The sequence below is a fragment of the Ipomoea nil genome, unplaced genomic scaffold, assembly GCF_001879475.1.
Source record: "Ipomoea nil cultivar Tokyo-kokei standard unplaced genomic scaffold, Asagao_1.1 scaffold2926, whole genome shotgun sequence".
In the NCBI taxonomy this organism is placed as follows: domain Eukaryota; kingdom Viridiplantae; phylum Streptophyta; class Magnoliopsida; order Solanales; family Convolvulaceae; genus Ipomoea; species Ipomoea nil.
The window spans coordinates 3,390,043-3,532,025 of record NW_017619354.1 but is presented as its reverse complement, the minus strand read 5'-3'; the positions used below and the strand labels follow the sequence as shown (position 1 = coordinate 3,532,025).

The following is a 141,983-nucleotide window of genomic DNA, read 5'->3' as shown; positions in this document are numbered from 1 at the left end:
TCATACTCATATAATTATATATTTCATATATTATTGCACATAATACAATTAAAAATAATTATCAATAATAATCGACAAAATCTATATAATGATATTATATGGTTGGTACTAGTGTCGACTGATATGATAAAATCTCTCTATAACTTCGGCCTCCCAACTCGAACTCTCTGGCCGCCCCTATGTATGTATGTATGCATGCATGCACACTATATTTTAGGTATTTTTATCATTTAAATAATTATTTATATTATATTGTTTAAAGCAACTACATATTAATTAGAATAAGATTCATTTTGTAGCTTGTACCAGCAGCTCAATTGCTTCCTGGATGATAGGTTGTGCTTAAGAACAAAAGATTGAATCTTAAAAATGCTAAATCACCGTGATTTATCCATTCACTATGAACAATGAAATTTCACATTTTGTGACAATGATTCATTTTTTTTATTATTAAATTTATGTCCAATCTCTATTTTTAAACCAAACAATACTCTATTTCAATAATGAAATAATAATATTTTTATTCCTTAAATATTTATTTTATGAATCAAAATGGTAATGTTTACAAGTGTGTTGTGTGTATCATCAAATAGATAGACATGACAGAAGCTTTATTAGTACTTTACGGTAATGATTAATTAAAAATTAATGAATGAAAACGAAGCATGCATGAACCAATGTGATAACGTTGGAATTTGCTAATCACTCTTAGTTATAATATAACTCCATTGATGAAGACAAGCTTAATTGACTGCCATCGAAGACCATTCCAACAAGTGCCATTCCGTCGTCAAACAAACCACTCTGCCACTCTATATTTTTCTTCTCCCAAACTCTATATTTTTCTAGTGATATAATTGATTGATATATATGTTGTGAAATATTATAGTGCATGACAGGGATTTCTATTTCTAATTATATAAAGAATAAAAAGTTAATTAAGGTTGTTAATCCTTCATTATCTGAGGTATTTCTATTCTAATTATATAAAGAATAAAATGTTAAATTGTGTATTTTTGGACCCGGATCCATCTTGAGTCTACAGAATAATTTGCCGTATTATCAGGGGTGGATTGAGAGGCAAATAAGGCAATGGTGCACTTGCCCCCTAACCCGCCCCAATTCAACCTCATTATATATAAGTAGTGTTTCAAAATAAATTCGTAGCTATGAACTTTTTAACATTCAGTTTTAAATTAATTTATAAGTTATGTAGGGCAAACAAAGCCTACATGTATGTGTATATGTATGTGTGTTTTACTAAAAGTAAATGATATATTATTATACATAAAAGTTATTTTAAGTCAAGATAGCTTGGTTGGTAGTTAGTATGTATATTATTTTATAAAAAGTCTAGGATCAAACATTGCTAACTACATAGTTTGCTGCAACCCCTAACACACCTTAAACATATTTTAATTTCATCTTTAATTTCTATAACACATTTTGAATATATAATTATATTCCAATTTTATCTTCTCATTAGAATTAAAATTGTGATTTGTGAATTTTGTTTTTCATAATTCTAATTGTATATAAATTGTGAAATTTATAATGTGTTACTATACGTGTGATAAAAAGTATTTTAAATGATTAATTAATTGATACGAAATATGTTTTGTAATTCAATTATGAAAAAATATTTTTAAAGAAAATTTATTTTTTATGAATTATATAGTCAATGTAATTTAAAAGTATTAAATATGCATTTTCGTATTTAAATTTTTCTAGAAATACTTAGAGTTGATCTAATTAAAATAAAAAGTATTTATGAATATCATATTAATATAGATGATATTTCAAAAATTTCATATTTTATCATAAATATTTTATTTTTCAACTCCAGTAAATTAAACAAAATTTCTAGCTCCGACCTTTTTTTGAAGGTCAACCAATACGGTTGTATTTATAGATAAACTGAAATAGAGTATGGCGGTACGTCGTCCCAATACATAGCCGTAGTAAAACCAAAACTGTAGTAGCTAAAGTGTGCGCTAGTAAATTCTGTAATCTAGGAATAAAAACGATTGAGCAGGAAGTAAAAACAGACATGTAAACTCTGCAACTATCAATAGCATAACCAATGTATGATCGAAACGGGGTGTCTGGTGCGGATAGATAACACTATAACGTCTGACAATCCATGTGAATCTGTATAGCATGTTCACCATGCGCCCTTAGCCATGATAAGGCCTCTCTGTATGCAAACGCCTCAGCCATGAGTGGGGAGAAACAATTCAGGAGGGGGGGCGCTGAAGGACGAAATATATCGATGGTCGGCATCGAGAAGGACTGCTCCGACTGTGGTCGAATTCGTCCCATGATGGTATCCGGCATCCGTGTAACACCTTCTCGGTCTTGCCGCTGCGACGTGAGATTGACCAGGCTGTAATGGCGGTGGAGGGGGTGGCTGTTCGGCAATGTGAGTTGTATCAGCGTGGGCAATGTGTTCGGCCGGCAGTGGCTATTCGGCAGCAATGGCGGCCGTATGGGCAGTTTGTTCGGCCGTTGTATGGGCTGCTGATCAGTGGTGGATAGTCCGCCATGCATGCATGGTAGCAGTAGCAAACGCAAGTACTTTCTTCGGCCTTGGTAGACAGGCATCCCAAACAGCTTCGTTTCGCGCTCTCCAGATATGATATAAAATTGCAGCTGCGTAAATAATTCCATCTTGCTTACTGCGCACAAGGAGATAGCCACCCTCACTTTTAGAGGTTGCTCCAACACTTCGCGCTCTCCAGATATGATATAAAATTGCAGTTGCGTAAATAATTCCATCTTGCTTACTGCGCACAAGGAGATAGCCACCCTCACTTTTAGAGGTTAGAGGTTGCTCCAACACTGCCACTGGTGAGATTCGATCCCTGGTCATTCTTCTAAACTTTCACCTCTATGACCAGTTGAGCTGCCCTTGCGGGCATAGTATCCTCATTCATTCTTCCACACATGGCACACATCGGGTTAACATCCACCCTCTTTATAAACAAATTGTTGATAGTGAGAAGGATATCACTAATAGCTCTCCATAGAAAAGTTTTCCATTTGAATGGAATTTTAGTAATTTCTAGCTCCGACCCTAAGTATTATATTATTATGCTTAACTTGATCTAGTGATATAATTGATTGGATGGATATTTTTGAAGATATTGTAATTGCAATAACAAGTAAATAATATATTAACCGTTTTTTTGATAAAAAAAAAAAGGATGAGTGTGTCAAATTTTTATTTATTTATTTATTTATAAATATGTAAGTTGATTAATACTAAATTAATATAGTAGTACTTATCTCTTATGATGTACGAATATTCTCAAAGAGTTAATGTTTATATGAAACTCGAAAACATTTCCTTCTACAAATTTAGTGAAACTTAATAAAATATTTCATGGTTATTTCTCTAAATTTAAAATTTCAAAAATGCATTTTATAAAAATAAACGAGTAAACAATTAATATTTATGTATATTTAAAGAAAAAATATTTGCAAATACACATTTATATTTTTTCATATATTTGTACATTTCTCTTGCATTTTGTATCCTACATTTAAGGTTATCAAAATCCTTAAACCAGACTCATATAAGTCAGCTCGTCACTAGCCAACAAAAATGGCCAACCCTTTTATATACGAGTCACACTATTATAAAACCATCTTGCATAAGGACATGTAAGTAGATAAGACAACTTGCCGTCAACTCACTTTTCAAATTTGAAATTTAAATTTATACATTTAAAAACTATTAAAATAATATTATATACTTTAATTTTTTTTTATTAGTTTGCTATCTTAAAAGTCATTCATCATGTTTTTTAAAAACAACACAAAAAGCTCCATAAACCCACCCATCACATGCACACAAACATTGAAATACACAATTAATAACAATTCCACTCAGGACTCCGGTGGACTTGGTGTAAGGGTGTCCGTGATGTTATGGTGCAATATGATGCTCGGGAGGTTCTCCAATGGATTGAGGGACCTCTCGAGGCCAAAGGGCCTATGCATGAAATTATTGAGGACATCAGAGTTTGGCAAGGCAAGTTCTCGAGAGTCGTTTTCAGGGGTATTTGGCAAGAACAAAATTATATGGTTTGCCAGTATTGGTGCCCGTCAATCTAAAGCCTGGAAGGAACACAATTTCCCCCCTCCGGGCTTGATGGATATTCTTGAGGATGACATGTTGGGTATCCCTGAGATCCGTCATGCGGTACCCGCTTTGTAGGTGGTTTTAGGCCTTGGTTCTCCCTCCTTTGTAATAAAAAAATAAAAAACAATTCACTCAAATTCAAACTCAATAATAGAGTTTAAATTCCTCATTATCAATCGAAATGGTTTTAAAATTGATGGCGACATGGGATGTGGGAGCCGGGAGGATTCATTTTATGGAAAAATTTTAGTTCAAATGGGGTGTCCATTTTTATTAATGAAGTGTTGGTTCTACCAATATAACAAAGTTATGGGAAAGTTAACCTATTTCACTCGTTGGAAGTTTCTAACTTTTTAAACTTCACCTTTTTTTTTTTTTTTTTTTTTTTTTTTTTTTTTTGTGCATGGGTTTGTAGAAAAGTACGTACTTAAATAGTACGAGTTAAACAGTACGAGAATAGGGAGGAGGTACTAGGTAGCTAGCAAACAAATTAAAAGAGAATAAAGTGGGAGTGAAGCATCTAATTCAATATGTTTAAGCATAAATATATATTAGCCATTACTTTCGGGAAGATGAGTCACCGCTTGCGAATTCAGCACCATCGCATATTCCGGCACACATTATTCTGTGCGGATAATTGAAATCTCTTCTAAATTTCCTTTCCCATAAGGATAAAGTGTGAAATTGGTCCTCTAATTACCTGAATTTTTTTGTAATAAAGTATTTTAAATTGATAAAATAGTGTAATTAAGTCTATTATTACGTATTCAACACGTTACTGCTAATTTGGCATTAACTAGGCTAACCTGTGACGTCCTATGCTTTTGTGGATCTTAATAGTTGGATTGCACATTAATGACTATATGCCGTGGACTGTAGTCGTGGCGCTGAGATTCGAACCCATGACCTTTGGTCTGGCTCTGATATCAAATTGAAGCATGTGCTCCATCTCAACTAAAAGTCTTGATAGTTGGATTGCACATTAATGGCTATATGCTCAACAATGCTTACAATTATTTTATTTCTTATTATTTTTTTTTTAAAAAAAACTTATTTTAGTTTGAAATTTAGTATTTAAAAAACTGTTAATTTCTTTTATTTTAAAATTTTATTATTTTTAAAAAATTACCATCGTCCGTCGACTTGAGGGTTGGTGGTTGTTTCGGATATGTTGAAGGTGTGGCCATTGGCAACCTTTTGTCGCTCTGAGGGAGAAGGCATCTCATTGCCTTCGTTCCTTTGAGACAACTAACAACGACATCCGCCTTCATTAGATCTGGACCTCGTTGCAAGGTCCAAATATGGGCAATCATATATACTTCAACATAAATAGCCACCCGCTATTGAGTTGACAATTAGTGGTTGTTTTTTTAAAAATAAGTTTTGAAAAATTATAACATAAATAAAAATAATTGTGCATGCACATATAGAATCTGCAAAAGCATATGATGTTATGTATTAGCTTAGTTAGTTAGTGCCATATTAGTTGTAATTGTCTCCTCCACTACACCAAAAAAAAAAAAAAAAAAAATCAGTAATAACTTGCTAAATATGTAATATTAGGACCTAATATTAGAACACAAACAAGTGCAGATCGGCGTTGAATCTTTAATAGATAATTTCTCTCCCTGGTATCTAGGGTTTTTCCTCTCTCTCCCTGGTATCTAGGGTTTTTTGCTTTTTCGGCTTGATCATCGCTCTCGTTGCTCGTCCGATCACGCTTGTGCTTTTACGACTGCCGAAGACGTCCAGGGCGAGGCTTCCGGTCGCTGAATCATGGATGTCCGCGACATAGTCCAAAGTTGTGCGGAGATAACTCTCGAAGAAGAAGAGACGGGGGTTCGGTTCGAAGAAGACCCAGGCTCGGCCGTGGCAGTTGATGTTGTGCGGCAATATTGGCAGTTAGTTGGTCGGTTCCTAACCGATCGTAATATCAAGTTTGATGTGATGAGACAAGTAATGGCTTCTGTTTGGAGGCCGTTAATGGGGATACAGGTTACAGAGGTACAACCCAATCTTTAATTGTTTACGTTCTATCATGACACGGACAGGGCTTATGTGCTGGAGAATGGTCCTTGGGCGTTTGAGAACGCTACCTTAGTTTGTCAACCTTTGCGGCCTGGAGAGCATCCTACGCAGGTTACGTTGAATACGATTGATTATTGGATACAGGTTCATGACCTCCCGGTCGGCTACCGAACGGATAAAGTCTTGGAGAAAGTGGGGGATTATTTAGGGCTGTTTGTTCGGCTAGATGAACGGAATTTTACGAGGCCTTGGACCAAATTTTATAGAGTGCAGGTTACGGTTGAGGTAACGGCACCTCTGAAAAGGCGCATGAAGATGATTTTGCGAGATAATTCATGGACTTGGGTGAATTTTCGATATGAACGCTTGCATATGTTTTGTTACTTTTGTGGAAAATTGGGGCACACGGATAAGTTTTGTCTTGATGCTCGTGTGTCTCGCCTGAAACCTGAGCAATATCCTTTTAGTGCGAGTTTGAAGGCTGGGGGCAATTTACCGGTGAAGGCGGTGGGGGAGAGTTGGTTGCAAAAAGGGGAACGGAGACACCGAGAGTTGGGTCTCGGCAGTGGGGAGGGGGGCGCTGTCCTCGGTTCACGAATGACAGCTGACTGCCCGGGTGGTGTCTCGGCCTTACTGGCGGAGGGGCGTCGGGACTTACCGAACGCGGGAATTGGCTCGGCCAGTGTGTCTAGGCCGGGTGCAGCAGTGTTTAGGGATGGGTTTCGGGATGAGGGGGAGGAGGAAGGGGTGCGGGTTGATCCGAAGCGGAGACGGGGTGTGGAGAGGGAGGTGGCGGGGAGAGTGGAGGCGGAGGAGGGAGTGATGTTGGTGGATTCTGATTCTTCTACTATGGCGGGACCTGTTGATCAGGCCCGCCCTTCCCAATGAGTATTCTAAGTTGGAACTGTCGTGGCTTGGGCAATCCACGGACAGTTCGTGAAATTGTGGACCTAGTGTCCAAAAAGAAGCCGGATTTTGTGTACTTGATGGAAACGATGGTGGATAGGAGTCATGTGGAGAGGCTCCGTGTGAAGATTGGGTTTGAGGGAGGTTTTGGGGTGGATAGTGTGAGGCAGAAGGGTGGCATGGGTTTTCTATAGGCAATGAATAATAGTGCTCGGTTAATCAAGTACTCTAATAACCACATCGATCTGGTGGTGACATTACCAAATCGTCACCATTGAAGACTCACTTGCTATTATGGTTTTGCCCAGAGTACGAGGAGAAGGGAGTCGTGGGATTTTCTACGATCGCTCAAGGATGCATCTGATCTTCCTTGGGTGGTAATAGGGGACTTCAACGATCTTCTTTATCAGTCTGAGAAGAGGGGTAGACGGCTGCATCCAACTGGTTTGTTAGAAGGATTTGGGGATGCTCTCACTGATTGCGGTTTGACGACTATTCCCATGATTGGGTATCCTTACACCTGGGAACGGAGTAAGGGGACTCCGAATTGGGTAGAGGAGAGGCTGGATAGGGAAGTGGGGGATGCAGCTTGGTTGGAGATGCATAATAGAGCCAGGCTGTATAATATTCAGACATTAATGTCGGATCACACGACCATTTTTCTGGATATTAATGGCTCAGCTACAGTACGGAGGCCACGTGGTTTTCGCTTTGAGAATGCGTGGTTGGAGGATGAGGGTTGTAGGGGGGTGATGGAGAATCAATGGTTGAGTACGCAGGGTATGGGGTTGCAGGAGAGGTTGTGGATGTGTGGCCAGGGTCTGAAGAAGTGCGGAGGAGACCACTTTCAAAAATTTGGGTCCAGGATTGACACTATAAGGCGGGATATGAATGCTTTGAGAGGCCGTATGGACTCGATTTCTTTGGGGCAGTTTAGAAAGTTGGATGGGCAGTTGTGTTCTATCCTGTCGCAGGAGGAGACTTTCTGGAAACAAAGGGCCAAACAGCACTGGCTGCAGGGTGCGGATAGAAATACAAAGTTTTTCCATCAGTACGCCACGTACCGGAAAAGGAAGAACTTTGTTATGAAGCTTAAAGATGAGAATGGGGCTTGGAAGGAGGGGGATGGCCTAACTTCGCTGGTCACGAGTTATTATGAGCAGATATTCCAGTCCAGCGGCGGGTCCGGGGCGTTTCACGTGGATACCCTCACACCACGTGTCACGCGTGAGCAAAACGATGATCTTCTTCGTCCGTTTGAGCCTGAGGAGGTGAAGCGCGCCTTGTTTTCCATGGGGAAAGATAAGTCACCAGGGCCGGATGGCATGAATCCGGGCTTCTACCAGGCATTCTGGGATCTCATTGGTAAGGATGTTACTGATTTTGTACTTAATTGTTTATCTCAATCATCCTTTCCCCTAGAGCTGAATGATGCGAATATTGTTTTAATACCTAAAAAGGCGGCCCCTGAGTTTGTTGCGGATCTCAGGCCGATTGCTTTGTGTAATGTGGTTTATAAACTAATGGCCAAGATGATTGCTAATCGTATGAAACCGCTGCTTGATAATATTATTTCGGAGTCGCAGAGTGCCTTTCTGCCAGGTAGGCTCATCTCGGACAATATCCTTATTGCGTCTGAGGTTGGTAACTACTTACGAAGGAAACAACTAGGGCGTGTAGGTTGGGCGGCCCTCAAATTGGATATGGCTAAGGCCTATGATCGAATGGAGTGGTCATTTGTGGAACGCATGTTATTGGGACTGGGTTTTGATGGAAAATGGGTCAGTCTAATCATGCTCTGTGTACGGACAGTCAGGTACAAGGTGCTGGTGAATGGGAAGCCGAGTAAGGAAATAATCCCATCTAGGGGTTTAAGGCAGGGGGACCCATTATCTCCGTATCTTTTTATTATATGTGCAGAAGGCTTGTCCCTTTTGTTGCAGGATGCCCAGACTAAAGGACGAATACATGGTTGCAGGGTAGCTCGTGGGGCTCCACCTATCTCGCATCTTTTCTTTGGGATGATAGTCTGCTCTTCTTTAAAGCAAATATGCAGGAAACTTTGGAGGTGAAACGTTGCTTAGCGGTTTATAAGGAATTTTCAGGGCAATCTGTTAATTTTCATAAATCCAATATCTCTTTTAGCCGGAATACTGTTCTGGGGGAGAGGAATGATATTGCTAATGGATTAGGAGTTGAGCAAGCTGAGGATTTTGGGAAGTATCTGGGTCTCCCCTCTGTTATTGGGAGAAACAGGAAAGTGGTTTTCTCTTATGTTGAGCAAAAATTGTGGCAGAGGTTTGGCTCCTGGAATAAGAGACTGTTATCTATGGCAGGTAAAGAGGTGTTACTGAAAAGTGTTGCACAGGCAATGCCAACCTACACTATGAGTATCTACCTGTTGCCTATGACTCTATGTGTATCTCTGGAAAGACTGATGAATAGATACTGGTGGGGCAAAAGTAATGTGGTAGACGGTATTCACTGGATGGCCTGGGACAAGATGTGTATGTGTACCCAAGAAGCATAGAGGTATGGGTTTTAAATGGCTGCATGAGTTTAATTTGGCTCTCCTAGGAAAGCAAGGGTGGAGAATGTTGACCTGCCCGGACTCTTTAGTGGCCAGGATCTTTAAAGCAAGGTATTTTCCTAACACTACTTTTTATGAGGCCACGCTTGGTGGTAACCCAAGTTATGTGTGGAGAAGCATTATGGCCCGCCAGGACCTTGTTCGAAGTGGTTGCAGGCTTAGAATTGGCAACGGAAGAATGACTAGAGTCTGGGACCACCCCTGGTTGCCTGATTCCCATGACCCTTTCGTTCACTCAGATCAGCCCGCGCAACATCCTGATTTGATGGTGGCAGATTTGATAAATTATGACCAGGGGATTTGGAATCAGGAATTAATATCGCAAATCTTTATTCCCAGGGATGCTGGCTTAATTTTACAAACCCCGGTGTGTGTCGATTTTAAAGATGATTGGTACTGGACGGGTGATATTAGGGGAATGTATACGGTCAAGAACGGTTACAGGCGGCTTGGGGAGATTAATGCCCCATGTGATGCAATATGGAATAACATTTGGAAATTACAGGTTCCCCCCAAATGGAGAATTTTTCTTTGGAGAGCTATCACAAATATTTTGCCAACAATTACTAACCTGGTTAGAAGAAGAGTGGAGATCCCGAATGTGTGCCCTGCTTGTGGGGTGCTTGAAGAGGATGTTATGCACATTTTATGCAATTGTGTTTATGCTAGACGTGTGGAATATTTCACAACTCCAAATCCCTAACTTTGGTGATCATGATTTTGTGCAGTGGGTGGAGCTTTGGCTTGGGAACTCAGCAATATCTGCTGGTTTTCTAAAAGATCAAATATGTGGAATACTCTACGAAATATGGAGGGCCCGGAACATGGCGGTTTGGGATCTCGCGTTGCCTTCCCCAATACATCTTTGCGTCTCATTTCACCGCACCTGGTACGCCTGGACCAAGTCTACTGCCCACGGCAGTGTTGCGCCCTTGCCGAGCCATATTACTGCTCTGCCGTCACCAGCATCCGAGGTGCTGCCTGCCATGCAACATGAAGATGCCGCGTCACTCCCCCATGATGCCGTACTATGCTCTACGGACGCCGGGTTCTATGGATCCCAACACGCCCCAACGTTCGGCTTCTATGTGCGTAGCCCGGAAGGTGTTTTTATTGCAGCGGTAAATGGCCCACTCTCTTGCCCATATGATCCTCTTTTAGCCGAAGCTATGGCAATACGTGAGGCTCTCTCATGGCTACAGGACCACAATTATCACAATATTGTTATTTTGACAGACTACGCAGTTCTCGTGGATAGCTTTCGGGACGTCAGTTCTTTTCGTTCGTATCTTGGCATTATTTTAGATTCCTGTTCACGTTTACTTAATTCTTTCTCTGCTCATTCCATTAAGTTTGTACGCAGAGGCACCAACTTGGTTGCTCATGCCTTAGCTAAACATGTAGGAGCGGTTCATGCCCGCTCAGTCTGGAGGGAGTCCCTTCCATCTTTCATTCCTTCTGAGTTAAGTTAATGCAATATATGAAGTTTTTGGTTTTCAAAAAAAAAATGTAATATTAGGACCTAATTGCACTATTTTGCTAGTTAGGAGACTTCATTGAATTTTGTTTCCTCAAAATAAATAAGGGCTCAATTACACTAGTTGTCAGATTTATGGGCTAATTTGACACTTTTTTCTAAATTAAAAAAGGAATGTAATTAAAAAAAATGTAATGTGTAGCTTTTGACTTCAATTTTTTCTGTGTCGGTGGTCATGATGATATTATCCTTTTTTCACTTGCATATAGTTAATGGCAATCGTGATTCATGCTATTATTATTTTAATGCTATAATTGATGGAGAATATTGCAATAATAATATTGTAGACAAATTCATATACCGTATTTTCCTTATAATAGTTTTTTTAAAATAAATTGTACTCCGTATTAATTATGAAATCAAATGTTCAATGGGGCCTCATAATCCCCACATAATAATCATTCAAGACTGAGAATTAGATGTTCTAACTAAGAAATGGGCATTCTAATTCGTTGAATGACTAAAAAATTTAACCACAACACCTTGTTACTGAGAAAGTAAAGCTATGCATCAATTCTTGTACGTATTAGTTCTTTAGTTTTGTATCAGACACAGTTTTTATTGTTTATCTTAGAGCCTATTTAAAAAAAGTTCAACTGATTGCTGATTAAAGAAAAATTATTAGAATGATACTCCTTATAATTCAATAAAATATTTCTATATGAAGTGAAACAAAGAAGTAATTGATCATTAATTTGTACTTGCCTGTCATGTAAATTAAATTAAGATTGCTACAACTTTTCGGTAAGGTAATTAAGATTCAATTATTATATTTTATGTACTTGTAAAGTCTTAAAACCCTAGCAGGCCTGTCCACACACACACACTCGAAGATGGAAATGATGATAAATTTTGAACTTTAGAGGATTGAATTATATTTTGAACTTCGTGTGTGTGTATATATATATATATGTGTGTGTGTGTGTGTATCTTTATGTATAAGTTCGAGATGAAAGGGTTTAAAATACAGAAGACATTTGAGGAGACAATTGCATCAATATTGTTGAACCTTAACCAGTTAACCAACCCCACTCTCACGCTTGCGCAACCTTCCAGGAGAAGTAAAAAAAAAAAAAAAAAAAAAAAAAAAAAAAAAAAGATTCTTCCTTTTAATATAGTACACGTTTCAAACAATTCTGTGATTCCATTATTCAAACGGTATCCAATGCTGCTGTAACAGTAAGTACGAAAAAGACTTTGCATGAATAATGAACCTAAAACTGTTAAATTTAAATAAATAAAAAATTGAACGTAGAAAAAATGTAAACTCTATAAGACTATAACGGCCCAACCCAGCCTTGTCTGCAATTTATATTGTGGACCAGTGTCCACATAGCATTGTGGACCCTGCATCAAAACGATATCGTTTTGATATTTAAGCTTTAACCGTTTCTGTAGTTTCCCGTTTATTATGTTTTAACATAAATTTTAATTTATTTTAAGTACAGGATTTCATAACACGAAACACAAAAACTCACAACAGAAGGCACATACACATGTTACATATTCAATTATTCTCAAATATAATTTATGTAGATAATATATGTTCTATAGGCACATGATTTCATAATATAATAATACATAAATTTGTAAAATAAGACACACAATATGTTGTATGTTACACAAATACTAATATATTTCAGGTACAGAATCCATACGTTTAAGTTACAAAATTGCATATATAACATGAGACACAGAAACGCATAACACAAGTTAAGATACATACACATGTTTTATATTTATTTTACTGTAGTTCAGGTACAGAATCAATATTCTTAAGGTAGGTACAGAACTGCATAACATAAGATACAAAAAAGCATAATACAAGACACAAAAACGCATAGCACAAGACACAAAAGCGCATGGTATATTTATTTTATTTCAGGTACAGAATCCATACGCGCTTAAGGTACATAATTGCATAACATGAGACACCGAAACATATAACATAAGACACATACACATGCTTTACAAAAAAAAAAAAAAAAAAAAAAACCTAGTAAATTAAACAACAAACAATCACCGTCAAAATTAAAATTCAAAATTACATCGTTGAGACTAAAGTACACAGTATAAGGATATGATTGAGCCTTGTGAATCAGAGATCATTATGGGGCATTGGGGCCTGAATGTTTTTTAGCAAACACAGAAATGGGAAAATCATGATTGCACATCAGATGAAGAAGACTTCCAAAGGGCGGCCTAAAATATATACTTTCCGTAAACTAATAATTTTGCCAACTCATAATTGCCCCATTTATGAAGTTTGTCATCCAACTTTTCCATGAATGGAGACTGGAGAGAGGTTGTACAACCTTAATTGACCGTGTCATGTGCCATTTGCCAATGACCTAATTAACGCTATCCATGCTGAGATTGACGACGAAGAATTGAAGGGGCCCATCTCACACTATGGAACTACATATGTAAGCATCAATAAGTGCCACGCTTCTGACCACTCATGTATTTTATTCCGGCCTCTTCTTAAATAAAGCTTTACGTTATGTAGCTTTCTGGTTTCCAAGATAGAAAATCGTATAAACAAATTTTTTTTTTCTATATATTCTCTATTAAAAAAAAATAAAAATCTTCAGTTAATTAGGCCATAAGCTAATAAGCTTCAAGATCCATAACTTTGTGCATAGAGTTAACTTGAATACTTGATATAAAATTAAAAGATGTATTTTATTAAAATTAAAAGTCTAACTTGATAGTTGGGTTTCATATTTATATATTATATGTGGGGAGTGCGTGCATGTGTAGTGTGATCTGGTGATATTATGAATGGGAATGAAAACAGCAAAAGTTTGATATGTAAGATAGATTCAGATGTTGCAAGAACATTATATTACTCAAACAGCGAAAGTGTTTGGAAACTTTTAGTGAAAATAATATTTTAAGTGACTATTTGGGATACAAATATACGTGAGGTTCACTTCTGATTTGGATTGTGTCAAAGTAGATTTAAGTTTTTTGAAGTGAGACGAAAAAATTTATAAATTGTACATTTCTATACTTAAAACGGATAGCGAGTGAATGAGAAATTGATTATCAAAGTAGACTCATTTGAATTGAAAAATGAGGATGAAAGTAATTTTTTTCTCACATTAAAATGGGAAGTGGGTTAGCACTAGTACAATCCTTTTTAGAAAGAGATTGAATTATGATAAGTTTATGATGAATTAATTCTTAGCTTATTAATTCCAATTTATTTTCACATGTTAATGTTATTTTTTTGAAACCGATGTTAATGTCATTTTTTTTGAAACCGATGTTAATGTCATTATTTATTATATTATTGTAATTTATTTTATTTTTAGAGATTGACTCTATAACACTCCTAGCACCTGACGCTACAACGCTCATATTTCTCTTGAGAGGTAGCGAAGCAGTTTTAAGTAAAATATGTGTGTATTATACATGACTTGAATTTTCCTTGCATTAGTTCTTTATGAGTTGATATTATTTTTCATTTTTTCTAAAATTTAAATCTCATATTTTTATATATAAATTTGTTTTATCAACTTATTTATCCCAACCGAAAGAGGGTAGCATTGGACAAATGCACATGTTTTGAGTTTTGGTTTCATTATGGTTGTCTCAACCTCTTGGCTATGTACCATTTCTGTTTTCATGATATCGGTTGCATGGAGTTGAGATTCAAATAATATATACGTTTCGTTTTATGTGATCAATTTCGCTTTTTATTATTTAATTAATTTAATATTATCAATTAAGTCTATATGTATTCTTTCGTCTTCCAATCAAATGAATTTTTTTTTTTTTTTTGGTCTATAGGCAGTTCACAAATTAATGTACCTCATAGTTCAGAGCAAATAAGATCTTTTTAAAAAATTGTAAATATTTGGCTCTGTTTGGCATGCGCGTTAGTTAAAAGCTAAAAGTTAATAAGTTAACTAATTGAAATTGAATGGGGTGTTTGGCATATTGTTGTTGTTAGCTGATTGTAGAAAGATGTTTGGTAAATTAGTTGATAGCTTATAGCTGATTACATTATAGTATTATACGGTAATTTATTTTCTAAAAAAAATGATCGAAAAAGTTATTTTGAGCAGCTTTTTGAATTTTAGCGTTTTGAAGTAATAAGCGGTTACAAAAAGCTGATTAACCTAACACTTATATTGGTTGTTTAAACAGCTAATAGTGGTCAAGCAAGCCAAAATTGGCTGATAAGCTATGTTACCAAACAAAATCAAAGTGTTTGGTAAAATTAATTGTTGAATTAGCTGATAAGTGTTAAAAAAATATAAAAGGATAAACTAAGATATTAGAATTTTGATTAATGAATGATAGATAGTGTCATTTTTATAAATTAACAAAGATTAAAAAAAAAAAAAAAAGGAAAAAAAGTTAAAAGCCAAGCAGCTTATTTTGAAAGGTTGCTTGGGAGCTATAACTTAAAATAAGTTATAAGTTCTAGAATAAGGTCCACCAAATAGAGTCATAAACTACAAATTTTTACAAATTATACTATGAACTATGATCCACTTGCAACGTAAAACACTAAAGTGAACTACAATATAATACACTAAAAGTTTTTTTTTTTTTTTTTTTAAAGCACACTAAAAGCTTATTTTTAATGTATTATAGATTTATTTTTAGTTAATACACTAAAGTGAACCTACAATACACTAAAAATGAACCTTCAAACAATAAACTTGTAATACACTAAAATGAATTCAATATATTAAAAATGAACATGTATGTGGATCCACTTTACAATATGCACCATGGTTCATGGTATAAGTGTATAACAATTGGAGCGTTATGCCCTGGACCCGTGTCCACCATGTGCATGGTGGACACGCTGTACATTCATAATTTGATTAATTTCTATATTGTAGATTCATAGTTTATATACTGTAGATTTATAATTTTTATACTGTAGATTCATAAAGTTTATAATGTGGATTCATAATTTCTATACTGCACATTCATAATTTCTGTACTGTAGATTTATAATTTCTATACTGTAGATTGATAATTTTTATACTGTAGATTCATAAAATTTATAATGTAGATTCATAATTTCTATACTGCACATTCATAATTTCTGTACTGTAGATTCATAATTTGATAATTATGTGTTCATAATTTGATAACTATACAGTTTAGAAATTATAAACCTACATTTCAGAAATTATGAATCTACAGTACAGAAATTATGAATGTGCAATATAGAAATTATGAATCTACATTATAAATTTTATGAATCTACAATTTAAAAATTATGAATCTACAGTATAAAATTATGAATGTACAGCGTGTCCACCATGCACATGGTGGAAACGGGTCCATAGCATAATTTGCCATAATAATTGCAGTTTTTGGCAAATTATACCATGGGCCGGTCCACATGACTACGGCTCTGTTTGGCAAACCTAGCTGAAAAGCTATAAGTTAAGAGATGAAAGCTGAAAAGGAGCTTAAAGCTGAAAAGCTATAAGCTCGGAGCTAAAAACTGAAGAGTTGTTAAGCTAGCTGTTATGCTTGAAAGTGTTTGGTAAAATTAGCTTTTTGATAAGCTGATAAATGTAAAAAAAACTAAAATGGATATCTTCATAAAATTTAAATTAGTTTGTTTACATATTAAAATTTAACATTTTGTCTTTAAAAAAATTAACATTTTGAAATAAAACTATTAGCATAATCATGATCTAGCATCTCATAATGAAGTATTAATATTGTTGCAAATCTAATAATAATAATAATAATAATAATAATAATAATAATAATAATAATAATAATAATAATAATAATAATTGCGGTGAAAGTTGCGGATAAAGGAGAAGAGAAAATGGTTTTAATTGGGAAGGGTAAATTATGTCATTCTTTAAAATAATAAGTATAAAGATGGAAAAAAAGTTAGGAAGCCGTGAGCTTATTTTGAAACGCTACCTGAGATAGCGTTCCAAAATAAGCTCTTATTTTAAGCTAGGGGCTAATTTTGGGAACATCACCAAACAGAGCTTATAGCTTATTAGTAGCTTAAAATAAGCTATAAGCTTCTAAATAAACTCTGCTAAACAGAGTCTACACTTATATTGTAAGGTGGACCGCTAATAAATGTCAATTTTTAGTATACTTAAAAGTTAATTTTTAGCGTATTATAAATTCACTTTTAGGCAATACACTACAAGTAGATTTACAATACATAATAAATAAACATTTAAAAATAAAGTCATAATACACTAAAAATAAAGTTTTAATATATTTAAAATGATGAGTATGCATGTATGTCAATAATTTACATTACTATATATACAATAGTTCATGGTATAAAAATTGGCAATGTTCCATGGGGCAATGAAAGTAACTGAAAAAGGGCTTAGCTTCACAGTTATATATATGAATGTGATGTCATCCAAATATACAAGTTGATCACCTAATCTTGTTAATTAAAAAGAAAAAAAAAAAAAAAAAAAAAAAAAAAAAAAGGAATCAAATTCCTCCACTTTATATGCCCATCTAAACGAGTTATTAAAAAGATTACTACTTTTGTATAAAAAAGTTCAAACAAGGAAGGCACCTTCAATAATGGTACATAAACCATTAGCGATAAATAGTGTTTAGGGTATAATTTGACAATAAAGTATACTAATAATGAGTTTTAATACACGTCATTCTCTTTTATAAGGTGTTTAGGAAAATACAAAATTATTGACAATTAACATGATGTAAAATTTTGAATTGATTACCAAAGACCCGATACCTTTATAAGGAACATTAAATCCCCCATAAATTAATTGAGAAAAAAGTATCAAGCAATTCAAACAAGAAATTAAGATGAGTGTTCTTAAGGATTTTTTAAAAAAAAAAAATATGCCAAAATTGCAAAAGCTGATATATAAAAGTACAGGGTATTTATAGGCATACCCGCATGCATGCCTTTAATCCAACCTTGATTAGGAATACTTAATTTTAGCTTAAGGAATTAAAAAATAAAAAATAAAAAAATTATAAGAACACACAAGAGAGACTCACTATGCACGAATATAGCTTGATAGTTGTGTTTAGTAATTAATTTGTTGTTTATTTTCGCGAATTACCGATAAAATGACATATAGCAATCTCTTTAACTTTAAACAAAAGTGCAATTAACTTCCCGAACTTCTAAAAAGTTCAATTAAACACTCCAACAATATAAATTAGATCAAATACAAGGGTTGCCGGTATAAACATATTGTTGGAGGAAAATAACGACCAGCAACCGAGGCGGTCGCCCTTTCCGGCGAGAGGGCGACCAGTGGTCACCTTCCCCAGGCGGAGGGAACCCCTGGGTCGCCTCCTTCTCCGCTGAATAAGGTGTGGTCGCCTTCCCCATGCGAAGGCGACCACTTGGTCACCTTCTCCGCCTGACATCATCTGTGTATGAAGTTATGCTAGAACCAGTGCTACGCTATGCTACGCATCATCATCTCCAAAGTGGTCACCTTTTGCTCGGATGATGCCGACGGTAGTTAACAGTTGCCGGAGATTTAAGAAGGTGAATAACCTGCAAGTGACATGTTATTGCAGGTCATTATTTAATTTTAAGGATTCAATGCATTAAAATAGCTAGTTGGAATATTTAATTGCACTTTTGTATAAAATTGGAGGGCTTATTTGACAATTTTTCCATAATAATAATACAAGTGAGATGTTTTACTTCGATCTTGTGAATAATGTTGATAATTATGTACTTGGGTGGAACTCATCTTCCTAAAAAAATAACTTAACCCATATTGGAATATCTTAATTACTCCTTGTGACAAGAACCAAATTCAAATTCTTGTGAATAATTTTTATCAACGCAATTTAACTCCCGATGATAAATAACTCATTTCAATTTTCATTGATTAATTAGTAGTTGCTGATGAATGCATTATTGCAGTACATTTTTTTTTAAAAAAAAAAATATTAATTTGATTATATTCTAAGACATTTTCCACGATTCCAGTTGACAGAATTGAAGTTATGCTGTACTGTTCATTAGAAGCACAATTACACAAGAAGTTATGGTGTTCATTAGAAAGCACAAAAATAAAAGTGGGAGAAGTTTGTCGGCCAAAGTATTTAAGAACCCACTAATGTAATATACGTGTAAATTATTTCATCTTTTGAAAACAAAAGGCATCAAAAACAATGCTTTATATACGTGTAAATAACATATTTAATCGTCAACTAAACTCAAAGTTTTTGATTGCACTGGCCAGCTCGATCAACAAGAATGGATGCTTTAATTTAACTTTGCTGTCTTTCTGAAAAGATTGTGTGGCTAATTTAATTCCAGTGTATGTGCTTCTTTGGAAGTGATATGATACGATAAGATGCTCGATTAAATTAAGTTTGAAAATTTACAATGCTTGTTTTAGTGACCAAAAAACTCGCAACCATTATGAAGTAATATACTAGGTAAATTTAATTGTCTTGTGACTCTAACCAGCAAATGATCATAAGGAGGTAAAATAATTTAAATGATCATAAGGAGGTAAAATAATTTAAATTTTCTATAATTGATCGGCTCAAATAAAAAATGTTAATAGATCGCTCTTGTTGGGAGTCAAACTTGTAACATTATGATTAGTTTTACAATTCTTTGACGAGTGTATTATGTGCTTTATATATTTCATAGTTGTAGAATTTATATTAATTACTCCGTATATTAAAATTGTATTGGATAATTTGAATAATAATATAATTATGGTATGATTAATATTATTAAAGAATTTTAGATATGATAAATTATTAAATATAATTATGGTAACATTTAGTTAAAATTTAAATGAAATCAAACATATTTCTTATATTACTTCAATATAGTAAAACACATTGTGCTCATGGCATGTAGTGACTCCCTCATATAGGAGGTCATGAGATCAAATTTAAGTGAATGTGGTGTTGACTCAAATATGTTTGAATACATGCATACAATAACCATAATTTATAATGATAGAGATATTTTTGTCGAAAAAATTAGGTGTATAGTACACCTAACTATCTTATAGCATGATGTGTTTAAAAAAAAAAAAAAAAACATAAATTATGAATATAACATGGATTGAGATTTATTATATTTTTATATATTTTCTTTTTATGTATCTCTAATAAAGTATAAAGTACCAAATATACAATATTATAATTTATGACATTGTAAAATTTGTAAGGGTGAATATTAGTTATGAGTTTCAAAGGTCTCAAATTTGATTTTTTTTTTAATTTTTTTTTTTTTTGGCAACAGTTCTTGTCCCCTCATATAGACATATAGTTTTTAAGATTTTTTAATTTTTTTTTATTTTATGTTTTAGATATATTGTATTATTGTATGAGTACTTATTTACTTTATTCTTTATTTATTTAATGACTTTTAAAATTAAGAAATGTGATATTTTATACTGAAACCGACTAATTTATGGTATATGATACTTAATCTTAAAATAGAGATTAGGAAATAATATTCTTTTAGTCCGTTAATTATGATGGTGGTGTGAATTTAATTGCTTAATTATTTACCATGTCAATTTAGACTTTAAATTCTTTTCCCAAAAGATTAAATCCCAACTTCGGGGCTTTCGGGCCACCATACCCTGCCTGACAGAACATTTGGAGGGTGTAAATTACAGTGACTCAATGACTCAATCAAGACAGGGTCAAATGCCGGTGCACACAAAAAAATCTATCCATTTTAGGCATAATTCTACATTGTGGCCGTCGAAATTCGAACATTGAACCATTAAACTAAAATGTGTGGACAATTTAGACTTTAAATTCTTCCAAAATGGAGTCGCCGTCGCCTTGGGTAACTTTAACAAAAAGAGAAGAGTACAAGGCATGCATGTCATCGCAGCGCCATCCACTGGCGTGGTCCGTGCATGGACCACCGCTTTTAAGTTTAAACAAAATGTTTGGTCTGATCACATAAGATTTTTGTAGTGTGAGTTATGAATTATTATACATGAACAAAATTATTTAGTGAACACTTTTAATAGTGACTACATGTTTTTCTCGTTAAAATAAATAAATAAACAATAAGGTGCTTCTTTTATTGTTTGTGTACATAAAGGGCTCCTCATTTCTTTTGCTTCGTACATAATTACAACATACCCGTTAATATTAATAGCAATTACCGTGTATGGATTCTTAGGGAGTTAGGGGATATTTGATTTGATGAAAAAGTTTTTTCATGGTAAATATTTTTTTTAAAGCGGAGAAAAATGTTGTTTTGGTTCATGGAAATCTTTTTCCAATGGAAAATGAATTTTTCAAATTTGAGAAAAACAAAATTCTTGATAGGACATGTGATTTTATTTTTTATGGGAGTTGGGAAGAAAAATTTTGGTGGCTTGACAATTTTACCCTTGTTCTTTATTTCTTTTTTTTTTTTTTAACAAAAGGAAGGGTATTGTTACTATAAAGAGGGTAAAAACGGTAAGATACAATCGAGAGGGACCTGGTCCCAAGAGCTTGTGCCAGCTTGAGAGCCAACCACCCTAACTAAGGTGTGGGCGATCTAATTCGCCGACATGCTAATATGAGTACATGTTACAGAGTCAAAACTCTTCATAAAGTTGGTACAAAATTGGATAACAAAGCCCAAATAATTTCTGTTTGCAGTGGTACTTTGCAGCTCGTAAACCGTATTCTGAGAGTCCGTCTCTAGCCTTAGTATTCTAATATTCCGACCTTTAAGCCAGGAGAGGGCTTCCTTACACCCTGCTGCTTCAACCAAAGCCGGAGATTGAGGGCAGTTGATATCATCGTTTATGGCCACAACAAAGACACCATCATGAGATAGTAAGACTGGTCCGAAGATGACTTTGTTCTTATGGGAAAGAGGGCAACATCCCCTTGTTGTTCTTTCTTTAATTGTTATTACTTTTATTATTTGGAATAAGGTTCAAATTGGCCACTAAACGTAACATAAAAATGCAATTAGGCCACAGAACGAAAAAAAATAGTGCAATTAGGCCACTGAACACTCCAAATGTATGCAATTTCACCTGAGAGCCGGTTACCATCAATTTTAGCAGGTTACCTGCTTATGTGGCAGCTGAATTGACATTTTTAATAATGTTTAATAAATTTTAATAATAAATTTTTTTAAATTTCTTTTTTTAAATTGTAGTAAATTTTAATATTTTTTTTTAGTAAATTTTTAATTTTTTTTTTTAAATTTTTAGTAAATTTTTTAAATTTTTTAAAAAATTATTAAAAATTCCAACTCAGCAGTCACGTAAGCAGGTAACCTGATAAAATTGATGGTAACCTGCTATCCGGTGAAATTGCATACATTTAGAGTGTTCTGTGGGCTAATTGCACTTTTTTGAGTGTTCAGTGGCCTAATTGTACCTCAGTGGCCTAATTGCATTTTCAGGTTACGTTCAGTAGTCAATTTGTACCTTATTCCTTATTATTTTGTAGGGCATATAGGTATTTATACTCATTATTCTTTACAATTTCAAATCCAACTAAATAATATAATTAATATTTTTAGTAAAAAATTTTTCACCAACCGAGCAATGAAATTCATCTTCCTAATAATTACTTTTTTATAGAATTTCAATATCTTTTTTCTTAAAATATTTTTCGCGAACCAAAGTGCCCTTAATGTTACTTTCGAATGCAATCCTTACTTAGCTGTTAAGTTACAGTCGATATCTTTTGTAAATTTTCATAGATACTTGTTAATAAGAGATGCATCGTTAATGGAATATTTAGCTGGTGCGTATTTATAACAAGTAGAATAAGATAATTCTTCCAAAAGGAACCCCCTCACTTTGTGAGGCTACTCCCACACTGTGGCTGGTGAGACTCGATCCCTAATCATTTTTTCAAAGTTTCAATTCTATAACCAGTTGAGCTACCCATGCGAGCAAGAATAAGATAATTGATTGTCTTACTGACATGTTACTTCAGCATTAAAAAAAATTTTTAAAAAAAATTCCTTCTGTTCATAATAAAATATGGAGTAAATACCCAAAATGGTCCCTCGACTATAGCTAAATTCAAAAATTGGTCCTTGACTTTCAATTTCAACCAATTAAGTCCTTAACTTTGTAATTTTGACACGATTTGGTCCTCCATCTATTTGACCGTTTGTTGACTGTGATCGACGATCTCCAGAAGAACCTTCAGCTCTCGTCGGAACACGTGGAGGCCTCCAGGATGACGTTGCACTGGTTCGAAAACACATCGTCTTCTTCGCTCTGGTACGAACTCAACTACATTGAATCTGAAGGGAGGATGAAGAAAGGCGACCGGATTTGGTAGATTGCTTTCGACAGCAGATTCAAATGTAACCGTGCGGTCTGGAAATGCAACCAGAATCTTAAAAAATCGACGATGGACCGTGAAATTACATATATATCCTCAAAAATCACAGTCAACAAACGGTCAAATAAACAGAAGATCAAATTGTGTTAAAATTACAAAGTTAAGGACTTAATTTGTTGAAATTGAAAGTCGATGACCAATTTATAAATTTAGCTATAGTCGAGGGACCATTTTGAGTATTTACTCTCAAATATGATACTGCATTAATATATAGAAGGTGTAAACTTAGGAGAAAGCTTCATCGTTTTGTTTTTTCCCCTTAAAAATATGAACCAGGTTAAATTAAAGGATATGCCAATTTTGTCTCTCAATTATTTATGAAGTGGTTTTATTTTTTCAACTCAATTCTGATAAAATTCAAGGACAAAAAAGTCACTATATTAACAATTGATGGACAACAAAGTAACGAATGTATAATTGTGAAATTTAAAGTGATATTTTGTAATAATTCATTAATTCATTAATGAAAATTTTGATTCTCCTTTGACGTAATCTCAAGTCTCAACTTTTCTCAACTTTTTTTTTAAGAGTATGGTATCCACTCAGTAAATTATATCATGGACTATGGTTCACCATGCATGTTACGAATCCTAGTCCAAATTACATCGTATATTTATGTAGTTGACTTATTATGTACCATCCGTTAACCGATTATGCATTTTCTGAATGTACATATATAATATGTAAACTGTGAGTACATAAATTAAAAGTACATAATATATTAACTACATATACTTAATTTGGATCGTGATCCACAATGCAAAACAGGACATCCACAATAGGTAGGGTTTTCTTGATTTTTGCAGGTTTTTTGGCAACATGAAAGATAAAGAGAGGGAGTGAGTTCTCTCTGCAAAGATCAAGGTTTTTTTCAGAATTATAAGTCTTAAAAGAGGGAGAAAGAGACAACCTCTTTCTCGTGGGAGGCGCACAAAAGGAGCCCATCCGAGCGTGTCACGCGCCAAGCTGAGCGCGTAAATATAATTATTTTATTTTATTTTTGTTTCAGGCATTTTTTTTTTCTTTTCATTTTTTCTCACATTCTTCTTTATCCTCCTTCATATTTAGCACCTCAAAAATCAATTCTAAAAACCTTACTATTGAAGATGCCCTTTAGAATTTGGTTCATGATACCATAGGTGTCTAGTACAACAGTACAATCTATAACCCAATAAATAGTAAAATAATCTAACCATGGTCCACCTTACAACAAAAGGTATACTTTTATGTAAGGTACACTTTTTTTTTTATATTAAATGTATATTTTTAATACAATAAAAAGTTATTTTTTGAATGTATATTATTTTAATATTGAATATACATTTTTTTTTGTATATTATAAAATAATAAATATTTAGCACATAAATAATGTACCTTCAATATATTATTAATATATTTTTATTCATGATCTACAATATAATTTGCCATAATGAAATGAAAAAATTTGATAACAAATATGAGTGTCCCCACCCAGTTTAGAGAAAGCCTAGAAACCGCATAACCAAACAGAGCCCAACACCAAAGGTAGAAAAACTGAATGCCAGGCCTGAGACCTCTCAAGTAAACCGACACAAATGCTATCATAACTGTAGAGGCCCACAACTATTAAATACGGCAAATTATTGTGTGGAACATGGTCCACACAATGTTATGTGAACCATAATATAAAGTACATTTTTAATATATTAAATGTAAATTATTTTTGTACTAAATGTACATTATATAATATAATGTACACTCAGTACAAAAATAATATACATCCCTTAATTACAATGTACATTATTTTTGTGCTGAATGTACATTATTTTTATACTGAATGTACATTATTTTATAGTATAAAAAATATGATCCACACAACTTGTATGGACCATGGTCCACACAATAATGATTGTATTAATACCATTCGTTATATGGTCCAGTGGTCCACGATATAGTTTATGTATTTATAAAATCTTGCCTCAACAATCTTTGAACTGCTACCATTAATCAACAAAGGTTGTGTTTGATAAAATAGTTGTTAGCTGATAGTTATTAGCTGTTAGTTATTAGCTGTTAGCTGATTGTGTTAATTAAATGGTATAAATAATTGATAATATTAGCTGATTGTAGAAAGATGTTTGGTAAATTAACTGTTAGCTGATAGCTATTTGGTATAATTTCTTTTCTCAAAAAGCTAATTGAAAAAATTGTTTGAAGTAGCTTTTTGAATTTTAGCATTTTGAATTTTAGCATTTTGAAGTTGCAAAAAACTAATTAACTAAATATTTATATTGATATTTTAACTAAATCAAACAATTAATAGTGATCAAATAAGCCAAAATTAACCTATATATTAATTTTTTACCAAACAGGGCCAAAATCTTTATTAAAAAAAATTAATTGGTGAAAATACTCAAATCTTTATGCATTGCATGTGGCAATTGTAAATGAATATTTGAATTTTGGTGAACAAATTTAAACTTTTGTGTTTTGTGGTAATTATATAATAGTGAGTCTTCATTTAATTTTTTAAGTGGATTATAGCCTTTTTTTTAATTACATTTATAATTTTTTACAAGGTAGTATTTTTTTCATTTTTGAGTATTACTGTCTACATAAGTACAAAGAGTCAATACCGCCCCTGAGGCTTGAACCCACCACCTCCCATATTGGAGAGAAACTTATAGTGTCATTAGATCACAAGGTCATTGGCATTTACAAGGTAGTATATGTTATACTTTATCTAATTTTTTCAGCTCAAAGAACCATCTGAATTCGATCATGTGATCATCCATTTGAAATATTAACAGATGTGTCATCAGTCATCACACTACATAAATAATAATAATAATAATTATTATTATTATTATTATAATAATTAAAGCATGTGCTACATCTCAACTAAAAGCCTAAGCTAATAGTTAGATTACACATTAATGGTTATATGCTCAACAATTATTATGACTAGCGGGTATAAACAAGCAGGTCATTTGTCCTATGAGTATGATTTTGTTACTATTTTTTCTCTATATTAGCTTAATAAATCTATAATTGTTTAGCTTTAAAAAAAATATTATTAATTTATATTACATTTTTATTAGTGTAATTCGGTGAAAAAAGAATATTGTGAATATAAAATAGAAATTCAAATTACATTGAGTGGTTGGAATGAATTGAAGAATTGAGAATGTGAAGAGAATAAGTGATATAAAAATTAAAATATTATTTTTAAGTAATAATTAACAAAAACAATAATAATACGGATAATAATAATAATAACTAAGAGCAACGAGATCATTTTCATATGTTTTTTCTTACCATACTATTGTAATTCATAGGGAGAGACATGAATTTCAATTCAAAAAATTGAGAAAATTGCAATATATTTCCTCAAACTGAACATTGTAATTTGAAACTCAAAAGAATTGTCCAAACACCCAGTCAGCTGTCAAATCGCGGGAGATCCTCTAGGGGCCCCACCCACAACCTTCGCAGTTCGCACACACAGTTTTCGTCTCCCATCCTGCCTGCAACTTAACTCATTTACATTGGCAGTTACAATTACAAACTAGTCCCCGACTCCCGGTATATATATATTTACAATTTACAATTACAGTATTTGTGTACTTTTAATGAAATTACAATTACTGATCCACTTCGAATTAGAATTCCTCTCTGCTCTCACTCCTCCCTGTGTATTAAAAAACAAAAAGCAAAAAATCGAAGTAATCCTCTCCTCCTCAATTCATATCCCCCGCAACCATGAGAAATAGGGCGGCCACCGGCCTTGACACCGCGGTTGTCGATGTCTGGAAACGAGAGATCGGTCAACTCTCCACTAGAAAGTTCTCTCTCCGCCTCGCCGCTCCCGAGGTTTTCCATTTACTTTTTTTTCAGTTTCACATTCATGCTTCGTATCTAATCTTTGATTCATGAGCACTCATTACTCTTAATTTCTTATGTCATAGCACTCTAATTCTTACTTTTCAGCACCGTGTGTTTTAAAAATCTTCCTCGGAACATTGCCTTTTCGATGATTTAGTGTGTGATTTCTGTCTGTGTGTTTAAGTAGGGGAAGAGAAATAGTAATGAAGCCTGGTTGTGCACTTGAATTGGTGTGTGTACATAAATATTAATTAGTGAATGATGAGGTAAATTAATGTAGCAATCACAAAAACATGAGTGACAGCAGGACTGATTGAGTTTGTCAGAGGCTCAGAGTTTGGTGGTGTTTCCCCTTTAGCAAGTTATGGAACATGAACTTGGACCCTAGAGAAGGCTTGTAATTGGATTGGAATTGTTTAGGTTTTAACTGTGAGCAACCTTTTGCATTAGGCCAACCATTTGGTTGCTTGGATTTCGTAAATTTGAGAATGCCACATTGTTCTGCTCTTGTTTTTGTCTGTGTGCAGGACCTTGTGCAGCGTCTTGAGATATTTCGGAAGCTTGAAAAACATGGAGGTTGTGTCAATACAGTCAGCTTCAATGCTGATGGAGACATTCTTGTATCAGGTTCTGATGACAGGAAGGTTGTACTTTGGGACTGGCAAACTGGGAAAATTAGACTCTCATTCCATTCAGGGCATCATAATAATGTCTTTCAAGCCAAGTTCATGCCATACACTGAGGATCGAAGTATTGTTACCTGTGCTGCTGATGGACAGGTATCTGAGGATTGATGTATCACTTGGTTGGTGTTTTCCCCTTTTTTTTAACATGTTACTTAACCTTAATTGCTGGCAATGTTTCATGTTGGTGGCTATGCTATATGCAAATATGCAATTACTGTTGTCACATTTTATATTTCTTAGAGGTGTCTAGTAAATTAGGAAACTTGAACCCCCTTGTAAGATCTGTAAGTCTACATGGGCTCATGAGGACTTTGATGGATGGTATAAGAATGCATGCTTGTTTAAATTAGCCGAGGTTACTTACATTACACCCACACCCTCTTGTAGCACATATCTTTGCACAATTTTATGTATGATTTAGAATGTGTGGTTATTCTTATTGGTTGAGAGAGAAAGGACGTTCCCTTCTTAGTTATGATACTCCTTTCAGATAAGACACGCTCAGATTTTAGCACATGGGAAAGTGGAGACAAAAATGCTGGCAAGACACCTAGGACGGGCTCACAAATTAGCAATTGAACCAGGAAGCCCTTACATTTTGTACAGTTGTGGTGAAGATGGACTTGTTCAACGTGTAAGCTGCAACTTCTTTCTTCTTTCACTCGCCCTTGTTTCTCATTTTGCCATTTTGTTGTTTGATTCTGTTCAAATTAGTCCTGAGTAGAAATTAATCTTGAACATTTTTATGATGGAATTTGTTTTTGCAATCCTCATATTTCACACTTCCCTTGTGACTCATCCAGGATGCCTTTTCCATCCCTAGTCTACATTTCTATATATCTATTTTTTGTTTTGTTTTTGTTTTTTTTGTTCTTGATTTGTGGTTTCTAGTGTCTAATCCCTCCGTATATACTCACAGATTGATCTGAGAACAGAATCAGCCACTGAACGTTTTACTTGCCAACCTCTTCCCCCCAGGAAGAATTATATGTCTTTTATTCATCTAAATGCAATTGCAATGGATCCAAGAAACTCGAATTTCTTTGCTGTTGCTGGATCAGATGAATATGCTAGGCTGTTTGATATTCGCAAGTGTAAATGGGACAATTCGTCAGATTTTGGTCAACCTGTTGACTTCTTCTGTCCCTCGCATTTAGTTGGTGATGAGAGTGTGGGAATTACTGGCTTGGCATTCTCAGATCAAAGTGAACTTCTTGTTTCATATAATGATGAATTGATCTATATGTTCTCGAAAAATATGGGTCTTGGACCGGATCCATCTCCAAGTTCTCCCCTGTCTAACCAAAGTGATAATGGTGAAATGGGGCCTCATCTCCAATCAGGTATATCTTCATTAGATACCTGTGCTGGTACAAAAGATGATCCCCAAGCCTACAAAGGACACCAAAACTCTGAGACTGTGAAGGGTGTTAATTTCTTTGGCCCTAAATGTGAATATGTTGTGAGTGGGTCAGACTGTGGTCGAATTTTCATATGGAACAAAAAGGGTGGGAAGCTTGTCAATGTTATGGAAGCAGATAAACATGTTGTAAATTGCATCGAATCTCATCCTCACACCACAGTTCTTGCCAGCAGTGGTATTGAGAGTGACATCAAAATATGGACCCCAAAAGCAACTGAGAAGGCTGTCTTGCCTGTAAATATCCAGAAGGTATGATCTAAACTGTATATTTTTTGAACGAAAGCAGTAAATTGTGTTTCGTACTTTTCATCCATGTTAATAATGATTACTTAATTTTGGCCTTTTGTGTAGTTTATTAAATAGGATCTGTATCCTTGGCATTCCAAAAGCTTAACAGGAAACATGTTTTTGCTTTGTACACTTGAGAATAGTAATAGGCTATATATGTGATGATTTGAGTAGTTAACTCATTTTAGATGAATATCCAACTCCTCACTTTCATCTAAATGCAATTGCAATGGATCCAATATGTGATGATCTGTATCCTTGGCATTCCAAGTGAGGAGTTGGATATTCATCTAAAATGAGTTAATTCCAATTTTGGCCCCTCTATTGTTGGGTATTTCCTTCCTCAAGTTCAAATCAACTAGATTTGGACCCCAACTTTTAAAAGAGTGGCACTATTTAGTTGTCACAAAGGATTAAAAGTAGCACATATTCCATAGTTAAGAGAAGAGACCACATTTGATCAACTTTGAATTCGATGACCAGAAGTGGAAAAACACAATAGTTGGGGGACCAAAACTGGAGTTACCCCATCTAAAACCTACTATAACTCCAGAGAATTCTTTGTTTTAAACCTTAGTAAACATCAGTTGTGTACTTAGTAGTTTGTTGGTTATATCATGTGTACTTCACAACCATCTCTTTTTGTCTGATTTCAGTTGCTGTAGATTTAAACCTTACACCATATTAAATTGGATGCCATTTCCTTTCCCAAGACCATTCATGTCTTGCATTTTGCAATGATGATAGTTGATTACTAAATAATACTTAGATTTGCTGTAAATCTTACATCAGTTGAGTAAACTCTAATTTTATTTTTCTTTGTATAAGGTTTCCATGCCTCGCCGAGTACATTTCTTTGGCATTAGAAGTCTTATTAATGACGATGATGACGATGATGATGGTGGTGACGGTGAATACTTCTTATATGATGGGAGTGATGGAGATGATGATAACATTACTGATGAAGAGGTTGACGAAGAGGAGAATGATGATGATGATGATAACATAACTGATGAAGAAGAAGAAGATGATGATGATGATGATAACATTACTGATGAAGAGGATGATGTTGATGATAACATTACTGATGAAGAGGTAGAGGAGGCTGGTGAAGATAACATTATTAATGAAGAGGTCGGTGATGATAACATTACTAATGAAGATGTAGAGGAAGATGAAGATGATTTCTTCAGTGATACTGATGATTATTCCAACAACGATGACACTACATGTGATGAGGTCTTGGATGATGCTGAGGAAGAGAATGGTAGTGAAGAGGAGTTTTATGATGGTATCGATGATTGCGACGTTGATGATATTACTGATGAAGACCTTGATGCTTTTAGTAACATAGAATATGATGAAGAGCATGATGGGTGACTGTCGATTGTTGAAAGTCAGAAAAGAAACAATGATGGTGTTTCCGGTAAGTGTTGATAATGGTGATGTTCTGCTACTAAACTGATGATTTGGAGTTTTTATTGTTTCTGGCAGAGACCCATGGCAAAGGGTGCTGAAACTACTATATGGATCCTGATCCTCCACCAAACCTGATGTTCAAAATGTTTACTATCCTGCAAAGGCAGGACCATGCTGGTTGGGAGTGCAATAATGAGAAAGTAAGCATTGTGCTAGACTCCTAGAGCTGCTACAACCTTATTTTGACTTTATTTTAAAGCCCATATTTCATACACACATAAATGGGCACCCAATCTGACAAACATACAGTTTGGTCTTTGTGAATATGCAAGTAACAGAAATTGGCCCAAATTCCTCAGTTGGCTGTGTCTATACAAGTATATAACCAACAAATCATAAAACACAAAGCAGACAGGGAGGAAATTGATGCCTCCAACTCATCTCACACTTTCATAGTTGGCATTATTCTTTTTAATTCAATTATTTAGTCTCACAAGTGAGAAAGGGTTAAAAATACACCAGTTTTTTCAATTCTTGTCTGCCGTAAGACCGTACAATATTAGGAAGATTCCTGGTTGCCTATCGAATCACGTTGCGCATCATCATTTTCCAAATAACAGCTATCAAAATAGTGACAATTTAATGATATTATACGTTACCGTATTTAATAATAATATTATAATATCCAATCAAATAATATTTTGTTACACTTATATAAAAATATAAAAATTATATTATGATATTTTTTTTTTTAATCTGTTAACAACGATGAGGATTGAAGTCTAATTAGATTATGCAAATAAACCACCAAAAAAAAAAAAAAAATCATGAGTGGAAATTCAAAGAAGATTTTATTGTCTTGAGCGAATTTATGAACAGAAAGCAACGAAGTAGACAACCTAGGAACACAGAATATCAGACAACTTAAAAACCGACCCAAAGTGTGTTTGACCTTGCATAATCCGAAGCAGAAGTCAGCGATAAAGAACAATAGTAATTTTGACTATAGTAGTTTTTTTTTTTTTTCCTGATTTAGTCCTTGATTCTAATCGTTAAAGAACAATTAAATAAAGCCATCAAAATCGATGATGCAATTAAGCACAAAAAAAAATGTTTAGAACTAAATCGAAAAAAATTACTATAATCAGTGACTAAATTATGTATTAACTCTTTTGTTTACTCAAGTATTTGTGTTATGGTGAAACATAACACATCCTTCAATTATTAAAATATTATTTGTCTTAGACTATGTTTGGCAAATCTAACTGAAAAGTAGTTGAACGCTGAAAAGCTATCAGCTATAACTCCTATAAGCTGAAAAATGAAGAGCTGAGCTTTTTGATAAGCTGATAAATATAAAAAGACTAAAAAAATACCGTCTTTAAATAAAATTATTTACATATTAAAATTTAACATTGTAAAGTGTAAAGATTTATAGAATCTTATAAAATATTATAGAACTCATATGATTATATAAAATTTTATGATAAGATTTTAAAAATACAATCATAATTATACGATCAAGTATATCTCCACCGTCCATTGAGAATATGAAATAAGTATAAATAACTTAGAGCATCCACATCAGTGGATATTATGGAGTTATTGTCAGATGAATTATCTTGGGTGGGGATAATAACAAATGTGGGGTAGGGTTATTTGTGAAAATATTTGTTCTGCAAATTCAAGGATAATGTCAGAAAAAAAAAAGGAAAAAGTAAAATAAAAAACAACACTGGTTGTGCATAGCCAATGTCTACATGGGCGCGTGCATGTAGCGCGTCAGGAGCGCGTCAAGTTTTTATTATTATTTTTTTCAATTTTTGTTTTGTTATTTTTTTTTTTTCTCTCCCCTCCCACATTAACTCAACGGGTAGCAAGTGGCAAATGAGCTAAACATTAAGCTACTAACTTATCGTATTTATAATATATCTAATCAAATAATATTACAGATTGTTGTTACACTTATATAAAAATATAAAAATTATATTATGATGCCAATTATAAAAGTATATAATATAAAAATTATATTATGATGCCAACTATAAAAGTATATAAGAGCATCCACATTAGTTCCAAAGAACGTGGGGATAATGTAAGAGTGATTGGGAAAGAGAATGGGGGAAGGGAGAGAAAAAAAAAGAAAAAGAAATTAGTTGGAAAGAATGTGGGGATAATGTAAGAGTGATTGGGAAAGAGAATGGGGAAGGGGAGAGAAAAAAAAAAAGAGAAAATTGATTTTAAAAAAAAAATTAATACTGTCAGGTGCGCCCACTGGGCGCGTGCCCCCCTCACTTTGAGACATGCCGGTGAGACTCGATCTCTGGTCATTATTCCAAAATTTCACCTCTATGATCACTTGAGCTACCATGCGGGCGCTCCGTAATTCTTATGCTTTAATAAAACGGTGATATTCAATAATTATTTATTATGGAAAATATCTTTTGAATATAAATAAAAATGATTAGATTGGTATTGGAGAAGATGAGGATTGCGGAAAAATTGGGCAAAGCAGGTATGCAACGACGTACGTAACATTGTATTCCACACGTTAAATTCAAATATCTCCCAAAATAAATTAATTTATAAATTTAATCCAAAAAAATTGAAAGCATCCCGTTAACACTGATGTTGACGTGTCGTGATATGGTTGTCACGACTCGCCACTATGAATCACCGTTTTGTGTTTGCGGTTGTTGTAATAGTGTGTACTATATACACTTATTATACACTCACCCTAATCTCTCCCACTCTCTCACTCTCTCTCCCTCTCTCTCTCTCTGCTTTCTGCTATGGACGCTCTCACTCTTTTCTGCACTGTCTCCGTCCTCGCCGGCGGTCTCTACTGGTTTGTTTGCGTGCTCGGCTCCGCTGAGGTGAAGGGGAAGCGTGCCGTCGATCTGTCCGGCGGCTCCATCGCCAAGGAGAAGGTGGAGGACACGTATAAGCAGTACTGGTCATTCTTCCGCCGCCCCAGCGAGATCGAGACTGCTGATAATGTCCCGGCGTTCGTCGACACCTTTTACAATCTTGTAACCGATATTTATGAGTGGGGGTGGGGCCAATCGTTCCACTTTTCTCCTTCCATTCCGGGGAAATCCCACCGCGATGCGACTAGAATCCACGAGGAGATGGCGGTGGATCTACTGGGTGTGAAGCCCGGAGCCCGTATTCTGGACGCGGGGTGTGGCGTGGGCGGCCCGATGCGCGCAATTGCTGCCCACTCCGGCGCAAACGTCGTCGGCATCACCATCAACGAGTACCAGGTGAATCGGGCGAGACTGCACAACAAGAAAGCCGGGCTGGATTCGCTGTGCGAGGTGGTGTGCGGTAATTTCCTCCAAATGCCCTTCCCTGACAACAGCTTTGACGGGGCGTACTCGATTGAAGCCACCTGCCATGCCCCCCAGTTGGAAGACGTGTACAGAGAGATCTACAGAGTGTTGAAGCCCGGATCTATGTACGTCTCTTATGAATGGGTCACCACCGAGTTGTACCGCCCGGAGAACCCGGAACACGTGGATATTATCCACGGGATTGAGCGGGGCGACGCCCTCCCCGGACTGCGGAACTACAAGGACATCCCCGAGATCGCCAGGAAAGTGGGTTTCGAGATCGTCAAGGAAAAGGATTTAGCTAAGCCGCCGGCCAAACCGTGGTGGACAAGACTCAAGATGGGAAGAATCGCTTACTGGCGCAACCATATCTTGGTCACCATTCTCGCCTGGCTTGGGATTGCCCCCAAGGGCACAGTTGATGTCCATGAAATGCTGTTCGTGACTGCCGATTATTTGACGAAAGGTGGAGACTCTGGGATTTTCAGTCCGATGCATATGATTCTCTGCAGAAAGCCCGAGCATTAGCAACCCCACCCACCTGCAATGTAATACGTAGAGATTGACCATGGAGGTTAATTTCGCCTTGTTGTCCCTACCCCCACCCACCCACCCTTTGTTTTTTTTGGTTATCTATCTGTTCTCTTATTTCAGCTTATTGGATTTAATTTCATGTTGCTTTGCTTTTCTCTAGTTTGAATCTCTAGCTTTGATAGTTACACTTCTTAATTATCTCTTAGTTTTTGGAAGCCTGAAGTCCAAAGATCCTATCTTTAATTATTGTAAGAGGGAAATCAATTCAGAACTTGACAAATTCCTCCTTGAACTTGTTTAATTTAGGCTATTGAGTTGGGTTTTCTTTCTTTCTATTCGCTACAAATAATGACTATCCTGAATTCTTTTCATCTGCTATAAGCCTACATTGAAGGTTAGTTGCAGTGAATTCTTTTCCATCTTTCTGTTTTACTTTGTTAGTATATATTCATTTCAAACTTGCACCGGACCACCAATCTGGTGAACACTGATGCATAACTGTAGTTTATGGACAGGGCACTGCTCGCCTGACTTAGCTGTGTAAGAATCCCTCTATATTCATGCCTCGATCAAGGCCTGCTTGTGAACTATGGAATCTGATTTCTAGTACATGTGTTCCTGTATGTATTACTTCATAATTGATAAGATCAAGTTTTAGGCAAAACATATATACATTGATCTACTGGTAGATAGATGGTATTGGTGATCAAGTCACACTACACTTGTTGACCTGGCTCTGAATAGTAAGTTTTCCCGCTTACTATCCTTGTTGGTGATTGCAATGACAGTAGGAAAGCAACTCCTTTGTGGTGGCTGGCTTTAAAAGGCTTTCACGTTGCAATGGCAGCAGTGTAAAGCAATCCCATCTTTAGAAAGTAGAGTTGTAAAGCAATCCCATTGTGCTTTAGTAGAAAGTAGAGTTTGTAAAAATTTGGCAGCAGCAGTGTAAAGCAATCCCATCTTTAGAAAGTAGAGTTGTAAAGCAATCCCATTCTGCTTTAGTAGAAAGTAGAGTTTGTAAAAATTTCACGGGGATTGTTTGACATGTGCTGTGCTTTCAGGTTTGGGAATAGTTTATTGTTTGCAGATCTCAATGTAGGTGTTGGTGTTGATGGATGAGATGAGATCCAGCCAGCCGTTTTGGGGGTGTATAATAACAATCAAGCTGCTGTCTTTTGACTAGGCAGACAGGTGCGTCTTTTCTTTTCTATTCTTTCTTTCTGGTATCCTGCACATGTTTTTGTCACATAATAATGTTATTAGAATATTAGCCTCCAGGGATTGCTCATTGCTTGTAATATACTATATATGTATGCAGGGTTTTTGTTGACAGCCAGTGATTCACTGCGTACCCCGTATAACTATGATGTGTGTGGGGAGCATTCTACAACGAGTAATGCTACACGTACTTTCATTTTTTACTCCCTATCTATCTGGCGTGTTTTGATTCATCGAAAAAAAAAGAAAGAGTGGCTCACAGTTTTTATTACTCTCTTTCTCTTTTGTTAATAAAATTATGACACGTGGCGAGAGTTTTACTTCCTAGGAGACTATATATCATTTTCCTTCTAGAAATGCTGCAGCTCTGCCTATCAAAGAACCCTCATTTTCCTTCTTACACAAGGGCGATTGGTTGGAATGAGGGAATTAGGGGAAGGAATTGTAATTTTGTGGGTTGGAATGAGGGAATTAGGGAGAAGAAATTGTAATTTTGTGGGAAAATAATAATAAAAAGGAAGAAGGAACAAGAGCAAATTTGTTCACACAATGCTTTTTTCCTTCCCATCTTCCAATGAATTTCAATTCCTAGGGGAGGCTTGGTTAGGAATTTCAATTCTATGGTTGGAGAGAATTGTAATTCTCTTTAACCGAATAATGGAATTTTAGTTGCTAGAAAATAAGGTGAGAAAAGAAAATAATATGCATTGGGTAATAGTGAAAATATGATACCCGATAATGTATATATTTAGGTTGTGTTTGGTTCATGAGTTTTAGCTATCAGGAATGGGAATCAAAATCAAAGTCATTGTTATTGTTTGGTTTGGTTGATAGGTTTCTAGAACACTATTATGGGATTTGATTACCCGCTTAATTATAAAACTCATCCCTAATAAAATAAGGGTTTCATCCCTTTATTTCCCCTCTTAATTGGTAATTTGATTTTTAAGTTTGGATTAGTGCTTTTAGATTTTTGTTTTTATTTATTTTTGTTCATATTTGTGCTTTAGATGTCTTTATATTAGAATAAATTGTCTTGATTTGTTGTTCTTGTATTTTTAAAACTTTTAGTCTCATTATTATAGGATTATATATAACCAAATAACAATATTGGTAATCATTCCAATTTCACCCTACTATCAAACATGCAAAATATTTTTACTAAAACTCATTAACATTACTAAGTATTTAATTTTCATTCCAATTCCGATTCTCACGAGCGACCAAAGACACCCTTAGTTTTGTATGTATTTGGGAGTTGAGGTTTAGCAATGATGAAATGAACAAATGCCTTACCGGTTTGGCTGCCATTCTTGAGTTCTTTGGCAAAACTATATCGTGGACTGGGTTCCATGTTATATCATGGACATAGTTATTATTATTATATAGAAATAACATTATACATGCATTAACCAAATTTTGGTACATAAAATATCACTAAATAGATCAATTATTATTTAAATATATTATTCTCTATTTTTTATATAAATAAAAAGGATACATAAAAATATATTATTAAAAATTTCTAATTAAGATATTTTAAATGAAATATAGTAATGTAACAACATGCACCTGGTTGATGTTTTAACTATTGGTTGAGGAACTACGATTGTTATCTTGTTTGTTTGTGGCCTTGTGGGGCATCATGTTTCTATCACTATTCTTGGCCCATGAATACTTTTGTCTGGTAGGAGCCCAACACACACACACACACATATATATATATATATATATATATATAGAGAGAGAGAGAGAGAGAGAGAGGGGCAGAGCCAGGATTGCATAGTGCGGGGGGCCAACTATGCACATTAAGTACAAATCTCAGGCACATTAAGCACAACACTCACGCAAATTGAGTACAAATTTCACGCACATCCGCACGAAACCTTTCACTATATATATATATATATATATATATATATATATATATATCGTGGACCAAAGTCCACATAGCATTGTAGATCCTGTATCGAAACAATGTCATTTTAACTTTTAATATACAATCCTCAATTGGGAGTCGAACATGTTTCATCACCTTTCTTGGTAACTTGTTTGTTCTATAGTAGTCAATAGGGGTGAGCATCGGTCGGTTATGTTTAATAACCAATCGATAACCGAATAACTAATTGCATTTTTTAAATTTCCATAACCGACCGAAATCGATTATGTCGGTTTCGGTCGGTTATTCAGTTAACCGAATAACAGAACATTCACAAGCAATATTATATATATATATATATATATATATATATATATATATATATATATATATATATATATATATATATATATATATATATATATATATATGGAAGGGTTCATGTGCGGTTGGACGCACCTTAATCATTAACATGGTGCATCTTAAATACACAAATCACCACGCACCTTAAGTCCACAAACAAAGCACCTTAAGAACACAAATCACTCACCTTAAGTACAAAACACAAGCACATTAAGCACAGAACAAAGTACTTTGAGCACAAAACTCACACACTTAAGATTTTAAAATGTCTCACATTAAGTTGAAAACTCACGTACATTAAGCACAAACCTCACGCACTTTAAGTATTAACTCACAGACCTTAAGTTTCAACAACTACTGACATTAATCACTAACCTCACACACATTAAGCACAAACCCTACACACATTAAACACAAACTCCATTCACATTAAGAACAAATCTCACGCACCTTAAGCACAAAAGCCCACACTTTAAGTTTACATAACTACTCACATTAAGCACAACCCCACGCACATTAAGCACAAAACTCACGCACCTTACGCATAAGACACACATCTTATATACAAAATTCACGCACATTAATCACAGAATTGCTCACCTTAATATTGACCTAGATGCAAAAATTACAAAATTGTCATCGCGTTTTTCTTTTCTTTTTTTTTTTTTAAAAAAAATTTTGGTAATCGTGAACGTCGATTTAAGCGAGATGAATGGCCCAGATTAAACCGCACAACCGCACCTAGGCACCCTAACCGCACCACAACCTATATATATATATATATATATATATATATATATATATATATAATAGTGTCGGTTATTCAGTGACCGCCGTTATTACACTTTCATAACCGATAAATAACCGAATAACCAAATTTTTTTTAAGGCTTATAACCGATAACCGAAATTATCGGTCGGTTCGGTTATCGGTTATCGATTTTGTCGATTTTTTGATAATTATGCTCACCCCTACTAGTCAAGTGTTTCATACATTTATTTATTTATTTATATAAATATACTATCTAACAGCAAGTGATGATAAGTATATACTTTAATATCTCCCATATATTTATATAGTTCAAAAGCTCTATAATGCATATATAATAAGCCAATGTACTAGAAGGCAGTAGCTCATATGCAAATGATAGTTAATTTAGTTAACCAAATAACCAATCGAATTAACCAAAAAAAACTAATTCGGTTAAAATCAAATGCATAAACTTCAATTTGATTAATTTGAGCAATTAATAATTCAATTGGTTTAATTTATTTTAATAATAAATTATTTTCCTAAAATAATTTATTGAAAAAAAAAGAGAGTAATGTAAAGATGGAATGTGCCAATTATATCTAAAATTTTAAATTTTAAATTTTGGCACATGAAACAAAGTTTTTATGGTTAAATTATTATTATTATAATTATAAAATGTAGATATCACAAATTCACAATGCACCAAAGTAGTAATGTCAATGTGGTGGGCTAGCCCCTACCCAAAAAAAATGTAGTGGGCTAGCCCCTATCAAAAAAAAAATGTGGTGGGCTAGCTAGTACAACCCATGTGCTATAACATGAATTCAAACTCTTTGTCTGTAAGGGAAAATTTCAATTTTGGTCTACTGATTATTAGAGTTGTGTTAATTGTAATATTTGACTTTAAAAATGTTAATTTAGTACATTGACTATGTAATTTCTATCAATTTTGGTCACGCTAGTTAAATTATCTGTCAAATCTCATCGAAAAATTTCAATAGGTCAAATAATTAGGGTATTTTAGTCATTTTACTCATCTTTTCTTTCATCTCCGATGAACTTCTCTCCGTTTCCGGCGACTTTTTCTTCTTCGATGAGCTTTTTTTTCCACTTCTTCTGCTTTCTTGTAATAGTTGTTTCACAGGTTGTCCATCTCTTCCGGCCATCACTCTTACCACATCTCTTTAGCCTCTACAAGAATTGGAGTAGACATGGCAATTCATGTTAAATGGCATATAATAATCTATTCAAATTTAAGATCGGAATTTACAAAAATCATTATATATATATTTAGCGAATGTTGCATACTCAGATGCTAATTTCTCCATAGAAGCTGCATATAAGCATACACCTTCAAAACATTGTAAGAGAGACAGAGAGTGTGTGTGAGAGACTCACTGTAAGAGCAGTTAGAGAAATTGGCTTCGAGGAGAGAAGCGAGAGACGGGGAGACACGAGAATGGAGAAATGAGAATAGAGAGTCTGAGAGTGAAAACTGAGAACTAGGGTTTTGATTTACCACTTACCAGTACTGTTTGTTGTCAAACCAAATAGTGGCTTTGCTGTCAAGCTCATCGGAGAAGGGGTCGCCGAAACGGGAGGGAAGCTCACCGAAGAAGAAAGAAAAGATGAGTAAAATGATTAAAATACCTTCATTATTTCACCTATTAAATTTTTTTGGTGAGATTTCGCCGGCAATTTGGTCGGCGTGACCAAAATTAATAGAAATTGCATAGTTAAGGTGTTAAATTAACATTTTTAAAAGTCAAATGTTACAATTAACACAACTCCAATAATCAGTGGGCCAAATTTGAAATTTTCTCTTTTATATAATTTACATTTATTTTTTAATGTAAAAATAAGATTTGCATAAAAATATATCATTAAAAATTTAATTGATATTTTTAAATGGCATTTATATTGATATTTTTTTAAATTTTAAATGAGTCTATATGTTTTTTTTTTTTTTTTTTTTTTTGGTAAGGAATCTATATGTTTATAAAGTTAATATTATAGGTTCATAAAGATTCTTTTTGAGTACTCATAAAGATATTATTGAATTATTATAAAATCATTAATGGAAATTTATAAAATTACTACTGTAAATTTATTAAGTTATTATTATAGATTCATAAAGTACTATTTATATGTTCATTAAATTACTACTACAAATTCATAAAATTAATATTACATGTTTATAAAGTCATTACTATAGGTCCATAAAATCATCATTTTATATTTATCAAGTAGTATCTATATGTTCATTAAGTTATTATTATAAGTTTATAAAGTCACTATTGCGTATCATTAAGTATCTACTGCAGGAGTATAGGATAATAAAGTCAATATTGTAGGTTCATAAAATTACTACTGCAAATTCATGATCATTATTGTACGTTCAACATACAATTATGAAAATGATATATTAAAAAAAATCAATATGAATGTTATTTAAAGGATTTGAACGAGATATTTTTAATAATATATTTGTACACATTAAATTTGTTCATCCAGAAGAGAGGATACCCTAGGGGTGGGCAATTCGGCTCGGCTTATCCGAACCGAATTAGTAATAGAAATTCGAACGGTTTGGGATTCTTGTAAATCGAACAATTTGGTACAAAACTGAACGATTTGGCAAAAATCAAACCGAATCGAATATCATATGATTTTTAATAATAATAATAATAATAATAATAATAATAATAATAATAATAATAATAATAAAGTAAATCCAAGTCCATTGATGCCTGCTCCGCTGTTCAGTTCTTATTTTCATTGGTATCTCCCTTAAATTTTTTATTTGATTTCTTTATAGCTTGTTCTTTACTTTGCACTTTTGTTATTTGTCGCAATTGTTCTTTACCTCACAATTATATATAACTTGAGTTATATTTAGAATATTTAGTATTTTCCTTTAGTTTCATGTTTCTATAAATTTAATCTGCTTTATAGTCATTCTAATTTTGATTTCCAATGCACTGGAATTATTTTCTAATACTGGAATATGTTTCGAGTGCACTGGAAAATAATATTTCAGTGCACTAGCCATGACAAATTGTGTCTAAAAATTAACTGTATAGTACTTGACACTTATTTTTCTAATATCAACTATACAGATAGATGATTATTCATCTTGTGATTCTTGTCAATAAAAATATTTTAAGTGAACCAACTGAAGAGTCGGTTGTGCAAAAAAAATTAACCGATGCTTGGTAATTAGTACGTAGTATTGTGTTTGAACTTTGAATTGCTATTTTGTTATATAATGTTTAGAGTTTGGATCAATTTGGATTATGTAATTATGTGAATATGTATTGTTTGGTAGTATGTTCGAGAAATTAGAAAATGTTGAAATTTGGAGATCTTAAACGAACCGAATTAAATCAGAAACGAAACCAAATCGAACTCTAATGTTAAACCGAATTATTAATTTTATTTAAAAAAAAAAAAAAAAAAACTGAACCAAAACTCGAAACACCCACCCCTAAAATACCTCGAGTAATGTTCTCTTTTATCGATACTCCTCGGCATCCCTCCTGTGGGGTATGCCATTAAAATTTGTACAGATCAATTTTAAGTCTGCCCAAAAGGAAAATAGAAAAAAAAATCATTTAACGATAATCGATAAATTTGGTGTCATTTATATTAACCTGTGATATTATCTGTATGAAGGGTTCTACATTTCTATTATATGTACTCTCAAATCTTACTTTCTCAAATTTACTTTTTGATATGACTAGTTCTGATAGGTTATTATTTTTATGTGGGGTCCTATAGAAGTATCTATATTAATATTTTAAGTGTAGGAGTAAAAGTTGGGATTGAAATGAAATTACATGTAAATTTTCCTTGTATGAATCAAACAGACAGACACTGATTTACGATATAATTTGACATGATATAGTAGTTGGGCTGGCACGGAATGACATGACTTGTAGGGCCGCCCTAATATGAGTTGGGTGGCCAACCTAGTCCCAATGTCCCATATTATTTTTATTTTCTTTTGTTTTTTTTAATGCAATTTAATAATGCACTAGTTTACATATATATATATATTTTTTTTTATATACAAGAGAATTTTGGTAAAAAAAAAATTCTTATAGAGAGTCTCATCCTTATATTAATGAATTATAATAATCTTTTATATAATAGTTTAAATTTATTCATTATAATTTGTAATCTACATTAATTTTAATTTTAATTTTAATTTTAATTTTAAAATTTATAAATTTAGATTTATTTTATTAATATTGAAAGTCCATTAATAAACAACTAAATTCAAAATATATTAATATAAGTATCATTCAAAAGATTTCAATGAGATATTTATAAGGAATAAAGGTCAAATAGACCACTGAACTGCACACCAAGTTGCAATTAGGCCATCAAACTTAAAAAATTGTAATTAGATCCTGAACTACACAAATTCATACAAGCATCTCTAAAATGATCTGTTTACCTGATACTTTGCTGACGTGGAGGTTGCGAATTTTAAAAATAATTTTTAACAAAAAAATTAATTAAAAATTTCTAATTAAAAAAAAAAAAAAACAGAACAGCCGGAGACGATTTCGTCTCTGGCCGTCCTTCGTCTCCATGGCAAGAGACGAAGACCTTCGTCTCCATCTCCAAGGAGACGAAGGTCTCATCGTCTCTCCACGAAGATCGTCTCCATGGCTGGAGACGAAGGACGGCCGGAGACGATCGTTCTGTTTTTTTAAAAAAAATTAATTTTTTAAATTAATTTTTTGTTTTAAATTATTTTAAAAATTATTTTTAAAATCTGCAATCTACATGGTAGGTAAATAGGTCATTTTAGACCTAATTGCATAAATTTGTATAGTTCAAAAATCTAATTACATTTTTTTTAATTTAATGGCCTAATTATTATTTAATGTGCACTTCAGTAGCCTATTTGACCATTATTCCTTGTAATAATTAATGTCACCACATAAAAAGTTTGAGAGTTAATTCTAGCAATGGTCCTCTGACTATAGTGATTTTCCAAAATTAGTCCCCGACTTTTAATTTGGACACTTTAGGTCCCTTGACTTTCAATTTCTTTCCAATTGAGGTCCTTTCGTTAGAATACGGTTCATTAGACTTTAAATGAAGGGGTAAACTCGTCCTTTCACCTGCCTATGTATTATTCTTCGTATTTCGCTGTTATACCTTGTAAACATCTCAATAATAGAGGAACGCACACACGAGTAGTCAGCAAATGGGGAACGACGATGAACATTTTAGGGTTTCGACTAAGATTATCTTCATATATATCGCGTATACAATGGAGAAATACTAAGAATAATACATAGGCAGGTGAAATGATGAGTTTACCCCTTCATTTAAAATTCAATTAACCGTATTTTGACGAAAGGACCTCAATTGGAAAGAAATTGAAAGTCAAGGGACCTAAAGTGTCCAAATTAAAAGTCAAGGACTAATTTTGGAAAATCAATATAGTCGGAGGACCATTGCTGGAATTAACTCAAAAGTTTGAGCTTATTATTTTTAGAACGAGTTAATACCCAAAATCGTCCTCGACTATAGTGGTTTTTCTCAATTTCGTCCTAAACGACTTTGGTGACCTAATATCGTCCCAGACTTTTGTGTTTCGCTCAATTTAGTCCTCCATTTGTTATTCCGTCAAATTGGTGTTAAATAAATGGACAATTCAGTAATGTCAATATTGATCTCTCTTTACTTTCAACTTGTGAAGTGCGAAATTCATCTTTCTTGTACGAATTACACCCAGAATTACTCCCGGACCTACAAATCAAATTTTATATTTGCAGTTTTAGGAGTAATTCTGAGAGTAATTCGTAAAAAAAAAAAAAAAGATTTCGCAGTTCACATGTCTATGAGTAAAGAGATGCCAATATTAAAATTACGAAATTGTCTATTTATTTAACACCAAATAGACAAAATAACAAATGTAGGACTAAATTGAGCAAAAACACAAAAGTCTGGGACTAAATTGAGCAAAACACAAAAATCTGGGACGATATTAGGTCACCAAAGTCGTTTAGGACGAAATTGAGAAAAACCACTATAGTCGAGGATGATTTTGGATATTAACTCTTTTTAGAACTTTTCCCTATCAACTACTTCCCACGTGTTATTAAAACCAAACTAAAGGGGGGTCCCACTCGACGCTCAGTGCTCAGCACGAATGACTCGTGGCTTTGTACGCTGATGACTCGTACTCGCACTCATACTCACTCACTCCCTTCCGATCCTATGTTTACACTTTCTCCATTTCATCCTTCTGCTTTGGTGTAATACACTCACTTTCATCTTTTAGCTCAATTAATAATAATAATAATAATCCCGTTCGATCTTGAGGTAATTTTTTGGACCCCAATTTCATGCATTCTTTCTATTTCGTTTTATTTTCTGATTTTTATTCCAAAGATTAGACCGACCTTTATATATGATGCATTCAATCTCTTTCAATTCATGTGCCAAAACAAACCTTAATCAGTAGAGATGTGTCTGTTTAGGTGTTTACGATGATGTTTGCAGGAAGCAGTAATTAATGCACTTGTGTTGCGTAGATCAGACCTCTTTTTGTCTTTGGCTTAATTGCATCGTCATTTCTTTATGTCAACAAACTTCCATTGATTTTTAGTTTTCTGTTGTTAAACTTTCATCCAACTTTGTGTTTATAGCTTTGGTGCAAGTAGAAAGTCATGAAAATTTAGAGAAATTCCTGCTTTGAATTGGTGAAATGATTAGTCCACTTCACTGCATTTATATATTAGTGCCATTATGAAATAATTGATTGAAGAAGGGAAAAAAGTGTGATGGTTATCACCAAATTACATTTGCAGAGGTAAATTCAATTCTAGTGAGTTTTTGCAGAATGGGAGGAGAAGACACATCTGTATATTTGAGTTTGAACGAAGAAGGAAATTCTCCAAGGCTTGAGAATTTCAGGAAGGTTTCGATTGTTCCCCTTGTTTTCCTCATTTTCTATGAGGTTTCTGGTGGTCCTTTTGGTGTTGAAGATAGTGTTCAGGCAGCTGGTCCACTTTTAGCACTTGTTGGGTTTTTGATCTTCCCACTTATATGGAGCATTCCAGAAGCCTTGATAACTGCTGAGATGGGCACCATGTTCCCCGAGAATGGAGGATATGTTGTCTGGGTAACGTCGGCTTTGGGCCCCTATTGGGGCTTTCAGCAAGGATGGATGAAGTGGCTAAGTGGTGTTATTGATAATGCACTCTACCCTGTGCTGTTTTTGGACTATCTGAAATCGGGTATCCCAGCATTAGCTGATGGTTTGCCTAGGATAATTGCGGTCTTGGCTTTGACGATAGCACTCACTTACTTGAATTTTAGGGGCTTAACTGTGGTAGGATGGGTGGCGATACTGTTAGGAGTGTTCTCGCTCCTTCCGTTCTTGGTTATGGGACTTGTGGCAATTCCTCAACTGGAGCCCTCTAGATGGCTTGCAGTGGACATGAACAATGTGGATTGGAGTCTTTATTTGAATACCCTCTTCTGGAATTTGAATTACTGGGATTCCATCAGTACGCTTGCAGGGGAGGTTGAGAATCCTGATAGAACACTTCCAAAGGCTCTCTTTTACGCTCTAATCTTGGTTGTGTCAGGCTACTTCTTTCCCCTTCTCATTGGCACCGGAGCTGTACCAGTGGACCGGGATCTTTGGAGCGATGGGTATTTCTCGGATATAGCCAAGATAGTTGGAGGAGTTTGGTTGAGATCATGGATTCAAGGGGCTTCTGCTGTGTCAAACATGGGAATGTTCTTGGCAGAGATGAGCAGCGACTCGTTCCAGCTTCTTGGCATGGCAGAGCGGGGGATGCTACCTGAATTTTTCGCCAAGAGGTCTCACCACGGGACTCCTCTTATTGGCATTTTGTTCTCCGCCATGGGCGTGGTTTTGCTGTCATGGCTAAGTTTCCAGGAAATTGTGGCTGCCGAGAACTTCTTATACTGTTTTGGGATGATCATGGAGTTCATAGCATTTGTGAAGTTAAGGATGAAATACCCTGCAGCATCTAGGCCATACAAGATACCATTGGGCACAGGAGGGTCGATCTTGATGTGTATACCTCCAACGTTGTTGATTCTTGTGGTGTTGGCCCTGGCTTCCGTTAAAGTCATGGTTATAAGCCTCATGGCTGTGCTCATTGGAATGGTTTTGCAGCCTTGTCTAGTGTATATTGAGAAGAAAAGATGGCTAAGGTTTTCCATTAGTTGTGAGCTTCCAGATTTGCACCATAATTGACAGCATATATCACTCCTATTTTCCCCAATGTTGCTGTCATTGTTTTTGTAGTTGCGCAGCCTCTATTCGAACTCCTTGTATATCATGCCAATGACTTCTTTTTTTCCGAGTTAATACCCAATTTAGTTCTTAACTATATTTGTTTTTTCAATTTAAGTCATCAATTTCAACTATAAAGAACAATAGTAATTTTGACTATAGTAGTTTTTTTTTCCGATTTAGTCCTTGATTCTAATTGTTAAAGAACAATTAAATAAAATTATCAAAATCGATGATGCAATTAAGCACCCAAAAAAAAATGTTTATAACTAAATCGAAAAAAAAAATACTATAATCAATGACTAAATTATGTATTAATTCTTTTGTTTACTCAAGTATTTGTGTTATGGTGAAGCATAACACATCCTTCAATTATTAAAATATTATTTGTCTTAGGCTATATTTGACAAATCTAGCTGAAAAGTAGTTGAAAGTACTCTCTATAAGCTGAAAAATGAAGAGTTGTACGTACTTTTTGATGAGCTGATAAATATAAAAAGACTAAAAAAATACCTTCTTTAAATAAGATTATTTACATATTAAAATTTAGTGTAAAGATTTATAGAATCTTATAAAACATTATAGAGCTCATATGATTATATAAAATTTTATGATAGATTTTAAAAATACAATCATAGTTATACGATCAAGTATATCTCCACCATCCATTGAGAATATAAAATAAGTATAAATAACTTATTGACTCATTAACTCAACAGGTAACAAGTGGCAAATGAGCTAAACGTTAAGCTACTAATTTAATTTGTGCTTATAATTTATTATTAGCTTAAAATAAGCAAGCTTCTAAACAAATTTGGCCAAAAAAAAACCTTAATATAGATCTCTATGCTATTAAATTGAAAAAATATTACAAATTATAAACTATACTTGAAGCATAACATTAACGAGCCCGCCACTTATTATTTAGATGCTAATTAAAAAATTATATTATTTTATTCAAATTTATTACATAAAAAATCAAACATTATAAATAATTTAAAATCTACTAATATATATAGGGGTTGTCACAATCAAACCAAATAAAAATAAGAAATTAATTACATAATTTAATTGGGTCTCAAAAAATATAAATGTGCGTCTTAATGCCGTAAATTGCATAGAATCTCAACCTCATACCACAGTTCTTTGCAGCAGCAGTGCTATCAAGAATGACATCAAAATATGGACCCCTATCCCCAAGTAATGATCTAAACTGTATTTCTTTGAACAAAACATAATGATTACTTAATTTTGGCCTTTTGTGTAATTATTATTTTATCCTTGGCATTCCAAAAGCTTAACGAAAACATGTTTTTGCTATGTACACTTTTGAGAATAGTAATAGGCTATATGCATGCTAATTTGAGTACTTTGACATGATCTAAGACTTTATGCCAAAATTAGTTCTTATCCTTTGGAATTTAATTGGCGGAAAGTGAGGAGTTCGATATTCATATAAAATGAGTTAATTTTAATTTTAGTCCCTCTATTGTTGTGTATTTCCTTCTTCAAGTTTAAATCAATCATATTTGGACCCCAACTTTTAAAATAATAGCACTATTTAGTTGTCACAAACTCAAAGGATTAAAAGTAGCACATATTCAAAACATTATAGAACTCATATGATTATATAAAATTTTATGATAGATTTTAAAGATACAATCATAGTTAAATAAGTATAAATAACTTACTCATTAACTCAACGGGTAACAAGTGACAAATGTTAAGCTACTAACTTAATTTGCGCTTATAATTTATTATTAGCTTAAAATAAGCAATTCCTAAACAAACTCAGCCAAAAAAAGAGCCTTAATACAAATCTCTATGCTATGAAATTGAAAAATGCTACAACTCCATAAACTACACTTTTGGAGCATAACATTAACGAGCCTGCCACTTATTTATTATTTAGATACTACTTAAAAAACTATATTATTTATTCAAATTTATTACATAAAAACTCAACCATTATACATAACTTAAAATCTACTAATATATATGAACTGTCACAATCAAACCAAATAAAAATAAGAAACGGATTACAAACTACACTTTTGGAGCATAACATTAACGGCCCGCCACTTATTATTTAGATGCTACTTAAAAAACTATATTATTTATTCAAATTTATTACATAAAAACTCAAAACATTATACATAACTTAAAATCTACTAATATATATGAACTGTCACAATCAAACCAAATAAAAATAAGAAACGGATTACAAACTACACTTTTGGAGCATAACATTAACGGCCCGCCACTTATTATTTAGATGCTACTTAAAAAACTATATTATTTATTCAAATTTATTACATAAAAACTCAAAACATTATACATAACTTAAAATCTACTAATATATATGAACTGTCACAATCAAACCAAATAAAAATAAGAAACGGATTACAAACTACACTTTTGGAGCATAATATTAACGAGCCCGCCACTTATTATTTAGATGCTACTTAAAAAACTATATTATTTATTCAAATTTATTACATAAAAACTCAAAACATTATACATAACTTAAAATCTACTAATACATATGGACTGTCACAATCAAACCAAATAAAAATAAGAAACGGATTACATAATTTAACTGGGTCTCAAAGAATATGAATGTGTGTCTTAACGCCGTAGAAGAGCTCGTACACTCATTTTATAAGAAAGCTTTTATTATTGAACGAGAAAGAGATCGACAAGCTAAGAAAGCACCATAAAGTAACGCTCAAGCAAGGCAGGCAATCACACAGCAGATAATCTAGAGTACAAAGCTCTCTAACCCTTAACTAGCTGTGTCTCTGCTGTAGAATAGATCCAGGGTCTTTGCTGGGATACGATGAAGAAGCTCACGGGGGAAAATTCGAAGTAGTGTCCATGCTAAATCAAGTGATTGGAAGATGTTGCGTGTATCATATGCTCCTTGAGTAACAAACTTCCTCTCGAATTTGTCAAGAAACTCGAGATACAACTGTTATGTTCAACAACAGCTCTCTGTTAAGATCTCTACCTTCAAGTTTATCATTATTAAGTACACAAATAATTTATTTTTTTTCAGAACACATACCAGGTCCTCAGAAGAAAGGGCTTCTTCTCCAACCACAGCTTTCATTGCCTGGACATCCTTCCCAATGGCATAATTTGCATACAGCTAAAAGTCAAGAAACGCAAAACATTTCAAAATTACTAGAAAATAAGATGGCATGAATGAATAACAAACTTAACTGGCTTCAGTAGATAAGAAACAGCAAAACATATTTTACTAATAAGTAATAATTAATATTTACCTGGTTTGATACATCAGAATGATCCCTCCTAGTCATACCTTCACCAATAGCACTCTGAAGAAGAAGAAGAAAAAAAAAAAAAAAAAAAGAGCTTGTTTCTATCTCGTCTGGTAATACATAATAAAGTAGAGCACAGTAACCAAAGATATGAAATTACCTTCATCAAACGAGACAAAGATGGAAGCACATTGATTGGTGGATATATCTGTTACATTTGGGAAAACAAACACTGTTTGAGATTCACTAGCACAATATCCATTTAGAACATGTATATTTTCAACGCTACTAATGGCAAAGCCAACTCCAAGGCTAATATGATGAAAGTTACAAGGCAATTAAGTATGCCACATGACAATAGCTACATTTTAGGCATTATAACTTGACCTAATTCAGCCACCACGTGTCCAAAAGAAATGATTAGTAATTTTAATGATTATTTATTATGGTCATGAACGCAAACAATAAAGCAACAAAACAACAAGAGCCACACTTCCTGGAAAAGACCTTAACACATGTGGCACAGGTATTTATTAGCATTCAGTCTGTTCTTTCTCAGTATGTAAGTACTTAGGTACTTAGCTGATACCTGAAGTGTATAATTAACTGAATAGAAGGCACTAAACCATTATGAAATTCTAATTTTTGCCACTATGGTACAAGGGCGTTACAGCCTTACCTGCCGGTTATGAAGCTGTCTGTCAATATATATTTGCCCTTCAGTGATATAACCAGTCAGATCAGGAGTGGGATGTGTAATGTCTGTTCAAATATCAGAAAAATGTTAATTGAAAAACTCAAAAAGAAAAAAAAAGGAAATAACAATTACTGAAATATTACCATCATTAGGCATGGTTAGAATTGGAATTTGTGTAATGGAGCCCTTTCGTCCTTCAATACGCCCAGCCCGCTCATAGATTGTAGCAAGATCAGTATACATATAACCAGGATATCCACGCCTTCCAGGCACTTCTTCTCGGGCAGCAGATACCTGCATTACCAATTAATAATTAACCCCTTACATTGTACCAGCAATGAAGGAAAGGTAATCGGAAAACTTGGCCAGGGCATAGTAACGCATTCAGGTCCTTGAAAATGAATTAAACATAGCAGATTCATAATGCACTTAATATGAAATACCTCACGAAGAGCATCAGCATATGAACTCATATCAGTCAATATGACAAGAACATGCTTCCCACATTCATATGCTAAATATTCTGCAGTTGTCAGAGCAATCCTGGGAGTAATAATGCGTTCTATTGTAGGATCATTCGCCTGCATGGTGAAAGCATAAAGCAGAGATAAATTGCCACCATCTTAAGCTACAAGCTGAAGATTCCAAGAGTACAAACTAATTACACATGCCGATGGTAAATTTCAAAAAATTACCAAGTTTAGGAAAAGGGTCACTCTCTCCATGGATCCATTTTCCTCAAAATCACGTTTGAAAAATTGTGCTGTCTCCATGTTCACCCCCATAGCAGCAAAGACAATGGCAAAATTATCCTCTTCAGCATCCTGTTACATCAAGCAGAAAATTAAGTGTGACATTACTATGAAATGTCACCAAGCAAGAGTATGAGCACCCATCCACCAAGAAACTGGTGCAATGAATTGCTGCACAACACCCATCTCAAAACTGCACAGTAAATTATTCGCACACGACTACTTACACCAAGAAGATTATCAGTCTTCTCCAAACGCTTCACCAAACCAGCCTGACGACATATCTGTGCAGCAATTTCATTATGAGGAAGTCCAGCAGCAGAAAATAGAGGAATTTTCTGTCCTCTGGCTATTGAATTCATGACATCAATTGTTGAAATTCCTGTTTGTATCATTTCTTCTGGATAGGTTCTCTCACTAGGATTGATAGAACTCCCTGAAGTTGTTAGTCTAGTTAGTCACATCCAAGTACAAAAAGAAATAATAACTAAATCCATATGACAGAACCATAATTACTGACCAGAAATATCCAAGTAGGCCTCAGGTAGAATAGGAGGACCATTGTCAATGGGTTTCCCGGAACCATTAAAAATGCGGCCAAGCATATCCAGCGACACAGGAGTTTTTAAAACCTGTAGTATAGGCACAGAGCTTCTCAGAACAACAAAACAAAATGTTTGGCTAAAGAAGAACAAAGAAGATAAGGGAAACAACAAGAAAATTTTCAAAATTTCAAGCATGACTTATTTAAAGGATAGTGAATGTAATAACTTATAGCAAGTTTCAATAATAATCTTTAATTTGAACTTCTATAGAAAAGGTTGAACTCAATGCTCATGGCCTCTGCATCATACGAATTTGATACACACCCAAGGGAATGGGTGGTTTACTCACGCAAAAAAAAAAAAAAAAAAAAAAAGGAATCAACACAAGAAGGGAAATCAGGAAATCTGGACAGCAAATCGGGCAAATCAAACAATCAGCACACAGATCAGGGGAGAAGCTTAAATCATGGAACCTGGCAGAAATAAATCAGCTTCTCAATTCTCTCCTTTTTACTATATTTATTTTCTGCTTTGCAGTATAAATTGTAACCTCCTCAAGAGAGGAGGGCATCCAATAATCTATTGTAAGTTCTAGCATAGCTGTAGCAGCCGGACAAGAGCCTAAAACTCTTGTTGGAGGGTGTGTTAGTAACAACCCTATATCCCTTGGGTGTGTATCAGAATTCCAGGAAGAGAAGTATGTTCAACAAGCAATCTTCCTTTGTTTTTGGGTTCTATTGTAGCAAAACAAACAGATAACATATGAAAGGAGAAATAGTATACCTCCCCTGTAAACTGAACAGTTGTATATTTGTTGTCAATTCCAGAAGTTCCTTCAAAGACCTGGTTAAACAAAAAGGAGAACATAATCAATTAAGAGGATTGAATTTTAAGTACAAAATACAAATCAAAGAACAAACAAAGGGCAGCCTAGAAAGTGTTAGTTACACATGGCTAAAGATAAGTAACCTGAACAACAGCTTTCTCCCCGTCAACTTCCAGAACTTGTCCACGTCGGGTTGTTCCATCTCCTAAACGGATGTTAACAATCTCCTGGTACTTGGGTCCCTGTGACATCATACAATTGTGTTCAAAGTCCAGTACATAATAAACACATAGAAGTATCAAGGAAGCTCATAAAAACAAAAAGATCAGAATGTACGAAAGAACAAAATGATGACCTTCACTTTGTCCAGGATAACCAACGGCCCAGCAACACCAGAGACAGTCCTATATTCTGCAAAGATATATCAATACAAAATTCATCTCAATGCTTCTAATTGAATTTGAAGAATAATCTTCGAAGATATTATACATAATTGATTAAAAAGTCAAACCCCCCAAACTGAGTTTGTTAGTCACAATGAATATAATTCCATCATTGATTATATACTGGATTAAGTTTCTGGTTTCCAAGTATCAGAACTGGCACTTATATCTCATATCTACGCAGAATTGAGAACTCACCCATGCCAATCTCCAGAGTTCCCTCCTCCATGCCAATACTGTTATCCGCCACACCCATATTATGAAACTGAAAAGCCAACAAAACTGCAAATAGTCAATCATACAAAATTATACGGTAAGAAACACTTGATTCGGTCATCTAAACATTTCACATTTCTCCGTCATATCACACCGATCAACCTAGCTCAGTTCAAACACACGATTACACTTCGCATATATGCAGAGAGTGAAATCACAGAGACGATTTACTCAACATGGAAGCGACTAATAAAAAGTAAGAAAAATAGATATCAAATCATACAGACTCTGTATCAGCAGTGATAGGCGCAATCAGTGAGAAAACAAGTTAGAAGCAGTTATTGACGAATAAGGAGATACGCAGGAGCCCAATCATGTGATCCAGAATTGCGTTTCAATGAACCAAATGATTGAAAATCGAAGGTTTGAAAAAGGATCTGGAGATGGAAAGAAATCACAGTACCTTTTCGTTTGTTCTTCTCTAATGCCAGATCGAGAGCGAGACACGAAAATGAGATCCAATGGACAAGGAGATAACGAATTGGTGAATTACCAGTGTATAATAATAAATAATAAATTCTACAAAAATATGACTAGCTAGAAATAGACAGATATTCTTAACAATCTATACTTATTAATAAAAAATAAAATTCTCCATTTTAACTTCCCATCCCAAACACTCTTATACTATTAATTAATGTTTATATAATATTACAATTCCTATTCGTATTACAGTTGTACATGGTAATATAATTCCTAATACAATATATTATTTCCTATTTTCCTATTCGTAATACAATTCTAAATTAAAATTACTAATCCTAATAATGCAATACATATATTTTCCTGCAAAGTAATCTATCTATACTATCTATATCTATACTATTAATAAAAACAAAATCTTAAGATTGGGGTTCAACCTTTGGAAGAATAAAAACAAAATCTTACTTTTGCAACTTCCAGTCCAAACACTTACAATAATAATAATAATAATAATAATAATAATAATAATAATGGAAAAGAATCATTAAAAAAAATGCTCTCCTACTCGTAATACAATTCTACTTATTATTTTACAAAATTTACAAATAATAATGTTGATTAAAATTACACTATAAATACTTTTCTAACGGTAATACAAATGTATATGAAACATGCATCCGTATTTCTTCAAATTATAATATTGAAATTGCAATAATTTTTTTTTTAAAAAAAAAACAATAGTATAAATACTTTTCTAGTAATGCAATTTTACTTATTATTTTACAGAATCTCCAAATAATAATATTGATTGAAATTTCACTATAAATAATTTCCTAACCTTAATACAATTGTACATGAAACATACATCATTATCTATGCAAATAATAACATTTAAGTTGCAATAATTTAGATTAAAATTACAGAATAAATACTTTCTTATCCGTAATACAATTCTAGCTAGTTATTATTTTACATAATTTCTAAATAATAATATTGATCGAAATTACACTATAAATATTTTTTAATGAGTTAATTCCACTAGAGGTCCTTTGTCTTTAGTGGCAATTTTAAATTTAGTCTCAAATTATCGTTTTCGCCATTTTACATCCCAGACTATCGTTTTTTGGACCCTTTTAGTCTTTCTTATGACTTTTTTTATTTTTAGTAAGAACATTTTTGTCTCTTCATATTTTTTTTTGTTATTTTTTTGATTTCAATCGATTTAATTGGTTTAGTATTTTACTAAAAATCGGTTGAAAAATATGGTTACTAAAAATCAGAAGTTACCTAAAGTACTAAACCAATTAAATCGGTTGGAAATCGCAAAAATAACAAAAAAAATATGAAAAGACAAAAATTCCCTTACTAAAAATAGACAAAGTCATAAGAATGACTAAAAATGTCCAAAAAACGATAGTCTGGGATGTAAAATGGCAAAAACGATAATTAGGGGCTAAATTTAAAATTGTCACTAAAGACAATGGACTTCTAGTGGAATTAACTCTTTTTTAATCTTAATAGAATTGTACATGAAACATGCATCCTTATATTCTACAAATAATAATATTAAAATTGCACTATAAATATTCTCTTAATCGTGAACAATTTCTCTCGATTATTTGGAGTGGGAAACTAGCTCGCAATGTCTTTCTCGTGATTTTTTCTATTTTAGTAAGTGCATTTGTGTCCTTTCATATTTTTCTTTTGTTATTTTTTTTTCCGGTTTCAACAGATTTAATTGATTTAGAACTTTACTAAAAATCGGTTGAAAATTATGGTTATTAAAAATAAGAGGTTACATAGAAAAATAACAAAAAAAAAAGACAAAAATACCCTTACTGAAAATAAGAAAAGTCATGAGAATAACTAAAAGTATTCAAAAATAATTATTTTTGGGATGTTAAATGACAAAAATAATAACATGAGAATAAATTTAGAACTGTCACAAAAGATAAAGAACTTCTAGTAAAATTAACTCTTTATAATGTGTTATCTTTGGATTTGATTTAATGAATTTTTTTTCTTAAAAAAAAAAAAAAAAAAAAAAAACCGATTTTTCAGGGTGCTGGAGTACTTACGCATTAATTTATCTTTCACGAGATTCACGATTGGGAGGCCTGGCAAAAGATACCGTCGTATATTTCCTTCAGGCACAAGCACAGCACAGCCGCACAGATATACGATATTAATTTCATTGGTTGGATTGGGCCATATGAAAAAGAATTAAGAAGAAATTAAATTTACATTTTATAGAAAAAAAAAACTATTTAAAATATTTTTTAATATTTAGGTAATCATAATTTTGTCGGACTAATCTTAATTTCACATGACTTCATCCGAACAAATTGCGGGTCGCATAATCGGATCAGTCAAACCTTGACCAATTCACATTCCACACCTTTCATAATTTTGGGCTTCCCTATGCTAAGCCCCGGGGCATAATTATTTAAAATATTGATTCTATTATTTTTAGTAGGTGAAAATTAAATTGTTGAAAATCATTACTCCATAATATAAAAGTTCAAATGTCCCTACATAAAAGTTCATGTGCCCTTATGACAAAATTCACCCTGCGAACAGTTGAGCTTGCATTTTTCCTAATAAAACTACTTGCATAAAAAGAATTTGAAATAAAAGGTGTATATATTAACATGATATCATTTTATTAATTCATAATATTATTATTATATTTCAAAAAAAAATCATAATGGCCATGTTTGGTAAATGGTTGTTAGTTGTTAGTTAATTGGGTTAATTAGAGGGTATAACTAATTGATAACATTAGTTGATTGTAGAAAAGTATTTGGTAAATTAGCAGTTAGTTGATAGCTGTTTGATATAATTTATTTTTTAGAAAAATTAACTAAAAAAGTTGCTTTGAACAACTTTTTGAATGTTAGCATTTTGGAGTTACAAAAAGCTAATTAACCAAACAATTAATAGTGGTCAAATAAATCAAAATTGACTGATAGACTAACTATTTATCAAACATGGCCAATATTATTAGTAAATTTATAAATGATCAATAATTATAAAAGGTCAAAGACCTTGTGCTCAGATGACACATTTGTAGCACCCCTTGACTCGCCTTGAGGAAAAGTCACATGATCGAACCCCGGTAGTGGGGTATTGACTCTTTAAACTGCACTAGTTAGAAAAAGTATAGAACAGATACTACCTTATAATTGAGTCAATAGTACCAAAAAAAATTATAAAAGAAAATTATTATATCTACCAGACATGGTACAACAACGTTAAAAAATGTGAGTTTTGGTACAAATGGTAGTTTCCAATAGAAAACAAATACAGCACTAGTGTCATAATTCAAAACCAAAAGCATTTCATTTCTTGTTTTCTTCCCACTATTTTGTGTGGAAGCCATAAATAAGTCTAAATTTATATAATTGATTCACTTAAATCAAAATTAAATTTAAAATTTTGTGATTATCCAACAAATTGCATGACCAAGTGACCAACTCAACTGGTTCATGGAAGCTATTAGCACAACTAAGTAACTTGGGTGTTTTTTTTTTTTTTTTTTTTTTTTTTTTTTTTTTTTTTTTAAATTATGATAAAGTGTTGTAAGATTCGGTAAAGATACCATGAAATTACTTGTATTTGCACACATTCCAGACAATATGCCTTACACAAATAATTTCTTTTTAAAAAAACAAAAACATATGCCTACAAGTGATTATCATTAGGTTATGTTATCATTTCCATTACTTTTTACAATAGGAGAACAGCAAGGATGGGTACATCATACATGCAACAGTTATCTCAATAAAAGAAGAAAATATTTTTCTATGGTAGATGAAACATTGTGCCTATGAATTCAATAATACAGTCAATACTATCATGTGAGGTTTTGATGGGCAGCTAAATATATCCCCACTGCAAATATCAAAGCAAAAGGAAGAAGTGTCACTGGAGAAAAAATGTAGACCATGGAAACTGGCCTCTTATCTCGCTGATGTTCCTGTTAAGACTGCGTAGAGCTTCAACGTGAGGCTCATCTTCCTCGAGAGGAATTATTTTTGCGAAACTTCCTTCTTCCAGGCAGTCGATCACCCTGTTGGCTGCTTCAAGTCCCGTGACATACGATTTCTCCTTTAGTTCACGGATGGAGGAGATAGTTAGTGACAATATGAATATATGATGGAACTTAAGTGATGGGTAAGAGAAAATGTACTAGTTCAAGAATTACAACCTGTGACCATGAACCATGACGGTTTATGATCCAGTCTCCAGCCATGAATAAGTTTGGAAAAGATGTCGAACCACGCATCATGTACTTGTATGAGCCTATTCAATATTTCAAAAAAGTCTCAGTTTATTTCCTTATACTGCCACATTTTCGAGAGACAGGGTACTGGACTTGGCCCGTCAGACCTCCGCCCAACAATCCTTCTAGCTACCTTGGTGTTGACTTGGCCCTTCACCAGTCTCCGCCCAACAAGACCGCACTTCAAGTAATCATCTAACTATACGGGAGACAAATAGAGAGTTACCAGGAAAGAAATGAGTCAACGATTTTGGAAGTCTCTCAACTTCTCTGTCAATCACTGTTGCATTTTCGAAGTCCTTAATGCAGTTTGATAGGCAAGACATTACTTTGCCGACTATTCTTTCATCCTTTAGGGGCAACAGATCGGTGGCATGATACTGCACTAATTATAAATTATGGTATACAGAAATCAGAAATAATTAAGATGCAAAAAGTAGCCAGCAGAATAAAATGCAAAAGAGGAATAGGGTTCTCACAAAATCGGCTTGAATCATCGTGGATGGATTATCTTTACAGTCATCATAGATGGCGTTCAAGTCAAAAAAAGCACATGCGCTTGAATTGTCAAATCCAGAAGAGACATTGCTTGCATACGGTATATTCACCTGGTCGAACATAAAGACAGTAAATATGAACTCCATTTCAGTTTTTGCAGAAACTGGTTAACTGTTATATAAAAATTTTAGGGTGCACCTTCTTATCGAGCTGCAGTTTAACAGTAAGTAGATCAATACTGCCCAAGTTCAAAACCTTGAGAAACTCTTCTCTTGTACATAAAGTTGCACTGTAAACAAAAAACCTCGGTGAAACTTACAGTCAAAACCTACTTCTCCATTTAACCTTTTCACAAATTTGAATGCCTAGAATTCTTAGTTATTCTCTTTTTAAATTTTTTTTCTTAATTGAATAAATAATCGGAAAGTAAAACAACGCAAGTTTTAAAGGCAGTTGTTTTAGATGAAAAATACCTGTTCTGGATAATTTCCTGCAGAGTGGAGACTCCAACAGCTAGTATTATAGCATCAGCCTTGAAGCTCTCTTTTTCACAAACTACTTCTGAAACACGACCTGATTTCTCATCTAACAATACATCGGTGACTTTTTTACCCTTTAGGAACTTACAACCTTGGGACTTTAGGGATTCCATCCAGGGCTCAAATATTTTTTCTCTAACTCCCCCACGACAACATACAAAGTCAAAATGTTTCTGCAAAAATCCCCCAAAAAAGAAAAAAGTTATAACGCATAAAAAGGAAAAGTATTCGAAATTGCAATGTTTTGACATCTTTGTAGTGCAACTTTTCCAGGCACAATTTGTCCGGAACCAAACGAACCTGGTGAGCAAGAACATAATAGTATAGCATTCCAAGAGTTGCAGCAGCGCTACATTGCTCAGCTGAAGCATATAAACCCACTTGAAGCAATGGACCAACCACATTCCGGAAGAGTCTTTCGGAGCAACCAAATTGTTTCAAAAGTTCCCTTGCAGTAACTAAACGTGGTACTCTATGTAAGGAACTTAACAATAATGACTAAATGTGTTTATTGCTTGCGAATGCAATAACTCCATGAAGGAAATCAGAGATATCACAAAGTCCACTTACTCGAATCATATTTGTTCCATGCAGCATCAGTGTTGTCAAAGTCTACTACTGCAAACAGAACAAGAATATTTATACATGATCGAGAAAAGTTACAGTCGCTCTACAAGTATCTCCTGCATATTCAGATGAATCTTTTAATCAAACATACTTGCAGCCATCAGAGGAAGCAAAGTCAACCGATCAATCAATGGAAGCCGATCAAACTACATAAATAAGATAAGAATCCATAAGAAAGTGTCTAGTTTTTCGGGTCGAACAATAAGGAAATTAACTTTTCATTGAGCTTTGGCGAAACATATATAATATACCTGACTGTAAAGTAATGTTCCAAATGGAGTGGGCATCTGACGCTCGTTTAGAAAAATTGGAAATTTAACCTGAAAGATACATCTTATGGTTAAAACATTCAAATGCATTTAAAGGTTTCACCATATGAGCCATTACACTAAAGATTTGATTACTAATGCTTCATATAGAAGAAATTTAGACAAACATTTATTGATAAATTTATTAGCTCCAAACTCTTTAGATAGTAAGAACAAACCCAACAGTGAAAAAATAATAATAAAGCAGAAGAATGACAAACAACTATAGAAAAAGGAAGGAATTGAAAGGTTCACAAGCCCACAATTAATAACTCTCAGATTTTGGTGCATAGCCATAGCATCAAACTATCGAGAGAATAGTAGTAAAAATTTACCTCCAATCCCTCTTGTGAATATTGTGCAGATTTGATCCAGTTTGTGAAGGGTGTGATACCAATCTCATCAACAACATTAAATACATTCCTATAAGGATACCAGAAACCTGAAAACAATACAGACATGCTACTAAGATCCAATGAGACATCATAGTAATCTAACACTATTTTGAATGCTATTCAGAGCTCTATCAATTGACCCATAAACACATTTTCCAAATTAGTTTTACCCACTTTTATCCAAACTTCAAAATCTTCCTTTTTTTGTCCAAGCCAAACCTATTCTTCCCATTTTAGTCAATTTTCCTATCCATGAAAGCAGAAAAATGGGGCAATACCAACCAAGTTGGTCGGGCTAATGATTTAGTAACCATTAGGTTACAAATTCGACTCTGACCTATTAGCCTTCTTGCTTTGAACGGGTGTTTAAATAAATAAATAAATAATCTCTAGAGCTTCCAAACCTGCTGGAATTCCTCAACATGGAAGTAATTAAATTCAAGAAAATGATACTAACCTTGAATACCAATATCGTCTGGACTAAGAGACTTGTTCTTGGGTCCAAATTCATATCCGCCTTCGATCACCATCACGTCAAAGCACTGAAATCCCAACCAAATATCATTCACTACACATGAAATTTAGCATAAAGGTTCTTGCTTTCTTGATAACTGTACTGTACTTCATTAAGGATATAATAACACATATATACGGGGCATGATATATAGCGTACCTCTTGTTTACAGAGGTGATGAGCAGCTCCAAGACCTGCCCAGCCCGACCCAACGACGACAACTTTCTTCTTGTTTGGGCGTTGGTTGGATTGAGCTGCAGGTTGATCCTCCACTGCCCGGCAATAAAATCCATTTCTCAGTTTACGCGGGTGGCAAGCCAAAACCGTCCGCAAAGCATACATTTCTTTTTCTTTTCGTTTTCTGTATCTGCTGCACTGGTTAACACAAGACTCAAGACCGAGATCAATCTTCGGTTTCTGGTGCAGGTATCACTGCACATAATAATCAATGTTTAGTTGAATTCTGGCCTGTCCTTTTATTTTATTTTCCCCTCATTTTTTTTCATAATAATAAGGAAAATGATATTTTTTTTTCTACAAACTCGTGAATTGAGTGACCTCACCATTAATTAAAAAGAAAATTGATTGCCCAATTAAAATATGCCGTGTAAGGAGAGAAAAATTGGAGAGGAAAAAATTGGAGGGATGAATAGCATTCTCTAATAATAATTACTAAAGTAGTACTGTACTACTCACTTACTATTTCATTTTATACTTTCAACTGAGGAGCATTTAGTTTGAGTATCAAAATTAAATTTAGAATTAAAGACTGAATACAATTAGGTATTGAACTAAAAAAGAAATACAATTGGGCCAAATGATACAATTGAACCACCAAAAGTGACATATTTAGCTGTTAGTTTGCTGACGTGAAGGTTATCATATTTAAAAAAAAAAAAAAAAAGATTTCAGCTTCGTCTCCAGTAATGATTGCAATGGGTGGACGTGGATATGCTGAAGCAAATGTGTTAAGGTATACAAATCCAATTCAATGAGCTTCAATCTTCCACTGGCCTGCCCAGAATCATATTCTATTTGCTTTTCTGTTCTGGAGCCAAGCCAATGAGAAATTTTGCATTTGAATACAAATTTGTGTGTGAGAGCCAAGAAAACTGCAAAACTCTAACACTACTTATCATTGATCTTGGACTGATTACCCATTTTGTTGTTCTTCAATCAATTCTGGAATCCAACTATTGTGTCAATGTTTGAGTCTTCGAATACAAAATATAGAACATGAACGATTAGTTGGTGTCAAAGGTTACAGTGTACATTAAACAATTGTTGGCCTGATCATATACGTTTAAAAAGGATACCTGGTATTCATGAGAGAAAAAATAGTACAACAAACATTACAGGACGGACTTTGGCCAAGCTTTAAATTAAGCCGGAGTGGCGCAAGGAGCAAGACTGTTTGGAGGCAGGCTCACGCCGCCCCCCTTCACAGACAGGTTAGAACTCTTGATTGAGCTACACTTGCTCACGAGGTTTGAGTCAAGGAAAACAACAATCACGGTGGTGTCATCGTGGAAATGGCGACGCACTCCTCGCTCTATTTTCTTCAAGTCCGAGTACCTCATTTCCCTTTTCTTTGCTGCTTCTTGCAATGCAGCTTTCACTAACCTCCTAGCTATCCCCTGAAAATAGATAAGTTGAATTGTAAGTAAGTTTAGTGTATACAGTAATACACCAATCAACCATAACCATGCATGCCCAGAAGCATTACTTGTTTTTATCATAAATGTGAAAATTAACTTCTTCCCAGAGATGAAAATAGAATGTCTTACATTGCGTGGGTTGTTTTGGACAATATTGACGGCTTCTTGATTACTAAGGTGCTCCCAAAGACCATCTGATGCAAATATGATGAATTGATCGTCAGGTTCCAATTGCCGTACAGAAATTGATGGATCTGCGCTCAGTATGGGCTTTTTAAAAGGTTCACGGAGGCGAAACTTGGTATATAGAGGTTCCTTGTTGTATTCCGCTTTCTTCAAGTACACATCACCAATTGATCTTGAGATCTGCATCACGGATTCTGTTTTGTTAGTGATCAGAGTCCTATAGAATCAAATTTCAATTCAGTTCACGGATACAATGATCCGAACCAGAACATAGTCAGTATCACCCTTCACAGTAAGGGTGAAAAATCATACAGAGCATACAATTGCATTTTCCCATCAGAAATTCCTATATTCCCAGAAAGGAAGCTCATTCTGTTGGGAAGACTTACTTAGAGAGTGGGGATACACTATGAGTTGAATATAAGTATATAACAGTACGAATCAAAAGGCACTGAGATATTTTCCATAAAAGGAATTAGGCAACAGAACCATGTGTTGTTTACCAAAAAGCTTTGAAGTATAATGGAAATGGCTTGATCAAATTGAATATTTCACAAAACCAATCTTATAGATTCTTTGGACACATTTAAGTATCACCATAAGCATCTTCTGAGGATATTACTTTTGGCCAAGTTCAAATGTGCTACTTTTGAAGTTAGAGGGTGAGTCCCAGAAGATCCAAAGGTAGAGGAACCTTTAAAAAATTGGATTCCACCAATTCATTCTGTTACAAAGAAAAGTCCTGTGACTTGTAACAAGCCTGGCAGATAGAAATTTTAAACAAAAAGGGGGAAGTCGTGATTGCAAAGACATTAAAATATTGCAGTAGCCTCCCTGGCAGCAAAATCAATGACAGTAGTAGAAAGATACTTAAAACTGGACAGATGCACAATATAAACTACCAAGACTGAACGAAATTCACCTGTATCAAGCCCTTGACACGCCAGACGTTGTGCTTTAAAACTACTATTTGTGAGTCCTCTGGGTGCAAAGATTGCAGCTCTTGTCTTACAGATGGAACGCTTGCATTGTGTTCTTCTGAAAGTTGAACAGCAAGTACCTCTCCGGTTGCCTTGACAATTCTCCCCAAAACAGCTCGGGAGTCCCCGAGGTTGGCAGTGTATAAAGTTCCACCGCAGATTACTCCAACAAGGCAGCACGATCCCACAGCAGCAATCTGTGGTTTCATGGGCCATTGGTTGGAGACTACAGAGGTAAAGCCCTCTTCTGTTGCTTGAAATGCCTTTCGGATCACCTCCACTGACATAGATTGCTGCTCGGAAGTGAACCCTGCATAATCAGAAGAAGCAATCGCGTCAAGACCTAAAAACCAAACAATCATGAGAAAGTGCCCAAACAAGAAACTTAAATCTTTTAACCAGTCATATTGGTAAGGAGCACTACATAATAAGCAGAATATTCGATTTGAAATACAATCATCTTCATAAGCTTTTCAATCTGGGATTACATTTCAATTACTTAATGTAATAGTGAACAAAATAAGAAAGAAATTTAATTCATTCTAACCTGCAAAACGACATTAACACTTATGAGGGCAGTTCAATTCAACAGAACAAAATCCAGATTTCATTTCAGGAAACTTACTCTTGAGGTGTTGAAAAAGATGCTGGTTGATGAACCTAGAAGTCTCAGGACCTCCGTGCCCATCGTAGATTCCAACAAAGGTACCATATGGTCCACAATCTTGAGTACTCAAACAGCCGGATTCAAGCTGGCTCTGATCTTCAAGCAGATTATTTGCTTGAACTACAGCCATTGAAAACTCTCCATTGAAATGTTGGCCTGTATCCTTATACCACAAGAGCCCGTCTTGACGACCAGCAGCATCAGAACTGGAGCGGACGTATAGATCTGCCTTTGGCCCGAAGCAGGCCCTCAAGAAGTTCATCAACCCAGATAACATCCCTCATCTCACCCAAACCACCCTCCAAAATCGTCTCATCTAATAGGACGCGGCTTAATAGTGGACAGATAAGCTTTCAACTGTGCAGTGCAGATGTTCCTCCACCCAAAATTCAAATACTGTGCACTACTACAAACCAATCACAATATCGACAACAGGGGAAAGCGAAAGAAATGGAAAACCTTGAGCTCAACTCCAATGAAGCGATCCTGCAAATGATAAACAAATACAGCTGAGGAAATCAACTTTACATTTCTTCCAACTGGGACGGTGTAAAGATGCAAAACTCATTTCTGGTTCTTCTTCTTAAATATAAAAATCATGACTAAGACAGCCGCAAAAAACATCGCAAAAAATTCAACGGCCACACAAAAGGTGGGGTGGGGTGGGGACTTCTAACCAGTTAAAAACTAAAATTAAGATTAAAAGAGGGTCCAAAATTCACTTTTTTCAACATCACAACTGTTCGGTCAGACAGTTCAAATCCAGAAGTTCCGACTTTTACAACGAAAACCCTGAAATCAAATGCGTGGTAAATTAAATTTAAAAAAAAATAAAAAATAAATCACCTCTGGAATTGATAGAGAAGATCCGAATGCGGAAGATTTTAGATCTGTTGATTCATCCAATCAAATCAAGAATCGCCGGCAGTGCAGTTGATGGAAACGTTTTCCTCTTTCACTTTAAGCGTGAAGACGATGGCGGAGTGATGGAAGATAATTCAGAGAGGATAGTGGAAAAAAAAGGAGTTATGAATTGAGAGAGAGAGAAAGAGAGAGAGAGCGCGATTGGGTGGTTATGTAATTTGGTTGGATTGGGCCAACTGAAACTCCGGTCTCTCTCAGCAGACAAACCCCATTAAAAACCAACCATGGAGAGCTTGAAGCCAGCAAAGATGAGGACCAGTATGGGCTCCACCACCCCCGCCCCCACTCTCCACCCCCCACCCCCAAATCCTTCAACGCAGCTAGAGAAAGTCGCACTAAAGAAAGAAAGAAACATTAACACAATAGAAAACAGAATGAAAATTTGAGGATTACTATAGGCGTGGCAAATTGTCAATCTTACATGGAATACCGCATTGCCATCGTCAAATGCCACGTTGGATCCATATTACAAAATCATTTTTTCATAATTAAATACGGAGTAATTTAAGATATAGACTTCGTCTCTTCATTTTATTTGTGGATAACAATCACTTACAAAACTTGGACCCAAGACTAAATTCTGAGCTTGGCACCTCGAAAGTCCCAAGCCAAATGCACCTCAGAGGTCCCATGCGCGAGCTCCTCGGCACCGTCCAAGGCGAAACTTTAAGTTCGGTGCCTTGAGGAGATCCAAGGCTGAGCTCGACGCCTTGAGGAAGTCCAAGACCGAGCTCTTCAAACTACTCGCCTTTTTTTTTCTTGCGGGAGCGATTGGAGCGCGGTTTAGTATAAAAACACTCATATTTGTCTCATTAAGACATCATCATTCACTCTTTTGTAATAGTATTACATAGTCTTAATATAACTTTATCTCTATGACCAATATCCTTATTTTTACATTCATTCTCCTCATCTCTATTTCTTACTATTTTATTAATTGTTGGGTTATTTGAGACTATCCGAATTAATATAATATACATCATAATTCATATGTGATAAATCAATTATTTCATAATAATAATTAATAACATACATTAAAGAAATGGTTGGTCAGAGTTAATCAACTAAAAGTAGGGGATTTTAAGAGTAATCATGAGAGTTGAAGAAGTTGTATATTGCTAAGATGTTCGTGCGTATAAAACAAGTCTCTTTGGGTCTGTTTACTCCATGAAATTGTTTTATGTTTTATGTTTTTTTTTAATGTTTTCATTTCCTATTTTTTATTCTTTGTTTTTGTTTTTGTTTTTTTTAGAAAAAAATGTTTATTAACACTCAATTTTTAAAATTTACTTTTATAGACTAACGTTATAAAAGTAACACAAGTTTAATTTTAAGTGATTTTTATACCTTATATTTAAAATATTTTTAGATATGTTTGGTTTAAATGGAATAAATATATTTTTTATTTTTAAATCTAATATATGTAAAAAAAATCATTTGATATCTGAACCAAATTTATATTCGAATATAACATAACTAAAAATATATTCAAACCAATAACCTAATAAATAAGTTCACCTAAAATTTTGTTTAAATAATATTAATAATTGTTTAGCTAATATTTAAAATATTGTTCGATATGTTCATTTGAATTACTTTAATATATTTACATTTTACTTTGAAGTTTAATATATGTGAAATTTCAATATTTGATATTCGGACTAATTTTGTATTACGATATAACATTATTTAAAATATTCGAAACAATAATCTATTGAGTTTAATCAAAATCTAAAACTAAGTGTAGAGTCCAAGTTTTAATTTTGATAATGTGAATAAGTCTAACTTTAAGCGTAAGAAAATAAGTTGTGTTTATATAAGTAAATGTGGGTATAAAAGATGGAAGATGGTAATAAGTAAAATGATATGATAATGAATGTAATCATAATAATTAATAAATATGTAAGTACATAATGGTGAGATCTGTTCAAATATACTTTCTTAACCTATTGAAACACAAATAGTCAATACCGCCTCTAGTAAAGTTTGAACATATGACCTTCCATTTGGCAGAGTCACTTCATGTCACTTGATCACAAGGTCATTGACATGCCATTATTATTTTTAGTACATACTTAAAAAAAAAAAAAAAAAAACTTCAATTCAACTTGTCAAATTATGCATGGGGTCATACAACTTTAGTTTATATACCATAATAAGATTTTTAATTTCTTATAAATTGCAATTGCACATCATTAATAACTTATAATCAATGGGCTAGTGGGTGTGTGCCTTGATCCCCTCAACATTTCTCGACACTATGTGAATGTGTACATAGTTATTATATGTATAAATAAATAAATATGTGTAAATATATAGCTTAGGCCCTCTCAAGTTGTTGACAAAAGTAAATTATTAATAATTAATAATATAATCTAATAATAATAGACTAGAAGTCTATAAGAAAATTATAATCAATTGGTCAGATTCAAAATAGTTAAAATTTATTTAACATATTCAAAGTCAAATAAGAAATAGCCTAATATATGCATAAATATTATTGTAACTATAGGTGTATATTTATAATTATATATTTTTTAAATGATAATTACAGATTCAATTAAAACATGTATTTGGCCTCGTATTGTAAAAAATTATGTAAGTTATGTCCTTGCCTATAACCTAGTTAGTTTAAAGAGAAATAAGGTAATATCTTTGTGTGCATTCAAAAAAAAAAAAAAAAAGGTAATATGTTTGTGTGTATATATAGGGAGATTCAAATGTGAATATGGTTCTTTTGTAAAAAATGATGATTGATCTCAATTACCAATAATGTTTAGCGGTTCATTAATGGTTAAGTATTTTATTAAAATAAAAATATGAAGTCAATTTACAATTTTGTACATTAATTGAAAGCTTAGCTTGTCTCCCCCCCCCCCACCCCCACCCCCACCCCCACCCCATATATATATATATATATATATATATATATATATATATATATATATATATATATCCAAATTGGATCGATAAGTTACACTTATTATTGTTTTGTTTGACAAATCATGAATTCGTAAGATGAAAATAAGGTAAAACTTACAAATTGTTAACTTCTTATACCATCTTAAATTAAGAATACATTTAAAATATGATATTGATAAATTGTAAATGAAGCTAACCGCAAGCTGGCATGAGTATAATATATAGATTAGAGTGATGGCGGAGGGTTCTTGGACCATTTTCTGGTCCCATTGTGCACTTTAGATGGCAAAAAGTTCCAAATTGTAAATCTACAGGCTACAGCTCCGCACGATATGAGTGTCTCCATCGTATGCATCGATCATTAGCCACTGATTATGGGTGCAATCATCGTAGCATACTATGATGTATTGCTGTATTATGTATAGTATTTGTTCCTCCCAAATGCTCTGTCGGGCCGGGGGCCCTTAGGGTTGGGGTTCAGCCTTTTGGAAGAATGTATAGTATTTGTTAAATTATTATTTTTCATTAATTATAATTCTTAATAAACTAGTAATTTTTTTTTTGGGTGTAACTCATGGTTTTCACCGTCGATACAGTGACTAATTCTCTCGCTGAATTGTAAAACATCTCTCATGTAAAATAGTTGGTTTATAAATTTAAAACTGATTCATTATCAAAGTGAAGTAGTGAACCTTTCAACCATTAATTCATTGTTTTTCCTTAATCTCATATCTTTCCCCTTTTATCCCCACGGATAAGACCGATATCCAAATGGGAACAGTCCAAAATGACAACTCATTACTTCTTCTTTTTCTTTTTCCAAAATTTCCGTCCTTATATTTAGTATTTTAATAAATACCGTTAATATTTAAATTGTATAATGAAAAGTCTTATCTATTAATCTAGGTAAGATTGTGACAATGCAGTCCAAAAATAAAAACAATCAAGACACTATCATCCTATGACATTATAATCTAGATGTAGTGTGATGACTTACTAAAAAATAAATCAATTAAAAAAAAAAAGGAAAAAAGAACACAGCTGTGGCCTGTGAGACGATGAAGAGTTGATTATTAATGTAGACAAGAGCCATCAAGACAAGTAGGTAGGGCTTTGCTTTCCAGAATTCTGACGAGTATGAATCGAAGCATCGTTTTCGCTCAGAATTCGATCTGATAATTGCAAGCTAGTTGTGATATGATGGCATGGCTTTACCTAATATGCATCCGTGCGCGCGCCTTAGCTTGCTACTGCTCCGATATGATCCGCACACTCACACTCATACGTCCATTTCAATTCACCCCGCGATTTCGACTATTAAATTAAGCTAATAATTTTTATAAAGGATCTGTCACTTTGGGCGTAATCTCCATATATATTATCGTTGTTGAGGTATGAACATTAATCTCTTCTCTCAAATACTATTTACTGAACCAGTGAATTAAGCCCGTGCGAACAATTTACTTGCTACTAGTCTACTACTGTTGGTATACACTTGCAAGTTGCAAGTTGCAATTTGCAGCAGATCATCCTGGTGGTGCACTTGTACTATATTTAGTGAAATCATTGCACTACTGTATAATTGCAAAAGAGTACTCATAGGTCGGTCCAAACACACACACACATCATAGGGCAAACGTTAAGTCAAAAATCAAATAATTAGAATAATAAGCACTGACTTAACACGTTTTAATTCCAATTTTAATTATATATACCCAGTATATTTATAAATAAATCAGTAATCAAATAAATAAAACTAGTGATTTCAAAAAAAAAAAAAAACTTCCATAATAAAACTATTAGAGCATCCACAATGGTTGAGTTTTTTTTGCGATTATTTGATGAGTTTTTGTAGGTGTGATTAGAAAAAAGGAGATGAGAGAGAGGAGAGAAAAAAGAAAAAGAAAAAACAACAACAAAACTTATTTTTAAAAAAAATAAAAATTATTAAATGTAACTGTTAGGCGCGCCTGAGTTGCTGTGCGCGAAACATGTACAATAGTACCTTTTTTCTCTGATCTGATGATTACTGTTCCAATAACCCTTCTCACCATATGAATCTCAACCCTCTCTTCCTTACCTTTTCTCTCCATTTCTCTTTTCAATTTGTCAGATTTACTGTACAAATAATCCCAAAATAATCACTGATATAGATGCTCTTATGTTACTATGGACAAAGCTGCGAATTTACGTACGTACCACAATAGCAGAACAAGGACATAGGTAGTGAGGTAGCTAAACAGTTACCTAGTAAGATAAAACCGAATCCTCGATGGCGGTGAAAGAGAGTGAATCTGTCCAGGGAAGATGAATGTAACAATGATTGTCCAAACCAGTCCCACGTATTTAGTAGGCATACGGTAATTATTTGTTGAAAATATTAACCGGCCAATTTACTTATCAATTGTTTAAAACACTGATTTGTAACTATAACAAACGCACCTATTCTTTTAGATCATGGTATCTGAATGTGGACTGCAAATGTAATTTCAATTTCATGTCATTACCTCAATGTGTTGCCACGTTTTAATTGCTTTTTTGTGTTCCTATGTACAAAAATTTGTATACGTACATTGTTCCAGTGTTCATTAATTTAATTTTCGACATAAATGTTTGGAACATCTCAAGTACGGAATGCATACACTCGGATCAGTTACGTTGTATATATATAGATTAGAGTAGTATAATAACTAGCCCCGTCGACCCAAACGGAACATAATACGTACAGCTTCAATATGCTTGTAAGTATATATATTATATTCTTTTGGCCAGATAATAAGTATATATACATACTGTTGCATGTTTTGTACACTGCTTCTTAATTAACTGTTAATTTAGCGATTTCTAATTGCCATTTATATGACATATACTTTGATTGATTCAATCATCAGAAGAAAGAAAGAATAAAAAGTTGGTCACTGTCACACTTCTTATTTCATTTTTAAAAAATTATAATAAAATTATGATACGTGACAAGAGTTTTACTCTATGAGAGTATATACACTTATCATTTTCAATTGTTAAAGTATAAAATATGTATGTATTATATTGTTGGTACCATGTAAGTATGATATATTGATACAGTGGACTTTAGCTAAATATATGAATGATGATAAAATTAAATAGGGTATAGTTAGTAATGAAAAGGGCCTTATTATCGATGAGCATTGACTTAGCATGGCCCCAAGGCAGCTTTGTACGTTTTTGTTGCAATTAAATTGACAGGCGATAAAAGGGCATTTACTTACAAAATTGATAGGGTCCATGGGGACAATGCATATATGGATGAAAATGGATAAAAACCCTTTGAGATGTGTCCCCTTACCAAACCTCCATAATACTGTCGTCTTGAGTTTTCATAACTTAGTCGCAAGACGACAGCCCCATGCTTCTTCTCACTCCATCGTATTCTCATTTTGTTCATTTTTCATTCTTTTTCTTTAATTTTCTCTCTCTCCTCTTTTTTTTCCCCTTAATTTTTGTATATATATATATATATATATATATATATATATATATATATATATATATACAAAAATTAAGGAAAAAAAAAAAGAGGTTGTATTTTGAGCGGTTCAGATCAAGTTTAAGCAATTACATTAAAATATGTGTTGTATTTTAATATCTATAAAATATTTAAATTATTAACGGATATAGGGGTGTTTGGTACACTGTAATTACAATTCTTTTACAATACAATATTTTGACTTGATAAATTACATTGTTTGGTTTGAGGGTTGAATTGGCCAATTCAATGAAGCATGGAAAGGAAAAAGATAAAGAAACTACTGTTTTACCCTTAGTAGTTACCGAGTATTATTTTTATTATTTCATATGTAACATTTTTAGTTTGTATATTACTTTTAATTTTCTCTTCTCATTTTCATTCTCAATAATTTTATTCTTCCATACCAAATAATGTAATTTGAATTCATACTTTATTCTCTTTCCACCAAATTACACTTTCTTTTTTATTTAATTTTTTCTTCACAACCAAACGCAATGTAAATATCGAGAGTTAGGAGGGCAAATCGTGAAAGTGATAGAGGAGAAAATTAGAGGATAATGGGGCCTGGGCACACCGGCAGGTTGCATTGGAAATGATTAAACGAAAAACAAAATCTCATATATATATGAGTACGCAACTAGGCAACTACTAGGTAGCTATAGGTCATGCATGCATGCATGCAACATATATATTAGTATTAATATTAATATTAATATTATATAGTTTAGTGTAATTAATATAAAATAAATATAGATTGATATATGGTGAAGATTTGATGATCCTTATCTGCAAGCCAACCACCGGTACCGGTGGCGAGGATCATATAAATCGGGGGAGTGATAATGTTCTTCTACCTGAATCTAGCCCATCACAAGTCTTGTCTCTTCAATGAAAGCTACCCCTTCCGTCTAGGTTATCACTGCATTTATTTCTTTGGCCCCTCTCCTTATTTCATTAATATTATTGCAAGCAATCATACACTATTATATTATATATATGTATATATATATATCTATCATACATACACACACACATATATGTTGGTCTGTAAGAATATTTTTAATAAATTCAGTCACTACGGTATATATATGTAATAAAATTAAAGAAAAATAAATATTAACTTATCAGAATTAATTAACTTAAATTTGTGCAATTTACAACCCTTCTACGTGCGAAAGAGAGAGGTTTTATGTTCACAACTTAAAAAAAAAAAAAAATTGTATTTATAATAATGGAAACTCACATTCGGTCTCTTTCCAGGACAAAATACTACTATACTTTTCTCAATTCAATAAGTACACTTTAAGAGTTAATTTATCATGTGTCTATTATCCTTTGAGGTAATTAAGCTCGTGTGCGGATTCAGAAAATTATGTAAGTGGGAGCATACTTAAAATGATTTTAGAATTGTCAATGACAAAATATCAAACACTTATAATATGATTCTAATACATTATAAATTATAATATAATATATACAATGTTTACAATGACATATGACAGGATAGTTTGGGGCAGAGCCAAAACTATACTTAGTAGGGTGAAATTGACAAAATATAAAACATAATCAATTACATTAAAATAGTTTGAATAGAAAAGTAAAAATTATGTAATAGAGTCAGTAGCATTCAAAAAGAAAAGGAAAGTAGACATTTTATATATATATACCAGGACTATGTGGTCTAATGGTACCCGGGTTGGACTTCCATTTGGAAGATTATGAGTTCGAGCCTTAGTGGAGGCGTTATTGGTTCTTTGTGTTTCAGTAGGTTGAGAAAGTATATGAACAGATACTACAATGTAATAGAGCCAGTAACTTTCAAAAAAAAAAATATATATATATATATACACACACACACTTTAATTTTATATTTTTTTAATTAGTTCAACTTTTAAATTTTTCTAAACTAATTTGAATACAATGAAGTATAATATAAACTTGTGGACTACATTAACTAAATGATTCACACACAAAAAAAAAATAATAATAATAATAAAAACATACCCTTAGAAAAATATGTAATTTATTGAAGGGTGAGAATAGGTAAAATAAAGAAAAGAAGCTAAAATATACACACATAAATAGAATTAAAAAATAAATAAAAGAAGCCTAAAATATAAAGAAGTGCTGAAGGTGAAATTCAAAATATTTCATGTTACTATCCAAGCTTCAACCAGGTAAGCTAGTGCATTCTTTAATAAGTATTACTACATATACATATATATTAAAGGACTACCGAGGGATGAAGGGGGCAGCTGCCCCCATGGTAGATCCGTCACTGGTAAACTAATTCAACTTAGGTTGCATATAACTGATGATCGGTTCAAATTAAGAAGACCAGACCAATAGACTGCTCTCGTTGGGAGCCAAACCCAAATTTGCTAAGTCAATAATATGATCAACTTGGATGGAATTTTTCTGTATAATATATTCCAACTAGAAGAATCCGAATTCACTTGACCTAACTCAAATCAAAAGTGAACCTCACCCAAACTATACCTCAAAATAATAATTTAAAATGTCAATTTAAGATATCAACCCCAACTAATAAATTGATTTGAATATATGTTGACTTAGAGGAACCTCAATAGTGGTAGATTTTTGTGCGGTTTTTTGCATGTCATGTAGAACAGAGAGAAGCAAGTGAGAAAATTAAAAAAAAAAAAATGGGGAGAGGAGGGGGGACAATAAATTCTGACAAGAAAAATAAAAAAAAATTAATCCAACGTGCATCAATTTGCACAAGTTTTCCCCTTTCTCTTCAAAAGTGAACTTCACCCACAAATCATGTTTACATGAAAAAAATCTAGCCCTCCCAAATGCTCGGTCGGGTCGGGATGTGGGGGGCCCTTAGGGTTGGGGTTCAACCTTTGGAAAAATGAAAAAAATCTAGCCAAAAATCTCAAATTTTGATTAGATAAAAACCAAATTCTAATTTTTTCTTCTTAAAATACTTAACAAAAACTACTATTGTGATTGCTCTAATGTTCTTAGTAACTACGATTATAAATTTGACACCCATTAAAAAACACATGTAAACACATACTAGCCCACGAGGTACACACTACTACATCTGACCTCCACTATTCATGTACAAATTACTCAGATTTAATAAATGAATAAACAAGAAAGAATGAGTACACTGATTAAATTAAATATGTATTTATTTTATTTAATGAAGAAAATAGTGGTGTGAAGTGTGAATTTTTTTTTTCTTCTTCAATATAATATATTCCATGAGGATGGATAAGACTGACAACCAACTTGTGTACTGGTGAATCTTTTCTGGTCAGTGGTATACGAGTCCAAAACTCGTAGGTTCATTGCAGATAAAAACACTTTGGTTTTGTTGCCCACTTTCACATCAGGCTCGTCCTTGTAATTAATTGCTGGAATATAATATGCATTATTATTCAGTACTGTATTATTCTTAATGCATGAGATGAGATATATTAGTCAATCTTAATGGGTCCAAATCCATATGTAATAACAACTACTACTTCTACATCACTCATCAAATCATATATATATATATATATATATATATATATATATATATATATATATATATATATATATATACTACACAAAAATTCCACCATACACCGCATACTTACTATTTATATAAATAGAAATAAGAAGTGATATTTTTGTTTTTGAGTGGCGAAAAAAACACGTAGTCACTATTTGATGGTGTAAATTAGGTAAATTTAAAAAATCAGTTTGATTAATGTGTGTGTCCGTGCACTCTCATCCCTTAAGAGAGGTCGGACGTTCGAACCCCTTCTCGATGGAAAAAATCAATCTGGCCTGGTCATCTCTTTGCCTCTTAATTGGGACGGACTGATGCAAATGCTGATTAATCTGAATATGATACGGGTTCAAAGGTGCCTCCTACAGTTATGGTCTTCTCAAGACACCTTATGGTCCGATCCAAAAAAAAAAAAAAAAAAAACTAAAAAAAAACTAGGTAAACCTCAAAAAACCAAGATTATGTGGTCTAATGGTATCAGGGTTGGACTTCTATTTAGAAGGTTGTGAGTTCAAGTCTCAGTGGAGGTGTTATTGGCTCTTTGTGTTTTGCATCAAAAAAAAAAAAAGGTAAACCTCAAAAAATGTTTTTTTTTTTTTTTTAATGAATATGGTATAAAAAGGTCTGAGTTGAGTGAGTTCTATATGGTATGTTAAAATATAAGAATAAAGGATTGAACTAATGATAATATGGTGCAATATTGTAGTTATAAAAAAAAAAGATTTTTTTTTTTTTAAATGTGTATATATAAGAATCAGAATCCTGCCTATGTTTAGTACAGTGGTCAAGAGAAGGTGATTTGTGTCCTCATAATGAAAAGCAAATCGAAAATGATTGGGATTTATTATAGGTTTGATTATATTAATCATTGAATTTGGTTTGGCCTACCAAGTACCAAATAATTTTCAACTTTGGAAAATATTGCAGTTGTGTCTCCGCTCTTGAATGATACAGATTAGTTTGCTATTCTAAATTGCTGTTTGATAAAACTTATTTTGAAATTTACAATTTATTCTAAATTATAAATAAATTATCAGTTCTTTTTTATCCATACATGAATGGGAATTTAAAATTATATATATATATATATATATATATATATATATATATATATATATAAACGGTCTGATAATTATAAATTTTAATAGGATTTGAATATAATATGAAATATATTCTAGAAGTTGGCATTAGTGACTTCTCCTAGGTGCTCAGATGACATTAGTGACTTCTCCTATGTGGGAGGTCATGAGATTGAGCCTCAACAGAGATGTTGTTAGCTCTTTTCATTATACATAAACACACATGCAGAGACGTTGGCTCTGTGTGCTTCATTAGGTTGAGAAAGTATGTTTAAATAGATAATACAATATAATAGATTGGAAAATATTTTGCATTCACATACAATCTCAAGCATGAATATAAGCAGCACACTTAGTCATAGATCTCAATAGGTATACATAAATACTTCTAGATATAAACCACATATTATCTACTATGCACTTCACACAATCATGCTGAAAGATAAAGAAAAAATATATAGTTATACTCTTACTCTTTATTTAAAAAGTAATCCTTTTTTTGTGGAGGATCTCTATTGAGTCACTTGACTCGTTTTTTCTCTTTCTTCATTTATGAATTATTGGGGGAGGTAGGGATTTCACGAATCATACTTTTTTTGTGGAGGATCTCTATTGAGTCACTTGACTCGCTTTCTCTTCTTTCTTTCTTCATTTCTGAACTATTGGGGGAGGTAGGAACTTCACGAATCGTGAATGGACCTATCCGGGCTCGGCAATCTAGCCGGCATAATACTCATCTCGCCCACAAAATCGGTACACGTGGTTCTTATATCTCGGTGGAATCAGGTATCGTATTTTCACTGTGCACACCCCCTAACCGGGATTCCAAGCCCAGCGGGTAGTATCCAACCTAGTAACTCGGAAATATCGACCAAGTTACTTCTAAAATAACTGTCGGTCCTCTATAACACAGTACAGGTTACACCAACTTCACCTAGCTATTTGTTTCTTTTCCTTCATCGTTGCATTGTCAAGGGCTTATGTGGTTTTTGGTTGTCTTTCAAATTGTTGTCAAAAACATTATTCAGGGGAACTTGAACTGGATGCAATCTAGAGAGACCTATTTGAAGTCTCCTGTTTGGCGTGGACGCGAAAATGACATTCGTCCTTTTGGGAACTCAAAAGCATCTGACTCTGCTAATCTTGACAGTGTAGCAGAAGTACAACCCCTATTATCTCAACTTTGAGCATTTATTTGCTTGTTGCTGGAAATTTTCACATTGTTGTATAGAATGCTGATTAAAAGGGGAACATGATAAAAATCATATATGAATCTTCTTACCATGCTGACCTGCTCATTCCTGCATCGTTAATTGTATAAGCGTACTTAGTGAAAAAAATATAATGCTACTGTTTTTGCTTAGCTAATACTTAACTGGTTGGGATGTTGGGTTTGGTATTAATTATCTTCTTATCATCTCATGAACTTGTTTCTGCTTCCCATTTTGACTTGTAAATATTAGCTATCACCCTGACAATTACTTGCAATTTCTTAGCCTTCTCTTTGTTGCAGTGATGGAAAAACAGTCGGAGCTTGTCTTGATCTTAATTATTTGTAACTGTTTTCTTAATCTTTGTCAAATCCATGTAGCCAGATTTTTAGTGAATTTTTTGTTTTTAGCCAAAGATGTATTTCATGACCTGTATTCTGGTGAGAATATAGGGTGTGTTTGGTTGGTGGGTTTTGCCCATAGGAATGGATATGAAAGTGATTGTTATTGTTTGGTTGATAGGTTTTTAGACCCCATGAATTGAAAAATCCATACCCAAATAAAATAAAAGTTTCCTTCCCTTATTCATTCTCAAGCACTACTATTAGTAACCATTCCCATTCCACCATACTACCAAACATGTTAAATACTTTCACCAAAACCCATTACCATTACCAATTATTTGATACCCATTCCGATTCCGATTCCTACGTGCGAACCAAACACACCCATACTGATCCTAAAATCTCTGTAATTGACTAGTCGTGTTGTGGTGGGCAACTATATGGAGGAATTTAAATAATAATAATAATAATAAATATCCCTATCACTCTTCAGTTTTGATTGGCTAAAGTTTCTCTACTGCATGAATTTAAAGATTTGAAGCTCCTATGTGTATTCCTATCTGTTGCTTTGGTACCTTGCATGTATGATTGAGGCAGGCAATTAGTTATTTTCACTTTCTGAAAGTGTTCTTTTAAGCCTTTTACCTTTTATACCTTGATAACTTGTTCTTTCATGACACTTTTTGAGTTTCTGATTCAAACAGGTTTTTGAAAACACAGAGGTCAAAAAGCGAGTTGCTTTATCAAATCCTTATGGAAAGTGGGTCAAGGAAAATTTACGAGCTTTGAAGCCAGCGAACTTCCTTTCAACTATGGTGTTATGGAAACTGAAACAATTTTGAGACGCCAGCAGTAAAAATCTTCATCCTATCTCATCCTTGAAATCTCAAATTGGATTATCATGATTTTCTAAACATTAACATTGGCTTAATTAACAATTGAGAACTGGAAGAGTTTCTTGCATAGTTGCATGTCATTCACAATCGTGTGTACAATATTTATAGTTATGAGTATACAATAATTTTTAGTTATGCTAGGCTACAACCATAACTGAATGATATACATGAAGTACTAATCTAGATAAACTAGAAGTCCCGTGACTTCCCAATATGCTATCCAGCTAATTCAGTTTCGTAGATTGATGTTCAACTTTTATTTAAGGGAAAATGACACTTTTTACTCCTGAGTTATATACTTATAGAACTTTTTCCCCCTTAATTATTTAGGTAAGCACATTAGCTCCCTCAATTATTATAAAAGTGGTGTTTTTTCCCCCTAATATATTAAATTGACATTTATACCCTTAAAGTAAACATTTTATTTATTTTACTACTCAAACAAATTATTGCGTATACATAGGGATGACCACGGTTCGGTTTGAATTGAACCGGATACTAAAGCAATCGAATTAATAGTTTACGGTTATAATTCAGATCTAGAACCCAATATTTAAATGTCAATTTATTAAAATTATGTATCAAAAAAATTGAATCTTGAACCGTGAACCGGCGGTTCCGGATCTGATTCGCGATTTTGAACTGTCTTTATTATAAAATTTTATTTTTTTATTTTAAAACAGTCTAAATTCAACAATAAATGTATTTTATTTTTTCAGTTCGGAACATGAACCGTCCATTCCGGTTCACGATTTTAATAAACTCTAAATATCAAATTTCGATTCTAAATTGTAATTGGAATATTTCGGTTTGGTTGCTATAGTGTTTGTTTAGTTTGAACCAAATTATGATCATAATTTGTTGGAGAAAATAATAAATTAAATATTTAGTTTAAGGGTAAATATGTCCATTTAACATTTCAGGGGGAAAAACAGCCACTTCAATAATTTAGAGGGAAAAAATGCTATAGGTATATAACTCAGGGGGAAAAAGTGCCATTTTCCCTTTATTTAATTTTCAAAATACAGTAGCCCTTGTGAAAAATAACTTTCTTCAGGGCTTTGATATGTGACTCCTGGTAAAAATTTCTGCAGAAAGCAAAGTGGAGCATTTTAAGTAATTGCAAGAAAAGATGATAGACCGTTGAGATGTGAAAAAGTAAATGTATTCTAAAAATTAGTAGAAGACAGATGTAGAGACACGTGGAGAGGCCTTTTTTTTTTTTTTTTTTTGCAAACTAGAGATGGAATTTTTAGGCGTTCTATCCATTATATACCGTTTTCTCTCAAATTTATTATTGATCCAAACGACGCCGTTTTCTCTAGGGTTCCGTAGGGCTTGGGCTTCGTTCTCTCTTCTCTCTCTAGGCTCGGGCTCCGTCCTCTCCTCTCTGGTCATGGAAGATGTAATCGGAGATCAAGGAGTGATTAGCGGTGAAGATGTAATCGGAGATCAAGGAGTGATTGGCGGTGAAGATGTAATCGGAGATCAAGGAGTGATTGGTATTGGCCGTGTCGAAGATCAAGGAGGTATTGGCCGTGTCGAAAATCAAGGAGGGATTGACGGTCAAGATTTAATCGAATTGCAACGTATAAATCTGCAAGATGCGATAACATCTGAGGTTAATGAGATTTCACGACTTGAATGCGATTTGATGGAAGCTTACCAATATTTAGAAGTCCGACGAGTTGCTCTTACCAATTTCAATTTGGCAGAGCAACGGATGAATGAGGCAAATATGGTCCTTCTTAAAGCATTGGAGGGTGCTCCTGAGCAGTTACCACCTAATGAAGCAATAATATCGTCTAGTAGTGGGTCTTCTAGCACGGATAGTAATGCCTCCCCAGTTTGTATTCAATCAAGTGAATCCCTATCTATTATTGAATCATCAAATGCTGCTGGTATTGTTATTGAATCAACTGTTGATAATAATGAGTAAATCACCCTTTGAAATTTTGAAATTATTACTGGTGCTCTAAGTGGCGTAGTTGGGCGTGTGGCTAAAAGAAGAGGTGGTGCTCTAAGTGGCGTAGTTGGGCGTGTTGCTAAAAGAAGAGGTGAATCGTTTGATAAGAGTAATCAGATAGCCCCTTCAGCTTGTCTCCAGGTTGGGCGTGTGGACTGAGCAAGCGGGCTTAAGCTTGGACGCCACCAATACCCATAACCGGGTGAACCCAAAGTGGACCGAACAGGCTCTGATACCATGTTATAATTTAAGATTGGGCCATGGTCACTCAACTGGGCTATAATGCACATGGGCCAAACCACACTAAAAGATTGAATCCAACAAATTAGCTAGTCTAACCCATGGCTTTATAAACCCATATGTTCTCTCTTATTTGATAGATGTGGGACTCTTAACACTCCCCCTCAAGTGGACAACCGGGCCATTTTGAATCTAACCGGTTGACCACTTGAAATTGGACCAGACCCTCCCCCTTAAACGAAAGCTCTGGACGCCACCAAAGTGGACCGAACAAGCGGGCTTAAGCTTGGACGCCACCAATACCCATAACCGGGTGAACCCAAAGTGGACCGAACAGGCTCTGATACCATGTTATAATTTAAGATTGGTCCATGGTCACTCAACTAGGCTATAATGCACATGGGCCAAACCACACTAAAAGATTGAATCCAACCAATTAGCTAGTCTAACCCCATGGCCTTATAAACCCATATGTTCTCTCTTATTTTATAGATGTGAGGCTCTTAACACTCCCCCTCAAGTGGATAACCGGGCCATTTTGAATTTAACCGGTTGACCACTTGAAATTGGACCAGACCCTCCCTTGAAACGAAAGCTCTGGACGCCACCAAAGTGGACCGAACAGGCTCTGATACCATGTTATAAGACCTTATAAACCCATATGTTCTCTCTTATTTTATAGATGTGGGACTCTTAACACTCCCTCAAGTGGAATCTAACCGCTCCCCCTGAAACGAAAGCTCTGGACGCCACCAATACCCATAATCGGGTGAACCCGAAGTGGACCGAACAAGCTCTGATACCATGTTATAATTTAAGATTGGGCCATGGTCACTCAACTGGGCTATAATGCACATGGGCCAAACCACACTAAAAGATTGAATCTAACCAATTAGCTAATCTAACCCATGGCTTTATAAACCCATATGTTCTCTCTTATTTTATAGATGTGGGGCTCTTAACACAGTGTTTATACTAGATGTCTAAGCCGGAGGTTTTCAAGAGCACGACTCAAGACATGTATGGTATATTTGGTGAAGTCAAGTTGGGTTTGAACTCAAAGCCTGAGTTAGAGGAGGTAGATGAAAGTGGTATAGACCCGGAGGAAATTCATGAGGTGGATGAAAGTGGTATAGACCCCAAGGAAATTCAGGCGCTTATGACCGAAGCTGACCTTTCAAGGGCAGATGCGGTCGATGTTCTCAAGGGCTCGCTCAAGTTAAAAAAATCCCAGTAAGTAACCCTGTTGCTCTCTCTCCGCTGAGTGCACCTTGTAGTACACTATGAGTGCATCTTATAACTCTGCATTTTGAATGTTGGTTGTTGAGTGCATCTTATAACTCTGTATTTTGAATGCTAGCTGGCTGGTGCACACTATAAATTTGCCATCATTGTTTGAGTATTGGGCTTAGATTTCTTAGCATTTCTTCTTCATTACTCTCTTCTCTGAGTAGTTATGTTGTGCATCCGTATGCACCATGCATGGTGCATACGGATGCAAAAACGACGTCATTTTATTAAAAACGCGCGTCTCCCCTTTAAAAAAAAAATTCAGGTTCGATTCCCAGCAACAACATTATGTTGTTCATTCATTATGGAATTTTAGTTCATAGATTATGGAATTAGGGGGTGTTTGGTTGGATGGAAAATATTTTTCATGGAAAATGTTTTCCTAAAAGTGAAAGAAAATGATGTTTTATGTTGTTTGGTTGGTTGGAAAACATTTTCCATTGGAAAAAGTTTTCCTTGAGAGTGAGGAAAACAAATTCCTAGCTCATCCTAGGTATTTTGTTTTCCATGAAAAACTAATATGACAATTTTACCATCACCTTCTTTATTAATTACTCTTATTATTATTATTATTAAATTATTATTATTATATTATTATTGTTGTGTAGGGTTATATTTGTCATTATACACATTATTCCTTACCATTCCAAACTCAACCAAACAATGGAATTCATATTCCCAGTAATTTCTTTTTCCACCAACCAAACAATGTAATCTATTTTCTTGGAATTTATTTTCCATGGAATTTCAATTCCATTTCCTTTCAAATATTTTCCAGCGAACCAAACGAGTTGTTATAGTTCATCGATTCTGGAATTGTAGTTCATCGATTCTAAAATTTTAGTTCATAGATTCTGGAATTTTAGTTCATTCATTCTAGAATTTTTAGTTCATAGATTAGATTCTGGAATTTTAATTCATAAATTCTGGAATTATAATTCATCGATTCTGGAATTTTAGTTATATGTTGTTGCTGGGGAACATGAATTTTTTTTTTAAGGGGAGACGCGTGTTTTTGCATCCGTATGCACCATGCATGGTGCATACGGATGCACAGCATAATTTGCCCTCTTCTCTTGCTTCTTCATGGGTACTTAACAACTAAACAACATAAAGAGTGATTTTCAAAGTGTGTTTCAAATTCATATATGATTTGAGTATAATAGCTTTTAATTTGTGTTTATATTTTTTAAAATGGATATATATACTCTTGCAATGCTATTTATATATATATATATATATATATATATATATATATATATATGGATTAATATTAATTAATTATTAGTTCTCTAATTTCCTAACCCTTTTTATTAGATAACATTATTAATTAAATTGACAAATGATGATAATTATTAGATTAAATAATATCTAAAAACTAATAGTATATAATCAAATAGATTAACATTTAACTATTATCACCATTATTCACCATTATATAATTAAAATTGTGATAATTATTAGATTATATTAATTTATTATATATGAAATTGAAGCTGTAGTGTATTGTAATAACTATCCACGTACAAACGTGTTAATGGAAACCAGTCTATGCTATCGTTTATAAAGATGCTTTACTAATAGAATTTCTAATCCTGCAAACTGCATTGCCTTAAACACTTAAATCGTGCTAATCAGAATGGGATAGCACAGATGCATGATATGAGTGCCTAGGACTTCAAATCGTACTTCTATCATTTGTGAGCTTCATCTTAAGGTTGAAGGAACACAAACGCCTTTTCAGTTGTAATTTTAGATAAATTAAAGGCATTATAGCTACCAACTACCAGCATTGATGAGCAAGTGAGATATCAGGTTGAAACATTCTTCTGTCTTCCTAATCAGCACATTAGTTGGTGGTATATATTGGCATTTTAACAACTCTTAATTGCAACAAAAAGAATGATTACCATCATTGCCAATAGGAAATCGCATACTCCTAGACTGCTCAATACAGAAAAACTTACCATGGGATCACTTCCGCAAGAATCGCTGGTATAAACTGATCCACTCTCATATATAATTTAAAACCATTAACCACCTCAAATGCAACACTATCTGGTCTAATGACCCCAACTGCATATTTTAGTTCATCTTCGGCACCCTGCAAGATATTACCACAGCAAATAGAATATAAACCAATGGGACAAAAGATGTACCAACTAACTAATAAATAAATAAGTAAAACAAAAACAAATAGAAGATGATACACTGCATAAGAACAGTTGGCACTTGCCAACTTTATGGCCTAAGTTTCTTGATAAAGATTTATGAAAGTATATATACAACGGAAAATGGTGCATAAACAACATTTTCCACTATGGGATTAGGCACCATGGTCTCTATTACTTGCAGAAAAGCATCAGAAAGAAGTGAATAAAACGTGAGTTCTAAAACAGAATATTAGCATAAGATAAATGAAATGATAGGATAAGAGCGGAATAGAGGAGAAAGTGTGCATGACTCAGTAACAATCATAAAATAATAATAATAATAATAATAACAACAACAACAACAACAACAACAATAATAATAATAATAATAATGTTAAATTAGTAACAAATACGGAGTAGTACAATTGGAGATGCATAATGCACAACATCCATCATTTCATAACATTAAAAGGCCTATTTGTAATATCATTCAAATGTACAATTGCATAAAGCACATTCTAAGATTGATGCAAATATATAGAAAGTCAACTTTATCTCATTCACCTTTATAATATAGATAGAGATACATACATTTCAAGAGATTGTAAGATGGAATATACCTGAAAAATGTTGACTCTGCCTCAGTAGCAACAGCCTTAGCTAAGTAGGACTTCCCTGTTCCACGAGGACTATATAAAAGAAAAGCTCTCCACGGGCGCCTCTTGCCTATAAAGAACAAAAGGTTCTCATATTGTAACTGATATAAACTAACACTGGCCCTACCTCCCCGGCCCCACGCCGGAAAACCCCCGAATACAAAAACACAATAAAATCAAAGAAAAAACAAACAAAAAAATGAAATCAGAATACCTTGACGACAACCAGAAGCATTCTTCTTTTGATGCTTTGATCGCCTAACGGAAGAGCCAGCCATGGAGACTATCACGATGCTACAGGCATAGCGTGGCACCGGAAAAACCAACGAGCTCGACAGGAACGACTGGCAAGAACTGAGCGGATAGCTATGGTGAGAGTGTCGTATGTTGAAAAGGATTTCGAGAATCAAACCCGTTGCACCTTCCGATAAAAAACCCGAAATTAAATTTGTAACGTAATAAAGAATATGGCAAATGACTCCAACACCCCTGCCTATTTACAACTCAGCGCACACAGTTAAAAAATCCAAACAAATCGGCACGTTAAAATTTCAAAATAAACGATCAGATCTAATCACACGATCTCACCTAATTAAGGTGGTCTTTAGATCATATATATATATATATATATATATATATATATATATATATATATATATATATTATTGAGGACATTATTGTAAATTGATCCATATAACCTAAAATATAACCATGGACTAAACAAGGTAATATTATATTACACCATCCAAATCAAACACACAAGGTAATCTTACATTCCCAAAATCTCACATTACCTTCAAGGAGGTAATCCTATTACCTAGGGTAATCCAAGATTCTGTGAACCAAACGCTCCCTTACAGGGCGTTTGGTTTAAGGGAATTTAAATTCCCTTCCCACCTAATTCCAAAGGCCACAAAATTCTCTTGTTTGGTTGAAAGGAATTGTAATTCCCCCATTTTCATGGAATTAAAATCTCATGTCCCCCTAAGATTTTAATTCTTGGATTTTAGGAAGAAAAAAAAAACAGTGATGAGTCAAAATTATCCCTCCCTTTTTAAACCTAAAATCAATGTCTCACAACAACAAATGGACATTTTGGACTTTATACTACTTATTCCCTTTCAATTCCCATGTATACCAAACATTGGAATTGAAATTCCAGTAATTCTATTCCTGTAAACCAAACACTAGAATTTAAATTTTCACTTTATTCCCAGTAATTTATCTCCCATGGAATTGCAATTCCTTTCCCACGTAATTCCCCATCTCCAACCAAACGCCCTGTTAATGTATAATAGCTTGTACACCACATATGAGAAGTAAACCACACTATAATGACTAGCATAAGGCTTGGGTGGTACATATGGCACCTCTTCCTCAAAATCTTCATTTTGCATAGGTTTGGTGTTTTCAAAGCTTTCATCAATAGTCTTACCATCATTAATGATTTCTATGGACTTTGCTTCTTCTGGCTGATTTGGTAACTTACCTGGCACATGCCCTTGAAAAACTTTAGCGATTTGCCCTACTCGTACTTCTAACTTTCTTATGGAAGCCTCATTTCTTGCAAGTGATCCTTCATTTCGTTAGAACCATTGTTCATTTGCTTCTTGTTGCATCTTGAATCGTTGATCATTTGCTTCTTGCTGTCTAGTGCAAGCCTATATAAAATCATTCAAGGAATCCTCCAAAGAAGGATGACTTGACTAAAAATCATTTTGATTATTACCCTAAGAAAAATTAGAGTGATATGATATTCCAAACTTGGATTATAAGAATTATAAAACGAGTCATTCACAGGCCTCTAATTAAAAACATTTATTGAATTAACATGTCCAAAATCATTATTATTTCTCTTATTTACAAAAGGATTATTTTGGATTGAACTTTAAAAAAAGCACACCTTTTTCACTTGTTTGGTTAATTCTATTATTTGAAAAGTCAAATCGGTATTGAAATTAACCTCATATATTGCAGTAAAATTAACGTTTTCAAATGTTTGTTTACTGACAAATTGAATGATTAACCATGTTAATTTTGAATTAATTAAGCAGTTTGAAAGCGAAAAAAAAAAGAGAATCTTTTTGGTCCGAAACCGCGAAGAAGTGTTGGAATCAAAGGATGGAAGGAATCATTTGAATAGGTAAGGTTTACTCAAATTAAACTTAATTATTGCAAGAGTTCAACTTATCAACGTAGTACATTTGAATAATTTGAAATATTTTCCAGAAGTCATTTTCCTATTTTCCAAACGGATATTTAGTTAAAGATTTTTTTTTTTTTTGAAAATCGACCCTTAGTAAAAGGTATGTGTGCTAGAATATTATGAAAATAAATTCGATAAACAAGCATGAAAAAATGAAAAATTCAATTTATCAACGTAGAGTCGTGTGACACTCACACTTTTTTAAAAATCTTATTTATTATATCCCAAGATGGTAGGAGCAATGTATCCTAGGTTTCTAAGGTAAAATGAACATTGGCTTAAAGTTTGAGTACTCAAACAAATAAGTCTGGCGGACAAGAACATTGGTAGAGCACAAAATTTTTGGAAAAGAGTAGAGAACATAGGTTAGTTGTTGTTCAGTGTAAAATTCCCTGCTCAATCAAGATATATATAGGAAATGATGGTTAAATAACATTTAACATGACATTAACACTAATTTGAAAATCACTATCTACCCTTTATAACAAACAATTTAATTAATTCTACAAATTAAAATTGAAATGAATTCCTTAGAATCATAATTAAAGCTTTTCAGAATGGTACATCCAAAAAGTATGCCTATAAGGTTACTCCAATAAATGAAATCAAAGTAAAATGACTTTTGAGCAACACAAACAACTTCTCGATCATACGGTTTTTAACATTCATGTACACATATTGCCGGTGCACATGACTCAAGTCCTTTATACTCGTTTTGGAATCTGATTTGCATCTCCCTAGGCGCGAGAGAGACTATCTATGTTTCACAATTCAAACTCCAGGAGATTTGTATATACTAATGCAAACCCACGCCCATTCTAACGTGGGACAAAAGTTTCTTCAAAGCCTTTTCACTTTTGATTTTCAACTCAAATAGGTTTACTTCAATAATCAATTTTTCAAATTATAGTTGTTGGATGAACTCTGGATAGTCGCTTATGATTGTGGCGATGATTTCTTCGATCAAAAAAGGATCAAACTTGAGCCTCTTCTGAACCGCCATACTGACAAGCGGCTTTATCAATGCCAAGGCATCTTCTGGAGAATGGTTTGTACTTGTGTTGAGAAATCTTACAATCATGTTTGTCACTACATCCGCCATTGTTGAATGTAGGATATGAAGAAATCCTAGGTTGAGAGAATTTTGAAATGTTTCAGGAGAGAGAGTATTTTGACAGAGCCACAGAAATCGAATTGTGGGCAATGTACCTGGGACTCAAATGGGCGTGGGAACAAGGGAAGAAGAATATCGTCGTCTTAAGTGACTCCATGCAAGTCGTCATTTGGCTTACTGAATGCACGGAGCCGTTGGGTAACTGTAAAATTCTCGTCGAATGAATCAAACAGTGATTGAGAAGGGACTGAATGATCACGATTCAACATGTACCACACGAGAGAAACAAAGTAGTTGATTGGCTTGCCAAGGAAGCACCGAGACACTACATCGAATGGATTGAGTATTAGTGTCAGTCAATATTGGCAAAGAGTATCCATTTTCTTGGCTAGCAGGGTTCCCCCAATCCCCCACCCCCACAAAAAAAAAACATTTTAATATATTAAAAATACATTATTTATATACTGAATTTACATTATATAAAATAATATACTTTTACTACTTAAACTATATATATATTTTAAATATAATTTACATTTTTAATATACTAAAAGTATATTATTTGTGTAATGAATATATATTATTTGATAGTATGATTAATGGTCCATACAAATACACAATAATGAGTATGGTTAGGGCCTTCCTCAAAACAACTGGACTATCGGAGGCCCAATGCTAGCACAAGTCAGAATATTCGCATTTTTACACCGCTCAAGGCTGAAGCGGCTAACAACCCAAGAGAAACCGATACAGGTCCACACTCCCGAGACTGAACCTTCTCTCGTATGGATTCTGCTCGAATCAAAATTATCATTTAAAACCCTCCTTCCGTCTGCCTGATCAAACTTGTGCATTTCAGTAATCTGTAAGTATTACTATATTCATCGCCATAGCTACATCTATGAGCTTTTTGTATGCTTTGTTTTTTTTCATTTTGTTTTTCAGCAGGATCGTGTTACACATTATTGCTTTACTTCTTTCGACGTATGGTTTTAGGCTTGGAATTATGAATTTATTGCGCTATACTAACATTCGAGTTTGAGGAGTGCTGTTTTGGATGCAAATGTGCAATGGCATACATTCAAATGATTGTGATAATGTTTGAATATTTTATGATGCATAGACAATTGGTGAATGTGTTTACGTTGACGACTCAGTGGTTAATCGGATGAAATAAGTTAAAGCTCTTCCTGCCAGAGTTTCACTAGGCATGGGACCTGAATATCTGATAGTGCAGCACGGGAATAAACTAAAAAAAATGTTTACTGCAAACTCTGACCCCTTTTCTATTGCTTTGTAGTGTTTAAATAACAAAATACCATCCCAACTAGGCTAGGATGAATTTGCTAAAATTTGAATGTTAGTAATACAGCTAAAAGCTAGCTCAGATACTGTAAGACACTAAACTAAAGTAAATAGTACTTTAGCAACTCTGTAACTATCAATATTAGCTATGCATGCCTTTTCCTGAGGTAGCCTGCACCAATTGTGCCCATCATGCTTATGATAAGTTTTCTGCATTGCTGGAAGAAATTTTGATTTTAAAATTTGTTAGATGCATATTTTGGCTAAATATAATACTCTGTCTGTTATTTATTTATTTATTTGAAGGTTGTTTCTATGGATTTTGATGAGTATGAATATCTGGAGAGAACAGTGGAAGATCCTGAATCTCAAAATTTGAAAGGGATAGAACAGGGAGGTGAAGACAATATTGAATCAAAAGAGACAGATGGTAAAAAGGTTTCACAGCACAAACTTTATGACAGTGACGATGAATTGGAATATCGATCTAAACATTCAAGGTCAGTGGATGTGTCTCGTGATCATAACAAGAAGAGGCGCTCAGCTCAATATTCATCTTCAACAGAAAATATTGATAAGAATAGGCACAGAAGTAACAGAGAACATGGGGACAGGGAGGGTGATAGAAAGGATAGAGATAGAAGAGCACGTGAACGTGTGCATGGAAGAGAGAAAAAGGGGGAAAGGGAACGAGAGAATTTGAATCGGAGCAGAACCTACTCAGAAAGACACAGGGACAGACGTGGCAGGGCAAGAAGTCCCGATAGGGAGATGAGTAAGGATAGGGAGTATAAAGAAAAGAATACAGGAAGTGAATTAAGAGAAAGAGATCGACAGGGAAGGTGAGGCTCATACTTCTTTTATAAGTTTTTACTTTTGTATGTGAATCATTGAAGTATAATTCACATGACTAGGAAATGGATGACAGGTTTCGTTTTTCCTTTATTAAATTTACATCTATTTCTTGCATTTTTTATTTTATGTTTCTGTACCACGTCATTGAACTCTATAGAAAACAGTATCAACTAGAGTTTTTTAATCTAGAGACTGCAGTTTAGTATTGGAAAACCTCTTTAATTGTGCCTACTATGAGTACTTTTACTAGTCTAAGCTGTTTCATTTAATTATTAGGTATAGTTAAATGAGTACATTAACTACTTCCTTGTGTTGATGCAACATGTAAGTAGGTACTCTTAGATGGGGCAAAGCTTGTTGTTAACTCAGTGCTTGAAGTTCGATATAATTGTTCAGTATTTGGTCCCTCACTTTCCATTTCTCTCTAATTGCAGTTTTCTCAGGTTGGTTCTTGTTGTTTTGAAAGGCATGCTTCTTGTTTGGCTAGGTTAATATATTGCTCCCCTAAATTTTACTTTCTAAAGTTTCCTGCAGGACTGTGTTATGGTTTTGTTCGTGGACATGTTGAAGAAATTATAGCTGCATTTTGAGCCTTTTTAAATCTTATTGGTTTTTTAAATGATTTGGCAAGTCAGTATTATGTACTTTTAGGATGTAGTGTTTTCCTTCAATAATGCTTGCTTCCTGATATAAAGGCTTTTGATATCTTTCAATTAAACTTAACAATTGTGGTACTAATTACCAAGTTACATTTTTGAGAATTTCATTCTTCCTTTTTCACAGGAGATATAGGGAGAAAAAGGAAGAAGTGTCTGAACTAGAGGTTGATCCTGAACGAGATCAACGAACAGTTTTTGCATATCAGGTGGGGCAACTAGATAACTAGTTACTTACTTTATATTATATCCCAGCTTTTCATTCGCCAGAAGCTCACTGTCTATATATGTTTTGAAATGCTAAAATTCTGACAGCTCCATTTGAAGGCAGATGAAAAAGATGTCTATGATTTTTTCTGTAAAGCTGGAAAGGTACTTATTACTTATTAGCACTCTTATGGTCTCTAGGGAGGAAACCTAAAACCTCTCTCCCATGAAAGGCTTATCATATGGATATGTAAATTGAGTTGCAAAAGCAAACATTATAATAAAAACATGAAAAAAATTGCTGATGTTTTTCTTCTAAAAATAATACCGTGTTAATGTGTATATATATGGCTTGGCTCCCCTGAAAAGTGTGGACAATTGCTAGCCATTGATCTTGTAGATCTAACGATTGGAAATTAAAGAAAAATAAGGAAAAAAGAAAAAGAAAAAATGGTGGGTCAATTTCATAAAGATTATAAACTTTCAAAGTTTCAAATATTTATGAAATTGATCCCACCCTTTTTCCCCCTTATTTTTTAGCCATTGATCATCCTAGATAGATGGCTTTAGATTAGTCCACATTTTTCACGGAAAGTATTGTTCTCATTTGATCTTGATTATATATATATATATATATATATATATATATATATATATATATATATATATATATATATATATATATATATATATATATATATATATATATATATATATATATATATATATATAGGGGCGCGTTCAGGTGAGAACAGGTGCCCAAGAGAGGAATAAGAACCAATCACAACTGTCCATCTGTCCAGATCTAACGGATCAGATGTAATTTTAAAAAAAAATGAGGTGACATTTTTGTAAATAACTCGAATTTTGGTGCAAGTAACATGTGTTAAAGTGCAAGTGTGCAAGTAAAATCACTTAAAAAGTGCAACCATTTTCACTTAATAGTGCAAGTAATTTACCTTTTCACATTGGTGCACCTAATGATAACATTATGTGCACTTAATATTGTTGCTTTTCACTTAATAGTGCAAGTAATTTACCTTTTCACATTGGTGCACCTAATGATAACATTATGTGCACATAATATTGTTGCTCGGTGTATGTTATATTGCTGCACTTGTAATACATTTTACTTGCACTTAGGTGCACTCTATGAAACTGTTACTTGCACTTTTAACACAATTTTCTTGCACTTCAAAATTCAAATTATTTACAAAAATGCCACCGCGTTTAAAAAAAAGTGTTTTTTGATCTGTTAGATCTGAATAGATGGACATCTGTCATGGGTTCTCATTCCTCTCCTGGGCATGTGGTTCTATATATATATATATATATATATATAATCATCTTCCTTGGTACATTAATGTCAGCTTCTATCTCTGAAAATTCATTTTTGCATATTACTTTTTTGAGTTAATACCAGCTGGGGCTCTCTGAATATAGTGGCTTCACCACCTTTAATCCTAAACTTTCAAGTTAACCACCCAAGGTCCTTCAACTTTCAAATTTAACCACCTATGCCCCTTCCGTTAGTTTAAGGGCAAAGTTAGGATCAATGGTAGTTAAAAATTTGAAAGTTGGGTAAGGATCATGGGTGGTTAAATTTGAAAGTTGAAGGACCACGAGTAGTTAAATTGAAAGTTTAGGACTAAACATGGCGATGCCACTATACTAAGAGAGGACCACAGCTGGTATTAACTCTTACTTTTTTACTCTTCTCTAACATTAAGGTGCCTTCTTCTATTACAATTCAGGTTAGGGATGTACGTCTAATAATGGACCGCATCACTGGGCGCTCCAAGGGTGTTGGGTGAATATTATCAATTTAACACTATCTAATGTAGATGTATTTAATTAAATAATTACATTCAGATCGGTTAAGACTATATTACTGATTTTTGAAGTAAAACACTGGTAAAATGATCTAGCTGAAGCAGAGTCAGAACTAAAATAAACAATTGCACATGATTAGTTGGTGTAAAAAGTATACTATTTAGCCTTTTGCCTATGGTTTTAGTTGTATTTTAACTTCCATACTAATGGGATGTTAGAGAACTGTGAGTGAGCATCCAAGTTACTAATTGTTTTTGTGTAAAAGATGCTGGTTTACAACATTATACTGCTTAAGTAGCTAGTTGGAGTAATGCATTATTTAAAAATTGTAGTGGAACCAATATATATATATATATATATATATATATATATATTATGCCAACCTTTTCCTTATGAACAAGTATGAGACAATTGTTTAAATGGGAAAAAAAAAGTGTGTGTGTATATATATATATGTATATATATATATATACACACACACACACTTTTTTTTTCCCATTTAAACAATTGTCTCATACTTGTTCATAAGGAAAAGGTTGGCATAAATGGCTCTCTTCTTTAGAAGAATCACTATGTACTTTATCTCAAGTTTATTAGCTTTATTAGGTGGATTTTCCAATCTACTATTAGCTAATTGTATGTTGATGATTGAAGGTTCATGCATATGCATAGTTGCATAAAACTTTATTAACTCATGTAGTACTGAAATTTAAAGTTGATAGTAATCTTTATTTGCAGTTACATTGAATTTTATGATGTCATGTCAGTCCCCATGGCAATAGCACTGTCTGGGCAGCCACTTCTTGGGCTACCAGTGATGGTTAAACCATCAGAAGCTGAGAAGAACCTTGTTCAGTCCAGTGCATCCACAACTACAGGGGAAGGTGCAGCGGGTGCTAGAAAACTATATGTTGGCAATCTGCATTTCAGTCTGAAGGAGGACCAGCTTCATCAGGTAGATATTTGCATTCATCGACATACAACACCACATGAATTGCATGCAGTAACCAGTTCTTGCTGTTCTGGACAAGTCTTTTAAACTTGCACTTAGCTTGTACAGTTGTACATGAGGACTGGTGAGTGTTCAATCCTCTGTGTGTCATGAAGCCCGTTAAATTTAACGGCTATCATACCCATGATGATGAAGGCTATGGCTGTGTCTTTACTATAAAGTAGCTTGGTTGGAAAGAGGGATGACATGACCAATCAACTTGGGCATCACTAAGCAATCTATACCTTTGCGTAGCCAATTTCAATCTCTGTAGTTCATTCTTATAATGAAACCATCCTCCTCAATTAGGTTTTCTCCTTTATTCACAGGGTTTCTGATGTAAAATCGTTGCACCATTTACTTTTTGTTCCCAGTTTGCCATTGCTTTCTCTACCAATACTTAATTAGTTGGTCTGGGTTTCCATATACTGGATACCTAGGTGCCAACAGGGATAAGTGTGTGCTGGCATACTTAAGGAGTAAAAGTCAAACCAGAGAAGATGAGCTTTTTGTTGAGAAAAATGAAACATCATTCATTTCTGTAAAATGGAATAATCTGATTATGTACATTCCTTGCAACATTATTGTTTACTCAAGTAGTCAGAAGAACTAGTTCTTTTCTTTAACAAGTAACTTCCACTGCTTACTGATGAAGACTGCTTTTATTTTATTTAGGTGTTTGAGCCTTTTGGTGATATTGAACTAGTGCATATGCCTATTGACTCTGTGACTGGACTTTGCAAAGGTTTTGGTTTTGTTCAAGTGAGTATGTTTTCTCTTAATATGAGAGGGTCTCTCAGGGAAATTGGTACAGTCAACTCACAACTGAAAGTTGACACTTTTTTGGTTACCTTGCAGTTTGCCCGCCTAGAAGATGCTAGAGCTGCAACAAGTTTAGATGGAAAACTGGAAATTGCAGGTCAAGTAATTAAGGTATCTTTACTGTTATTAATATTATTTTTTAATAAACTTGTTTAAAAATATTTTTATTTGGTAAATTTGTTGAACACGTATTGTGTGTTGAATCTCATCCCTTGTTCAAGTACTTGGCTAAATAGTGGAACAAAAGGTATGCAGGAATCTTGTTCAGGCTTCATTAGTAACCAAATTTCTCCCAGGATATCAAATATGCTAAGAGAGAGAGATACATATAGAGAGAACGGGATAGTGGGAATGTGTGTGCTAGTTGGTTCTACTCTGGTAATTGAATGGTTGCCATGAATCTAACAATATGTCCTTTTCAAATGGCTCTCTAACTAATAAGTTGTCTTACTCCGTGTATGTTATCTGTTACTTATTTGTATACATTGATGCAAGTTTTTGTAATCTTTTCTATCTTTTTAAATGAAGGTCTCAGCTGTTACAGATCAAACTGGAATGGCAGATGTTGGTTCAAATGCTGGTGATTTGGATGGTGATGAAGCTGGTGGCTTGGTTAGTATCTTGCCCCTTTTTCCTATGTACATTAGGATACATTGTACTGTTTCAGCAGCATGTCTGGTAATAAAGACCCTAACTAGATGACCAATTTATTTTAAACAATCTGGGTCCATTTCATTTCAGGAAGAGGGGAGAAAAAGAAGTGTTGTCCTTATTTGAACCCTTTTTTTTTTTGGTATTTGATTTCAATTAATTAATCATTTCTACTTTTCCTATTTTACTTAAATGCTGATGCCATTCCTGAATGATTTTAGTCTTTGGACGCACACTCTCGAGTACTTCTCATGAGGAAACTAGATCACACTGGTACCACAATGAGGTTTGATACTCTTAGTATCTATTTCTGGCCCACATCTAGGTTTTAATCCTTTAATCTTACATACTTCTTCATTACTAATATTTGACAGCATCAGTGGTGTGGTTGATCTTCTTAATGGATCTGATCCTCCACCAAGTGCATCAAATCTTGGTCTCTTTCCTGCAGGTTCTCTCCTTATCCCTCCTCTTGCACAGGCTCCTATTTCTGCAGTTGCAGAGTTGCCTAGTTCAGTTGCCTCCATTCCTGCGGTTACTCTCTCTATGATCATTGGTGTTCCCAGTGAATGTTTATTGCTTAAGAATATGTTTGATCCAAAGCTGGAGGTTGGTATTGGAAATTTTGGTTAAATAAGTTGTCCTATTTCAGCACCAGAGCCCCTATTAATGAATTTCATTGCAGAGAGAACCAAACTTTGATCTGGATATTAAAGAAGATGTTGAAGATGAATGTTTGAAGTTTGGTACATTAAAGCATATCTATGTGGACAAGTAAGTTCCTGTACCATTAAGATAGACTTCTTATACCCTTAGCTCCTTTTTGAGATGGTAAGTATTGAGTTGTTTTGCTGATCACTCAGCTAACATCATTTTCTGATCAGGAATAGTTCTGGCTTTGTGTACTTGCGGTTTGAAAATACTCAAGCAGCTATGAATGCTCAACGTGCACTCCATGGGAGGTGGTTTGCTGGGAAAATGATTACTGCAACATATATGGTGAGATGATTGTTTCTCTGCTGCATGAGTGTTTATTGAGGACCATGTTAGGTGGTGAAACAAATAAGCACACAAATCCATTTCTCGTTTATACAGGATCTCCAGAGTTATGAAGCTAAGTTTCCTGAGAGCAGATAAAGGTTGAAGATGCAAATCCTACTAATATTGCTGATTGCTTCACTGATAGAAACATCAAGTTATTTAGTTATGCCCGTTACCACTTATGTTGTGCTCGGATAACAAATGAAATCTGTCTTTTGATGATACAACGCTAAATAAACTTCAGAAACATTAAATGGTTGCTAGCAATTCTTATGTAGTTGCTATCGTTGTTTGTTATTGTGGGCTACATGTGCTGGAGCATGGTAAAATGGCTCATTTGGCAACAGTGGTCAGTTTGTATAGCTTTATTGCTTCTTGTTGCTGAAATGAACAGGTTAACAATGTTATAATGTAAAGACTATTATTTTTATTTGTCACTTCGTGTTAGATTGCCCTTATGGGTGTCCATATACTACATGTTTATATCTACATAATAATTATCTAAATAAAATAATTACTTAAAATGTGATTAATTATTACGGAGCAAATTTGGAGGGATGAAAGGTTTAAAGAATCGAAAAAATTATAAAGAAAATTTTCTAATAATTCATAAAGTTTTGTATGTGCGATTGTCTCTATTTTCCTTAAAGATGTTAAAGAAATAAATTAGTACTGTATAAAACTAGATAAATTAGTACTGTATAAAACTTCTCTACTTTCCCTAAGATGTTAAAGATACGGATTATAAATTTGTCACGATTTTCAAAATTGTGTATATTCACTAATTTAATCCTAGATATTTTATTTGAATTTATGAATTAAATTTCAAATATTGAATTGAATTATTAAATTTACAATTTTTTTGAAGGGAAAACAATTAAATATTATTATTAATATACATGCTCAATACAAAAGGAATAGAAGATAATTAACTAGCCGGACCCGTTTGAAAACGAGCACAAATCCTGCATAAAGAGTAGTCCTGCAAGGTGTCACTAATCAAATTGCATACGATTTGGCAATTCAAAAATATTGAAATCTTCAATAAACTCCTTTCCTTAGACCAAAAGAGAGAGCCTCTTTAACCGCAAGCACCTCCGTCAAATGGGGGTCATCCATACATCGCAAAGGACCATTTTTTGCCGCACAAACTCTCCATACCCATCGTGTTCAAATTAAATTGTAAATTGAGAAATTACAAATTAGTTACTATATTGGATCAGCAATAATTATTATTAATTATGACAATAATAATTATTGTGAACCTAGCTGATTGATACGAGATGAGAATTGAATGTATTGTATTGAATACCATTGATTGAATTGCAAAGTTACAGAATACATGAATATATACAATTAAGAATAGAGACTAAGATATAATTGAAATGCAAAGTTACAGAATAATGAATATATACAACGAAAGAATATCAAGAAGACTAAGATCACTGTTGCAAAAAGCGCGCCTAGGCGCCTAGCGATTTTTTTAACATTGACTAGGATAGAGTCCGACCCAAAAAAAAAAAAAAAAAAAAAAAAAAAAGAAAATAGAAGAAAAGGCTGTAAGAAAAACAGAAAAGAGAAGGGACTTGTCTAATGACTAAAAAGCCCTGCATCATCGTTCAAGTTGTTCTCTGGTTTTAACATTAACTCCACAAAAACATTTGGTATAGTTCTAGGGTTTCATATTTCTCAGCATTACCGAATCTCAGGATTTTCCTTGAAGTTACATCCCGATCGAATAGCTGCTTTGTTTTTCTCTTACGATAATTGAGGTAATATCTTTGATTATGAATCAAATACTTTGCCCTAGTTTATTTTTCGTTTTTGATGCTTCAATGGGCTGACTGTTGATTTCTCCGATTTTGCTGAAGACGATGACTCAAGACGTGGAAATGAAAGAGCAACAACCAGCTCTTTCCAATTCTGTCTCCTCAACTGGTCCCTCAGTTTTTCAGCGTAAGTTCATCTCCACGAATCTAGTTGGGCTATGCTTTCGTTAGACCAAAATGACTGTTTTTTTTAGTTTTAATTGAATGTAATTGTGTGGAATTTTGGGGCCTTTAGATTTGAAGGACATTGCTTCACTTATTGAGACCGGAGCATATGCTCGTGAGGTTAGGAGGATTGCCAGAGCTGTGAGATTGACTATGGCGTTGAGGAAGAAGCTTAAGGCTTCTACCCTAACTGCTTTTCTGAATTTTATCCTTTCACCTGGATCGGAGGTGCATTCACGCTTATCTTCCTATCTGCCCAAGGTAAACTGGTTCAACTACTTTGGAGTGGGAATATTTGAATATCATAGTAGGCATTACTGCTTTAATTTCCCTGTTTCTATATGAAGAATTAAGAAAAAGCACGGAATTGGTGGAGTATGCAGGACTACTACCAGTTTTAATGAACTTGGAGAATATGAGTTCTACTACATAGACTCCCAAATCATACTCCCTAAATTTTACTCCTGATAGGCTACTTTTTTAATGTGGGTCCCAATACACCGTGTCTACATCAAAATTTTGTATGTGGGAGTAAAAGTTGGGAGTAGAAAATAGGAGTACATATAGTATTTTCCGGAGAATATATAGACTAAAAGGACATACATTGTGAGAGAGTTAAATATATTCTTTGTGCTTGACTTAGCATGTAGTCCTTACTTATTGAACATGTGAATAAAATTTACTTTTGTTGTCAGTACTTAATTGTATTGTTTGGCATTTTGTTCTAATGTAAGTTATTTTCGAAACAGTTTTACTTTTTCACAAGTTCCTAATATTGTCTCTAGGGGGATGAGCATGATATGGAAGTTGATACTGCAACTTCAGCAACTCAAGCCCCTGTAAAACACTCTGTGCCAGAACTTGAGATTTATTGCTACTTGCTTGTTCTTATATTTCTTATTGATCAGAAGAGGTACAGTGAGGTAAGATAGACTCACAGACACATGATTTCCTATCATGCATTGTGTTCAAAGAATATATTTTCCTCTAAACTCTAAGTATGTTTTCTTTATCTTCAGGCTAAGGCTTGTTCTTCAGCAAGTATTGTTCGTCTGAAAACCTTGAACAGGAGGACCGTTGATATTCTAGCTTCTAGGCTCTACTACTACTACTCTTTGAGCTATGAACTTACTGGTGATCTTGCTGAGATTAGAGGGCAAGTTCCATTTCTTTTTGCAGTACAAATTACTTCTAGATGAGTGCTGTAATAAAAAACCTTCTACCCCCTAAAGTAGAAAAAAATCCAGCATACTATAGTTCTGGATACCATTTGGCTAAGCCTGCATCTTAAATGTTATGTATTTTTTGGCAATTCTATTACCTCATTTATATTCTTCATTTTCAACAGTGATCTCCTTGCTTTGCACCGCATTGCAACACTGCGCCATGATGAGCTGGGCCAGGTTTGTGGCATATGGTTTTGAACTTTATGTTTTCATGTTAATATAACATTTTTTTTCTTGCGTGCCTGATTTTATGATTATCTTCAGGAAACAATTCTTAATCTGTTACTGAGGAATTACCTTCACTACAATCTGTACGACCAAGCTGAGAAATTGAGGTCAAAAGCACCCCGATTTGAAGCTCATTCAAATCAGCAGGCAACTCTCTACATAATTCTCTGTGTGCATATTTGTTTGTTTGTTTCTCTCTCTCTCTTTTTTTTTTAAGCTGATCTTTTTATTTGATACAACTTAGGGTGTGTTTGGTTCATGGGTTTAGCTTCAAGGAATGGGATTCAAAGTGATTGTTATTGTTTGGTTGATAGGTTTCCAGAACACTACTATGGGATTTGATTACCCCCTTAATTAGAAAACCCATTCCCTAATAAAATAAGGGTTTCATTCCATTATTCCCCCTCCTAATTGGTAATTTGATTTTTAAGTTTGGATTAGTGCTTTTAGATTTTTATTTTTTTATTTTGGTTCATATTGGTGCTTTGGATGTCTTTATATTAAGAATAAATTGTCTTGATTTTTTGTTCTTGTATTTTTAAAACCTTTATTCCCATTATAGGATCATACATAACCAAACAATAATATTGGTAATCATTCCAATTCCACCCTACTATCAAACATGCAAAATACTTTCACCAAAACCCATTACCATTACCAAGTATTTGATTCCCATTCTAATTCCGATTCCCATGTGCGAACCAAACACACCCTTAATATACTATGTTTGTAGATAGAAAACTGAGATGATTTACATAGAAACTGCTTTCGATATCTTTGTACTTTTATATAATTTTTAAGTAAAACATTGGGTTCTCTTTTATACATCTTTTACATGTCAAGAGTTTTCAGTTACCTTTTTAATATATTCACAGTTTAAAGTGGCATTTCTATTGCATATTTGCATTGGACTCACATTTTTAACACCATTTTTTGTCTTTATTTCTGCAAACTGCCTGTCCTCACATTTGCTCCTCTCGATTCCCATGTTGTTCTCTTTGTTTTCCAGTTTTGTCGATACCTCTTCTATCTTGGAAAGATCAGGACTATTCAGTTGGAATACACTGATGCTAAGGAGTCTCTCCTTCAAGCAGCTCGGAAAGCTCCCTCTGCAGCTCTTGGTTTCCGAGTTCAATGCAACAAGTGGGCTGTTATTGTCCGCTTATTGCTTGGAGAGATCCCTGAGAGAACTGTTTTTATGCAGAAAGGAATGGAGAAAGCATTAAGGCCATACTTTGAGTTAACTAATGTAAGTATGAGATATGTTTGTCTTAAACTATGTAAAACAATCTCACTGGTAATTTTCTTCAACTTCTTTCTGTGGTTCAAGGTTGTAAATGAAGTCTCTCTTTAACACTTGCAATTACATCTCAACTATTTAATGTTCACCACTAGGCCATGAGTTGAAACTTTTGAAACCAACATTTAGGTTGCCTCCACTTCCATACTTTGCATACGGCTAGTGTTGAGCATTAGTTCCATACTTTTATTAGTTGTGTAACATTTTGAAAAAATGGTCTCTCTTTTGCGATTTTATACTCATTGTCTAACAATGTGGACAATTCTGGTTACTAAACCCTGCATACCAGAAGAACCCTCCATTTCTTGTTGGGAGTTTATACAAATTGCACATAAACATAGTTTTAGAGATGCATCAACTGATTAATAATGTGTGTTTCTTCAGGCTGTTCGTATAGGAGATTTAGAATTATTCAGGCAAGTAGCTGAGAAGTTCTCAAGCACTTTCAGCAAGGACCGGACTAATAACTTGATTGTAAGGCTCCGACACAATGTCATCAGGACTGGGCTACGTAATATCAGTATTGCATACTCTCGAATCTCGTTGGCTGATGTTGCAAAGAAGTTGAGGCTGGATTCTGCGAACCCTATAGCTGATGCTGAAAGTATAGTGTCTAAAGCAATTCGAGATGGGGCTATTGATGCCACATTGGATCGCACTAATGGATGCATGGTATCCAAGGAGACTGGAGACATTTATTCCACCAATGAGCCTCAGATTGCTTTCAACTCAAGAATTGCCTTCTGTCTTAACATGCATAATGAGGCAGTGCGTGCCCTTCGATTCCCACCTAATTCCCACAAGGAGAAGGAAAGCGCTGAGAAGAGGAGAGAGAGGCAGCAACAAGAACAAGAACTCGCCAAGCACATAGCTGAAGAGGATGATGATGACTTCTAAAGAATTGCTTATCAGCTGCAGCTTCTAAGTGCACCTGCAAGATGCCTGGTTTTCATTATTGCATCATATCATCAGACTAAGAAGGATGTTCTTATTTTTGTGTATTAAACTGTACTCATCTGACTAAGACGGATGTTCTTTGACTTCCTTTTACTTCCCTTTAACTTCACTGCAGAATCATACTTGTGCTATTGATTTGGAATTTAAACATCATCTCAACTCTTAAACCAAACCCCATATTCCCACAAAGGCAAAATTTTTGAAACAAAATTGCTGGCTCAGTACTGCTATGTTGTTAACTGAATGATTTGTTACATTTTACCAACACGGCAGGTTAGGGATAAAAATGTTGTTTTAGTATTAGCTGTGACTCCAAATACATTGTAGTATGTGTACGTGTGGAAATATTCAAGGGACATATTTTGGAGGTTGGGGATTTGGTGAGTGGGGTGAAAAGCAGGTTCTGAGTTGCAGGGATTAGATAGGGATAGACAGAAACCAGTTCATGGTTGGCTTTCTTTGTTAACAAAAATATAAACGTTACCTTAGGAGTATTTATGTCAATGAAAGATGAAAGGAGTCAATTCTCTCCACCTTTATCATATCATATAAGAATGTTTGCAGTTTTCATGGATAATCTTATTTTCAAGTCTTCCAAGTGACGATAATGAATTCAGTTGCAACTTAGGAAGGATTGCAAGGCTAAAAAAGAATTGCTTTAAAAGTCGAAAATGTTTATATATAAAAAGATGTGATGATTAACTTCCTTGATCAAACCAGATCATGTTCGTACAACCAATCAGTATACGCTATCAGACTGACATTATTAATTAAAAGGAAGAAAAGAAGGATACAAATTAAACAAAAAGATCATACACTATTCTTGATAATATTCCGTCTTGCAAGAAACCTGGCGATCGGGGGAGTAAGAGCGATTGTGATCGGAACCCGGACGGGAAACAGGGCTTTGTTGAGCAGGACGGCGAGAGTGAGGGCGCCGCCGGTGGAAGCCACCAGCTCAGCCGTCCGATTCCTAATCTTCGGTGGGTCTCGAATCGGGTCATCGCTGATCAGTTCCGGGTTTTGCGACGGGAATTCTTGTTCGTTGGGTTTGGCGAGGCTGGGCATCCCCACTTTCTCGAGCATGGACTCCACGTCCACATTGTTCTTGATGGCTACATAAAGGCCGGTGATGGAGGCCGCCGACACTGAGAAGTGAACCCCCAATCCTACTTTTCCATACTTCTTCAACAGCTCTTTCAGTCTCCCTCCAAACATTTTTCTTGTCTATATATCTATATAATCTGACTAGTATAGAGTGGATGAGGGTTTTGCGCTAGGGTTTTGAAGTTCCACACAACAGAAGAAGACGCTAGCTTTTGACCAAGGCTGGAGATGGAGAAGATTGTACTAAGCCGGCGGCGCGCTTTCTTTTAAAGAAATTTATGTGGGCTTATCTATCTAAATTGTTGGGCTTTTCATTCATTTATGGATCAATAGTTATACCCTGCACCACGGCGCACGACAAATTATGTTGTGCATCCGTACAATCGTTATATCATGGAACCGTGTTCACCATAACAGTAATAGTGTATCATTATTTTTTTTTGTTTGTTTTTATTTTCTTAATTAATCACGCGACTTTTTTTCTTCATTTTCACATTTTGCGCTTTCATTTCCTCTTTACGCAAGCTTCTTCAACATAATTTCATAAAAAGAAAATTCATAATTTCATAACTGCACATTCATAAATTCATGCCTGCACATTCATAATTGCATGAATTTATGAATGTGCAGTTATGAAATTATGAATTTTCTGTTGTGAGATTATGAATTTACAGTAAATTCATAATCTCATAACAGAAAATTCATAATTTAATAAATGTTTATCTTTTATGCGATTATGAATTTTCTGTTATGAAATTATGAATTTTCTGTTATGAGATTATGAATTTACAGAAAATTCATAATTACATAGCTGTAAATTCATAATCTCATAACAAAAAATTCATAATTTAATAAATGTTTTTCTTTTATGCGATTATGAATTTTCTGTTATGAGATTATGAATTTACAGTACATTCATAATCTGACCAAACACGTGTCGTTAACACCACATTAGCTATTTTTTTTTCCGTAAAAACGGCACCGTTTGGACCCATGTTCACCATTCATGGTGAACACGTTTTCAGGACATAATTTGCGGCATCCGTATGCACCATGCATGGTGCATACAGATGCAAAAATGACGTCGTTTTGCATCAAAACGCGTATCCTACTTTAAAAAAAAAATAAAAATTGATTCCCAGCAATAACATTATGTTATTCATTTTTTAGTTCATTCATTCTCGATGTATAGTTATGCAATTCTGGATGTGTAGTTATGAAGTTATGGATGTGTAGTTATGCAATTCTGGATTTATAGTTATGAAATTATGAATGTGTAGTTATGTAATTCTGGATGTATAGTTATGAAATTATGTATGTGTAGTTATGCAATTCTGGATTTTTTTTTTAAAGTTAGACGTAACATAACGATTGACGGCGCACACAGCACTGTGCGTCTCGCGCCTCCTAAAACAACGTCGTTTTGATAAGTTGTGTAGAAAATTAACGCGATTATGTACATTATGGTATACAATTATGTACATTTTTTTTTTATACAATTGTGTACATTCGAAATAGGGAATTTATGTGGTATAATGTTAAGAGTTCATGTGTATTATGTTAAAAGTTTATGTGTATTATGTATTATGTATAATGTTAAAATATGTGTATTATCTTTTCAAAAAAAAAATGTGTATTTTGTTATATAATTATGTACATTTTAATATACAATTATGTGCATTTTAATATATAATTATGTACATTTTCAAAACATGAGATTTTTAATAATAAAGTTTACAGTGGACACAGGAAAGCGGAATTCCCAAAAAAAAAAAAAAAAAAAAAAATCAAAACGACGTCGTTTTGCACCAGGGCGCACAATGCAATACACGTCCTGGTGCACGATATAAATTGCTTTATGGATCCAATTATAAAATTGCATATCAATTATGATTGCGTTCTCCATAAGTTATATGACAATTGTAGAATTTGTCCCTAAGTATTGGTCATACTCACTTTTCGTCGCTAAGTTATCATTAACATTGCACTTTTCGTTTCTTTATTAATAAAACATTAGGGACAGAATTTACAATTTTAGTATAACTCAGAAACGAAAAGAACTAACCTCCATTCGTACTGAGCCGACCTAATTAAGGGACAAAGTGCTGGCCAAATGCATAATTTATATTTTTATGCACTGTATAGTTTTAATTTATATTTTTATGCACTGTATACTTTTTATTCATTTAACATAATTACTATCTTTCCAATAAAATTAAAAAAAAAAAAAAAAAAAGAACATAATTACTAATAATCTGAGCAGTCTGAAATTTGTCTGTCTTATTATAGAAAGAGGTATATGCAATATTTGGAAAGTAAAGCAGGAGACAAAAGATTTGCGTGTGGAGATGGAAGTGTTAGTTATGCAGGTGGTGGAGGCGGTGGGAATTGATCTGTTGAAGATGGTGGTGGAGGCGGTGCTGCTGGTGGTGATGCTCCATTCCCATTCCCATTCCCATCCCGTTGTGATCACTACTCTCTGATATGGATGCATTTGCTTCTTTTCCACCCATCTCCGCCCACCCTCTGCCGCCAGGGTTCCGCGTTAGCTCCAGCAGCGACTCCCGAACATGATCTGCTTGCACCATTTCACTATCCCTTTTCTGCGGAGTATTCAAAAATCACTCTCTATTCACAGTATTCAATATAGGAAAATTTGTATTTGAGTGACGAGGAAACCCACAATCGCTATATGATAAGGTAAATTAGAATCAGTCTATGTTATTCATAACTGACCGACTCAAATTAAGAAGATCAATTTTAATACGTAGATTAGCATCACTGCATCAATATGTATGTTTTTGAGTTATTTTAGATCTTTTCAGTATAGTAGTTGTATCAGGTTCAATCCTAAACTTTCAAGTTAACTATATGTGATACTTCAACTTTCAAATTTTAAGTAGCTGTGGTCGTTCGAAAAGGATGATTAAAATTTGAAAGTTGAAGGACCACGAACAGTTAATTTGAAAGTTTAAACGTGACAAAATCATTATACTCAGAGGACCTTAAATACATTAACTCCCAAATGTATATATGAGTGTGTGCAAAAAGTAATTTTGGGAAAACCTACCTCTACTTTGAATATGTTTGAGACGAGACAGGTGTGTCTTGTGGTATTCACATTTGTTACTTCCAAGCCTAGAGAATTGAGAGCCTCCATCAACCTCACAAATCCACCATACTTGTGTTCACAGAACACCTTCACAAGAAACTCACTCCCATCTAGCTGTGCAACTTCCACTTGAGGCTGCATTTCATCATAACCCACCAAACATTTGTTTCCATTCCTCTCATCTTCAACACAAAAAGGAAACAACAAAATATATATACCTCCATCTGCTGGACCTTGTCATCTGTTTTTTCTGATTCAAGATTTGAATGTTTTTCAGGTTCAGGTTTTGGGACACAGGGATTAATCCCATTCCTGTCTTCTGCCCGGAGATTGTTGCGATTCCTCCTGCCTGTTCCCTCATCGTCCGAGTTCACTTCTAGCTCATTCTGGAGATCTTTGGCTTGCTTCTGCAGCTCCATCACATATTCAATGGCATCTCCCAGGATTGAAGCTCTATCCAGCTGTTACACAATTAATTAATGAATCTCTGATAAATGGGAAAAACATTCTGGTTGGCAATTTAATTTACCTTGGAAATTTTAGGGACCAAGGCTCGAAGAGCATACAGCCTTTCATTCAGTTTCTTCCTTCTCTTCCTCTCTGCAACCAGGTTCTTGGATTGGGGGCCCTTCCCAGTTCTCCTTCTGTACTTGGCATCATCCTCGTCTTCGTTTTGATCGCTGTCTGATATCGAGTGTGATCGACCATTCTCTTGTCTGTACGAGTCATCGTCGTTTCCTCCTTGCTCGTCTTTGTTCTCCAACCGCTCCATCAGCTGCTTCTGCACCACATCGATCTCATCTAACCCGTTCTCCATCTGAGACCTGAAAGCACTCAATTCGCTCGTGTTCTGCATTAGCATGCTAGTGCCACTCTTACAGCTGCCAATGTCTGCAGTGTAGCTCAGCTGTGGGAGAAAGCTCATTGGCAAGCTAGTTAGATGGATTGGATGTGCAGACGGGGATGGTGAGATCACCGGCTGGAAAAGATTGCGAGGATCCATTTGATCGTCTCCATTGTCTGCTGGAATCCCACTCGAGCTGCCCGAATTAAGCATCATGGCTTGCTGCTCCAAGTAAATGCTGCACTGGCTTGAAACAAAGTCTATGACTTGTTGATCTTCAGGTACCTGTAACACAAAGCACCAAAGCTCATCTCATCATGTCATTTTAAGTATGTTCCGTTTTGGGCTTCAATTGAAATCAGAGAAAGATGATAACTTTCTACCAGTTTTGCAGCAAACAGCTCAATTAGTCCAAGTGGTTGTGGAATCAAAACTCGGGTTCCGATTATTTCCTGAAAAAAAAAAAAACAGTTGCTAACAAGTGATGTACATCCCCTTAGGAACATAGATATTCTTCTTCTCAGAAACTGGGTACTTACATCAGAAACATTTGATTCAGAGAGCTGTGAGAAATTCAACCATTTTGCTTGGCTTGATAGAAAGGCCTGTGCATACATTCTGCAATTATGTTGTCAGAAAAGGCTCAATTAATACAGACAGACAGCTTCTATTATATATATAGATTGTACCCGGAATCAAGCAGGATGGAAGCAGGCAATTGTGCGAGCAAATCACAGGATTTAGTTCTGGGATGCTGAAACAAGACATCTCTGCAAGGCAGGCAAGATGAAGAAGAAGAAGACGATGACGAAGAAACAGGGAAAAGAAGCTCTTGTTCACAATTATGGACACCATCAGCTCCAGCACAACAGCAACACAACCACTCAAGAAACCTTTGGTCTTCACTCATCTTCCAAAACACGCAATAATCCCAGTTCTTCGACCCCACAATGGGCCTCAGCCTCTCCACAATACTTTGCACTAGGATCATGTTTCCCCCTGCCACAGTTCAAATAACTCGAAGCCTCGAGAAAAAACCTTATTTTGCTCCTCTAGCTTCACGCGTATTTTGGACAAGAATATCCTCAGGGAACGGGAAACAGCTAATCTTTGCAGACTGTCTTTTTGTTTTGGTACAAAAACAGTATGTATGTCAGCAGAATCAAAAGAAAACATCATTTAAACAACAAGTGGATGATTACAAGATCATGTCTTTTACTTCTGGTAGATTCAAACACAGAGAAGAAGGCAAGAATGACAACATACCTGACCAAAAAGATAGTAGCTTTTATCCAAAAGGATACCTGATTTGATAGAGCAAAATTGGGTAAACAAAAGTAAAAGAACACAAACAACCTAAGTACACATGAACTTCAGCAGATAGTGATGTTTAACTGATGATACTTTATCCTGCCCTTCTACCCCCATCATTCCATACATCTGCCCCCTCTCAATTATCTTTAATTTACCAAAAGATGTACCTTTAATTATCTGATAAGTTTGGTATTATATAGTGTAGCAAGAATAATATGGCTCCTCATATTACCCAAATTCTGGTAGGTGAGCGGCACCTGATGCATGAGAAAAGAGAGACATTTTTGGTTTGTTGGATGAGCCGGTTTTCCAGTCGTTTCTTTTGCAAACAAAATTGTTTAATTATTAGTTACAGCCAATACTAGTTTTGTGTTTTATCTAATGAAGGAAGGGGCATATCGCATGAACGAAATAGCTGTAACTAATCCTTACAAGTTCCAATCGTTTTGAATTCCCCTTCTTAAATCGCTTGTAACATATATAATCACGTGTACACGAGTAAGATTGTTTGCAACATAAGAACACCAAAATGGAATTTCTTAGGAGCAAAAGGCTACAGAATACAAATCGAGATTGCGCATGGGAGGATCTTTGGTACTAAACCCACACTAACAAGAAATTAAGAATTAGCCCACATAAACAACTCAGTTAATTACCAAGTGATAAACTGTGAGCAAGAGCAAGAAATCAAAAATTAAATCAATTGAGCAATACAGATAGAAGAAACTATAAGCCGGCAACAAATAAATTGCATTGCAAAATAAGGTGAATTCAAAACATAGAAGGGTAGCATCTTATCAGACAATGTCATGTTCTGCGCAAAATAACATTCCAGACATATATATATATACTACTACCATAACAATTGCCCTTAGCATCTACTAGGATATATAGCAAACATGGTTAAAGCATGGTGGCAATTAACAGACTTCAAGCTTCACTTCACTCAAATGCCCAAGCATTCTCCCTCCGGACCTCTTCTTCCTCCTCGGGTGTGAAGTCATTTTTGATGTTGAATGTTTTGCGGATCTCCTCTGGCGTCTTCCCCTTGATCATATCAGCGACAGTTTGACAGGTAAGATCCAGCAAGCTCTTGATGTTGAGGTAATTGGCAGCCTAGGATGGGAAGGAAAAAGATAGAACCATTAAGTGAAATGCTATAAACAAATAAATGTACTATTCACAACCTTTCATGCCAAAGATGATGTGAGCAAGACATTCAATTCACACCATAATTAATGGGCTGGAAAGGCACCAGAAGGGTAAGCCTGCTCCTAAAATGATGCTAAGGAGATTACATATGAATATATTGCCCAAACCAGAAAGATTATATACCTGGTTGTGATAGAAGAAAAGGACCAAAGCTGAAACTTCCAAGTTTTAGGGGCTCAAATAGATTAAACTGAGTTGATTATTAACTGTACAGAGATATAGACTACTGGCTACACAGTTTATACAATTGAGAATTTTAACAATGAATTATTAATATTAATACAGTAAGGCAATCACAGTCATAAGGAAGATGCACCAAATATAGCAAATCAAATCAGAAAAGGTCAACAAATAAACAACATTCATGAAATTACGGGATTCAGAAATACAATAGGCAATCATAATCAACAAAATTGGAAAATCTGTGCAGCTTCAATCACTAATTGAGCAAAACCTAAACAGGTAAAGGCAAAAGGCTAAATAACAAACCCTAGAAAGATATAAATCGAAGGCGAAAACAGAGTTTAACAGATACAACCGCCCATAATTGAAACCTTTAAAGTATCATGAAAATAAACCCTAATACCTAACATAATAAATTAGTATATAAAAAAACTCGATGAGAAATAAGAAAACTATATGAACGGATGAAATTGAAGAGAAGACATAGAGATTCATACCAAAATAAGATCAAAGAGCGTTGCCTGGTCAACTTTGACGAAATCGGCGTCAAAGGTCTTAAGATCATCTTCACCGGGCTTCTCCTCAGTCTTGGAAGCAGCCTCAACATGGCGTTTACAGTACTCTATAACCTTAGCCAAGATCTTGCTAGTGACATTAGGGAGTGGGATGACGGTATCAGCGCAGTCGTCCTCAATCATGTGCTTGATCGTCTGAGACTCGAGCGCTACCGCCTCTTCGACCTCGAAAGTTTCACCGTCGGAACTCTTCAAAACGATCATCTTTGAGGAAGACATCTTCTTCAATTCCGGGCGATGAGAATGGATCTAGAATCTTAACCCTAAGAGAGAGAAACAAGGAGAACGATATATTGAGCAATAGAAGGTGAAGAGTGAAAACGCTAAACGCAGGTAAAAGAGGGCGTATGAAAGGACAATCGTCGTCAATTTATAGAAGGTTCGAGAGCACCGTAATCGGCTCACTTTGGTCAAAATTAATTGTTGACTGCTGAATTAACTAATTGGGCGTCTGTTCGGTTCAAATTTTGGATGATTTTGTTAGATTTGATACTACAAACTAAAATTATTTACAATTTAATTTATATTTCAAAATAAAGTTTCTTAATAAATTTTTTTTATGCTCAAAATATAGTTTAACTTTACATAATTGAAAGAATTGTTAAATTTATAAATATTAATTTAGATATTATTTAAATTAGAGACAAAAGATTTCAGTTACCATAATATATATATATATATATATATATATATATATATATATATATATATATATATATATTAATTTAGATGCTCTCTAAAAATATGGTAGTTGATATCTTATAATATTGAGTTATAATATTAAAAAAGATTATAATATTCTAAATATATTAATTTGATTACTTACTAAATTTACATACATAATAAAAACAGGCAATTATAGTATTTCATATATATTAATTTGACTTTTTACGAAATTTATATAATAAAATTAATTCTATCTATAATATTAAAGTTATAATTAGATATAATCTATACTATAAAATAGGCGAAGCCTTGTTTGTTTTGGGTAACCCCCTCCACGACTGATCAAAAAAAGTTATAATTAGATATAATCTATACTATAAAATAAAATTTTCAACTTTTAACTTCCCGCCACATTCCTAAAATTTATATTCTAATATTGTAAAATAGTGTAATACAATTCCTAATAAAATATATTGTTTTCTACTTTCATATTCATATTATTCTTCCAAAAGGCTGAACCCCAATCCTAAAGGCCCCCCACACCCCGGCCCGACAGAGCATTTGCAAACCTTCAAAAAACTGCACCGAACTTGATTGACCAATGGTATGAATGTTTATATACATTAATTATAAGTGTTCAGTTACTACACGCAATTTTTATTTTTTTGTATATATACCGACAATTTAAATTAGTTTAATTTTACACCAATGTATGATATATAATACAGAGTAACTCAGTTAAATAATGTAAGTCTATGTTATGAATCTATGATCAATGATAGTTGACAAATTAATAATAAATTTATTTCTTTATCAGTCGAATTATGTTTTATCTTATATGCTTTTATTCTCGTGATTAAGTATGCAATTGCTTAGGTTCTAAATGATGTTTACATTATTATCTTATTCTCGTGATTAAGTATGTGATTGCTTGGTTCTAAATGGTGTTTACATTATTATCTTTGAACTCCTTACGAAATGATATAGTAATACTTATAACGAATGTGTAATATGAGGTTGATAAACTAACTACACAAGATTATTTTGATAAATGATTCATGTTACTATTATTTTTATCATTGCCTTTTCTCAATTGGTAATTTGCTAAATATGTAACATTAGCGTATACCGAATGTGATTATTGTACACAAATCCCACACTTTTTATTAGAGTTAATAACTATTACAAATATTGCTGATCTTTGATTGTAAAATAGCAGGCATTGTTAACAGAGTGAATAATTATAACAACAAAATATAGCTCTCAGTTCTGTAATTTCAGTGAAATCTGCACTTTGCCCCCAAACATCATTCACCTTCATATCTTTGAAACAGGGAGGCCTGCAGTAATTGAATCCAATGATGTTCTCAGACAAAACACCCCAAATAGAACATACATTTACAAAATTCTGATACTGGAACCACTACTGGAAATTATGAAATTTCCGACCACCTGAAAGTGATCTTAAATCAAGTCGAAAATCTTGTTCCGACCACTTTTGATATCTGGAAAAACCTTTGTTGCTATTTCCGACCACTTTTTGGTATCAACTTGATTTAAAATCACTTTCAAGTGGTCGGAAATTCTATAATTTCCAGTAGTGAACTTTGGGTGAGGAAAAAGTTACCTAAAGCTTTTGAATTGACAATGCTTGGGCAAGCAGGTGGAGGCAAAGCGTTCTCGTTCAAGAATACGTCCACTTTGTTTGGGTCGTGCCAGACTGGGTACCCTTTGATCTTACCCTATAAATTGACAGTCTCACTATAAGTTTAGGCTTTTAGTTAACAGATAAATACACACATCCTTCAGTTGCATGTATGCATACGGGTTAAGAACAACATTGAACAACACAGACAAAAGAAAGTAAATTTAGTAAATTCTTAGCATTCACAAAGACAAAGATCATCCTTATAATCTTCAAGATTGCATACCAGGACATTGAGAGCAGCGAGTGTTGCCATTCCCTCGCGAGTCCACTGCACAAGCAATGTAGGACTATGAACATTATGTGTTTTTGTCGAAATGGGAGAGGGAAAAACGCGATTTTACCTTGGAAGCAGAAGCTATGTGAGGAACAACAACAGCATTCTTCATGTCTGCGAGCCCGGGTTTCATGTAAGGCTCATCCTATTCGAAAACAGTAGTTGAGCAGCTAGTGTCATCGCCGAATGGTAGCCTAAAACCACATTTCACAGAAAAAGGATAAAACGGTTTCCAGTCTGGATTACCTCAAAGACATCAAGGCCAACACGAAACATGGGATTTTCTCTGAGGTGTTGCACAAGAGCTTCCTCATCAACAACAGGACCTCTACTGCAATTCACTAGTATCGCTTCCTGCAATACGAATTCCGTGTTTTTTTCATGAAGTAAACCAATAGGGAAAGTCTGGTTTTGCGTAATTACTGTTACCTTCTTCATCATTGCAAGTCTTTCCTTGTTAACAAGATGAAAAGTTGTCTTGTCCAACACAGGATGCAGGCTTATCTACGCAAACATTTTGAGCAGACAACATAGTAGGATCAGAACTCCAGCTGTTTGTTTTCACAAAATTGATAAAACGAATGGTTGGCTATTGAGAAGATGCATACCACATCAGCTTCTCTCAGCACCTCGTCCATGCTCGACGCTCTTTTCCAGGTAACAGGCTGTTCACCATTGGATTTCAAAAACTGGCCATAAGCTGTAAAAGGGAAACACATTAGTATTAGCAATAAAATGTCGTAAAAAGTTGGTAGAATGAGCTGCAGACTTGCCTGTCACAAAATTTTCTAGACGAGTGGATTGGTACAGATCATAGTAAATCAAGTTCATTTTGAACCCTTCAACCTATTAGAACAAGACCAGATTTCTTCTATTAGCACGGCATATCAAGTAATCAATATAACAGCTGCATTTACAATGTCAGATCATTAAAAGAAGGAAAATTTAAAACATAGGATGAGAACATAGTACATACCATCATCCTTGCATATGCAGATCCAATTCGACCTGCTCCAATCACACCCACAGTCTGCCCTTTAAGCAAATTTCCCACAAATCTAAAATAGAGCATAGCACTTACTCATCAACCAGATTTCACAGTTCAGGAAGAAAGTAATTAAAGTTAGTTAGGATAATCATACAAATGTGGGAGCCATCCTTCATATTTGCCATTCCTCATGAACTCATCTGCCTCCACAATTCTTCTTGCTGCAGCCAATGAAAGTGAAGCTGCTAATTCTGCTGTTGTCTCTGTCAGTACTCCCTAACCATCAAAACTGTTGGTTTTAGACATTTTAGAATGTAATTTCTAATTGACACACACATACAAAGAACATCCCGCAAATGCATTACAACAAGGTTACAAGTTCAACTCCAAGCTGGAGCAACTGGCCCCTAGGCTGGTTTAGATTGCACAGCTCTGATACCAAATTGAAGCATGTGCTCAATCTCAACTAAAAACTTAAGCTGATAGTTAGATTGCACATTAATGGCTATATGCACTATTACACAATAAATAAGTGTGTAAGATAAGGAACTTACAGGAGTGTTTCCAACAGCAACACCATACTTTGTAGCAGCATTGACATCAACGTTGTTATACCCTACGGCCATGTTACTGAATGCTTTACCGCCTGCTTTGCTCAGTGCAGAGAAGAGCGTCTCTCCCCAGTCCTCCGTCAACTAAAAAGAGAACACATTTGCACAAAGAAACCATTTTTTTTAAAGAAACAGAAAACCCAGTACTATATAAGCATGCATCAAGAAGTAAAGTTGATATGGTCATGTTGTCACCTGTCCTATGACTCCATCGCACTTATCACCTATCAGAGCTAAGATGTCCTCAACAGACAAGATGGTTTTCTTCTGAGTACATATCTGGGCAATGAAAACACGCGAATGAGAGAGAGAGGGAGAGAGAGAGAGTGATGGAAAGCTGAAAGCTTTGAATTGCTTACTTCTAGGCGGCAATCTTGTTGAACCAAGAGATCAATCCAACGAGTTCCGGGCATGGACTTTGTGCTGACCACTCTGTATTTCCCGTTTGGGTTCCACACTTCAATCTGCACCGGTGCTGCCATCGTCGTCTTCCCTTCCTTATGCTCTGCTCTTCCAATTATCCTGGGAATGAGAGTGTGCGGCTTTCTAACGTCTGCAGCTTTTCTAGCGGTGCGGGTATATAAACTCAATAGGTGGCGGAGATTGTGTGTGTTGCGGACCATGGAAATCAAGATTGGGTAAGGCGCGAAATGGTAAGCATTTAAGGTGCCTGTTCTTCTTCTTGATTTGATGAGTGATTGATTGGGTGCTGGTTTCTGGTATCGGGTGTGGACGCGCAGGGATTGGATGTTGCTCGCAAAATATGCAAAATTTGTGGTTTTTATTTTTTAATGTTTGGACCTCTCGTTTGGGCATAGGATAACGAGGATGTGGGTTTCCGACACGTAAGCACGCTGCTATCTTCTCCTTTCTTTCCAGAATGACAAAGCTTATGTGAGCCACTGGAGTATTCAAAATGGTTAAAATAATAATAGTAATTGATAATAGGCACAGAAAATAAAAACCATACATATGAGACTAATGCTACTCAACCTTTCAAAAATTCCTCCTCTAATTTTTATTTTTTAGTTGAGCTTATTTTAGAATTTTTAGTTTATTTTAAGGTATAAATAAGTTTATTCCTAGATCAGAGAATAAGCTCGCTCATACTATGACTATAACTGCTCGCTACTGATCCCTCTATTTGGTTTCATTCTATTCCCTCATGTATTGAACTTTTGTTATAAATGAAGTATTGCATTTTCCTTTTAAAAAAAAGTTATAAGTTTTTTGGTAAAATATATAAAATTTTAAATAATAGCTTATTTTGAAACATTATCTTTTAAGTATAGCTTCAAAATAAGGTAGTAGCTACTAGTTTTGTTTTAAAAAAAAAAATTCAGTTTTAAGCTAGGTATATAAAATAGAGCCTTACATGACATTTTCTAATTGGACAAATTTTTTAGCTCTTTGTGTTTCGGTAGGTTGAGAAAGTATATGAACAGATACTACAATGTAATGGAGCTAGTAGCATTCAAAAAAAAAAAAATGGTAGGATCACCAAATTCATTCGCAGATTATAAATCACATCATGAAGAAAAATATTAGAAAAAAATTAGAGGGAAAATAGCATTTTTCTACAAATAAAAAGATTACGAGTTCGATTCTTGCCAATACTATCTCAATCTAGCCCTTCTTACATAATTTTATTAGTAAAATTTATCTTTTCTGTATAATTTGTAAACTATTACGCATGAATAATATTTATCTCATGACTATTCTAAAGTAGTGGTTACAGATTTCACTGGTCACCTTACAAAAATGGGTCAAGAAAATATTGGGCTTCACATCACTTATAAATGGGCTGTCTTAGGGTAAATAATAAATGGGCAGAAGCCCACAGCCCATACAAATTTGGATTTGGGGGATGTGCAATGGTGCACAGTACACCCTCTACGTGGCATGTGTTTGCGGATTGAATAATGCCACGGCCTCCACAAAGCAGTGTGGTTGCTTTAGTCAAAATGGACTTTTCAATAATTGACATTTCACTAATTAGGAATTGAATAGGAGGACAAGTGGATAGTGCTACTTTTATCTTATGTTTATAGGGAATGGACATTAGTTATTTAGTTTAATTAATTCTTACTTACTGAGATATTTCTTATTCCAAAAGGTTGAACCCCAACCCTAAGGGTCCTCCACACCCCGACCCGACAGAGCATTTTGGGAGTTACTGAGATATTTCTTAATGATCGGATTGGTATCCCTTGTAGAAGGATACATTTGTACCCTCACAGTATAAGCTATGAGGTCCTATCCTCGAATGGAATTTTTTTTTTTAAAAAAAAAAGCGTTGAACTCGAGTTTAAAATTTAAAATTGTTATTTTTTCCTATTAAAACTACTATCTAACCAGCATTATTTTTAATATGATATTGTTAATTCATAAATGTTTTTTTTTTTTCCTCAATGAAGATAGACACAATCATTAAAAAAAAAATCATGTAGTAACTAAATGCATAAAAAGAGTAATGATATATATTTCGGGACCTATTATGGATGGTCCAACAAACCTAACGTAATTGACCATGAGTACGAATTTTGAATAATTTATAATTTGATATAAGTATAGCATGTAGATTATTTTTGGATACATAGAAACATTTTGAACCGTCTTGCATAAATTTAAATGGAGTGTTTTAAATGTTCAATCAATATGATATATATAAAACATTTTTTTTAACATATTTAGAACAACCCTAATGTAAATTAGGAAACAGTTAACTATTATGTTTTAAAATAAGAAATTGGTTCACACAAAAAAAAAAAAAATTGAATAGGAATAAAATTTGGAAAGAATCTTTAGATTTAAAATTGGAAAACAAAAACTAAAATATAGTTTAGTATTTTATGCATATCATTGTTTAAACTTGAAAGTGGTATGAGAGATTATTTAAGTAATGTTAGAAAATTAACTTACAAAGTTACAACTTTTATAAAGACACAATAGTCTAAATTCAAGTTTAAGAAGGTAAAAATTAAATAGGAAGCATAAAATTATATTTAGCACCTTCCAAAAGTTGGCCAAACTTGTTTCTTACCTATTTATATCCATATTTCTCCTTTAAAAAAAATGAGAGAGAGATAGAGCAGAGCTACAATTTTGACATTACGAAAATAAAAGCACATCAACATACTTCAAATTTAGTCCTTCATAGCAACACATGTGTGGAGAAAACAATATGAAGGTAATATTGATGAATACTTTGAATTTGTGTTCATTACAAGTAGTAAGTTTTATTCAAAGTAATATTTATTTATGTAACGTATTCTGGGTATTCAGAATTTACCAGAGTTGAACTTATTTTTAAGTGAGTTGAGATGAGATTGATGGGCGTAATCAACGGTGGAAAGTGGTTGGCAGTTTTAATCGAATGACCACGTCCTAATCCTCCACTCTGTCTCTCTCCCACGTTCTGAACCTCCTCCACCAAACCTTAATTTAACAGGCACAGAAACGGAGAGGGTCTGCTACTGTTAGTGTTGCAATGGAGAGGCTTATCTCTTTCAACCCTATCTCATCTAAGCCCGCTCTCCCTCCTCGCCTCTCTCCGCTCGGTTTCGCCACCGCCGCCCGCCCCAAACTCGCCTTTTCTCCGCCCTTGACTTCTGCTGACTCGCCACGCTTCCACTCGATCCGCTGCCGTTACCTCGACTCCTCCTCCGTGGTAGCTTCGGAATTTCGCGATGCTCTCTCCGATAAGGCTTCTGAGCCTGCGGATTTGCCTGATGGGAATGCGCTCCAGCCCAATTTCATCCAACAGATTGCTGAACATGTATTCAACCGACAAAAGGTACCAACTTTAGGTTGATAATCTTATTTTGCCTTTTACTTTTTCTGTTAATCGTGATTTTTGGGGAACCTATCAAGACTGGTAATCAAACCACTGAAATCTGTATTATTAACATGCTTCATGATTTTGACTATGAAAGGAATGCGCTTTTCCTAAATTTACCTTTTTGAGAGTGAATAATTGGGTATCTAAACTAATGTGCATGTAGTTATACCCATTGAAGATGTGTAGTGGAACACATAGAAGCTATTGTTTGGTTATGTTCATGGGTGATGCCAAAAAAGATAATTTTTTTAGGTTATGGTACTAAGAAGCTGCAGGCATGGTGTCCTATGGCATGAATGCATTGTCTTTTCTGGAAATAATTAATGAATGTGTAGCATGTGTTACTATGAATTGTAGATGTGGGAATCTGAACTATGAGATTTACATGTTTTTTTGCTGCGTCCACTGGTGAATTTCACTTGAATTTTGTGTTCTTACTTTAACATGATGCAAAAGGTGTATTTCTCAAAATATTATTATGAAAATGTTTCAGGCAGTGGGTGCGATAATACTTCTTTCAGCTATCTGTACATTGTTTCATCCAGCCATTGTATCACCGGCTTTTGCTAGCTTTCAAAGTGCTGCAAAGGCCGGAGGTTCTGCTGCATCTGCAGCGGGTATTAGTAGTGAATTACTAAACAGTGCATGGACCGGGTTCTTTGCTGGCTGCTTACACACATTATCTGGGCCTGATCACCTTGCTGCGTTGGCTCCACTATCAATAGGCCGGACTAGGATGGAGAGTGCTGCTGTGGGAGCTCTCTGGGGTTGTGGCCATGATGCTGGGCAGGTGATATTCGGGCTGTTGTTTCTACTCTTAAAGGATCGACTCCACATTGAAGTCATCCGAACCTGGGGTACGAGAGTGGTTGGCTTTACCCTTCTTGTAATTGGAGCAATGGGAATTAAGGAAGCATCTGAAGTGCATGCACCATGTGTTGCCCTAGAAAACGGTGAGTGTGATGTTAGTTTATATGACGGGCTCGAGGCTCCTCCGGCCATTGGGAAAAAGAAGAAGGTTGGCTTAGCTACATTTGCCACCGGGATTGTTCACGGTCTTCAACCCGATGCTCTCTTGATCATCTTGCCTGCGCTTGCTTTGCCCTCTCGCCTCGCCGGTGCTGCATTCCTGGGTATGTTCTTGGTTGGTACTGTAATTGCAATGGGAAGCTATACTGCCTTCATTGGTTCATTTAGTCAGGCACTGAAGGACAGGGTCCCTCGAATAACCGAGAAGCTTACTTGGGCTGCTTCACTTCTAGCTATTGGTCTAGGTTTATCTCTTCTAGTCAGCCAATTTTTTGGTTTTAGCCTGTATTGATTTGAATCCTACGTTTTTATTTATGTTAGCGAGATTTGTTTTGTGTTTCAAAATCAAAGTTGACAATCAGTGTTCTCTTTATCTTTACAAAAAATTAAGCTTTAATGTTATATATTCAACTGTACTAACTGTGTATACACAATTTGGAATATAGCATAGAAAAGCCTAAACATTTTACAACCATACACAAAAGATTTGCCTAAACAGAGTCACTATTAACCAGTTCATGTCTTGATTCTGTTAACAAAATGACCAATGCAAGTATGCAACACTTCAAACAGTCTTTCTCCCCTCGAACTATTGTTTTTTGTTGATGTCATAAAGCACACAAATATCTGCAGCCGATTTCATCTGAAGAAAAAGAAAAGACATGCACGAGGAGAGTAAATATGTGTTGTTTATAAACAAGAAAACGGATTGTTGTGTTGAAGTGAGAAATTTAGAGTATTATGGTTTCATTCAAAAGGAAGATTCACTTATGAACAATGGTGACAAAGAATGCTATACACATGCTCAAGAATTTGCCTTCTGAAAAGGAGAAGTAGCCAATAACTTTCTGTGTTTTAGATCAGAAGTGTTCAAAAAGTTGGATTTTTTTTTTTTTGGGGTTAGACCATGAGGTGTCCTGAGTACTACCAATATATAACACTGAAAAACAAGTATGTGAACACAAAGGCAGTATTTGTTTACCTGTATGACATTAACAAACTGCTTAATTGACCATCCAAGTATGAGAAGGGCAATTAGAGCGAGATAAAGCCAACTCTTGGTTGCAGCGCTTAGAAGAACCTATTAAGGAAACACAAGAAATCTGGTAAATGCTAACAAAAAAATTGGCACCATACCAGAATAGTTAATAATATAACCAATCAATCTTACAGCTGAAGGCTTACATCAAAGAGGTTTTCAGTCTGGTTCTGTGGAAGAAGGAACAAAGTGATGTAAAGAACCTGTACGTCGTATAAAATCAATGCATGCAGTCAAAAGTCAAAACTAGGATAAACATAAGAGCAATTAAAATTCGTAAGGATTTCTGGAGATAATCACCTCACAGGACACACAACAATAGCCCATAAATATTCGGTTTCCATAGTAAGCCTTAAACAGCCAGTTACTGCTGTCTTTTACGTCTTTATGACTAGTTTTGCCTACTAAGAAGGTACTGCAATAGAAGATAGTAGAAACAGAGATTTAAAAATCAACTGAGCCATATATCCTGTGAGGACTGAACAAGGAGGAAAGAACGAGAATATTACCTATACATTTGCAACCAATGGCTCGCAATATCTAACGCAAGCAAAGACAAGAAAAGCAAACCAGGCCTGACAGCACGTGGGGCAAGGAAAACGAAAGAGCCTCAGGCATGTTGAGATTCATTTAACTAGCCAGCGACAAAGACAAACAAAGCCACAATTAACTACCTATATACTTGGGAGAGAATCACCAGCAGACAAGCAGTGCTGATCCTGAGAAACCGCCATATACCCGTGTCAACCAAACTTAGAAATAAGCTAAGTGGAAGAAAAACTGAGTTGCTAGCCTAAAGCTTAATACAAACACCGACTAAATTATAGAGGCAACGAGACTATATGCTTATCAGATACCTGTCAGTTACCATGTCCAGAACTGCTCCAAATGTTGACACTATCCAGAAAAGGAGGTAAATATATCAAATATAATGCTATAGACCCCATTAGTCATTACATCTAACACAAAATATGAAAGTTACATAATGAATACTATCAGGGATGAAGCTAATCAGCCATAGCAAGAGATAATACATGGAAACTAGTGCTGCTGATTAATGGGCTGTCTAGTAACAAGACTTTTCATGTTTTCCCAATTTAGAAAGAACTACCATAGCAGATTAGCAGTCTCTAAATAATATGAACTAACCCTAGCAAGATTATTAGCATTTCTAACGCAGTTGTATATATACTACAGAGTAGTTCATAAAAAGTTGTTATTCAACAAATCTTTAAACAACCCGCCAAAAACTAAAGCTCAATGTAGAAATTAATAGTATACCAAACCCCTACTAGAAAGTTATTTTTGAGAAGTTTGATTAAGTCTCACCTTGATTGAATTTGCGGGCAAACCAACCATCCAAAGCATCACAGACGAAGCTACAATCATTCAAAAATCCATTTCTCAAGCACAAAAGAGAGAGAGAGAACACATGAAAGTAATTACTCACCTGATGAAGTAGAGAACAGAAAATAACTTTTTATCGACAAAACACAGCGCGAATGCAATACAATTTAGCAGAATTCTTATGTAGCCTGCATACAACATAACTTAATAAGGAATACTTCTATTGACGCTAAGTCGATAAGCTCAAAAACAGTGACAGGGATGAGCTAAAGAAAGGTTTACCAATAATGTTGGGAATGTAGAGGTACACGTTCAAGGGCCTGCTCCTTAACTGATCGGCCATCGGCGACGACTGTTTCAGGTTAACCGATAGATGAGAAAACTATGATTTCCGATCGTAATTGACACTTGATGAAACGCCGCCGAGGCGGCGACTTAAACTTATCGACGGGGATGAAGTGGTCTGTCTCCCACCGAAGTCAATGTTTTCAGTCAATAGTGGACCCGGACATTGTGTGCCTACATTCCATTTGGATTACACAATAATGACATCAAATCATAAGGTACTTATTATAATTGATTATAATTAAATCGGCATACTTTAAGAAAAAAATATACTTTTCGTTCATAAGTTATAAGATAATTGTAAAATTCGTCCCTAAAGTGTTAATCGTATTCACTTTGTGTTCCTAAATTATTATTGAAATTACACTTTCGTCCTTTTATTAACTTTGTATGCTTACTTTTTGTCTCTAAGTTATATTAAAGTTGTAAATTTCGTCATTAATGTTTTGTTAATAAATGAACGAAAAGTGTAACGCCATTGATAGCTTAGAAAAAAAAATGAACATAATAAATAATTAGAGACGAATTCTACAATTATCGTATAACTTGAGAATGAAAAGTGTAATTATTTTCATAATTTATTAATTGAAAGTATATGTTAGTGCAATTATTTTTTAAAATTTATGTAAAAAACAAAAGGAGAAAATAAATTTAAAAAAAAGAAAGAAATATAAAAACTAATATAGCGGTCACCTTGATGTGCCCAATAGCCACATGCACTGCTCACGTCTATTGAGCGTTGATGGTGCATACCAATTAGATGGTTTCTAATCTACTAATTATACTGTCCATCGCGATCCACAAAGTTTTGTGAATCGTGGTTCAAAACGACACACACTATAGTGTATCTAAATTGATATTATCTCACGTATTATTTTTATTATATTATCAAATTAAATTGCAATTGAATTGAAATAAAACTGTAGTTGTGTTGAAATAAAACTGCAGTGTATACAAAATGAAACTGAATAACAACTTCACATATTTGAGTGTTTATTATCCAGCGAAATTGTAGTTATATCAAAATGATACTAAAATTGTGTTGAAATGAAATTACAGTGCATATTTGATACCTAAATTACAATGCATATTCATTTGTTATGCTATGAACCCGTGTCCAGCATGCATGCTAGACACGGTAACGGCGCCGTTAGGCACCGCTCTCTTCCACTTTTTTTTTTTTTTTTTTTTTTTTTTTTTTTAAATTAGATCACTTTGTTATAGGAGTATATGTTCATAATTTTATCACTATATGTTCATAATTGTAAGTTCATAATGTCAAAACTCTGTGTTCATAATTGCATAACTGTACATTCATAATTCCGTAACTGTACATTCATAATTCAATAACTGTAAATTCATAATTTTTGAAACTCTATGTTCACAATTTTAGAGCTCTATGTTCATAATTTTATCACTATATGTTCATAATTGTAAGTTCATAATGTCAAAGCTCTGTGTTCATAATTCCATAACTTACATTCATAATTCTATAATTGTACATTCATAATTCCATAACTGTACATTTATAATGCCACAAACGAATAATGTCGTTAACGGCAATACAAAATCAATTTTTTTTTTAACTGAAAGACCGCGTTTTCCCTTAAAACAATTCGTGTCCACAATACATTGTGGACACGAGTCCACAGCATAATTTGCCAATATAATTTGCCGTTTTAATCCGTAGTGGCCTAGTGGGCTTTAAAATTCTACATTCATGTAATATACTGACTTTTATCTCTCATATCCTCTATCATTTTCACCTCATCCAAAAAGAAAAAGAAAAGAAAAACTCACAATAAACCTGTATTAAGGATGCTCTAATATAAATTAGAGTTCACAATACACATGATGAACCATGATTTACAATATAATTTATTACAGTTTTCAGTCTATTGGGGTGACGCTAACCAAATCTTGACAAAAGCCAGAACAGGACCCATTACATTTTCTTTCTTGCAGGCCCATAATCTCATGAGGCCCACAATATTGGTGATCAATCGTATATCCTACACCACGGCGCACATAGCACTGTGCGCCGCGCGCCTCCCAAAACGACGTCGTTTTGGGGTAGTGTTGGGAGGCGCAATAGGAAGTTGCTGAGATTATGTGTATTTATTCACAACGTTATGTGTATTTGTTCACAACGTTATGTGTATTTTTTATACAATTATGTACATTCTTTGTATACAATTATGTACATTCGAATCAGAAAATTTGTGTGTATTATGTTAAGAGTTGATGTGTATTATATTAAAAGTTTATGTTTATTATGTATTATGTTAGATTATGTGTATTATCTTTTAAAAAGAGTATGTATATTTTGTTATATAATTATGTACATTCATGTATAACATTATGTGTATTCTAGTATAAAATTATGTACATTCTTGAACAGCGGGGTTTTTTTTTAAAGAAAAAACTACTGTCATTCACTGGGGCGGGAAATTTCAAAAAAAAAATAATTAAAACGACGTCGTTTTGCATCTGGGCGCATGGTGCAACGCGCGCCGTGGTGTAGGATATAAATTGCCATTGGTGATTCTGTTATATTATTTGTCATTTTGGGCCTTGTTGAGAAAATGAGAGGGAAGGGAGAGACAACATAGTAGAGTTCGGCAAATTATTATATGGACCACGGTTCAAAATGACGTCATTGAATTTTATGTGTTAGAATAATGAAATTTTCAGGGTAAGATAATATATATTATGTTTTAGAATAATATACATTATGAGTTATAAAAATATATGTTATAGTGAGTCGCTTGAAAAACAAAATTTATACAAAATGATGTCATTTTTAGACAGTGGTCCACACAGCTGTGTGAATCATGGTCCACACGGCTGTGTGAACCATGGTCCACGCAATAACTATTGGTAGAGTTGAACAAGTTCATCATTTAAATGGATAATTTAACTTATCACAGAGATAAAATTTATCACAAAAAAATAAAGATTAAATCTCACCAACAATAATTTTTTTAGGGGATCATGCTATGCCTCATTGCCCCTTACTTTTTTTTTTTTTTTTCTTTTTTGAAAGGAAAAGGAATTTTTCATTACTCATAACAATCTAACTACAAAGCACTCACAATGAAAACAGAGGGAGAATCTAACCCTCCATACAACCGGGTAAAGAAACGACTTTCTTAGCTAAGGCATGGGCAACCTAATCCTCCGACCACTTAACAAATGAAAAGGTGACTAGTAAAAAGTCCTTCACAATACCCCTTACTTCTATTATTCACAATCGATCATTTTATGATGTGACAAAATTTACTAATAAGCACTACCCCAAAGGTATTAGTCCAATGGATAAGAAGTTTCAATTAAGACATGATTTTAGTGATATGTTGGGGTTCAATTTCTGTGACAAACATTAGAGTGTGGGTTCGATTTCTACCCCAAACATTAGAGATTTGAGTTTGGATTGAATTTCTTGTGTACAAAAATGTGCAATTTGGTGTTTTGTTTTAAAGTTAGATTGTCTCAATTTACCTCATCATGAGTTTAGGAGTGGGCTCATAAGATTCAAGATAAAATAAAACTTGAGTCAATATTGTGGTGAAATTTGAAATCATGGGTTATCAAAAATAAATAAAATTATTAGGCACTAGTAAATTAAATGAAAAAAAGAGAGAAAGAATTATGAAGTGGTTGGGTTGTGAATAATAAAAGTATGAGTGCTTGGAGGTATGTGTATCATTACTCTTTCTTTATATAAAAAAATTATTTTATTCCCTTCTAGAAAATTTTCTTCTTGACATGACTCATAAATCATAACTATTGGGTGTAATTAGTTAATTCCACTACCTTCTTATCAAGATTAAATCATCTAATAAAAAAAGAAAAAGATTAAGAAGATAAAATGTGAAAGGGGTGAGTAGCATCACCCTTTCCTTATTTATCATTAAATATTTGTTCCGGTTTTCCACCATGAATTCTTGGAATGGCTTTGCCACTCGGAATTGCTTTTTGGGCATGTCATCATCAACGAGATCTCATTGCCACCACTTTTAATCCCATTTTTAAAGTTCAACTGCGTTACACTGTTATTATTGCTCTCACACCTAATGAGCAAAACAAGGACAAAATGTATAATATTAATAAAAATCATTAAATACAATTATTATTATTATTATTATGTGTAAGTGATTGTATGTTTATTTTTTTTGTTGGTACAGATCAAATCTTGATGCATTAACCTAAAAACTCTTGGAAGAGTTACTTAGAGTGAGCATTGTTGAGATTTAATTGGCTGGAATAGTTCATTGTCAAAATGTAGATATCAATGTAATATGTAAAAATTTAAAAACAAATTGCTATTCAAGAACACAATGTGTTCGATTTCCTATATTTTGCTTGCGCAAACAGTTCAATTAGTTTTTTTTTTTTTTTTTTTTTTTTTTTTTTTTTTTTTGTGGTAAATTGTAACATAAGAGTCACAGTGTGAGAGTCAATTTGGCCAGCTCGCATAGAACAAGGGAATTAGGGAATTTGCTGGGGAAAGCAGTGCCTGGGGAAGGCAGGAAGAAAATAATGAATTTAATTTAGATGTTCTAACTCTTGGGATAAACATCTCTACTGCTCTACGCATCTACACTAGAAATCTTCTACGAAAAAGAAAAAAAGAAAGATGAAATCATAGCAAAGCTTGAATGCTTGCTTTCTTAAGCATCCCACAGAGAGGGCATGAATCCAGGAAAGGGTCACAAGCTTGGCACGAAGAAAGGTGTCTGCATGGCAAGAACACAACGCACGACACCCCAGAATTGCAGCTTTTGCAGGCCATATCCCCCCGTTTACTGTTCTCCCCGTTGCCGCCGCCGCTTCCTCCGTCGCGGAAAAGTGGCGCCGCCGCCGCCGGCGCATTATCATCACCTCCGTTCTCGCAGCACGACTCGGCGTCCTCCGCGCCGCCGGTCCAGGGCTGCAGCCACGCGCTTTCTTTGAGTTGCTCGATTGTGTTGTTGAGAGACATGGCCATGGCTTCCTTCTCCTTCGCCATGCTCTGCCACGCCTGCTTCTCCATTTCGATCCTTCTCAACATGTCTTCTAACTCCATCGTCTTGTTCAACGCCTTAGACATTTCTTCCTCCTTTTGTTTCAGCAAAAATTGCTTCTTTGATTCGTATTTTCTCAGCATCAATGCCAGTTGCTGTTTTCTCTGCTCTTGTAAACCCAATCTCAATCTCTCATTCTGTCTCAAAACAAACACATAAACCCAATATCAGACTTAACCCCGAAAATCCCAGAAATTAAATCAACAATCTGGATTACGCCATACCTGTAAAGAGATAAAGCGATCAATTTCAAGAATTTGTTTCTCAAGCTCAGCCGCGAGATTCTGAGAGAAACCCATCGACGGCGGCTGAGGATTCTTGGCTGCCACAAAATCGTTATAGTTCTTCTGCTGCTGCGGAGGAATATTCTGATGAAACTGCGGCATGACGAACTGTTGCTGCGGCGGAAGAGGAGGCGGTGGTGGGTTGAAGCAAAAGTGATGATCAAAACCAACCACCCCGTCGACGGCGGCGGCGGCGGAAGCAGGGGCGTCACCGTCCATAAAATCCGGCGGAATAGCGAGAGGAAACCCAAGATTTTGCGAGTAAATCTGCGCTTGAATGGCCATGAATATAATACCCAAGTTTTAACTTCCCCCCAGCCTAGTATTTGTAACCACCAAATTAAAATCAGAAACGCCAAGAACCAACTAGGCAGTACGTCTTTGGAGCAGGAAATCAGGGAAAAAAGAAAGCAACAAAACAAAGTGTGAGTTGGGTTTGGTTCAAAACAGGAACTTCACCTCCTTGATTCGTTCTTGAACGAGAAGAGTGTTGTCTGCGTACGTATATATCTATATCTATCTATCTATCCAGATATATATATATATATAATGTTATTATTATTATATAGTTGTTGGCAAAACCTATGCGTTTGTTGTGATACGAGGTGTGGGTTTGGTGTAGGTTAGGAGGGGAAAGGCAAAGGTATATATGCATGGCCTCATGTACCAAATAACATATGTATGGTACTATGAGGCGTATGGATTAAACAAGGAATGGTGGGTGGCCCGCAATTAAGAATTTTCTTGAAATTAATTAAAAAAAGTAACTGAAAGGTTGAAATAAAAGGAGGAATATAATCTGGTGAGCGTGAAGGAAAGGACGTAAACATGCAGATTTTATGACTAAACTATCGGGTCAGAGACATTGAATTGGGTGGTGTTTACATACTACGTGGTTGAATCGAATTCAATGAAACCAAACCTATTCAATTCCGATGATCCATTTCCCATTTTTCCAGCCTCCAAACGCTATCTAATCTGTGTGAATCGGTCAGTTTTTTTGGGTTCCTTATTCAATTCCATTTTTCCAGTGGGTCAAACGCCGTGGGAATTGGTCAGTTTTTATCTTAATCAATCACACCATTAATCCTTCAGTTTCTTTTCTTTATTTATTATTTTTACCTAATAATAATAACTCCCTTCCTGTTCCTGTTCCTATTCCTAAGACTCCTAACCCACGTTTATCACCGTGCCCTTTTACGGTTTTACCGCCCGGTGAACCAACTGTTACACAACCAAACAACGCCAACAAATTCTAAACACATGGGGTCATATAATATTGTTTTTCACAACAACTTCTAATCTAGAATACTTCAAAATACATTGTTCCAATTTTTGTCTCCGCCCAAACCCGTTACCAGATTTTTATTAATTTTTTTTGCTTCTATTTTTTCGTGACAAGAAAAACCCTCGATTATTATTTAAAAATGGATAAACCTTACTACTATATAATAATTTTTTTTCCCCTAACCACTACATGAGAAGAGGCCCTTAACCCTACCCAGAAGCAGATTTGGTTACAACGATCCGATTTTGATTTTGAATCAGAGTCAATCTTAAAAGATAACACTCATAACAGTTTAGTTCTATCAGATGGGTAAGATTTAGAATTTGGTTAGGATTTAGATAAATGTTATCACATGATATCCAAATCAAGTTTACATTCAAATATACCATAAATTAAAATATCAAAATAAAAAACTAATCAGATTCCTCCACAGTTTATAACTCATCGCAATAGTTGGAAAGAAAATACTACATGTACTCTCACTTTTTACTCTCAATTTCTACCTTCTCACACAAATCCTTGATGTAGACACTTTTCTGGGATTTACATGATGAAAATATCATATTCTTGTTTGTCAAATCATGAAGTAGAAGTGAAGAAATATAGTTTAGAAATACATGAATAGAACTTAGTTGGAAATCCATTATAGTACGTTGAATTATTGTTGCAAAGTCCCAAAAAGAGTTACCAGTGCACAATTAATTACTGGTACGTACATTAATAATTAGTGAACGCAATAATATGTTTGTCCACTCAGTCGTTGTCAGATAAATCGCATAGTTTCATCGTAGATATCACGATAGTTTAAGATAGTTGTCAGTCAAACGTGACATTGGTGCTCTCTATTATAGAAAATATTAAATAATTAATTAATTATTTAAAATTACATACAGAATTGCCAAAAAGATAGATACTGCCCGTCCACTTAAAGACAATGGGATTATATGTCAGTTGGGCGGTAGTGCAACTTTCTAAACCATCCATCATTATTGATATCATCAGTCCCCAGCTGGTATAATCCAACTCCGATCCTGCTTTTCTTTTGTTAGTATATGTGTAGGAACCCCCCACCCGTTATTTATTTATTTATTGCTTTCTCTTTGATATGAAACCATTCATGTGTTGATGTTGACTGGTTTTTTGGATTATAAAGAAAATGGTCCAGTGTTTAATTTGAATTTTTAAATTAACGTTGGATATGAAAAATATGATGAATCTCATTCTGTAATATGTATTGATTTGATTAATATTTGCATATAACACTCACTTTAATGCTTTGGAATTGATTGTTTTTGAGTTACAAGAAAGCGCACTTTCCGAATGTATGCTCTGTGTGAAGTCTGGCTTGTGATCTTTGTTGGTAAAGAATAATAACGAAGTAAATTACTTTAGTTTGTCTATAATTGTTGGTCTCAAATTAAGAATAATAGGCAATTCTTACATAGAGTTGAACTTGAAATTTTATGATTATCCTGTTAATTGTCACATTAACTTGATGGGTTGTTGCATTGCCGCATTGGTATTCATTCTTTCAAAAGGTTGAACTACCCCAACCTTAAGGAGACCCCCACATCCCGGTCTGACCAAGCATTTGGGAGGATATAAATTATGGTAACTCAACTGAACATGAACCACAGAGGCTAAACTTTTTTTACTGCGCACAAGGAGCTCTGATCCCCTCACTTTGAGAGGCCGCATTGGAATTCATCATTGTTGTTTAATTTGTGCTACTTCTATTGTCTTTGAATGAACGTTTTAACTACCATCTTTGCCACTCTATATTTCTATCATACTAAATAAATTTTAAAATTAATAGTGTAAATTAAAACTCAAATTTCATAATACAAATAGTTAAATCATTTATTTGTCAAAGATATCTACAAATCTACAAACTTAATATACAAGTAAATAAAGTTAGGCCCTAACAAAACTAAAAAATGTTGTTGTGTAATTGTTTGTTGATTTAAGTATTTTTATTATTATTATTTTTCATATTTTACTTTCAATTATATCATTTATTTTTCCTAAATACCCTTGTATTCCATCAGAGTAAACTTTAGTAACGGAATATTCCGTTAACTATTTATTATTCTTAACACACTCATTGATTTTCATAAGGAAGGTCTTAGGTTCGAACCTCATCCCAATCAAAATTGACATAATTGTTAAACATATACTATGAATATGTGAGAGTGTATTAAAAAAATACAATATAAAATTTAACATAAACTTTGGTCAATTAATTAGAATCACGCATTGGCATTAATGAAACGGTACACTTAATTTACAATATATGTTCAACAGAGATGAGAAACTATGTTTATTATCATTGTATTTTTGGAGAAGAAGGATTTGGTTTTGTTTTTGAAGGTGTATTGCGCCAAGGCACTAAAATTGCAGTGAAACACACCAGGGGATTAGATCAAATCAATAATTCATTTCTGGATCACGCTAATTAATAGGATTTTGTGTTGCAAAAACTATGTTTATGGTACTATCCAGTGAGGGTACTTTCCTCTAAAATTGTTATTGCACCTGTTAATTCAACATTTCTAATCATATTTATGTATTCTTAAAATATTTACTTTTATGAAAGATTTGATAATTTTGTATTGGTATACGTCAGGATACCAAATGATACTTTGATAAACTCTGTAACACTAATTTAAAAATACACATTGAGCATCAGACTATCCGTACAATGCGCGTGTAGTATAACTAGTAAATTAATAAATGTTTTGAACGTTTTAAATGCATATATATGCCGTTAGTAAAAACATATGATGTTTGGTTACTTTCTATTTCTTTGTAGTGAATTATATATTGCAAGTAGTCAGAAGTGCTAAAAAAAAAATATTGCAAGTATTGTATGCGTATAAAATGTATTAACAAATTATACAAATAATTTACTAAAAATTATAAAAGCACACTTAAGAAATTACCAAATCATCCATGAATAGTTAATTAAGGAAATGTAACCATAAAATATGAGAAAAATCGTGGCCACTAGATGACCCAAGATGGACAACCCATATTAGTCCCACCGTTTTTGCATGGGGTCTTGTTTTCATATGATCTGAATACACACACAAACACACGTGTACACACACATATACATGTGTGTGTTAGATTATCATATGAGAACAAGTTCTTAAGAGAAACTAAGAATCAATCTCAAGGATTAGGTAGAATCGGGCTTCAGTTGAAGCTTTTACATTTAAAAAATCGGATAAATCATATCAGATTTTTAAAAAATGCGGTGATATTTTCGTATATAAGGGGTCAAGTGAGAACATGCTCTCAAGTAAAAAGTGAGGACTAATATGATCCATCCATTTGGGTGGATTAATTGTTGAGGGTTGTTGAAAAATAAGGGAAAAAGGTACGGTGTCGATTTTATAAATATTGAAAACTTAAAATTTAGAATAATTATATAAAATTAATCATGCGTTTTATTTTCTAAAACCTTGAACCATTGATGAGCTCTGATAGATGGTTGTGAATTGTGATCATGAATCACTTTTTACAGGAGGAACATGTTCTCATTTGAACAAGGTACAATAATATTACAAATATAATATTGACTAACAATCCTCATGTATGTTGGGTAGTAATTCACGTTTCTCTCAAACTCTATATATATCTCTAACATACTATAAATTGTTGTGGTAATTCTGATAAGTTATGGAATTAATTGATTAAATTTGTGAGTTTTGGAAGTTATGAATTGAATTTTAAATTCAATGTTGAGGCCATTAGTACTGATGGAATAATATAATATGCCTGCCATATTATTATTATTATTATTATTATTATTATTATTATTATTATTATTATTATTATTATGTATAATAATAATGATATTAATTAGTCAAAGAGAAGAGGTCATCATGGCAAGAAAATAGGGAAGGCTACGAGAAGTTACAACTGATGACATTATATAAAGATTCTGGGATGCAGACAAAAGGGGGAGAAATCTCAGAGATAAAACATTTTCTTCTACATATATATTATTGATTTTTCCTTATACTCCATGGCCATGGCCACCTTATGTATATATACTACATCTACAACTACTTAGTGGATTTCGGCTTGACTTAGCCCAAAAAGGCTCGTGGTGTTCACCGTTTTGGTTTCCACGATAAATCCCTGTGTTCAATTATTGATTCTCTGCAATCATTTCTTTACAATATTCATTTATATTTTCTCCATGGAGATGTTTATTCATTAATTGGATTAATTAACACGGACCCCCGGGTTAATTAATTCCATCAATGGTGCTCTTGTTGAGAGCTGCTGTACAAGCTTAAGCGTGCTCTCTCTCCTATTTATCACTTGATTAAACACTCAAGTTTAATTTGTTCTCCATTCATATCTCACAACGAAATATATTATTCATCTTTGTGATATTCATCTTTATATTGGTCATCTTTTTTCATGATTCCATTTATACATGATTCTTTCCTTGATTTGGAAGCTTGAAATGCAGAGTTTCTGACACTATAATAACCGCTTGAGATTGGGTTTCCCTTTGTTCTTGAATGAGATCGAAGCAGAGGCCGAAGAAACAATGAATGCAGTGGCCAGTTCCTCTGCTGCCTTTCGGGTATAATGAGGATTATCCTCATTATACTGGCTTTCACTATTTTCAAAGCCAGAAGGCCTGTACCACCGTCGATTCCGATCTCTCCTTCGACATGTTCCGACTCGCTGTCTGCCTCAATCTCACCCTCGACGCCGGCGTCTCCTTCTAGAACCCCAACGGTGTTGGCTTCAATTATACGGCAACAGCTCCGTCCTACTCATGTACGGGCGAGTGGACGTCGGCGGCGCTCCCATTCCCGCCGGCAAGATTGGGGCTAGCCAGACCGTCCAATGAACATCTCCCTCCCTATCATGGCAGAAATTCTGGAGACGAGATGCCGTGAACTGTTGTTACCGAAGCGCTGCAACTTGAATTGTTGTTGCCAGGTGTGATGCCGCAAAGGCTATGGCTGTCGATTCCAAAGAATTACAATATAAGTGGTGAATCCCAACCGGGCATTGAAATTTAAAAGATAAGTTTCTCTAATCATTAGATTGCTTTATATTATTATTGTTATAATAATAATAATTATTATTTAATAATTTGATGTGGCCAACCGCTAATTTATTCAAACAACGACATCATTTGGCAAGCTCCGAGCTGCCACTCACATAATATAATATGGTACGCTCCATGCTACGTACCAATTGTATTGCAAGGTAAGCCCTGCGCTGCCACTTAAATTATAGGGTAAGCTCCGCGCTACCTCTTACAACTATCGTTTCATCGAATAAATTTGATGTTGGTCACAATAAATTAAAAGAAGATAGTGATTTCCGAACCTATCTTCAATTTTAATTTTATATTTAAACAAATACTAAGTGCATGTCGCTAATCATTTGTCAAACATATGTCAATTACAGGAGATGACCGTAATGAACCCCTAGGTACTCCGTGTACCTGATTGTGAGTCTCATTATCATCTTCAATGCTCCGAGCCGGGAAGTCAAAACTTTGGTGCTCCGCGCACAAACATACTTTAATTTGGTGCTCCGCGAACAAACAAACTTTGGTGCTCCGCGCACAAACATGTAGTCCGACTACACTGCTCGTTAAGGATGCACTCCGAGTGTTATCGTTTTTATTCGGTGAACATCCGTTTTTCTACTTTCTTATACCGAAAAATACTTGCGGTTAAGAAAGTGGGGGACTCATGATGGAATAATATAATATGCCTGCCATATTATTATTATTATTATTATTATTATTATTATTATTATTATTATTATTATTATTATGTATAATAATAATGATATTAATTAGTCAAAGAGAAGAGGTCATCATGGCAAGAAAATAGGGAAGGTTACGGGAAGTTACAACTGATGACATTATATAAAGATGACAAAAGGGGGAGAAATCTCAGAGATAAAACCTTTTCTTCTACATATATATTATTGATTCTTCCTTATACTCCATGGCCATGGCCACCTTATGTATATATACTACATCTACAACTACTTAGTGGATTTCGGCTTGGCTTAGCCCAAAAAGGCTCGTGGTTTTCACCGTTTTGGTTTCCACGATAAATCCCTGTGTTCAATTATTGATTCTCTGCAATCATTTCTTTACAATATTCATTTATATTTTCTCCATGGAGATGTTTATTCATTAATTGGATTAATTAACACGGACCCCCGGGTTAATTAATTCCATCAAGTACTAATGAATTTCATTTCTCTTGTAATTTAGTAGGTTAAGAAAGTAGTTATGAAGAGATATTACATTGTAACAGAGTCAATAGTACTAAAAAAGTGAATTTCATTTCTCTTGGGTACAATTTTGGAATGACTTTTTTATGAACATCATAACTCTATTTTTTTCTAGTACAAAAACACTCTCTTTCTTTCTTAAAAATTCATGCCAACATTTCACGATTAATTTGAATGCTCAAATATTATATTGTAATATGTTGTATCTTGAAAAATCAATGATTCAATGCTTAATTTCTAGCCCCCTCAAAAGAAATGAATATGTTTTAAAGAAATGTTACACGCGCTTTGAATTTCTATTCAAATTGGAATTGGAATTATTTTATTCTTTAAGATCTTTTTTTTTTTAATGATTTGAATAAATGTAAAAAAATTCCCAACATTTTAATACTTTTATAAGTTTTATTAAATGTTAAACATGAGTTACAAGATAATAAATGAATGACAAAAATTTGTGTGTGGCTATCTCACATATCCTTGTATGTGAGACGGGTCGGGTCGAGATGAAATATAATGCATATACTAACAAATGTAATACTAAATCAGAAATAAAATGGTTATTACTTATATGAGAAAATGTAACACTTTTTACATTTTGATGTAAAAGTATTACATTTTTTTATCAAAAGTATTTTATTTTCCTTTATAAGTGCAACATTATTTAGTATAAATATTAATTTGTATATTGACCGACTCTTTATCTGTGAGACGTTCTCACATAAATGTGACCCTAATTTTTTTTTGAAAGCTACTGGATCTATTACATTGTAGTATCTGTTCATATACTTTCTCAACCTGCTGAAACACAAAAAATCAATAACACCTCTACCAAGACTCAAACTCATAATCTTCCAAATGAAAGTCCAACCTGAGTACCATTAGACCACATAGTCCTAATAAATGTAACCCTAAATTAATATTTTAGTCAAATTAAATTTTCTAAATGTCGTGCACAGTACTCTCCCTTTCTAGAGAACACGCTATACTTTTATTATTTGCTTATTTTCTTGAATATTCTTTATAGATTTTTTTTTTCTTTAATAGAACTTTTAATAAGAATGCTGTTTAAACATGTAAATCTTATCCATTAATACCGAAATACGGAGTAATGAATAATGAAAATTGAAAACGGAAGTGTAAATGATAAAGTTTGAAACGCGTGGGGCCAGCTAACAGCAGAAAGAAAACCACAAGAAGTGGTGGGTGAGTGATGACTGATGACCCATTTTGGACGGTTCAAAATATAGATTTTCGTAATTGAAGAAAAGCCCAGGCCCCCGTGGGAAGATCCACATGACACACTCGGATCGGATCCCCCAATTCTTGTCACACTTACGTTACGTTGCGCCATATTTATTTATTTATTTAGGTTACAAAGGGAAGTCTAAGTGTATTCTGAATAAATTCTATTTTTGTATAGTAGTTTATAAATTATGTAAAAAAAAAAAAATTGTACTAGTAAAATTTTATATGATAAATTTGGCTAAGAGTATATTGATAATAAAGAATTTTGTTTTATTTAGTTAGGAGCAGATTCAGAAAAATTGTTTATAAGAACAAAAAATTAATACAAAAGAGATAGAAAGGCATCACATTTTGATTTGCGTTTGTTTTGTTTGTGTTGACAAAAAAGGTAATGGATCCGAAGTCGGAACGCGGTGTTGTAAGGGTATATACGGGGTCCCATTATCTGTGCATGCATAATCATATGCTGCACCTCCACCTACGTATACTCTTGCTTAGCTTGAATTGCTCCTCCGATATGATCCCATCCATTACACTGCAACTTTACCTCTTCTTCTTTTCCTGCACTGCTCCAACCCATGTGCACTTACCATTCTTATCCATCACTGCATCCCATCCACATATATAAATTCACTATATATATATGGCATGATCAAATGAGAATATGGTTTACCCGTTGATAGTGTTAATTCCCACGTAAGCAGTAAATAAATAACACAAGTCCAATCAAAGCAAATAATCTTTTATTGATCGGGTGAAGGACCTAAATACAATCTACACTCGCTATTCTGAGGGCCGACTGACTGCGGTCGGGATGCTCTAACAATAGCCTATCGATTGTTCCAAAAGTCCCCTGTTGCCGCCGTGGGTATTTATAGCCGTTAGGCCGGAGACACAAGTCCGGCCATCCGGCATGTCACCCACGTAGCAACCACGTGTCCTCCTCCTGGGAGCCCTGCCTGTCAGTGCGTAATGCTGCCACGTGTCTCTTCTCGGCTCTCTCGCCTAAGGGCTACCGATCGGGAACCGAAGACGCGGGTCGGGTGGTGATGCCCGGTCGGTCTAAGAAAATCCGACCTGTAACCTGCACAAATAAGAATAAAACACGGAGGCATGTCGATCGGGATATTCCCCACCACCCGTAAAAGTAGTAAGGTCGGACTTAGCCATCCATCAGAGTTCATCAATGATGGAGGGTTTGAATAAAATAAAAATAAAAAGAATAAAGTCCAACTTAGCCACCGAAGGTAAGCTGCAAATACAATTAGGCCACTGAACATTCTAAATTTATGCAATTTGATCTGATAACGTATTACCATTCATTTCATCAGGTTGACTGCTTATGTCGATGGTATGGTGGCATTATTAAATAATTTTTAATAATAAAATTTTAAAATTAAAAATTAAAAAAAAAAAAACGCCGGCGGCACCCGACCGAAGACGCCGGAGACGAAGGACTTGTCTTTGTGGTGCTTTATTTGTCGATTAGGGTCACAAAATAGATTTCATACCGGACTCATCATTTTTGTAGAGTGATAGTAAGTTTTTTCATAAATCAAAGTATTAACTTGGATGAAGTCAATTATATTGCATATATGCATGTGAACATAAATATTGTTAATTAAGAGTATCCAAGACCTCCAAGTACGTAGAGGATTGGATCAAAGTGTCCCAATGGAAGAAAAACATGCAAAGGATAATCACTACTGGAAATTCTGAAATTTTCGACCACCTGAAAATGATCTTAAATTAAGTTGATACTAAAAAGTCTAAAAAGTGGTCGGAAATAGAAACAAAGGTTTTTCCGGATACCAAAAGTGGTCGGAACAAGACTTTCTACTTGATTTAAGATCACTTTCAGGTGGTCGGAAATTTCAGAATTTCCAATAGTGAATGTGGTTTGATAAACTGGTATTAACGTACGCGGCTTTGATTTGGGATAGAATTGATTTGATATTATGTTGGCCGCATATATGCATTAAAAATATATAATATTCTTAATCAATCAAAAAAGTTGTTGGAGTTTTGTTGGGTTATTATTATTCAAAAGGAAACGGAAGTCTTTGTTTTACGTAGTACAACGACGATGACTGTGACGAGAAATTCGAGTAAATTGTACACATATATAGCGTAAAATTAACGTCGCCGTCGTAGAAAGAGACGAGGTTAAGATGCCATGGCTCTAGATTTCGCCGGGCCATGGGACCTATGTGCGGTCAGGGCAGACGGTAGGTGTAACAGGCACAAATTAATTAGTGCGTACTAGAAACTGAGTGCCATGGGTCCAACCATAGCTTAGCTCCATTCAATTCTATCATATCGCTCTACCACCTTCATATTCATGACTTGACTTTACTACGTACAAGTGTACAACTAAATTAGCAGACTTAGCTTCAATAATATGTTAGTGTTGAAAATGGGGTAGCACCTACCTGACGTGTGAGTGAACATTTTGACATGTTATTTGGAGCATTATTATTACTATTCCGTAATAATGATGTTAATCGAATTGATCGAAGTAGTGGTTTGAAAATTGATTTTTATGGACTGTTAGTTTGATTTGCATGAATTCAAATTATTTTATTCAACTGTTCTTTAGAGTTGTTAAAGTGTATCTGGTAAGATTTTCCCGTAAAATATATATTATATATTATCACCTTAATTAACTGATTGAAAGCTAGTTAACTAGATTTATTGAGTAGTTTGGTTGGACTAAATAATTATAAATTGTAGTCAACTAGACTTTGTACCTAATATAAAGTCTATATTGATGAGATATAGGACATACATTATATATAACAAAATTTATATTACTTATGTTGCTCAGAATAATATACCAACACACTATTGAGGATTCTGAATAAGTATGAGACTAAACGGTTACCATTCAAAAGTCATTGTTCTCATCCTTGGTCTGCCTATGGGCATAGGGAATTGGTAGAAGGTGGTAGGGAGCCTAGGATGCGTAGGTCCGGATGGAGAAGGCACAAAGAGAACTTTTGGATGCAGTTTCATAGATAGAGAGCATCCCATAGTTCTTATGAAGTTTTTTCAGAACAAAAAAAAAAAAAATTAGGGAAGGGTTTCAATTTTAACTAATGGGAATAGAAATTTTTTTAAGAATTTTCATTTCTGCAAAATTAAATTTTTTGTGAGGTCCACTAATTGGAGAAAGGAGAGAAAGCAATAGGGCAACGCGTAAATGTTGTTCTTTCACTTTGTTAGAGTAATCATTTTTTCAGTAATTTTTTTCTCCTTTTTCCTCTTTTCTTCTTTCCCTTTTTTTCTACATGTACTCTAAAAAATCAATAGAAAAATGCTCACTGATGAGGTTGCTCTTAATGAAGGAGTGATATGTATGCTCGTTCTTACTATGTTTAGAGACCATATTACTTAAGGGCGGCAAAAACTCATATGAGACTGTCTTACGACTCATCAAGTGTAAGATAGGTTAAATTTCAATTCTTATGAGTATTACACTTTCTCTAATAAGTAACTCTTCAACTTTTAAATATTACATTTTGATTTGAGGGACCGGTTGGAAAGCCGAAAAATAATTTTAATTTTTTTTAATTTAGATTTTCTTATATTTGAGTACTCAAGGCAATAAGGTCAATGCATAATAATCATTCTGATCAACAGAAAAAAGACTTAATTTAACAAAAATTATCTTTCTAAATTTTTAGTCGGAACATTTTTTTTTAAATAATTGATTTTCCCGTCTCTCTACTCTCTCATTTTTCGCCGCCGAACTTGAGAGTTGCTAATAACCACTTCCATATCTCCCAACTTCCCCTTGCTACTTCTTGCTTGTTATTCTTTCAAATTACCTGCCAACAACTTCTAACAACTGTCCTCTTATAAATTGTAACAGATTATGTAGCCATTTATTTGATCCACTAACTCCCCAACATCGCTTCGCACTCTCACAAGCTAAGGCACCCCAACCTTGGAAAATATTGTACAATAGACCATGATCCACTTGGTAAGGTGGAATAC

At 34.3% G+C, this 141,983-nt stretch overlaps 15 protein-coding genes and 2 long non-coding RNA genes across 28 annotated transcripts; 8 read left to right on the top strand and 9 right to left on the bottom strand.

The window, feature by feature from the left end:
- The first annotated feature begins 27,186 nt into the window (after positions 1 to 27,186).
- LOC109161581 (DDB1- and CUL4-associated factor 8) lies at positions 27,187 to 31,734 on the top strand. Of its 4 annotated transcripts, none has more exons than XM_019310042.1 (6): positions 27,187 to 27,393; positions 27,933 to 28,184; positions 28,582 to 28,725; positions 29,011 to 29,763; positions 30,631 to 30,793; positions 30,830 to 31,734. In XM_019310042.1, exons 1-6 carry the CDS (start codon positions 27,283 to 27,285, stop codon positions 31,180 to 31,182), a joined length of 1,776 nt encoding a protein of 591 aa, XP_019165587.1. In that variant the 5' UTR covers positions 27,187 to 27,282; the 3' UTR covers positions 31,183 to 31,734. The 4 variants fall into 4 exon arrangements, with proteins under 4 accessions (XP_019165587.1, XP_019165586.1, XP_019165585.1 ...); XM_019310041.1 differs by having other exon boundaries at positions 30,631 to 30,799; XM_019310040.1 differs by having other exon boundaries at positions 30,631 to 31,734.
- A 2,205-nt stretch (positions 31,735 to 33,939) lies between these two features.
- On the top strand, positions 33,940 to 35,419 carry LOC109162135 (24-methylenesterol C-methyltransferase 2). The gene has a single exon (XM_019310847.1). It carries the CDS (start codon positions 34,014 to 34,016, stop codon positions 35,082 to 35,084), a length of 1,071 nt encoding a protein of 356 aa, XP_019166392.1. The 5' UTR covers positions 33,940 to 34,013; the 3' UTR covers positions 35,085 to 35,419.
- A 452-nt stretch (positions 35,420 to 35,871) lies between these two features.
- LOC109162136 lies at positions 35,872 to 37,075 on the top strand. The gene is made up of 2 exons (XR_002051033.1): positions 35,872 to 36,281; positions 36,409 to 37,075. It is a non-coding gene; the product is annotated as an uncharacterized LOC109162136 (long non-coding RNA).
- Positions 37,076 to 45,550: 8,475 nt separating this feature from the next.
- On the top strand, positions 45,551 to 47,696 carry LOC109162022 (probable polyamine transporter At1g31830). 2 transcript variants are annotated; one of them, XM_019310664.1, is made up of 2 exons: positions 45,551 to 45,651; positions 46,171 to 47,696. In XM_019310664.1, the coding sequence occupies exon 2, from the start codon at positions 46,172 to 46,174 to the stop codon at positions 47,561 to 47,563; it is 1,392 nt and encodes a 463-aa protein (XP_019166209.1). In that variant the 5' UTR covers positions 45,551 to 45,651; position 46,171; the 3' UTR covers positions 47,564 to 47,696. The 2 variants fall into 2 exon arrangements, with proteins under 2 accessions (XP_019166209.1, XP_019166208.1); XM_019310663.1 differs by having other exon boundaries at positions 45,552 to 45,651; positions 46,140 to 47,696.
- A 2,332-nt stretch (positions 47,697 to 50,028) lies between these two features.
- LOC109162021 (V-type proton ATPase subunit B 1) lies at positions 50,029 to 54,936 on the bottom strand. Of its 3 annotated transcripts, none has more exons than XM_019310660.1 (15): positions 54,829 to 54,936; positions 54,348 to 54,414; positions 54,062 to 54,117; positions 53,850 to 53,948; positions 53,664 to 53,723; positions 52,856 to 52,967; positions 52,563 to 52,771; positions 52,279 to 52,407; positions 52,027 to 52,164; positions 51,727 to 51,877; positions 51,566 to 51,648; positions 51,047 to 51,094; positions 50,890 to 50,943; positions 50,670 to 50,753; positions 50,029 to 50,573 (listed from the first exon to the last, which is right to left on the bottom strand). In XM_019310660.1, the coding sequence occupies exons 2-15, from the start codon at positions 54,403 to 54,405 to the stop codon at positions 50,388 to 50,390; spliced, it is 1,467 nt and encodes a 488-aa protein (XP_019166205.1). In that variant the 5' UTR covers positions 54,406 to 54,414; positions 54,829 to 54,936; the 3' UTR covers positions 50,029 to 50,387. The 3 variants fall into 3 exon arrangements, with proteins under 3 accessions (XP_019166205.1, XP_019166206.1, XP_019166207.1); XM_019310661.1 differs by lacking the exon at positions 54,829 to 54,936 and adding an exon at positions 54,649 to 54,800; XM_019310662.1 differs by lacking the exon at positions 54,829 to 54,936 and adding an exon at positions 54,653 to 54,800.
- Positions 54,937 to 58,527: 3,591 nt separating this feature from the next.
- LOC109162020 lies at positions 58,528 to 62,512 on the bottom strand. 3 transcript variants are annotated; one of them, XM_019310657.1, is made up of 13 exons: positions 62,174 to 62,512; positions 61,958 to 62,042; positions 61,441 to 61,547; positions 61,049 to 61,117; positions 60,889 to 60,943; positions 60,741 to 60,785; positions 60,471 to 60,628; positions 60,105 to 60,343; positions 59,830 to 59,920; positions 59,613 to 59,741; positions 59,360 to 59,513; positions 59,059 to 59,153; positions 58,528 to 58,958 (listed from the first exon to the last, which is right to left on the bottom strand). In XM_019310657.1, exons 1-13 carry the CDS (start codon positions 62,354 to 62,356, stop codon positions 58,773 to 58,775), a joined length of 1,596 nt encoding a protein of 531 aa, XP_019166202.1. In that variant the 5' UTR covers positions 62,357 to 62,512; the 3' UTR covers positions 58,528 to 58,772. The 3 variants fall into 3 exon arrangements, with proteins under 3 accessions (XP_019166202.1, XP_019166201.1, XP_019166203.1); XM_019310656.1 differs by having other exon boundaries at positions 60,741 to 60,788; positions 62,174 to 62,511; XM_019310658.1 differs by having other exon boundaries at positions 60,741 to 60,788; positions 61,958 to 62,050; positions 62,174 to 62,261.
- A 667-nt stretch (positions 62,513 to 63,179) lies between these two features.
- On the bottom strand, positions 63,180 to 66,761 carry LOC109162109 (probable protein phosphatase 2C 46). Its single transcript, XM_019310800.1, has 5 exons — positions 66,352 to 66,761; positions 65,464 to 65,991; positions 64,781 to 65,148; positions 63,802 to 64,038; positions 63,180 to 63,651 (listed from the first exon to the last, which is right to left on the bottom strand). Exons 2-5 carry the CDS (start codon positions 65,780 to 65,782, stop codon positions 63,397 to 63,399), a joined length of 1,179 nt encoding a protein of 392 aa, XP_019166345.1. The 5' UTR covers positions 65,783 to 65,991; positions 66,352 to 66,761; the 3' UTR covers positions 63,180 to 63,396.
- An 11,570-nt stretch (positions 66,762 to 78,331) lies between these two features.
- LOC109161771 lies at positions 78,332 to 78,751 on the top strand. Its single transcript, XR_002050953.1, has 2 exons — positions 78,332 to 78,388; positions 78,499 to 78,751. It is a non-coding gene; the product is annotated as an uncharacterized LOC109161771 (long non-coding RNA).
- Positions 78,752 to 90,268: 11,517 nt separating this feature from the next.
- LOC109161880 (RNA-binding protein 39-like) lies at positions 90,269 to 98,344 on the top strand. 2 transcript variants are annotated; one of them, XM_019310440.1, is made up of 14 exons: positions 90,269 to 90,411; positions 91,158 to 91,693; positions 92,490 to 92,571; positions 92,678 to 92,734; positions 94,324 to 94,379; positions 95,141 to 95,357; positions 96,069 to 96,155; positions 96,252 to 96,326; positions 96,744 to 96,827; positions 97,088 to 97,152; positions 97,241 to 97,475; positions 97,552 to 97,640; positions 97,751 to 97,865; positions 97,962 to 98,344. In XM_019310440.1, exons 2-14 carry the CDS (start codon positions 91,167 to 91,169, stop codon positions 98,001 to 98,003), a joined length of 1,731 nt encoding a protein of 576 aa, XP_019165985.1. In that variant the 5' UTR covers positions 90,269 to 90,411; positions 91,158 to 91,166; the 3' UTR covers positions 98,004 to 98,344. The 2 variants fall into 2 exon arrangements, with proteins under 2 accessions (XP_019165985.1, XP_019165986.1); XM_019310441.1 differs by lacking the exon at positions 92,678 to 92,734.
- A 1,206-nt stretch (positions 98,345 to 99,550) lies between these two features.
- LOC109161882 (probable 26S proteasome non-ATPase regulatory subunit 3) lies at positions 99,551 to 103,765 on the top strand. Its single transcript, XM_019310444.1, has 9 exons — positions 99,551 to 99,679; positions 99,779 to 99,863; positions 99,972 to 100,162; positions 100,687 to 100,824; positions 100,921 to 101,057; positions 101,250 to 101,304; positions 101,392 to 101,502; positions 102,365 to 102,604; positions 103,040 to 103,765. The coding sequence occupies exons 2-9, from the start codon at positions 99,782 to 99,784 to the stop codon at positions 103,550 to 103,552; spliced, it is 1,467 nt and encodes a 488-aa protein (XP_019165989.1). The 5' UTR covers positions 99,551 to 99,679; positions 99,779 to 99,781; the 3' UTR covers positions 103,553 to 103,765.
- A 500-nt stretch (positions 103,766 to 104,265) lies between these two features.
- LOC109161883 lies at positions 104,266 to 105,006 on the bottom strand. The gene has a single exon (XM_019310445.1). The coding sequence runs from the start codon at positions 104,828 to 104,830 to the stop codon at positions 104,423 to 104,425; it is 408 nt and encodes a 135-aa protein (XP_019165990.1). The 5' UTR covers positions 104,831 to 105,006; the 3' UTR covers positions 104,266 to 104,422.
- Positions 105,007 to 106,899: 1,893 nt separating this feature from the next.
- LOC109161881 (transcription factor ABORTED MICROSPORES) lies at positions 106,900 to 110,582 on the bottom strand. 2 transcript variants are annotated; one of them, XM_019310442.1, is made up of 9 exons: positions 109,942 to 110,582; positions 109,365 to 109,796; positions 109,215 to 109,293; positions 109,059 to 109,127; positions 108,361 to 108,960; positions 108,050 to 108,292; positions 107,790 to 107,966; positions 106,968 to 107,322; positions 106,900 to 106,921 (listed from the first exon to the last, which is right to left on the bottom strand). In XM_019310442.1, the coding sequence occupies exons 2-8, from the start codon at positions 109,664 to 109,666 to the stop codon at positions 107,077 to 107,079; spliced, it is 1,716 nt and encodes a 571-aa protein (XP_019165987.1). In that variant the 5' UTR covers positions 109,667 to 109,796; positions 109,942 to 110,582; the 3' UTR covers positions 106,900 to 106,921; positions 106,968 to 107,076. The 2 variants fall into 2 exon arrangements, with proteins under 2 accessions (XP_019165987.1, XP_019165988.1); XM_019310443.1 differs by having other exon boundaries at positions 109,365 to 109,792.
- Positions 110,583 to 110,716: 134 nt separating this feature from the next.
- LOC109161879 (SKP1-like protein 1A) lies at positions 110,717 to 112,302 on the bottom strand. The gene is made up of 2 exons (XM_019310439.1): positions 111,882 to 112,302; positions 110,717 to 111,105 (listed from the first exon to the last, which is right to left on the bottom strand). The coding sequence occupies exons 1-2, from the start codon at positions 112,176 to 112,178 to the stop codon at positions 110,932 to 110,934; spliced, it is 471 nt and encodes a 156-aa protein (XP_019165984.1). The 5' UTR covers positions 112,179 to 112,302; the 3' UTR covers positions 110,717 to 110,931.
- A 1,458-nt stretch (positions 112,303 to 113,760) lies between these two features.
- LOC109162015 (glycerate dehydrogenase) lies at positions 113,761 to 117,095 on the bottom strand. 2 transcript variants are annotated; one of them, XM_019310647.1, is made up of 13 exons: positions 116,566 to 117,095; positions 116,402 to 116,485; positions 116,150 to 116,290; positions 115,750 to 115,871; positions 115,584 to 115,665; positions 115,381 to 115,453; positions 115,216 to 115,307; positions 115,037 to 115,111; positions 114,854 to 114,961; positions 114,675 to 114,752; positions 114,557 to 114,601; positions 114,253 to 114,367; positions 113,761 to 113,965 (listed from the first exon to the last, which is right to left on the bottom strand). In XM_019310647.1, exons 1-13 carry the CDS (start codon positions 116,827 to 116,829, stop codon positions 113,943 to 113,945), a joined length of 1,302 nt encoding a protein of 433 aa, XP_019166192.1. In that variant the 5' UTR covers positions 116,830 to 117,095; the 3' UTR covers positions 113,761 to 113,942. The 2 variants fall into 2 exon arrangements, with proteins under 2 accessions (XP_019166192.1, XP_019166191.1); XM_019310646.1 differs by lacking the exon at positions 113,761 to 113,965 and adding an exon at positions 114,009 to 114,046 and having other exon boundaries at positions 114,232 to 114,367.
- A 2,521-nt stretch (positions 117,096 to 119,616) lies between these two features.
- LOC109162016 lies at positions 119,617 to 121,481 on the top strand. The gene is made up of 2 exons (XM_019310648.1): positions 119,617 to 120,002; positions 120,541 to 121,481. The coding sequence occupies exons 1-2, from the start codon at positions 119,697 to 119,699 to the stop codon at positions 121,366 to 121,368; spliced, it is 1,134 nt and encodes a 377-aa protein (XP_019166193.1). The 5' UTR covers positions 119,617 to 119,696; the 3' UTR covers positions 121,369 to 121,481.
- Positions 121,457 to 123,938, bottom strand: LOC109162017 (CDP-diacylglycerol--inositol 3-phosphatidyltransferase 1-like). Its single transcript, XM_019310649.1, has 10 exons — positions 123,745 to 123,938; positions 123,566 to 123,650; positions 123,445 to 123,494; positions 122,973 to 123,012; positions 122,790 to 122,834; positions 122,625 to 122,690; positions 122,416 to 122,530; positions 122,262 to 122,318; positions 122,059 to 122,157; positions 121,457 to 121,719 (listed from the first exon to the last, which is right to left on the bottom strand). Exons 1-10 carry the CDS (start codon positions 123,803 to 123,805, stop codon positions 121,666 to 121,668), a joined length of 672 nt encoding a protein of 223 aa, XP_019166194.1. The 5' UTR covers positions 123,806 to 123,938; the 3' UTR covers positions 121,457 to 121,665.
- Positions 123,939 to 128,339: 4,401 nt separating this feature from the next.
- LOC109161696 (probable BOI-related E3 ubiquitin-protein ligase 3) lies at positions 128,340 to 129,442 on the bottom strand. The gene is made up of 2 exons (XM_019310186.1): positions 129,098 to 129,442; positions 128,340 to 129,010 (listed from the first exon to the last, which is right to left on the bottom strand). The coding sequence occupies exons 1-2, from the start codon at positions 129,440 to 129,442 to the stop codon at positions 128,453 to 128,455; spliced, it is 903 nt and encodes a 300-aa protein (XP_019165731.1). The 3' UTR covers positions 128,340 to 128,452.
- Between the last annotated feature and the right edge of the window lie 12,541 nt (positions 129,443 to 141,983).

Coding starts and splice junctions, on each gene's coding strand:
- LOC109162017 (XM_019310649.1), bottom strand. CDS start 123,805: ATGGCCGATCAGTTAAGGAGCAGGCCCTTGAACGTGTACCTCTACATT. Junction 122,835..122,972: donor CTGGACATGGTAACTGACAG/GTATCTGATAAG, acceptor GCGGTTTCTCAG/GATCAGCACTGCTTGTCTGC. Junction 122,691..122,789: donor ATTCTCTCCCAAGTATATAG/GTAGTTAATTGT, acceptor ACGTGCTGTCAG/GCCTGGTTTGCTTTTCTTGT.
- LOC109161879 (XM_019310439.1), bottom strand. CDS start 112,178: ATGTCTTCCTCAAAGATGATCGTTTTGAAGAGTTCCGACGGTGAAACT. Junction 111,106..111,881: donor CGCTCTTTGATCTTATTTTG/GTATGAATCTCT, acceptor TTCCCATCCTAG/GCTGCCAATTACCTCAACAT.
- LOC109162022 (XM_019310664.1), top strand. CDS start 46,172: ATGGGAGGAGAAGACACATCTGTATATTTGAGTTTGAACGAAGAAGGA.
- LOC109161882 (XM_019310444.1), top strand. CDS start 99,782: ATGACTCAAGACGTGGAAATGAAAGAGCAACAACCAGCTCTTTCCAAT. Junction 100,163..100,686: donor TATCTTCCTATCTGCCCAAG/GTAAACTGGTTC, acceptor TATTGTCTCTAG/GGGGATGAGCATGATATGGA. Junction 101,058..101,249: donor GATCTTGCTGAGATTAGAGG/GCAAGTTCCATT, acceptor CATTTTCAACAG/TGATCTCCTTGCTTTGCACC.
- LOC109161880 (XM_019310440.1), top strand. CDS start 91,167: ATGGATTTTGATGAGTATGAATATCTGGAGAGAACAGTGGAAGATCCT. Junction 96,327..96,743: donor TTGCAGGTCAAGTAATTAAG/GTATCTTTACTG, acceptor TTTTAAATGAAG/GTCTCAGCTGTTACAGATCA. Junction 97,866..97,961: donor TGATTACTGCAACATATATG/GTGAGATGATTG, acceptor TCGTTTATACAG/GATCTCCAGAGTTATGAAGC.
- LOC109161881 (XM_019310442.1), bottom strand. CDS start 109,666: ATGATCCTAGTGCAAAGTATTGTGGAGAGGCTGAGGCCCATTGTGGGG. Junction 109,294..109,364: donor TCCATCCTGCTTGATTCCGG/GTACAATCTATA, acceptor ACATAATTGCAG/AATGTATGCACAGGCCTTTC. Junction 107,967..108,049: donor ACAAGGTCCAGCAGATGGAG/GTATATATATTT, acceptor GATGAAATGCAG/CCTCAAGTGGAAGTTGCACA.
- LOC109161696 (XM_019310186.1), bottom strand. CDS start 129,442: ATGGCCATTCAAGCGCAGATTTACTCGCAAAATCTTGGGTTTCCTCTC. Junction 129,011..129,097: donor ATCGCTTTATCTCTTTACAG/GTATGGCGTAAT, acceptor GTTTTGAGACAG/AATGAGAGATTGAGATTGGG.
- LOC109162021 (XM_019310660.1), bottom strand. CDS start 54,405: ATGGGTGTGGCGGATAACAGTATTGGCATGGAGGAGGGAACTCTGGAG. Junction 52,165..52,278: donor TGACCCTTTTCCTAAACTTG/GTAATTTTTTGA, acceptor TTCACCATGCAG/GCGAATGATCCTACAATAGA. Junction 51,649..51,726: donor TCTAACCATGCCTAATGATG/GTAATATTTCAG, acceptor ATATTTGAACAG/ACATTACACATCCCACTCCT.
- LOC109161883 (XM_019310445.1), bottom strand. CDS start 104,830: ATGTTTGGAGGGAGACTGAAAGAGCTGTTGAAGAAGTATGGAAAAGTA.
- LOC109162020 (XM_019310656.1), bottom strand. CDS start 62,356: ATGTATGCTTTGCGGACGGTTTTGGCTTGCCACCCGCGTAAACTGAGA. Junction 61,548..61,957: donor AGACGATATTGGTATTCAAG/GTTAGTATCATT, acceptor TATTGTTTTCAG/GTTTCTGGTATCCTTATAGG. Junction 59,742..59,829: donor AACTGCAGCTCGATAAGAAG/GTGCACCCTAAA, acceptor ATGTTCGACCAG/GTGAATATACCGTATGCAAG.
- LOC109161581 (XM_019310040.1), top strand. CDS start 27,283: ATGAGAAATAGGGCGGCCACCGGCCTTGACACCGCGGTTGTCGATGTC. Junction 28,185..28,581: donor CCTGTGCTGCTGATGGACAG/GTATCTGAGGAT, acceptor TACTCCTTTCAG/ATAAGACACGCTCAGATTTT. Junction 29,764..30,630: donor TGCCTGTAAATATCCAGAAG/GTATGATCTAAA, acceptor TCTTTGTATAAG/GTTTCCATGCCTCGCCGAGT.
- LOC109162135 (XM_019310847.1), top strand. CDS start 34,014: ATGGACGCTCTCACTCTTTTCTGCACTGTCTCCGTCCTCGCCGGCGGT.
- LOC109162015 (XM_019310646.1), bottom strand. CDS start 116,829: ATGGTCCGCAACACACACAATCTCCGCCACCTATTGAGTTTATATACC. Junction 115,454..115,583: donor CTGCATATGCAAGGATGATG/GTATGTACTATG, acceptor TTGTTCTAATAG/GTTGAAGGGTTCAAAATGAA. Junction 114,368..114,556: donor TCGCTGCTCTCAATGTCCTG/GTATGCAATCTT, acceptor GTCAATTTATAG/GGTAAGATCAAAGGGTACCC.
- LOC109162109 (XM_019310800.1), bottom strand. CDS start 65,782: ATGTTATCTGGGTTGATGAACTTCTTGAGGGCCTGCTTCGGGCCAAAG. Junction 65,149..65,463: donor TCTTTTTCAACACCTCAAGA/GTAAGTTTCCTG, acceptor CTGATTATGCAG/GGTTCACTTCCGAGCAGCAA. Junction 63,652..63,801: donor TCCAAAACAACCCACGCAAT/GTAAGACATTCT, acceptor ATCTATTTTCAG/GGGATAGCTAGGAGGTTAGT.
- LOC109162016 (XM_019310648.1), top strand. CDS start 119,697: ATGGAGAGGCTTATCTCTTTCAACCCTATCTCATCTAAGCCCGCTCTC. Junction 120,003..120,540: donor ATGTATTCAACCGACAAAAG/GTACCAACTTTA, acceptor AAAATGTTTCAG/GCAGTGGGTGCGATAATACT.